The sequence below is a fragment of the Pteronotus mesoamericanus genome, unplaced genomic scaffold, assembly GCF_021234165.1.
Source record: "Pteronotus mesoamericanus isolate MK-2021 breed Mesoamerican mustached bat unplaced genomic scaffold, CSHL_Meso_final contig_303, whole genome shotgun sequence".
Classification (NCBI taxonomy): domain Eukaryota; kingdom Metazoa; phylum Chordata; class Mammalia; order Chiroptera; family Mormoopidae; genus Pteronotus; species Pteronotus mesoamericanus.
In genome coordinates, this window is record NW_026555130.1 from 490,001 (window position 1) to 616,759 (window position 126,759).

At 52.9% G+C, this 126,759-nt stretch overlaps 1 protein-coding gene across 1 annotated transcript; it reads right to left on the reverse strand.

The window, feature by feature from the left end:
- Positions 1-32,585: 32,585 nt before the first annotated feature.
- Positions 32,586-100,423, reverse strand: NID1 (nidogen 1). Its single transcript, XM_054575500.1, has 20 exons — positions 100,033-100,423; positions 85,344-85,643; positions 82,905-83,131; positions 79,972-80,333; positions 77,047-77,196; positions 73,508-73,759; positions 71,216-71,416; positions 68,850-69,095; positions 67,105-67,248; positions 63,713-63,838; positions 58,534-58,683; positions 57,360-57,482; positions 44,176-44,403; positions 42,857-43,029; positions 40,244-40,370; positions 37,382-37,553; positions 36,473-36,630; positions 35,197-35,320; positions 34,400-34,512; positions 32,586-33,453 (listed from the first exon to the last, which is right to left on the reverse strand). The coding sequence occupies exons 1-20, from the start codon at positions 100,255-100,257 to the stop codon at positions 33,332-33,334; spliced, it is 3,723 nt and encodes a 1,240-aa protein (XP_054431475.1). The 5' UTR covers positions 100,258-100,423; the 3' UTR covers positions 32,586-33,331.
- Positions 100,424-126,759: the final 26,336 nt, after the last annotated feature.

Sequence of the window (126,759 nt, forward strand, 5' to 3'; positions counted from 1 at the left end):
GTTGCTGGAGTGGAGCCAAGGAAAGGCCCAGAAGCTCAGATTGGGCCTCGCTGGAAGATGCTTTGTGGAAACAAAAGCAGGACCTCATTGATTAAATCATCTGATGCTCTGATTCAGAAGCATGAGTGGCCACACCACGTGGCAGGAGGCGGTGAGCCCAGCCCTGGAGACATGATCTGACACAGTTTGCTGTCAGAGCACGCACGGTATTCAGGCGGGGCCGCCATGTACGGGGGAAAGCAGGTCAGGAGTCCAGTCTCATAGGCATGCCGCGTTTTTGAAAAGTAAATGCTATTCAGTTTTCATCTAATTTCATTTTTTTAAATATTTATTTCTTTTTTAGAGAGGGGGAAGGAAGGGAGAAAGAGAGACACACTGATGTGCAAGAGACACAGCAATCGGTTGCTTCTAGGAGGCGCCCACTGGGGACCCGGCCTGCAACCCAGGCCTATGCCCTGACTGGGAATCGAACCGGTGACCTTTCCGTTTGCAGGCTGGCACTTAATCTACTGAGCCACACCAGCCAGGGCTCAATTTTCCTTTAATTTTAAATAAAACTGAGGTGTTCAAATAAAAATGAAAATTTTATTTAATTTTAATTATTTGATTAAAAGCCTGCTTTACTGAAATTCTTAGGCTGAAGAACAATGAAATCAGTGATCAAAATACTCAAATAAGAAGAAAATAATGACAATAAAGGAATGCAAGGGAACTGCGAGTTTTGCACGTGAACAGGCTCCATGCAGCAGGGTCCCTACTGATATCGTCCCTTCAAGGGGCCCCCTTCTCTCCCTGCAGCAGATCCGCAACGGCTGTGAAGCTAAGGTCATCCACTGGGAGTTCATGCGCGAACTTGGAGGGACCCGCCTGGTTGCCATGGCAACAGCAGAGTCCCAGGTTCCCGGGTTGCCCCAGTGCATCTGGCTGCTCAGCCCGGGGAGGGGGGAAGCTTCTGTCCCCCGGGCCCTGAGCAGCCTGGCCAGCCCCTCGCTCCGCCTGTGGGAAGGCCGGTGCGTGGGGTCACACTGGTCTCTTTTCAAATCCCTTGTGGCCAGGATGCTGCAGCAAATGTCGACCTGGACCCTGAATCCAGGAACGGTCACAGCTAGTGCTGAGCGCCTGTGGCCTGGGGAGCAGCCGGCCGAATGGTGATGTCGGTGGTGGTGGTCCAAGCGAGCAGCTGATGCCACGCCCACAGGCTGGTCCTGGGGGCCAAGTCCAGGCAAAGCAGCCACGTGGATCTGCTCAGTGAGCTAAAGAATGACTTCTGCTGCGCGCTATCCCCATCCCGAACCGGTTTTGTGACGCTGCCCGAGAACTTTGTCCAGACCTGTGTGTAAGGAACGTGACACGAGAGCTACAAAGCCCAGCAGCAGGGGACTTGTGCTGAAACCTTCCAGATGCCTCTCTAGACTGACAGCCAGCAGTCCTCTCTGTCATCCGGCCTGAACCCAAGTCCCCACCATGGCAAGCGCTCAGGAGAATAGGGTTTGCACGGCTAGAAGCTGAGAGAACGGGCCCCGACATGTGGGCCAGTGACTCTGCAGCCAGAAGGCACCCCCCGTCGCCGGGGTGCCCCCTGGTCTCTGAGCCCCAAGGTGGTCGGCTCCACCACAGGGCTGGAGGGACCCTGAGTGGCCCAGCTCAGAGCAGAGTCCTCCTGACAGAGAGGACACTGGAGGGGCCGCAGTCCATCCCCCAGGACTTAGCTCTGCCCACCACTTCCTGGGACTTGTGGCACCGGAGCTGCTCCTGCTGGAGGGAAGTGAGGGGGCTTCGACCCCTCAGAGGAGGTCGTGGTCACCGTGATCACAGTGATGCTCTGTTCCACATTGGTGACTCAGAGGCCACCATGTCTTCAAACTGAGAACGTTCCCGGCAGGCGGCACGAACGCCTCCCTCATTCCCCGCCCACCCCGCCCACCCCACCGTTTCCGTGTCCGAGCCGCCCAGACCGTGGGACTGCGCACCGCAGCCAAGCAAACCAATATGCTGGCCACCTGGAGGTCAAACCTGGCTCTGTCCACGTCCCACCAAAGCGCACGTTCCACAGCCTGTGCCATTTCGAGGAGCCCAGTGTCGTGGGGGGCTGACGTGTGATCAGGTGACCGCCTGACAGTTCCATGACAGCTCCATGCAAAGCCCAGGCAGCGCGTGGTAGGGACTGAGGGGGACACGGAGTTGTGAGTGGCTTCAGGCTGACGGCGTCTGGCTGTGGCTCGTGGGCTCAACCTGGCTTGAGAGACATGGTCTGGAACCCAGTGTGGCGAACACGTGTCTCACCACACACATGTGCGCATGCACGTGAGCAGAGCCCTTCGCGTGAAGGAGAAGCCCCTAGGAGGCCGCGCAGAACCCAGGCTCCATTCTAGCTCTTGGACAGCCACATTGTCTCCCGGGCCCTGGGCTCTTCCAGCTATAACATCGGGATAACAGCGCCTGCCCCCCAAAGCAGGGCGGTGGCCCATCCATCTAGGCTTATGTCTGGGAGAGCTGGCTTGCTTCCCAAACTTGGTCCAGCCTGGGGAGCCTTTGAAATATCCAGATGGCCAGGTGTTCTCCCAGACCCTCCGGTTCAGTGGCCTGAGGGGCTACCACAGCCTGTACGTGGAAAAAATGTCCTCCAAGTGACTCTCGGGGACCACCAGGATAATGAACTGTGGTGCGTAAGACACAGCGGAGCCGGGGTTTGGATTCAGACGCCAGAAGGCAGCAGGGACGCTGTCGCTTAACCCCCAGAGCGCTGAGGCGAAGTTGCCGTCAGAGTGCCAGTGTCCGCGGTGGGGCGGTGCCGGCGGCCAGTCCCTCATGATGAAGCGGACACTCCTGGTCCGAGAGGAAGGATGCTGCGCACACACACACGCACGTGGCCCCAGCTCGGGCTGTGAAGGAGTCGGCCTCACTGTGAGCAGGTCTAGAGAGCTCATGGGAGACGGTCATGGGCACGAGGGGGCTTCTGGGGGCGGCTGCAGCTCTGCCTGGGCCCTGGCGGGTTGGCCGGCAGGTCGGCACCCAGAGCACCAGACAAGATAAACACCACAGTGCCGGAGCCGGGGAAAGTTTGAGGTGGGGGGCAGGGAGGGGGTGTGAAAACAGAACCCAGGGAAGGAAAGTTTCAGGGAGACTCCTGTCACCGTGGAATGGCTTGCCAGGCCTGGTGACTACATGGGAGCACCGGGGCCAGAGAAGAGTCTGGATAAAGAGCCATGAGCAAGCGCGTAGGAGCAGGAGCCAGGGAGACCCGGGAGCAAGCGAGCGGCCGGCTGCGTGGGGGTCCGGGGGTGGGCGTGACGTGGGAGAGGCGGCTGGGCCAGCTGCGGAGGGGTGTGCGAGCGAGGGCGGGGAGAGCCATGCCGACCTTTCCATCGGGGGGAGGCCGCGTTTACTGGTGTCAACTGTAACAGACATGCTTAATTTCAGGAAGTTCATTCTTGCATTAATTTACTTGCTGACTCAGTAACTAGCAACCTATCACATTGACCAGGTAATGTACAGGAGTTATGAAAGTAGATTTCTGGCTCAATATAAAGAACTTTTTAAAAAGATTTTATTTATTGCTAGAGAGAGGGGAAGGGAGGGAGAAAGAGAGGGAGAGAAGCATCTATGTGTGATCGCGTCTCGCACCCCCCATATTAGGAACCTGGCCTGCAGCCCAGGCACATGTCCCGAATGGGAATTGAACCAGCAGTCCTTTGGTTCATAGGCCGGCGCTCAATCCACTGAGCCACGCCAGCCAGGGCTCAGTATAAAGAATTTTTAATCAAAGTCTAGAACGACTTTCTGTGAATAGAATCGGCAAACTGACCCTGTTGGGCTGGGGCTTGCCTAGGTTAGGGGTCTGGGCATTAGACCAGGGCTGGGCCGTGAGTGTACCCTAAGTTGTCAGTCACGACTGGGAAAACCCAAGGGGTGAATACAGCCTGTAGCCTGTGGAGCATTTAACTTTGAAATGTCAACCTGGGGAAGCCAGGTTCAGATGTCGTTCCTGAAGGGTCAAGGAGGGTCAAGTCAAAGCAGCAGGGAACCAGGTGGGAAAGCCAAGGGCTGGAAAATGACTAGAGTCAGGAGAGGAGCAGGAGGCAGGAGCCAGGGCAGGGTTGGGCGCAGAGGGTCCTAGACGATGGCGGAACATTTGCACAAACATCCTGTGTGTGGTTGCTGCTAAAGAGTAGCTTCAGCCTGCTGGTAGGGCTGGCTATGTAATGTGTGAGACCCGGTGCTAAACGAAAACGGAGGCCTCCCTGCTCAAAAATTGAGAATTTCATGACAGCAGCAGCAGAACGTTGAACCACGTGCGGAGCCCCTCCGAGTGCGGGTCCTGCGCAGGTCGCTCACCGGTGAGGCGGCCCGGTGGGCCGGCTCGCAAGGAAGGAAGGCAGCGCTGTTTGTGTCCGAGCAGGATCTGCTGGACACCGTGGGAGCTAAACAGCCTGGAGGATGCCCAGGAGAACCATGCCACCGCTGAAAGCCTTCGTTTTACCAGCTGAAAACACTCTAAGGTTTTGTAGCTGGTGCGATGCTGGTGTAATACAGTCCAGGCAAGTGAGCCAAAAAGACAAAGCAAAGGTCCCTCGAGGCCCATGTCTAACAACCCAATTACAGGGACTTGCTGTATCCAATTCTGCAGCCTGCCCCTCAAAGGCGCCAGCTCGCTGTCATTTCAACAGGTCAGGAAGCACAGCCGAAACAGTGCGTCCTGGCACGCGGGGCACGGCTCACGGCGTTCATTTCTTTTCTAAGGTTTCCAATACATTCTTGAGGCCAGAGATTACGGGCCTCTCACCTCTTTGAAGGGTCTGTTTCCTTTCTGGCATGTGCAGGCGTACTGACAGGTGAGAAGAGAGACACCTGGTAACCGGATTCACCCTCTGATGCTGCAGCACGCCTGCAGAGAACAGATCACGGGGAATTGCATTCTCCAGTTAAACCCAAGGATCTAAGCAAGCAATTTATCCCTTCTCATTCTGGAGGGAAAAGAAAAACATGATCTGAAGTATAGATATAGTTAGTTGATACAGTTCAGAGGTCGCACATCAGTCTGTTAGCCTGTCCATCTATCTGTACATGTGTGTCTAGGTAGGTATATATGTGTCTAGGTATGTGTATGTGTATATGCAAGTATATGTATAATGTATATATAAATATACTCATATATTGCACATTCACACACACACATATGATAATATATAAAGCGCTGACAAGAGTGATGGCGTAAACGGATTCCCCCCGTTTACGGCTGTGACTGGGGATTTAAATCTCCCACATGCCAGGTAACATGGTTGATAAAGCGCGTTGCTTCCTCATGAAAAGAAACAGGAACTGCCAGGTTAGGTGGGCGACGCCAACCGGATGTGCCAAGAACATGACCCTGACAAGCTTAAATTAAAGCCTCTCTCGGCAGGAAACCACCTACATGGGTTCCCAGGGCCAGGCTGCCTCCAAGCCCGGCACTGACAGCCGTGACTCCATTTTATGTTTGCTCCCACGGGATCTTGGCTCCAAGGGAGGACCGCGGTCTGCACAGTCCGCTGGCTGCAGAGTGCAGAAAGCAGACATCGAGACAAACAGCTGAAACCAGATCACACTGTCCAACAGGAAGACAGCAACCTGCAAGGCCACTCCTTGTGTTGAATAGAGGGTTCTTTACACACAGCACTAATGGCCCATATGTAACCGATCTGGCGTCTGGGTGGGCCCTTTATGATTCTACTCTAACACTATGTGAGAGAAGCCTGTGTGTGTAGAGCGAGGACAGGGAACTGCCCGCACATCAGTTTTACTCTGTGCCAGCCGGACCCTGTGTGGCGTGGCCCCTGTAGCCACAGACCGCGGCAGCACTGCTCTGCATCAAGAAATGGGCTGAAGAGATAGTTATTTGAAGAGAAAATAATTAGTGCTTTGGATAAGCTTTGAATAACAAAACCTACAAAGTGATGGTGCGTGTAATTGCATGTTTTAATTGGCAACAGAATACAAGAAAAATCAGGACAGAAAAAATAGTAAGATGGATTAAACACAACTGCTGTTTTTTTCTCCTGAAAATCAGTCGAGCTGTTTTAATGTCTCTTTGACTCTGAACTCCATAAATGCTGGGTTGCTCACATGTTTGGCCAGTGTTGACTGTTACTTGTGGTGGGGTTGGGGGGCGGGGGTGGGCGGGGGCTGTCCTTTACGACAGGGGTGCCCCATCCTTGGGCCACGGACCAGTAGAGGTCCACGCCCGCTGGGGAGCGGGCTGCGCAGCAGGAGGAGAGCGTGAGTGTGATGCGCTTGAATCATCCGGCAACCACCCCCGGCTCCCGTCCCTGGAAGAATTGTCATCCACGCAACTGGTCCTCGGTGCCAGTTTCATGGATGACAGAAAATACACTAATGACGGGGGGTTGAAGAGTCACTGAGGCTAGAAAGTGGGGACGATGGCACAGCACTGTGACTGCCCTTAAAGCCACTGACCTGTACACCTCAAACTGCTTACAATAGTGATGTTGCTCTTATACGAATCTTAATATAATGAAATGAATAAATGCCCATTAGGCACTGATTCAGAAATGGAAGCGAGAAGAATAAAAAGCTCCAAGGTGCCCCATCTCATTATCACATGAGTCCACACCATAGTTCACAGCTATACAACTGCAATGGTCAAATCACATCAACGAAAGGAGAGGAAGAAGCTGGGGAACCCTCACATGCGTCATGCTGAGCCTATAAGGCTGGCTTTAAATCCAACATCTCATTAGAATAAAAATAATGAATGATGAGACATTTTCAAAAGGAAGTCCTCTGGACTGAAAAGGCATCGCAGAGGTTGGCCAATCATGGCCCCCACGCCACATCCAGCCCCCATCTCGTTTTGTGTGGCCCGAGAGCTGAGAACGGTTTTCATATTTTTGAATGGTTGAGAAAAAAGCCAAGAGAAAAATACCAGTGTTTTCTGACATGTGAAAATGAAATGAGGTAGACATTCCGGCGCCCCTAAATAACCCTTCACTGGAACACAGCCACGCCTGGTCCCCCAGGCGCCGCCTCCGGCACGTTAGAGTTGTAACCGTGCGGTGGAGAAACAGCCGCAGAGACCAGGTGGCCTGCAAAGCCAGCAGTATCTTCTCTGTGGCCCTTAAGAAGTTTGTTTTGGAGAATGGACGGTACTTCCAGGTGAAGGTGGGCCACCCAGAGCCTCCGTCCAGGCTGGGGGCCACCTTCTCTAGAAAGCCACCCTATTGACAGGGGCGCATTTAGGACAGAGGGGGCGAGAGCCCCTGCGACCAAGGCTGCTGCGGGTAAGGACCCCCATCCCATGTGTTCTCACACACCCTCACCCACTTCATCTGCGTCCTGCTCTTTCCCTTTTCCAAGCTTCTGTATTTCTTCATAATAAGTTATGTTGCAGGTGCAGCAGCGCTGGTGGGAGAGGGGCTGCTGAGGACCTCGGAGGTGCTGGGTATTTAAGTGTCCGCTCTTCTAATGTTCCCCCGCGACTCTCCTATAGGGTAGGCATCACCAGCTCCATTTTGTAAGTAATAGTAGCTCCTTTTTTTCTTTTTCTGAGCGGGTGCCATGGTCCCTGGCATTATTCTACAAGCTTTACATAAATTAAGTCATTTAATCCTGAGAACTCCAGAAGTGGGAAGAGTTATCATTCTTATTTCACAATTGAGGTCCTTGAGGCCAAGGTATATTAAATAATTTGCCCAAAGTTGCTCTAACAGGAAACACCACATCAGGATGTGCACTCAGGGCCTGGCGTGGAGCCAGGCCTTCCCCGCGCAGCTAAACAGGCCCCACTGCCGGCAGCGCGGGGAGGACCGGGTTTTGCTAAGGAGTCACAGGCGGTGGCGGCGTTCCAAAGTGACCGCCCCCTGCTTCAAGTCCCCTGTTCTTTCTGCAGCTCCTTCGCTGACCTGCCTTCGAAGCTCTGGGGCCTGAAGGTGACGACCAGAAAGCGGTCTTCAGGAATCAACAAACCATGACACTTTGCAATTCTGAATGTCCCCTCTGATACCAAGCGGGGAGGATGGCCGCCTTTGTCCCCTTCTCTAAGAAGAATTCGACTGGGAATAGAGTGGAACCCTGTTTTCTTGTGCGAGGCTGACCTGCTGGACCGGAGTTAGAATACTGGCTTTTCAGCCAGTTCTCTTCAGAGCTGAAGCCACTTTGCTGAAGGAGAGACAGGCAACCCACACAGTTACCAGTGCACAGACGGTGACACAGAGGACAGTCCGCCTTTGATGGGCTTGGTTTATCGAGGGAGATCCTCTTTGGCTCTAAACTGGGTAAGAGGGCAGGGAACAGGGATCTTTGGGGGAAACTACCCATGTGTACTAATATATTAGCAGTAATGTGCAATTCCAGCAGCAAGAACGAGGGCTCCTTCCAATAAGAGGTGTTCGCAGTGAGTAGCGCAAGGGAGTCAGCATGAAACTCGGTTTGAGAAGTTTGCCAGGAAGACCAGTCCCGCATCCTGGGTCCATGAGTATCAACTTGTGTGTGCTTAGAGTGGACTGCAGCGCATCAGCTACTTGGGAGGCCAGGCGCAGAACACCAGAGTGCAGAAGGCACCTCCATTTCTTATTTCTTTAAGCCTCAGGGGGTCTGACTCAGCATGTTAAGTAAGGGAAGACCAGACTCCCACTGATACCCACTCCCACACCGGGCAACAGGAGGGAGATTGACCCCTCTGTGCTCCCCTGACAATTGCACTTACCCCACCCCTGGGCTCTCCCATCTGGAGCCTGGGGGGACACTGGAGATGCCCCAGTGACCTCGCTTTGGAGAATGAGGCAGAGAAAGACTCACCAGAGCATTTTGCATGTACACAGACATTACCCAGCTGCAAACAGGGATACAGTGTTAAGCTGGCAAGAATGTCCCCGTGAATAAAATCCAGGGGGACCCTGCAGTTTGCATTTCTAAAGGGAAAAAAGACACCGGAAGCCAATAAGGTGACAGCAAGATGCTCTCACGTGCAGAACACCTGGCATTGTTTCCAGCCGGCTGCGTGGATGCGAGAGCTACTTTTTGTCCTAAGCTGTCATCAGATCCCGCCCCCACCCCCCATCCCCGCCACCCCCACCTCTGATGCTATTTTGCAAACACTTGCTGACGTGTACATTGGGCGGGGCCTCTGCTATCCTCTGGGGGATGAACCAGCCCGTGACCATGGAGTTTGCATTCTGGTGTCTTCTGCCGTCCTCTGCGTGGTCAACCCCTAATGTTACCCTTGTTTAGTTGTGCGTCTGACGGTGCAAATGCGGTGGGCTGGATCTTGCAGCTGTGTGCCCTTCCTCCCTGGGGGTCCTCCTCCCCTCTTGTCCCCACCACAAAGAGGGGGAGCCGCCTTGCACTCTGTAATCTCAGCCACAAAGAGCGGCTCCATCCTCTGTCCCAGTGACTCTTCTTGTCCTGTAATTATTGCCTCGCTGCCACCTGGGGCCAGCTGATTCATACAGATTTTAAGAGGGCGCTCACAAGTCCTGCCAAAGTGATGCTGCCCACACCCAGCACGACCACGAGCCCACCGACGTGCTCCTTCCAGGCCAAGCGTCAAGTGCTGGCGCCGTAAGATGAAAACCAGGGATGGGACCTCAGCCACCCTGGAACGAGAGGGCACCCGTGCACGTGCACACACAGCCTCTACACACATGCACACATGTGTGCACATGCCACCCTCTTCCTGGTGCTCTGACTCAATTGCTGATGTGATTGCAATCCAAAGTTCTAGAAAAAGGAAGCTGTCCTGAGCCCAGTGTGTTGAAAATTAAACACGAGCAATTGAGAGCTTCCCAGAGACGGGAATCAACAGGGCAGTGTTGGGTTTCCCCCAGTTCTGACTGGGGAACACTCCCAGGTGGGGTTGGTACCTGGGTGATCTCCAGCCCCCCATCTGGGAACCGACCACCAAGGCTCAGGTTTGCTGTGTGGTCCCCTGCCCATGGTCTGTCAGCTGTGTTCCAAACGTGCAGGGAGCTGTCTGGGGCTAAGCTAGTTTGGCAGATTTTCAGGGCAGCAAAAGAGTAGAATGCCAGTAACCAAGAATTTCCCAGGATGCACTGCGGCCCTGTGACGAGGGCTTTACCAGCGTCGGCTCCTGGACTCCTCCTACCACCCTCAGAGGTGGTGGCTGTTCCCAGCCCCATTTCAGAGATGGGGAAACTGAGCGTTAGCAGGGTTAGGCAGTTGGCCTGAAGGTCGCGGCACTAGCAGGTGGTGGAGCTGGCATGGGAGCAGAGCTGAGTGCCAGGCCGGGTGGGGTTGCCTGGCGCAGGCTTGCCCACCTCCCCTGCTCCGGTGCCAGGCAGGCTGCGGTCTGTGCTGCCCTGGGACAGCCTCGGCTCACAGGGCAGCGGGGGGAGCCCAGAGACCCGCGCCAGCTGGGTCCCAGGAAGCACAGAGGAGGGAAAGTGCGTGTATTTCTTTGAACTTGGCAGCAAAATCTCCCTTCCCCATTCTTTTTGGAACCCAGTTCCTGGCCTCCTACCATCCAAGCTCATCTCTTGTTTTATTTTAAATTTTTCCCCTTGATCTCCCTTCCAAAATTTCATTCTCACCCCCCCCCCAGGTTTGCACACTAGCACATTTACATGCACGTCCTTGGATATATGTGTATCTGAATGTGTACACATGTATACTCGTACAGCATCATTCTGCGTATGTGTTTAAGGTGCTCTGCTACCAACTTTATTGTCTTTTTTCAACTGACTTTGTTTTTAAGTTCCATTAGCATTATTTTTTTAATCTAGTTTATTACTTCTGATGGTGGAACACATTCCATCCCTGGCCGCTCGCTGCTCCCCAGGGTGTGTGTGTGCATGCGCCTGAGCACTGGGCGGCATTTGTTTCCTGGCCGTGAGCATACACTGAAAGGGATGTTTCACGCGAGCAGGCACTTTGTCTTAGTCACAGCTGTATCCCCCGCAGTTAATAGTGCCAGGCCTCGACCGGTGGTTAATAAATCTTCGTTGGATACATGAGAGCATGTCCGCTACATTTCACTTACCTTTTCTCTAGTTAGGGGCTGTGACTCCCTGCTACCATGAGCTCAGCTGGCCAAGTTGCGAGTTGGGAGGTATAGTCCTATTTATAACATTAATACTCATATTAGTATATAGTTATAGTATATAGTTAGTCATATTTCTATTTCCCTCCCTCCTTTCCTTCCTTCTCTCTCTCCCCCTCCCTCCTTGCCCGTCCTTTTTTTTTTTTTCCACATATATTTCATTCCAATTTTTCTCAGTCTGGATGCTGCACAGGCCGATGAACAAGAGGGTATTTGTGTCCCCTGAGGCCCCACCTCTGTGAGCTATAGATGAAATCTCCCTGAAAGGTACTACTGCGGAGGCGCTTATTCCCGAAAGACATCCAGGACCTCAGATCATATATTTTTAATTTACTTCAACTCGACAAACACTCAGTGCAAACCCCTGTGGCAGGTGGGGGAAGTGGGAAGGGGCGTGAGGAACAGACTCTATCCTCAAAGCGAGGGAGGGGCAGAAAGGAGGAACATGCCATGTGAGGCGGGTGCGGCAGCCAGCTGCCGGCTGGGCACCTGTGTCACGCAGTGTGTGTCCTTCCGGCCTGTTTAGAAACCACTAGGGGCAAGTTTGAGGGGAACCAGATATTTATAGTCCCATTGTAGCTCCCCACAGATTAACATTAACATCATGTGCCTCCTGCGTGACTCACTAAGAAGATAGCACTTATGCAACATTTCTGCCTAAAGTACATAATCTGAACTGATCATGAGAAACAAATCAGACAGGCCCAGATGGGGGGCACTTTACAAATGCTGTATGATCTGGCACGAAAGCCAAGGCTGCGGACGATCCCAGATGAAAGGAGAGGACGTGACAAGGCCACGGAAACAACACGGGACCCTGGGCGGGGCTCCAGAACAGGGAGCAGCAGTTTCTCTAAAGGGTGTTATCTGGCCAGCTGGTGAAATTGAACGTGGATTCTATATTAGATCATGTATTGTATTAATGTTACATTTCCTGAATGTGACAATTGTGTTGTGGTTATGTAAGAGAATGTTTATTAGACGCTAAGGACAAAATACTGCAACTTAATTCCCAAATGGCTTAGCATAGTAACAATAACGACAGCACGCACAGAGAGGGAAAAAGGCAAATGGTAACAATCAGCAGACCCTAACGGTGTATAGTCATTGTACTTTTCTAGCAACTTCTCTGTAAGGTTGAAGTTTTTCAAAATAAAGTTTAAGGATGTGTTCCTGTGTGAAATCAGGGTGTAAGCACAGACAGAGGCCGGCGCAGCGTAAGAACAGCAGCTATCAGCACATGAGGTGCTTGGGACATGGCAGGCTCTTTACACCTATTAAGCCATTTAATCACCTGAGCCTGTGTATCAGGTTCATGTCATTTTCACCATCCTCCCCCCCCCGCCCGTAAGGGGGGAGGGGCCTAGCGCCCAGGGAGGCGCCATGTCCTCACCCACCCCAGGCTGGGCTGTCAGGACTGGCCGGCTGCGGGGCTGCGATTTAAGCCGGGGGAGCGGGGCTCAAGAACTATACTCCCCTCCTTTCTGTCTGCGTCACCCCAGGCTATGAGCCTCGGCTGCTAAAGTGTTTTTCACAAACGAGGGTGAGAGCAGCACCTACCTTCTAGGTTGTTGGGGGGCGGATGAGGAAGATTGTGGTCAGGGCTCCGAACAGTGCTTGGTGCATAATAAACATATCCTCATGCAGAACCTTCTGGAACCTGAGGCCCAGAAAGCACTTGCTTTGAAATTCCACTAGCTGTGTGGGTGGCTGAGAGCCCTTAAGCAGGAATGACCGGCTGCAGCCGTGAAGGCAGGTTTGAGACGGGAGGTCGTCGTGTGCAGAGCCCGCCTCGCGCAGGACGGGCCGTCCTTTTGGGAAGACAGGAAACCACGTCGGATCACCCTGGAGTTCTTCTGACCCTCTCCTTCCAGGCCCCTCCTGGGCTGGCGGAATATTCCTCATCAGAACCGCCACCTACACGGACCCCAAAGGGAGGCAAGTATGCGATGAGCCAAATAGCCAGTGCGCTCACCTGGGGGCTGTGTGCACGGACTCGGCCCCTCGGTGAGAGCGCTCGGTGGCTCCTCCACAGACGCGTCGCCCTGGTCACCGTCGTCATCATCACCCCGGCAGAGGCCCCACAGGCGCCCACCCGCAGCGGCACAGCGCCCTGCTGGCCGGGCCGGCCCCCCGCTGCGCTGAGGCGCTCCTCTGCTGGGACCGGCAGGCCCCGCGAGGCCCTGCGACAGCCACCCAGAGGCCGGGAACTCCGCTGCCTGGAGGCAGACAGGGTCAGCGGGCTCTCCGGGACCACAGCCGTCCCTGCAGGGGGAGACAAAGCTGCAGTGGGGCACTGCTTACAGATGGATATACATGAAACGTGGGTGCGGGAGGGAGATGAGGAGGGAGAATAAGCAACCAGAAGGGAAAGGTCCAAGTCTGGCAAAGTGAGGACAGGCAGTAGTGGCTGGACATCGAGGTCGCGGAGTCCACAGACAGGGAACGAGCTGGAAAAGCTGAAAACAGCTCTCGCAGTCCGAATGTGAGGAGCGTCGGGGCAGAGGACAGCGAGCCCAGCGGTCCGGGTCATTTTTGAGGCAACTGGCTTTGTTAACCAGTGTTCTTTTGTGCTTCTTTCTCCTCAGAGCCAGGGAGGCTGTGAGCGGGAGCTTCTTGCTGGTGAGTGTAGGGGCGGCAGGGTGGGCACGGCGGGGCTTGGGTGCCCCACAGAGAGACCGACTGTGAGAGGGAGGCTTCGGGGAGTGGAAGCCTGCGGTCCCTTTTGGGTGGGTTTAAATTCTTTTTAGATGGCTGTCAGGGAGGTGGGAAATGTCCGCTGAGACTTGATATGACACCCTGTTGTTTAAATCTAACAGTGTGGCCTTAGCTGTCCTTTGTCCATGAAAAGTCCAGATTCTTCAGATCATCAAGGTCTCGTAAACACCTACCGAGGGAGCAGGCAGGCTGCTTCCTCCTGGGGGTGCGGTTACATATTTGTGTCAAATGCACCATCGCAGCGCCGGTATGTTGTCGGACTGCCTGCCTTCAAAGAGACTGTTTTGTTGAAGAGGTTGAGTGCCCGAGAAGGAAGTTGCTCAATCTAAGTGGAAACTAAACCCTCACTTTGGTTTCCTCGGGAAATTTTGCAGTAACTGCTTCACCTCCGCCTGGACCCACTGAAGCCAGTGCAAACACTCAACCCCTGTCTGCCACCCTGGAAAGTCTGGAAAGTCCTGGAAGCTCAGAGGGGTTTGCCTTTGAAGGACGCACCCATCCTTCCTGAGTCCACCGGGGAGGGAAGGGAGGGCGGAGGAGGAAGAGGGACGGGGAGGACTCGGCTCACAGCAGCCTCCCTTTCAGGTCCTGCACAAGCAGGCCGGCATTTCAAAGGGGCCCACAGTTCACACCCAGGGATTAGTCTTTGCCTTTTCACTGGTGGCAACGTGACTGGCCCCAGGCTGTGAGTTTGCATCCAGGGCCCACGCCCAGCAAAACGACACCCAAAGCGGCAGGTGCTGCTGACAAGCCTCCCGACGCCAGGCCGACTGACAGCAGGTCAGTCACTCGGTCACCTACCGACTCCGGCTTCTGTGAGGTGCAGGAGGCTTTAATCCCCATCGGCTCTCCCACAAGGAGCGCATGCTATACCTTAAGAGACACGACACGTGTTCAAAATGTAAATAACGGAGCAAAACCAGGACAGCAGAGGGCAGGAGTCAGTGCCGGGGAATCAGGGCAGGGAGCGGGGTCATCTGGGAACCTGCGCGGGAGGGCTTCCCGGAGGAGGTGAGCCCCACGCTGGCCTTGGAGGATGCATTACAGCCACGCAGGTGGGGGGGCACAGCTGTGGGACCCCACGAAGACAGCGTCAGCAGCAGAAATGGAGAGGTGTAGAGGACATAAGGGGGTATCCTGGTGTGGGGGTATGTTCACACGGGGGAGACACCCGGACCCACCCACCGGCTTCCACACCTTCACCCTGTCGCCTGGCTGACCTGCAAGTCATGGTGAGGTGGATCCCACTGCCACCCGCAGTGGGGGCCTTGGATCAGACTCCCCTCACCCTGCCCCTGGCCCCCACCCCCCGGCCTTTTCCCTGCTTTTCTGGCCCTGGGTCCGGAATCCCAGCCTTCTGACGGCCACCAGAATTCTCTGGCTAAAACGCCAGTGTGACCACGTCCTCGCTCTAGTCTAAGACCCAGGCGCCCACCCCACTGTCGGTAGGATAGGTCCACAGTGCTTTTCAGGGCAGACCAGGGCCTTCAAAGTCTGACCGCATGCACTTTACAGCACCCCCGCCCTCCTGCACCCTTGGTTCCAGGGACGTCCTCAGAGCCCCGTCCTGTGAACGCCACGCGCTCTCCATGGCTCTCCGAATCCTCCACGCCTTCCTGGCTTCACTCCTCTGTAGAAAGTCTTTGTGTATGTTGTAGCTTTTCTTTGAGACGTACCTCAGATGCCTCCCCTCCTCCAGGAAGCCTCCCGTCCTCGATGCTCAGGTTCCTGGCCCTGAGCTCTGATTACATGTCCTTCTTGTTCCCGTTCTGTCCTCTTTTGTGTAAATAGCTACCTCCTCTGTAAGCCAGAGCCGGAAAGCCAGGGCCTGGTGCCTGTTCTGTGATGCCCACGGCCTGACATGGCTCGTTACCCACGGAGAGCTACTTAATAAATGTCTGACAAATGAACGACTCTGGGGAAAAGTGTGATAGAGAAGGGTAAAAATGAAGCCAGATTTTCAGGTTATTGGGGCGAAGGGAGCGAGGACCCACAGAGAGGCCACCACTGCCCCCCAAGAACGGCCTGAGGCTGCCGTTGCTGGGTTCCTCCTCCTGCTACTGGCCTGGTCCCCTGAGGCCGAGACTAGGGATCCAGGACGGGCGCTCCAGCCCGGCGGCCTGCAGTGATCCCGGCAGCAGACGGTCAACCTACTTTACAAACCTATTTTGATGTTTAAAGCCAAAAAATAACAAAGAAAGTCACAAAGAAATAAATTTAGCCATAATCCCATGACATCAATACAATCAATTACAGTTATTTTCATTTTTCTTCCAAGTCTTTTCCCTTTTGTCTTGTGATGATCAATTTTAGTGTCCACTGGACTGGCTAAGAGATGAGGAGACAGCTGCTGAAATATTCTTTGGGGTGTATCTTCGAGGGTGTTCCCGAAAGAGGTAGCATTTAAATCAGCACATGGAGTAAAAAGCGCCTGTCCTCCAAGGACCTGCACAGGATGAGAGGCCGAGGCAGGGCGAATGCCCTCTCTGTCCTTGAGCTGGAACGTCCACCTTCACCCTGCGGCTATCGGCCCCCCGAGTTCTCAGGCTCCCGGGCTGGGCTGTAGCCACAAGGGTCCCCTGGGCCTGCAGCCGGAAGGCGGCCACTGTGTGGCTTCTCCATCATCCCACGAGCCAGTTCCTTGTAGCAAATCTCTTTCTCAAATCACCTTAAACTTGTTGTACACCTTCAATTGATGCAATGTTATATGTAAATCCTAGCTTTCTATACATCTGTATTCTTCCTACTGGCCCTGTTTCTCTGGAGAATCCTGACTAATGCATGTCTATAGCTGGAAATGTGGCTTTTCATATAATGTAAGTGGGAATCAAAATTCTTGGGAAGACGTTTCTATTTGCTTCCCAGGATTTTGCATACAACAGGCGCTTAATAAGTAAGTTTAGGCAGACTGACAGGTCACCAGGGCAGGGACCCCTCAAGAAGGAAGCTGGTAACAACGTCTCCATCACTTGTCTTACCTGGGCCACATTTCCCTCCCTTTAAATTGCATCTTTCATTCCTTCAATCAGTTATCTTTCCAACAAATACTCAGTGAGTGCCGGTCACTGGTGCGCCTGGGCTGGGCCCTGTGCTTCCTGCGCCATGGTGTCCACTGGCCTGTGGCCTGTGTGTCCGCCCTGCGACGCGGTCATACAGTGTGTCCTGAAAGCCCAGGTGGACCCGGGCCCCTTCCTTTGCTCAAGCTGCACCCAGAGGCAAACACTGTCCAGCTGTCTCCAGAACGGCCAGTGGTTGCGATTGCGTCAGCAGGCCTTCGTTCAGTTCTTATGCAGAATGACTGTAACGATCCATCCCAAATGGAAAACACGCCTTTCGCAAGGCCGAAGTGAACTATTGCCACATCCTCCGTCAAGCCCACAAACAGTTCTTAACTGCGAAAGAACAAGCTTAGCTAACTGAATCTAAAAATGTCTTTTGTAGCTTTAAAAGAAATGGGGACTGTGGCCTCCAGGAGACACCACGGCTGACAACGCGTGAGCAGAGCGCCAGCGAACGGAGTCGGGCGGGGGAGCAAGACTGGCATCCCCCCTGCCCCGACCCAGGGCAGCCACCCTCCCGGCAAACGGCGTCTCCTGGGCTATGAGGGTGGGGAGGGAGGGCTAGGGGCGGGGGTGCATCCCAGCTGGTGCTCCGAGGAAGGCCAAGCTGGGACGCGGGCTCAACAGCCCAAGACCCGAGGGGGATTCCTCTCGAACCCTGAGACCTGAGGAACCGCGTGGACCTGTGACAGGCCGGACCTCGTCAGCCTCCTCATAAAAGCACAAACCCGGGACGAGGCAAGAAAGAAAGCCAGACCCCTGACACAGCAGTGCTCCTGCAGGGCTCGGCTGCGTCCCCCTAGTGCTCGTAGGCTGAAGCCCTAACCCTAGCACCTCAGAGCATGAAGGTGAAATAAAGGCCACGTGGGTGGGCCCTAATCCACCCTAGGCGGGGTCCTCATGAGAAAGGGAAGCTGGGACGCAGACACGCACAGAGGGAGCACCATGACAGGGCACAGGAAGAGGATGCCGGATACACGCCAAGGGGAGGGGCTCAGAAGGAGCTGACACTACAGACACCTTGGGCTCAGGCTCCCAGCCTCTGAACTGTGAGAAAATTATTTCCTGTTGTTTAAGCCGCGTTGTCTGCGGTGCTTTGTTTTGACATCCCGAGGGGACTGACAACTCAATCACATACTGTCACACTCACACCCACGACGCTCACGCTCACTCTCTCTCACACCCACACACCTATCCCCCTCGCACGCTCACACAAACTGCGGGAGCCTGGGGGATCCGGCTACGGCAGCGCAGCGGGTCCGCAGAGCCCTTCCCCCCTGGACCGGGGGGCTTTGCTCTCTGTGAAGCCCACTCCCCTCGCGAGGCCCTTGGGTCCTCGGGCCTTTGCCTGGAACCAGGCTCCTTGCCTGGGGACCCGGCACTTCGTTCTCCTGTCTCTCGGCCTTGGATGGCCATGGACAAGGAACGCACATTCTGAGCTCAGGACTCTCCCCTCTAGTAGCCACAGCGTAAGCCAGCACAGCGGTTCTAGGCCAGCTGCAGCCGGTCACCTGGAACTTGTTAGAAACACGTTCTCAGGCCCCACCCAGACCCATTAAATCAGAGCCTCTGGGGCTGGAGCCCAGCACCTGGTCTGAACGTGCCTTTGGATAATTCAGATGCAGACTGAAGCTGGAGAGCCCCTGAACTGGACGGTGTCCAAAATTCCTCCCCGCCCTGCTGTAGACATTCAGGGTGATAACCATCATGGGTATCATTTATGAAGTGCCTCCCATGTGCCCGGCCCTTTCCAAACATTATCTCCACGACAACCCTCCAGAGCAGCTATCATTCAAAGTCCTTTCCCAGTGAGTGAACTGAGGCCCAGTGAGTTTGTGTAACTCACCAGGGGACACACAGCTGGAGGTGAAGGGGGGAGGATTTGAACTGGGGTCCCTCACTGTGCTCTCCCTGCTACCGCAGCTGGGCTACCGCAGCGCCTGGCACATGGCCCGCTGCAAACCCTCAGTGCAGGTCACCTTCTGGTGGTCCTTTGCTCTCCCTGCCCCCACGCCTTCGATTCCGAGGTAGTGAACGGGGAGGCATCACAGCCATGCCACGGGTGGACACGAATATCGGAGTCAGCTGAGCTGCTAAAGGACAGGCCAGTCTTTTGTTCAAGAGCTGTGGCAGCCTGGACAGTGTACCCTCTCCCCTCAGGCGTCCCCCTGAAAGAGAACCTGCAGGCAACAGACTTGGAGTCCCTGATCCTCACAAATGCAAATGTTTGTGGGGGAAACGGGCTCCCATAGTGTTTCCACAGGCGAAGCTTGGGACCCCTGGTAGGAAGCCCTCCACAGGCAGGGGGGGTGGGCAGCCAGACTGCCCAGGGTGCACCTTGCCTCTGTCCAGTGTGGGAGGGTGGCCCGCCTCATCCCCTACCCCTCACCCCACGCCCCGCCAGGACTGGTTGAACGGGCGGATTCTTTTCCCATTTACCAGCTTCTATCTTGGGGCAGCTTCACACGTGCGCACACACGCGCACACATGCTCCCCGGCACGTGCACCCGCAGAGAGGCCAGGGCAGGGCGGCTATGGGTGTGTGCGTGGCCAGCGGTCCAGGTGGGAGCAAAGCCTGGAGGGACGGAGAGGGACATAAGTGACCTTCTCGCTGCCAAGGCCTGGCAGAAAGAAACCAGGCCGAGGCTAAAGGAAATGTATCATAAATTGGAAATCGGGCCTGAGACCTGATAATGGGTGTTTTTCAAATTCCAGGTGAGGTCTGCTTACAAAAGCTACCATGTTATTTGTATGGAGTGCAGAAAGGTCACTGACGCAGCCAGAGGTGGTCCCCAGCCCTGGCCGTCCCTGAGCCTGGACGTGACCCAGCAGCCTCGCAGGCACCGCCGGGGTTGGGGCTGGGCTTTCACCGCCGCGATGAGGGGTTTGGTTCCCTTTCTGTCCTTAGGGAAGTCCTTCAAGCTTTTGGGGAACACGTTCTGCATAATGTCACACACAGCGTGCCTTGCACAAGATTTCGTTGCCACACGAGCAGGCCGGGGGCTCCATGCCTCCTGCGCCCAGGTCCAGGTGCAGTCCTCCGGCCGCCAGCTCCTCCTCTGCCCCTGGGCTCGGCCCCTCGTTCGCTTCAGCGGGTCGTCTGGTGATTCCGGTGACTCCCTGGCCCGGCGGCGGTCAGGCCTGCGCTGCCGCCGCTGCTCTGACTGCCTGCGGTCCCGAATCGGGGTCGCCGCTGCCCTCAAGGACCAGGCTGTGGTTGCAGAGAGCAGCCCCCGGACAGGGGCGTGGCTGGCAAACCCGTCTAGGCAGGGACAGGAATGGCCCTGCCAGCACCTCTGAGCGTGAGCTTGACGGCCGGCATCCGCCGAGGGCACAGCACAGGCCCCGCGCCACGCCCGCGGCCGGCCTGCCCGTGGGGCGGTCCAGCAGCTGTGGCTCCCGTTCACAGAGGAGGAGGAGGCTGGAGGCGCAGCGCGGAGCAGCAGGAACCTGTCTTCTGACTCCTCTTACCGTCCTTAAAGCCCAGTTACAAACAGCCCTGGGCCCTGGGCAGGCTGCCCCAGGGGAATTCAGTCCCACCCTGGATTTTCTGGGCGCTGGCAGAAGCCACGTGACCAGTTTGCCCCAGCTTCCCTTCCTGAGCTGCGTCCTGGCTTTGGGGCGCATGTGATGCAACTGGGGCTCCCTGCCGAGCACTGTGTACCCCACAGAGAGGAAAACGCAGGAGTTCGGCGCCGGCTCCTCCCAACCAGGCATGTGGGCGCTGCCTCCTCTTCTTGCAAAGCAAACAAGACATTTTATCTGGAGTTTAATAGCTGTGAAGGGATAAGGGGGTCAAAAGGTGCACCCTTCCCATCATAAAATAAGTTCTGGTCATGTGATGCACAGCAAGGTGACTATGTATTGTATGTTAGAAAGTTGCTGAGAGAGTAGATCTTAAAAGTTCTTATCACAACAGAAATAAATTTGTAACTGTGCTGATGGACGTTAACTAGACAACTAGACTCACTGCAGTGACTATTTCATAATATATAAAAATACCGAATCATTGTGGATACACCTCAGACGAGTGTAATGTTATATGTCAGTCATATCTCAATGAAGAAAGACTTCTAAATAGCTGTTTAAATAAAATAGAAGTTTTAACAGTAATAGACAAGCACTGACTGAATATTTGTGTAGGAAACGAATAAAATAATATGGCAAAGGAAGTCTAATCACTCTAATCACTAAACCCACGCTGACATCCCCAATTCCCTGAGATGGTTTCTTTTACACTTTTCAAAGAATTGTTAATAATGAGCTGATGATAAACTGGCCGAGGGGAGGGGAGGTCAGTTTCATCTTTGCTTAAACTCCAGATGTGAAAGTCAATTCTATAAAAATTAATGTGTGATCAACAACTTCTCTCTTTGCAAGACAGAGGAAGTATTCCTCCAATGTGGCTGGAAGTCACATATTAAAGGACTGAGCCCAGAGCTGGGATGACCATAAAATCTATCTGCAAACTTCACTAAAATATTGACTCTAAACAAGGGGACCACCTGCTCCTGGCCGTCGAAGGGGGCGGCTCGATGATCTGAGCTCCCCCTGCCAGGTCCCCAGGCAGCGATACGCCAGGCAGCGCCCCCGCCCGCCCTGCAGGCACCCACACTGTCTCTGATGCCGTCTGCTTTGCGAACAGCTGTTTTGTTTCATTTCCCACCTTCCCTTTCAAGCCAAGGTCAAGGGCACTGAATATGAAAATGGCTACTAGGTCTTCCCAAGAAGCTTTCCAGAACACTGCTCTCCTTACCATGCAAAACATCGATTTCCCTTAGGATAGGGGCAGCTATCCCCACTTCTTTTCAGAAAGAGATAAGGTATAAAATATGTAAATTCATTAGATACAGTGAATTTTCCAAGAAAAGCATAGGTCAGCTTCCCTCTGGGCAGACAGTGACCTGCCTGTGTGTGTTTAGGGCCATGATGTCGGCCAAGCAAAATGCACGCGTGGCGAGCAGGTGGGATCCAGGCTCTTTGCTCTCTAGGCTGTTGCCCACACCAGATCTCAACTGCCAAGGCCACCGGGCCTTCTTCCAGGTCCCCTGTTGCACTTAGTTGGTTGTGCGTGGTCGGGTGAGGGGGTGCGACTTGGCAGCCTGCCAGCCCCGGTGGCTTCCCCTGCTCCAGCCGGGCTGCTTCCCATCTAGTGACGCCTTGTATACAGCAGCCGCGGCTCATCGGGCAACGGTCAGCCACCACCCCTGGACCCCTGCTCAGCAGCTACAGGGCGGAGGGCTGTCGCCTCGGGGTCTGGGAAGGCCTGGAGCAGCCAGCACCCTGCATGGCCCTAAGGGGCGGGGTCTCCTCAGAGACCTGCACCCAGCCCTGGAAGAGCAAATGACCTCTCCTATGACGGCCCTTGGGTGGCAGGTGGTCCAGCCACCCACCAGGCTCCCGCTGCCCAGCACAGTCATGTTTTGTGCCACCCAGCCCTCCTCCTGCCCCATTCCCCTGGGGGCAGGGAGCAGGTGGCAGCTGCGGCAGGGCTGGGGGGGCGGAGGGCTGAGTGGCCAAGTCGGAGTTGCCCGCCCAGAGCTCTGCCGACCGGGACCTTCCTCAGCACCTGCCCAGCAGCCTTCCTGGGGGCCACGGAAAGGCCTCTGCTCTTCGCATTTTCTTCACTGTGAAGACCCAAAGCCAGACCCTGGGACTTTCCCCTAGTGTTTAGTGTCTGAGGTCACAGCAGGCCTCCTTCACAGCGCCCCGGGGACCACCAGACCAGGCTGGACCAGACGGGTCCCAGGGCTGACCCAGGCCGGGGAGCCAACAAACGAGTCCAGCTGACCCCGCGGCGGCCAGAACCCAAACCCGCTGCGGCGGGGCCTTTGTGAGCAGGCCCCGCCCTCACGGGCGGTGCTCAGAGGCAAGGATACAGGCGCCCAGGTCTCGGCCAGCCGACCAGCCCACCTGGGATTCCTTTCTGCTTTCTCTCGCCTTCCCCATCCCGGCCCCAGGTGGCTTAAGATCTACTTGGGACTGTCCACTCAAGACTCCTGAGTTCGAATACACAAATATGGACAGTCTCTCCCTCCCCTTCCCTCTAAATCCACTCCCCGTCTTTATTTGGGGAGACTGACCTGAGCCTCGTCTCCCGCCTTGTTTGGCTGCCTGACGGATAAGCCTTATTCTCTGTGGAAGGCCTGTTGCCTCTGTGTGTGACGGGCAGTGGACCCACTGGCTCTGTTGGTGACAAACCTCTGCCGGCGGCTGTGGGATGCTCTGCTGTTATGAGTTGAATTGTGAAGTCCTGACCCAGTACTTGGAATGGAAAATTATACTTGGAGACGGTCTTTATAAAAGAGATCATGTAAAAACGAGGTGATTGGGGCCAAAATGTGGACACAAACACACACGCGCATGCCAGGGAATGCATGGGAACTGGAAGGCCTGCAAGCCCCACAGGGAGGCCTGGAGCAGGTTGTCTCCTGCGGCCTCAAAGGAGCCAGCCCTGCCCACATCCCAGTCTCGGGCGCTCAGATGCGGGACGGGGAGAAAGTCCATCTCTGCCTAAACCGTCCGCGTTTCAGTGCTTCATTCCAGCCGCTCCAGGACGCGAACGCACCCCATGTGGGCCTGGGCCTGGCCCACAGGCCTCTGCACAGCGCGGTCCCATGTCTTCAGGGACAAATCCAGCACTTTAATCTCCCATCCCACAGTGAAACCTTGGATTTTGTGTTTTATTTTATTTTGTTACAGACATTTCAGGACAGGCATATGTGCACAGCTTTAAACGCCAGTTTCCCCCATTGTTAACCTGTGCTGGTGGGGGACACTAATGACAATGGAGGGGGGGATACTCTACGTTGCTCCTAAGTCCATAGCTCACACTAGGGTTCACTCTTGGTGTTGTGCACCCGGTGGGTTTTGTCCAGTGTTTGAAAACGCCATTCTAATGTCATGCACGATAGCTTCCCTGCTCTAAAAACCCTCTGTGCTCCTCTTATCCATCTCTCTGCCCCCACAAAACCACTAATTTTTTTTTTTTACTGTCTCCATGGTTTTTCCTTCCCAGAATGTCAGAGCTGGAATCACGCGGCATGCAACCTTTCTGGATTGGCTTCTTCCACTTGGTGATACGCGTTCTTTCCCCTCCATGTCTTTTTTTTTCATGGCTTGATGGCTCTTTTCTTTTTAGTGCTGAGTAACAGTCCCTTGTCTGGATGGACCATCATTTATCCATCACCTGCTGAAGGGCATCCTGGTTGCTTCCAGTTTTTGGCAATTGCGAATAAACACCTGTGTGTGGGTTTTTGTGTGAACATGTTTTCAACTCCTGTGGGTAAATACCAAGGAGTGTGATCGCTGGATTGTACGGTAACAGTATTTGTAAGAAACTGCCAAACTGCCTTCCACAGTAACAGCACCATTTTGCATGAATGAGAGTTCCTGTTGCTCCATATCCCCATCAGCATTTGGTGTTCTCAAGGGGTGTCTGGATTTTGGCCATTCTCATGTGTATATAATGGTAGCTCATCATTGTTTTAATTTATAATTCTCTAATTATATATAATGTTGACATTCTTTTTGTGTGCTATCTGCCATCTGTGTATCTTCTTTGGCGAGATGTCTGTTTAGATTCCCCCCCCCCCCCCATATTTAAAATTGAGCTGTTTTCTTAGTGTTGAGTTTTAAAAGTTCTTTGTGCATTTTGGAAACAAGACTTTCATCAGCTGTGTGTTTTGCAAATGTTTTCTCCCCGTCTGTGGCTCGTCTTATTTTGGTAAGGCTGCTCTGTTTTCAGACGCTCGGGGGGCCAACGGGGACAGACACCAGTGCCTTCAGGCTGTGCCGTGGGTGGGCAGTGAGACAGTCTGCCGGCCCCGCTCACAAGGCAGCAGACCGAGTGTGGGCGCATCTAGGCCGTGGGAGAGAGTGTCGGCCAGAGGAACGCTTATGTTGGGTGGGAACGTGTTAGCCTCCACTGCGTTCGCTCCGTCTGTCCACCTGTCTGCCCACTGATATTTAAGGTGTACTTATACCCTGTATGACTCTAGGCATCAGGAAAGCAAAGACGAGTGAGACAGAGTTCTTGACTCCAAAAACCTCACAGGCCAGCCTGGGAAATGGACAAAGAAACAGGTCACTTCAGTGCGGTGTGAGAAGCACCCCGCAGAGGGAAGGGCGGGGAGTAGGGGTGGGGTGGCTGGCTGTTGGGTGGGGGGCGATGGCAGAAGGAAGAAGGAGAGTCAGAGTGAAGGCCGCGCCTGTTGTGTGGTCTCCGGGGCCCCTGGGGCAGCGCCAGGGAGCAGCCCCGGTCCTGCTGAGCCTCTGCGGTGCACCCAGGAGCCTCCCATCCCCGAAGGACAAAGGGAAGGTGGCCCTCCTCCTGCCCCATTCTCACTCTCACAGCCACAGCTTCCTCCTTGTCACTTTCATTAGGGGCCTTGGTCCCCCAACAGGAAGTGCTGCAGGGCCCATGGGTGAGGAAGCTCTGGGGACGGGGTGCGTGGCCTGCACGCGCAGAGGAACAGCGCACAGCGCGACCCCGAGGGCAGCAGCTCCGGCCCACTCGGGGCCAGCGCAGCCGGGGCCTGGGTTGCAGCAGGTGCGGGTCTGCTCCTTCCGCCTGTGCGTCCTCCTCCCAGCCCCCACCCTGCAAGGTGCCGCGTGCTCAGCCACCTTCGAGGGGCGGAACAACTCCACAGTCACCACAGTTGTGAAGGGGAACCAAGGAACTTCCCACTTGCGAGGTTGTGCCATCGGCAATAGGGGGACAATCTTTCCCCGTTCTCTCTCAACCTGAAATTCTTTTCATGGGAAAGGAGATGCGTCCTAATGACAGGGAGGGGAAGTCCTCGATGAAAGGTGACAGTCCCTCTCACTAACCCCTCCACGTCGCCGTCCTCAGAGAGAACCACGGTGAAGACACTGTGCTTCCTTCCAGGCCTCCCCTGAGCACAGAGATATTTGTGTCTTCAAGGACAGGCTGTCGGACGGTTCCTGTGGCCTCCTTACTCACTTGTCTCTACGTTGTTCTGAAGGTGACTGATTAGGCGAATGACATGCCTGAAGCTTAGAAGTGGCCGGGGCCGCCAGGGCTCCTCGGTGAGAAGGGGCAACAGCCGAGTGAAGCCGCAGCAGCCAGCCCGGCCGGAAGTCGGCGCGCTCCAGCCCGCTGTCCTCTTCCTCGGCTTCCTCACCCGTCCCGGCTCAGACGCCACACCAGTAAAGCGCAGCTTACGCACGACTGAGGCGGTGAGCCAGGTCACGATAGCCGCTCAAGAAACGTCTCTCTTTTTTTTGTCCTCCCATACTTTTATGAGATGCTTTTATTTAAAATTTTTTTCATTTACAGTTTACATTCAATATTATTTTGTATTTATTTCAGGTGTACAGCATAATGGTTAGACAATCATATACTTTATACGGTGTCCTCCTGATATTTCCGGTACCTACCTGGCAAAAAGCTGTGGTACATACATATGGTGGAATATTATTCAGCCATTAAAAAATGAAACCTTACCATTTGTTACAACATGGATGGACCTAGAGGGTGTTATGCTAAGTGAAATAAGTCTGTCAAAGAAAGGCAAGTACTATATGAATTCACTTATATGTGGAATCTAAACAACAAAATAAAGGAACAAACAAAACAGAAACAGACTCATAGATACAGAGAACAGATGGTTGCCAGAGGGGAGGGGTTTGGGAGGCTTGGGGAGAGAGGTGAAGGCCTAAGAAGTACAGATTGATAGTTACAAAATAGTCACAGGGGTGTTAAGTACGGCACAGGAATGGGATCAGTACTATTGTAAGGTAGTTCCTCTTAAACAAATGGAGAAATGGTTCATGTTGATGGACAGGAAGCCTCAATGTTACTAAGAGGGTGATTCTCCCCAAATTGATCTACAGATGCAACCCAGTCCCTATCAAGACCCCATCGGGTATTTTTATTTTTCCAGATTTTTCCGATGGTTCTCACTCGGCCGCCTGTCGGAGGGAAGCCGCGCGCAGCCTCGGAGCTCCGGCTGATCGCAGGGCTGGCGCTGCCTGGCTCGGGGCTGGGTCTGAGCTCTGAGAAGCCGGGGGCTCCTGCTCGGGGCCCCCCACACTTGCAGCTAATGTTGGTTTTCTTCTGAAACACATATACTTTTCCATCCCAGGAATTCTCAGACTGGGAAGAACTGGGGCGGAGCCTGTCACGTGGGAATTAGTAAACATGTCACGTGTGGATCGGTTTCTTGGGGCCGTTGTAACCAAGGACCACAGATTTAAACAGCAATGTGCGGTCTCGCACCTCTGGGGGCCAGGGGTCCAGGATCAAGGTGGCTGCCGGGGCGGCTCCTTCTGAGGCTGTTGAGGACGGCTCTGCTCCGGGCTTCCGCTCCCCGAAGAAAGGAACACATGCTGAGGAATGCCGTGGCCCGCATGCCACCTGGTGTCCTAAATATTTGCTGAGAAAGAGTTGACATTGGAAGGCAAAGTGCTGGGCTATTTGGGGGAAACCTGCATTGAAATGGAGACACTTGAAGACACTTGGGAAACTGGCATTTGGACTCCTTTGTAACAGGTTAGGCAACTGGCCCATATTAAGAAAGCTCTTGAGCAGGATGATAAGCCTGAGCACTGCAGCTTTTGGGGAAGTTATTATGTAGCTGGGCCTCCTGAAGCCTCAGCCCCCTGCCCCACCCCCACCCTACCCCACCTTCACCCCCACCCCGCCGCACCCCAACCCTCATCCCCACCCCCCTCCCGATCCCCACCCAGCAGGCATTGAGAGAGTTCTCCTGCCCTCTAGTGGTCTCTGCTGGAACTGCAGCGGGGAAGAACCTCCCGGAGTAAAGGCTGTGTCACACCCGCGGGAGAGCCCAGGCCGTCCTGTGACCTGGGCTCCTCTCTTCCCACCTGTGCTTCAGGTAACCAGGAAGCCAATCCTGGATCCTATCTTCCAAGCCTTTTTGGCCCCTCTATCTCTTAATTGCACACGCGTGTGTTTGTCCTCACCAGAGGACGTTTTTATTGATCTTAGAGAAAAGGGGGTGCAGTTGGGGAAGGAGTTAGAGAGAGGCATCAGTCTGTTGCCTCCTGTACACACTCCGACCAGGGATCAAACCTGCAGCCTTTTGGATGCATGGACCAGCGCTCCAACCAACTGAACTACCCAGCCAGGGCTTAACTGTGTGTTGTTTTAAAAAAGGCCCCTCGTCGGGGTTGTCCCCATGTAGGGGACCCTGACCCTTGGGAAGGCAGCTTTAGGTGCTGTCCCGCACTCTGACTCAAGCGGAAGGGGGGCGGCCAGGGCACTTCAGCCCTTCAGGCCCTGGCTCCCCTCCTTTCACATCGCCACATGCGTTGCTTGAGTACCCACTAAAAGACGTTTTTTATTGTCTTGGCGTTTGCCTAGTTACAAAGAGGTGGAACTGCAGGCGTCCCATGCTGGCATTAAAAAAAATAAGACTGTGCCCTGGCTGGTGTGGCTCAGGGGGTTGAGCGCCAGGCTGCGAACCAAAGGGTCGCACATGCCTGGGCTGCGGGCCAGGTCCCCAGTAGGGGGCGCGCAAGACACAACCACACACTGATATTTCTCTCCTCTTCCTCCCTCTCTTCCCCTCTCTAAAGATAAATAAATCTTTAAGAAAAATAAGACAGTTACATCACTCTCACACCTGAGTCCAGTGGAACCCAGATGCAGCGGTGATTTCACAGCAACCACCAGCAGTTTGAAGCAGTTTGGAGAGGTGGGAGGGGTAAGTCCTTTTTCTCTCTGTGTTTGTATTCCCATTCAACCACAAAATGTTACTGTAAGGGGATGTGTCTTTGTCCCTGGAAGCCTTTGACTGCCCACCCGGGACTGAATAGCCCAGACTGGAGGCAAAGGAGGTCTGGAGCCTGTCAGGTGGTGAGGACAGCAGGGCTGGGTGGAGACGGAGCTGCAGGTGGGCTGCTCGGGGTCTGTCGCCCTTGCGCAGTAACTGGGCGGTGCTGAGAAAGAAGCCAGGGGATCCGGGAGGGACTCCCGCCCCTGTTCTGCCCGCCCTCCAGAAGCCCGCGAGGAAGAGGAGCGCCGCCGTGGGCCTGGGGACCGAGGACCCTGGAAGGCCCCCGGGGGGGAGAAAGGAGCACAGACTCGCAGCGCCAGCAGCTGGAGGACAGGCGGCCGGGCACAGGTGTGAGACGCCCACCCTCCCGCGGGCGGGACGTGCCCGGGCAGCCCCTCCCCACCCGGTGTCTGGCATCGGGAGGCCCAGCCCCTGAATGGACACGAGTGGACATCTCAGCTGCTCTCTCACGGCTGATGAAGGTCCACGGCACGACTGCTGACGTGACTCCTGCCCGCCGGTCTTCAGGGCCGCTCCTGCCTCCTGCTGCACACTCGCCTTGGGTGCAGCGCTGGGCCCGCCCAGGCTGCACAGGGACCCCCTGCTCCCTAGGCCAGAAGCCACGGGACTGTTCACTTCACGCCAGGATTCCAAGTGCTAACATTTACGTTTTGGGTGTCAAGAGACTCAATACCTGGAAGTGATGTTTTATATTATTTTATTTCACTCATTGTTAACTTACTGATTTTAGAGAGAGAGGAACATGAATTTGTCGTTCCACTTATTTATGCATTCACTGGTTGATTCTCGTATGTGCCCTGACCGGGGGTCAACCCCCTCCGCCCAGCCTTGGCCCATTGGGATGATGCTCTTACCAACTGAACTTCCTGGCCAGGGCTTAGTTTCTTTAAACTAAGCCTGGGAGTGGAAACAGTGGAGGCCCCCTGGGGTGAGCAGTCGGAGCCCAAACCCTGCTCCTCGGGGGAGAAAAGGTAGTCGCTTTGTGTTAAAGTGGCTTAGGACCAGGGAAGGTGCTCTCGGGCCCTGAGCATGGGTCCGGGCAGCAAGTCTGTCTGTCAAGACCCACATCTCCCTTCTCAAGGCCCCTTGTCAGGAGCGGTCTCCGTGTAAGGGACCTTGATCCTTGGGATGGCAGCTTTAGGCAGCGTCCCGCACTCTGACTCATGCGGGAAGGGGGCAGCCAGGTGTCTCAGGGTTTTTGGATAGTTATGTCCATATTACTTCTCTTATGGACTCTGTGTGTTAAACCGATCATGTGAGGCACTATGGAGTGTCCTTTCTCTCTAACCTGTCGCCTGCGGCCTCTGCCTTTAGGACCACAGCACAGGGACTCCATTTGCTCCCAGGAGGGCTGTGGTTAGAGTGACCTTGAACAAGGGCATGAGACAGCTCAGCCTTGCCAGGCCATGAGCCCACAGAGGCAGCCTCCCCACCCCATGACCCTCGGAGAAGCCCAGAGCAGAGGGAGAGGCTGAGGGGCAGGGCAGAGGCACGCTGGGTCAGCGAGCTCTGGCAGGAGGAGTGCGGCCTGCCAGTGGGCAGAAGCCCCTCACATGTGCCCGTGGGCCTCTGCAGGGCAGCCCCCGAGAAAGGGCAGCAAGGGAGGAGGGCGGCCCACCAACCACCCGTGTCCCGCAGGGGAAGACAGAGGGGCGAAGGGGCTGAAGGAGCTGCTGGGTGTCCCCATCGTCCAGGCGGCCGGGACGAGGAGGATCAGGAGACCCCGGAGGGACAGCCGCGAGCAGGCCCACCCTTGGAAGACCACCCGCTGTGGAAGGCCAGCCCGACCCCGTGCAGGGAGGCTGCACTGGGGGGGTCTTACGTAGCAGGTCTGCAGCCCCGGGGTCAGATCTGGGACTGGGGAGAACTCTGAGCAGGGAGGCAGCGCCAACACTCCCGAATACAACTGAGTCTGAACCCGGAGCGACAGACTGCCATGTGGACGCAGAATTCCCCGAGTGGGCCGGTTAAGCTGCCTGCCAGCGGAGGCTCCCCGGCTGAAAATCGGGGAGCTGGCGAAACCCACAGGGCTTTCTTGTACCTTTTTGTGGGTCTGGGTGATTCATCCCTGCTAGCTCTCTGTAACTAACATGCATCCTAGCTGGACACAGGTATATGTGATGTGTGATTATAAAATAGGCTTTTAATGGCTTTTTAAAAGCTAAGCTTCAGACATCTTCAAACATACTCAAAGGTAAAGGTCACAGAGCTACGGACTCATGTGCCAGCTAGGCTTTCAGCTAAACCAGTGCACTCACATTGGGATAATTTGAGGCTTCAAGTTATGGCTGGAGTGTGGGGAATCTCCAGGAACGGGGCGGTCCGAGGGGACAGTGCCAGGGACCGTGACCTCCCCGAGGCCCAGAGAGACCAGGGGAGGCAGTGGCCCCTGGGACCCTGAGAGGGTGGGGAGGGGACACCTCCAGGGAGGACAAGAATGTGTTATAGCCCCTGCCTTCCAATCCTTTGGATGCAGCTGGGAGCGGAAATGCTGTCACGCGGTACCTGTATGTTGAGCTTTGTTGAGGGGCCATGAAGCTATCGCTCACGACAGCTGCGCGATTTTATTCTCACTGGGAACATGGTTCCAGTTGTGCGCAAGGGTCCAAATTCTCCCCATCTTCCTCAGTGCTTTTTGTTTTTTTACATCTAATTGTGGTTTTGATTTGCATTTCCCTAAAGATTAATGGTGTTAACATGTTTTCATGTGCTTATTGGCCATTGGTGTATCTTCTCCATAAAACATGGACTCAAACCCCTTGTCCATTTTTGGGTTGGGTGGTTTTTGTTATCCTTGAGTTATAGTTCTTTACATACTTAGGATAGTAACCACTTTCTGGTGCAGGATTTGCAAATACTTTCTCCACTTCCGTGTTTGTTTTTTTTCCTTTCACTTTCTCGATAGTGTCCTTCGATGCACAAAATTTTTTAAATTTTGATGACGACCAATTTGTCTATTTTTTCTGTTGTAGCTTGTACTTTTGGTGCCACATCCAAGCAATCATCGCCAAATCCAAAGTCATGGAGATTTTCCCTCTGTGCTGCCCCTCTCTCCTAGTGGCCGGGAGCAGCCATCAGCGATCAGAACCCACAACCCTGATCTGTAACGAAGTCCTTATCGCCCACCCCGGCTCCAACGAGCACACTGGGAACGTGGGCCGCCCCGCAGCTGCCTGCTGAGGGGCTGTGTGAGGGGTCGGTGGCCACGGCTGAGGGAAAGCTGAACTTGACCAAAATTCACCCGCCTCCTCAAGCTCTTGCCTGGGTGCTGAGTGTCTGCTTGACCTAAAGCCACTGATTCACACCCTTCCCATCACCCCAGTGGTGGCTTGAGCAGAGCGGTGGGTTCCTGGAGCCTCCCACTCCACCACCCTCCCTGACGACGCCTCAGTAGATTTTATGACAAGAATCAAACGCTGGAGGTTTTGGCCTAACTCTAAAGGTGTCCCCTTCCAGAAACTGCCAACAGGCTGTGCTGATCCCACTGCGGGGGCCGTTTCACAGAGTCCCTCGTGTGCCGATTCCCTTCTCCGCGGTGGCTGCGTGCACCGCATCCTGCGGCGTCTGAGCCTCCCCTCAGTCCGCGGCACAGGCCCATTCGCTGCGTGCGTGCAGCACACACACACCCCCAGCTGGCCTGCGGCCTCACTGCACGGCCAGTGCCAGCAAAGGGCGTGTTCCTTCAGGGGGGGGGGGGGGGGCGGGCACGGCAGCAGCGGAATAGCTCTTCAGAACTGAATCAGGAGACTGAAATTTTTCTAAAAAATGAAAACAATCTCCAAAAGGGTGGTTTGGGGTCTGTGACTGAGTTCACGTTCAGGTCAATGACAAGCCCCTTAGCCTTTTGTTGACGTGCTTGGGAAACCAGCACCCCATAACATGGGTTTCTCAGGCTTACAGATTATGAGATGGTTCTTTTCACTGTGAATCAGCCTCCCAACATTAAATTTCTTCAGTCAAATAGGATAGAGGAAGATTTATTAACAATTTTTTTTTAATTTTCTGCACTAATATTTATACAGCTGTAAACTCAAGGAATTATCCAACACTGATATAAACGGGGGGAACAGTTAGTAAGCACCTTCAATGGTTTCCACAGTTTTAAGAATTTACCATTTAAAAAAATGAAGTTATAAAAATTATACAAAATTATGACAAACATTTGATATAGAGGGCTTGATATGGAATGAATGATAAATATAAAAAGAAAGTGAAACTAATTTGTGGGTTGGGCCATACAAACCACCCACGTGTTCCCCAAACCTTGTCATTCTTGGGGATCTATTTGCCTTTGAAGACAAACAACTGTTCCTGGAAGGCTCTCCCGGTTCCGGCACCACTGGGCTGGGGCCCTGGCTGGCGCGTCCCGGACGCTGAGCTCAGGAAGCCACAGGGAGGGGCGGCTCAGGCCTGGGTGGGTCTGTGCGCCGCTGGGGTGCCTGTGGGGGCCGGCCCCAGGGGCCTGGGGTGGGCGTGCGGCCCCCATCTGCATACACTTGTCCGAGGGTTTGGGTTGGGGGGCTGTTCTGTCTGTGCAGGTACAGAGGCTTTCCCATCCCAGGAGCTTGGGGCTTATGTTTTGGGGAACAGTGAGGGGCACGCTGTTGAGGCTCAGGCTGGTGGCCACCCAGCCACCAGGTCAGTCTTTCGTCTGGACCCTTGGACGTAGGGTGCGGCTGCGAAAGACTTGGTGAGGGAACAAGGCACCCTCGTCCTCATTTCCGCTCGATACAGTCAACTCCCAGGGTGTTGTCAGGGCAGCGGCAGGTCCTGCCTCCCGGGGTGGCCAAGCAGAGGTGGGTACAGCCGCCGTTGTTCACCGAACAGTAGTTGTGACCTGCAAAAGGCGGCCATCCGCTCACTAGCCCTCTAAGAGCACGGCTTCCGTGTGAACCCCCATTTTTGGTTTCCAGGAGGCCGCGCCGGGGGGCTTCAGGGGACCAGGGAAGGCTGTACCGGGCCCTCGGCTAAGCTCATCTCCTGGCTGCTGCTTTATCCTTCAGGATGTGCCACAGGCAAGGGCCCCGACGGCTCATTTGGGGGCTTTGTGGATCTCAGGGAGAGGGGGCTCCCTCTGATTAGAACATGGAGTTGGAATTTCAAAGCACAAAGTCCCCTCTATCTGGGCTGGCCTTGCCCTTGACTGGGGGAGGAAGGAGCCAGGGAGAAGGGCGTGTCAGGGGAGCGGCCTCGAAGAGGCAGCCCAGACTCCGGAGCCAGGCTGCCTAGATGCCCCCAGCTCTGCCACCGTCTTTGTGACAGTGTGTGTGACTTTGCGTGAGTGGCTTCAGTTTCCTTCCTTATAAAGTGAGCATAACAATAGTACCTACCTCCTCCAGTTGCTGGGAGGATGAAATGAACTAAGGAACACAAAGCACTTAGAATGCTGAGTGAGCTAATCGATGTCAAGGACCTCGCTCACAGTAAGGGCCGCATTCATGTTTGTAATTATTTTGATTACTAATTATTGTTGTTGCTTTTAGGACAAATAAATGGCCTTTCCAAGCAGCAGGCATCCTAACCCTGGCGCTCCTGTGTGGAACCCGAAGACCACACACTGCTCGATGCAGCCCGGGGTCCGGTACCTCCCTCACCCCCGCCCACTTCACTCCTCCTGTTTCCTCTTTATCTGGCTCCCCCTGAAACGGTGAAAACCCCTGACGGAGGGGACATGTGAGCAGGGCCACTAGAGGCCGTACCGTAGCAGCTACAGCGTGGGCTCTGAGCCGGCTCTGAGCCCCAGGGGCCCTTGGGCCCTGGGCAGCCAGAGCACAGCGAGTTACCTTGGGGACACTGAGGCAGGGCGGTGGTGATGCCATACAGCCGGGCCTGCTTGTGGGGGTGGAAGGTGTCCGTCTCCTTGGAAACGGCAAGATCTATGGCGATCACGGAATTCCTGCAAGAACCAAAGGGCAGAAGGTAAAACACATCTGATGGACCAACTTTTCTCTATGGAGCAGCCTCTCCCGTCATTTGGGGGATAAATTAGAGGCTGCACACGGGTACACTGGCCTTGCTTCCCAGCCCTCCCTCCCTCCTTCCCTCCCTCCCTTCCTCCTCTGCGGTGGGTCAAGCCTGCATTTTTCTGTCTTCTTAAAACAGGACAACGATTAGCCAGCGTTCCCGTCTGGCACTGAATTCCAAGCTGGGAAATCGGCTGTCTATACAGATGCCTCTGGCCACAGCGTGGGCTTGCTGGCTTGGTTTAACCCTCCTTTCTGTAGGAAGGGGTGGTCAAGATGGGGCTGTGGCGTTCTGCAGTTTAAGAACAATGAAGAAGCCGGGGCACGGAGTAGGCCTGGAGCCCACCTGCCAAGGGACCCTGGGCCAGCTCCTGGGGAAAGCACAGACGTGCCCAGCAGCTCAAGCCGACAGGCTGAAACTGCCGCCCATCCTGCAGCGCCTGCGTGGTAAGTGGTGCCCCCTGGCCCCCAACCAGGAGCCCCGCCTCGCCCGTCTCCCACGACCAGAGGGCGCAGGCAGAGGGGGCGCCTTGGAGGCTGGAGGCCAAGCCAAGAGGACGAGGGGAAGGGCTCGGCCTCTCTGAGGTGGAGGGCAGCAAGGCCGGCCGCTGACGTACGTCTTCCAGTCCGTGTAATACAGATTCTTCCCGAAGCTCGCGACCGCGAAAGGATACTGGAGCCCTTCGAGGACCCTGCGTCGGCTGGGCTGCCCCGGCTGCAGGCACTCGGCCCGGCTGGTGCCTGTGTGACAGAGAACAAGTCGTTTATTGTTCGCACGAGAAATGGCCCCTTTGTGTCACAGAACAAGCGCAACGAGAGCGAGGGCGAGAGAAATCTGGCGTCTGAATGGTGGGTCCTGGAGAACACAGGAAGCCTGCTCCTCAAAACTGGAAAGCTGCCCCTTCACCCTCTCTTGCCCGCGCTGGTCAGCACCCGCCTCTGTCGGGCACCCACGCCTGGCTCTGCCAGGAGGCGCGCGTGGAGCTGAGGCCTGTTCCCAGAGCGCGGGGCTCAGGAGAAACGCCGCCGCCCGCCAGCTCTCGCTCACACGCCTCGTCCCGCAGCCGCTCCAGGCCCTCCCTGAACGCGGGGCCTGGGAACCAAGCCGCCGCACCGGCCAGCAGCTGGGCACAGCTTTGCGCCTATGCCCGCACAGGGAAGAGGCTGTGCCCCCTTTACCCTCTGTGCGCCCCAAGTGCAAGACGTGGCCCCTGCACCCCTACAGTACTTGGCAGGCTGGGCCAGGGCGGGCTCTCAACAGCCACGAATGGGTGACTGACGTCCCGCTCTGACTGTGCGCCCTGCCCACAGCCCTCGCCCCCGGGACGCCCGCAAGCTGCCAGGGCGGGGGCACAGGTCAGAATGGCACCACATTATCTCCCTTGGCTCCGAGTCCTGCCCTGGCCCTTGGGGACAAGTGGGAGCTACAGGAATACACGTCATGAATTAATAGATATTATAATGAGGACAGGCTCCGGGGTTGGCAAACTTTTCCTGAAGAACCAGATAGTAATTATTTTAGGTTCTGTGGGTCAAGAGACAAAATCAAGGATACTGTGCAGGCATTTATGTAACCAATTAAAAGACAGCGTTTAAAAATGTAAAAACCGTTTCCAGCTCCCAGGTTATACCAGGTAGCACACAGGCAGGTGGCAGGCTGGACTGGCCTATGTATGGCCTGCGGTTTGCTGACCCCACGCTTACGTGACCCAGCACATCAGGCCCAGAGAAACGCTGACTTTCAGAGCACGGACGGGAAGCTCTTTCTGTGTAGGAAAGAAAATGTGACGCCCCTTTCCCGTAACATCCTCTTAAGGTACAGACCGGGCTGGCTCAGTGTGGGTAACAGTGATTGTTTGGTTAGAAAACGAGCCCTGCCCACCCCGGAGTCACCTGCGTCCACCCAGCAGAGCTGCGAGGAGTAAGCGTCGAAGGCCAGCCCGTTGGGCAGGCCCAGGTCGTCCTGCACGAGGACCCTCCGGTTGGTGCCGTCCATGTAGGAAGTTTCGATTTTGGGGCTGTCTCTGTTCCAGTCTGTCCAATAAAGGTTCCTGAGGAGGAGAAGGCGGAGAAAGAGGAGGAGGGATAACGAAGATGCATGAGAGGAAGTGCATTTTAAAACCTTGAGGAGCCGCGGATGGAGATGTGAGCAGACGTGGGGACGCAGCTGCGTAAAAAGCACTGGGAGGGGCTGAGACCCACTGTCCTCCAGTTCTTCACGCGACCTGGTTGTTATGTGAGCACTGAAGGCCCTTCCCTCAAACATCTCAGTAAAATTGTTAAAAGAGAAAAACGAAACGGAACACGAGTGGCATAAACACGTGGAGGCCCCACGTGCTGTCACCGCCCGGGGAGGCACGGCACACCCGTCTGCGGCTGAGGGACAGAGAAGGATGCCGGCAGAGGTGGCAGCGGCCCCAGAACAAGGGGTGTGGCCTCAGAGTGTCGAGGAGCCTGGGCCCCATGGGTCAGACTCAGAGCCTGCAGCAGGGAGAGGGAGAGGAGGCCTGAGGCGCTGATGGAACCGTCGCAAGGGGCCTCCATGGCCCCGCTGTTCATCAGCATTCAACCCACGTGGAAATACCCAACTTACAAAGCCTCTTGGGAAAAGATCTGAAAGTGGAACATGGTGTCGAGTCCCTGACTGTAATACGCGTCCTGGCAGTTCACTGTGGGTCGCCATCGGCCACCAACGGCAGGCCTCCGCGTCAGGAGAGGGACACTGGAGTCAGAGCCTCGCACTGAGCACCCCCAGAGGGTGGGAGCAAGGACAGCGGGCACACACAGACTGTCCCCATGTACCCTCTCACGGAGTCCGTGACGATGCCTCTGGGGTTCACCAAATCGGTCTCAAACAGCACGCGGCGCTGGGTGCCGTCCAGCCTCGCAACTTCTATCCGGTCCAGGCGAGAATCCGTCCAGAAGAGGTTGCGGCCGAGATGGTCGAGGGCGATGCCTTCCGGGCTCCCGAGATCTAGGAGCAAACGCAGAACATGTCCGATTTTTTCAGCAGGTGAGAATCGGTTTTTCTGATCACTCCGTGCTGTTTCACACGGCATCTCATCCTTGTACTTTGAGAAAACAAATGGGAATGTGACATGATTGTTGTTTGTAGTAAGATAAGCAATACCCAAAGTGACAAATTAACAGATGCCACCCATTCGCTGTGGTGCAGGGCAAGCCGACAACAGAGGGCACCTTCGGCGCCGCCCAGCTCACCGGACGGTCAAGGCTGCAATGGCTTTCCGACTGTAAATGAAACCAAAACCCCACCAGGGATTTACTGGTGTCACTCAGGGTCGCTGCCCCTTGTCTGATTAGAGAACTGAAGGTCATTTATTGTGGCCGGAGGGGACGCTGCCCTCCCTGAGGGGTCTGGGACATGAGGAAATCGTCGTGCCCTGCGTTTTCTCTGGCATCGGAGCAAGTCAGACCTCAGCCCCCACGTCGGCTTTTACCAGACAGCCGACGCGCCCTTGACTGTGGGTGCTGGGCACTCAGAGCCTGAAGGGAGCCCACCAGAGGCAGTTTATTAAGAACTAGAAACAGCTCTTGAACAAGGTCTTCATTATTCAAAAGAGAGATTTATAAAGTATGAAAATATTTCCCATGTCCCTAGAGGCGGAGGACAGCGAGGCTGATGTCTGAGGGCCCCCTGGACTTTCAGACAGACCAGAACACAGAATTCTGGGGCCGGTCCGCAGTGCGCACACCCTGTGCGGGAGAAGCAGCGGCTCAGACACACAGGGCGAAGGCAGAGAGGCTGCTCAGCAGGGGCCTCTTCACAAGACCCCCCGCGAGGCCCTGGTCCTGACCACAGAGCTGAGGGCAGGCAGGCCTCCCCCCCACCCCCTGCCAGGAGCCACTTCCGTACCAGCCACAAGCGCCACCGGGAGCCTGGAAACGTCACCGTGCCCTGTGCAGTCAGGGCGAGGAACAAAGGTGGCGAGGCAATTTATCCAGGAAACACATTATGACACGTTAAAGATAGTTTGTTAGACTATTTAAAGATATTAAAGATATTTCTATTCTTTAACTTCAGGAAAGAAAGCGAAGCCCAGGACTGTGTTAAATAAGGAAGGCGAGACTAAGAGGGACCCACTGCCACCTTCACTCGCTAGGGATGTAGCCACTTGTCCCATGATGAAGGCTTAAGCAGAAGCTCCGTTCTCTCTTTTTCAGTGACAAAAATGGATTCCCTTCCATCTACAAAGATCACATATGTGTTCACTTGTGTCCCCACAGGGGCTTCTGCCTGGAGTGCTCCTGGCGGGCTCATGGCGTCCTTGGATAATTATCTGCTCCAGGAGCAACAGGAAAGAGCAGGGAGGACCTGTGCTCCTCTCCCACTGGGCTCTGAAGTCAAATCATAGAAAACAGCACATTTTTAACAGAGACAGTATGCGAAGAGACGTTTTCAAACTTCTGTTCGTTAACCCAAACCATGAAGACGAGCAGATGTTGTTCGAGTCGCAAGCACATCGGCTTCCAAAAAAGGATGTGGTGTCTGTGTCCAAAGCCACTCACATTCGTCCCAACCTCAGCAGAGTGCCTGTGGCATCATCTCCTACGAGGGAGCCAAGGAAGGAAAAATGCCCCAGGGCTGCTCCACAGGCAAAGGAACGTTCCAGAACATCAACTGTTAGGGAAATGGTACACAGGAAATTGAAAAGGCTTCATTCAGCTCCAAGTAAAGAGAAATACCAAATGAGACTTGTATATTTCAAAGCTGTATCTTTGATTCGCGTGTTCTGAGGAGGAAGCAGGATGATTTCACACAACAAGCATCACCAGCATGACCGTGTCTTTGGACTGAAAATACCTGAAACTCTGCTGGCCTTTTTAGTACAAGGGGATTTTTATAAAGTCCTTGGATTTTAATGTTGATAAAACATGTCCATGTAAAATAGTCTTGGCTTGTTGAAGGCATGCATTCAAATAATGCATACAGTCCTTGGCTTACATCAGCATCTCTAAGTTAAGTAGCTGAGGTTGAACGTTCAGGGGTAGCCTGTGCCAAACCATCGCGAACTTTGCTGTCAGTTGTGCCACAGAGGAGAGTCAGCAAGAGTTCAGCCCGGTCTGCTGCGCTCCTCTGGGACAATCTGAGCCCACGGGGTGCAGGGGTCGGCAGAGATGAGGGGACCCCCTCCCCGGGGAGGCGTGGCAGCCCTGCAATGTGAACAGCTGCGGGAGCGGACTCAGCGATCATGGGCAGTGTTGGCCAATATGCCTGTGGCCCTCCAACTGGGACTCGCGTGCCTGCTGCCTGTGGGACACCCTGAAGGAGCACACGGCGGGCCCACGCTCTGAGAATTAATTCTACGCGCAGCGGCCAGAGGGAGACATGGAGCTCTCAGCTGAATGGTTGAGTTTGGCCTTTATGGTTCATTAAAACTGGCTACACAAGCTTTCAGAGAAAGGCACACACTTACCCTGTTTTGATCTTACTCTTTTTAGACTGGCAACGAGTCCCAGCTAAGGTGTTCCTGGGTCAACAATGAGTCCCTGGAGGACTCTTCACAGAAGGCTGGAGAGACCCCGCCCCTCGGAAGTCACCATATCCCGTGGGCAACGTACATCCAGTCCCCCCGCCCGCCCCCGACAGCCACCTGGGCTGCTGGGAGCCAAACCGAAACGGAAGGCTGGTCCTTCCTCGCCTACCTTGCCGGACGATGGTGGCTGGCTCCCCGCCGAGCAGGCTGGCTCTCCCAATGGAAGGCTCACTGATGTCGGTCCAGTAAACCATCTTCTCCACGCAGTCGAAGGCCAGTCCAATGATGACTTTATCCTGGAAGCGCAGACCTGGGGTGAACGCGGGCCACCCACGAGCCCCGGAGTGACTCGTGATGGTGGGAGCCTGTCATGTGCTGCTGTGCCTTGTTTTATAAAGTGTCTTCTTTTGTCCACTTTAAAATGTTTACTATGGAGTTGTAGGAGCTCTTTACATATTTCGGATAAAAATTTTTTGTCATCTACCTCTGTGTATGTGTGTGTGTATGTTATGTATATTTTCTCTCAGTATATAGCTTACTTTTTCATTTTCTTAATGGTGTTTTTAAAAAGAAAAAGGTTTTATTTCTTATTAAGGACAATTTATTATTTTTTCTCTTGTGGCTAATACTTTTTATATATCATCTAAAGAAATGTGCCTACCTGAAGATCATTTAAAAAAGAAATACAAGACATACAATTTGAAAACAATAATGTTTACAATAGCAATCAAAAACAGAGTGTTTAAGAATATTTTTAAATGTGCAATATTCTACACTGAATACTACCAAACAATGCAGAATGAAATTAAAGAAGACCCAAATAAATGAAGAGAGAATTAGTTTAGTGGATTGTAAGACACGATATTGCTAAAATACCAATTCTTTCTAAACGGAGTTAAAGATTCTATGCCATCTTCATCGAAATCCCAGCGAGGGATCTGGGGGACACGTATACGCTCACTCTAAAACGTCGAGGGAAACGCCGAGGGAGGCTCTGGGGGCCACACAGGTGGAGGGACAGGGTGACCTCTGAGTGGGGAAATCGGGGCTCTCAGCAGACACTCTTCTGTCAAGAGTCAGGTCAGAAGGGACACAGGGGTCCTTGCCTTACACCACACGCAAGAACTAAAACAAAATGAATCACGGACCTCAACATTAGAGCTGAACTATAAGCCCTGAGCAGAAAATACAGGCGGGAAGCCTCATATCACTGGATTTGGCAATGATTTCTTGGATAGGACATTAAAGACAAAAATAGATAAATTAGACTTTATCAAAATTAAAAACACCTGTGCATGAAAGAACACAATCAACAGGGCAAAAGGCAACCTATGAAACAGGTAAAAATATTTGCAAACTATGTATCTGATAAGGGATTTAGTATCTAGAATATATCAAGAAATCCTACAACTCAATAATGACAAGAAAAAACAACCCAATTACAAAATGGGCAAAAAAAAACAAACAACAAAAAACATTTTTCCAAAGATACACGAATGGTCCACAAGTGCATGAGAAGATGCTCAATGTCACTCATCAGCAGAGAAATGCAAATCAGAACCACAGTGACAGCATTTCCCGGCTCTCGGGGTGGCTGCCATGAAAGAACAGGAAGCAAGGGCTGGCCAGGCGGCAGAGAAACTGGAACGTCTGCGCTGTGCTGGTGGGGCCGTGCGGCGCAGCTGTCGGGGAAAACAAGCTGGCAGCAGCGCCTCAGAAAATTAAATGTAGAACTACCGTATGGTTCAGCAACTCCACATCTGGGTTTTACCCGAAAGAAGGGAAAGCAGGGACTCAAACAAATATCCACGCACTCACATTCACAGCAGTGCTACTCCCAGCAGCCAAGAGGTGGACGGGACCCACATCCTTTGATGAACGAAAGAGTAAAATGTTGCATGTCCACACAATAAAATACTATTCGGCCTTAGGAAGAAGGAAATCCTGACACATGCTCCCACACGGACAAACCTTGAAGACATTTTGCTAAGGGAAGCGAGCCAGTTACAGGAGGACAAACACTGTGAGATTCCACGTAAGTGAGGTGCTTAGAAAAGGCAAAATCATAGACAGAAAGCAGACGGCTGGTCGCCAGGGGCTGGGGGAGGAGGGAAAGGAGACTTAGTGTTGAATGGGCATAAGATGCCGGGCTGGGATGATGAAAAAGCTGTGGGAATAGAGAAATAGAGAGCGATGATGGTTGCACAGCACTGTGGACGTACGCAACGCCGCCGCCAAGCGATACACTTAAAACAGCTGAAGCGGCAATAAATGAATAAATCCTAGGACACAGCAGATCCTCACCCTGCCTGTCAGCACCCTCCCCCTCCGCTCTCGGCTTCTCAGAGCCTCACTGACATTCAGCCTCTCCCCTCGGTCTCAGGGAAAACGACTTTTCCAGAGAACTAACCCGTCCCCGCCCTGAGAGTGCGCACTCAGGAAGAAAAGCAACCCCCTCAGGGTTCACGTTTCCCACGGTGGCAGAACGCCAAGACCACGCGTGCTTGCATGCGGCGAGCAGTTTGAGCGCCAGGCATCGTTTTGGAACCCCCCACGGAACAGGCAGCCCTGGGACGGATGGGCAGCTCCTCGGCTCGGTGCTCCTGCTCTTGGCGGGAAGGCACGCATTCGGTCCACAGCAGATGCACCGACACGTGTGCGTCAGGAGCACTGAGTGGGCACTCGGCCGGGACGGGCTTCTCTGAGAGGAGGCCTGGCTACACCCTGCTGGGTCCCCGGGTCATCGAAGCGTCACCAGGGACGACAATGAGCCCGCACTCACCGGGGCATGCAGCAAAGTCTTGGCATCCGTTTTCCTCATGGTGCTTCCCTCCAGCGGGAGGCGCTCTATCTTCCCCGTCTGGGCAAAGAGTAAGTGGGTCCCGGGGGGCAGAGGGATCACAGCAGGAGGAACGGAGGGTCCCTGGTGAATCGGGGGAGCCACTGTACTCAGACCTGGGGGGACAGGAGCGGTCAATGAGCAAGGCCTGAGTGCAGCAGGAATGCACACCCCTGCACACACGTCCACACGCCAGGTCACATCATCTGCACGCCACCACAGACTGCAGGCACACAAAGATCATCTTACATCTGAAAGCACGGGAGGAAAAAGACTTCAAAGGGCATTTGTGGAGAAGACAGTGCAGGGCAGAGTGTCCCATAAATAGAAGTGACCTGGCCATGCACACCTGCCTCGGACATGGGCCATGGCAGTGAACCGGACAGCAGCAACGTGGCAGCTCTGAGCGCCCCGCTCACAGGGAGCTCGCGCCGGGCACACGGCTGAGCTTGGCGATGCGCAGGCTGTCAGTGAGTTTGCCCGCGCGCCCTGGCCCGCGGTGGGCCGTCTCAGACCCACCGCGGTAGCAGCACGCCCCTCGGGACTCGCCAGAGCACAGGACGACCAGGGCTCCCTCTCTCCTTGCCTTGACGTGGAGCACAGCTCCCTGGCCCACCTGACCAGACAGTCCCAGGAGGGGACAGGCAGCCCGTGCTTCAGGGGAAGGGGCACGGAACAGGTATCGGGACACCGGGGTCCCACGGCCATGGCCGTGGCAGAACAAAGCGCAGAAGCCTCCTTGCACCCTAAGTGGCCAGGTGCCTAAAGGGCCCAGGGCACAGCCACGAGGGAGGCCAGTGTCCCGGGGCAAGAGCAGTTCCTTCCCACCACCGAGCAGGCCAGGCCCCGGGGTTTCTGCCAGCCTGCAGTGTCCCAGTGCAGAGCCACCGCAGGCCAGGCCGCTAGCCACAGGGAGCTGCCGGGGCACACGGACCCCCTCTGCTGCCGGCCCCGGCGCTGCCGCCGCAGGGGCTGCTGGTCATCTGCACACAAGAGGAGGAGAGGGGGAGAGGGGAGGCGTGAGGGGGAGGGATGGACAGCCGTGCGGTGAACGCCGAGGGAGACAGAAGAGGGGCGCAGAGGGCAGGAAGGGAGGGAGGGAATGGGGTTCAAGCCAGGGGAGCTCTCAGGCTTTAGGGCAGCAGAAAGCGACAACTGTGTCTTCAGAAGGGCCCCCCTAGAGATGCTCACAGGCACCGGGAACTCTGGTCCTCAGGCCCTTCTGAGGCCCAAACCCAAGCACACCCTGCCCCTCAACTTACAGGGGGGCCTCATCCCGGGCCTGGTCCTGGTGCCCTCCAGCTCGCGGCCGTCGCGGTCCACGCACCAGCAGTAGCCGGTGCTGCCGTGGCACTGGGTGGGCACGTAGTGCCCGTGCTCGTCACACTCGGGGACGAAGAGCCCCACGGGCAGGGGTCGCTGCGGGCCTGCCACCCCCGCCGACCCGAGGACATGCTCTCGCTCCAGCTGGCAGCGCGTTTTCTCCACTTCTGTCGAGACAAGCAAAGGGGAGCCGTCAGCAGGCCGTCCTCGGGGCCGGGGCCGGGGCCGAGGCCATGGCTGCGCCGGTCCCCACACCCGACTCAGCCCGCGGGGCTGCCTGGTCGCCACTGGGCTGCGGGTTCCTCGTTCTTTAAAACTCAAGACATCTTTGTTATTTAATGGACTTAACAGTCAAGAAGATCACATGTGCATTTCTTTTCTTTCCTAGGCAATTTTTTTAAAGGTTGAGGCAAAATCAACCTACCGTGAAACACGCCATTTTAAGTGATCCATTCAGTGGCGGTTAGTAGTCACAACGCTGTGCAGCCACCCCTCTATCTAGTTCCAGCACATTCCCCTGCAAGGGAAACTCCACTACTCCTGGGCAGTGGATCCCCACGCCCCTCACCCCAGCCCCCCACAACCACCCATCTGCTCCAATCCGCTCAGTGGCCACTCTGAACATGTCATCTAAACGGAATCCCACAACATATGAGCTTTTGTGCCTGGCTGTTTTCACTCAGCAGAAAGTCTGCAAGGCTGATTCTGGTTGTAGCCTTGTTATCAGCACACACTTCCTTCCTTCTGCGGCTGAACAGCCTACGGCTGCAGCACATTCTGTTTGCCCACCCATGGCTTGATGGATGGCAATGAAATTTGTTTTAAATTTAAAAGATTGTTAAGTTTTCCTTGAATCTGTCTTTTTAAAAAAAATCATTCAAGCTTCTTGACTACCTACACTGAGTCACGGTCAAAGACTTAGGGACCAACGGCACAGGGCACACTTACCAACATGCATGGGTCCCTTTAACGATACACTCCCGTTTGGCACACAACAAGGCCTCCGAACTGCACCACTCAGATCCCAAAGCCGGAAATGCTTCTGGATCTGTGGGGAATTGCTGATAACAAGCTATGGCCTGGAATAAACAACCCCCAGATCCTACGTGGAGCTGTGGCTGGTCCCACACAGCTAGTCTGGCCAGCACAGGGCCAGGCCAGTGGCGCCCAGACACTGGCAGGAACGGCACGGACCCCATTTCCCCAGAAGGAACCCTGCCGGCTGCCTCTCTTCCAGGCCTTTCCATGGGCTGCTCACTTCCTCACCCCTTTCCCAGTTAATCCTTTAAACTGCCTGGTGTTTCCTCCTTCCTCCAGGGCCTTCCACACTGTCACCTGCAGCCTGTCACAGGAACACATCCTGCCTGGCCTCCCTGGGCGGACTCTCTAGGCTCCGAGGCAGTGAGTGACAGCCTCTCCACAGGCTGGACTCACGGTGGGAGGGAGGATGCCCAGGGAATGACCACGGGGTGCCCCCAAGGAGCTCGTAGTCCGGAGCGAAGGGAACGGTGAGCACACCCCGGTCCGGCCAGAGCCTTGACAGAGGGGCCCAGGATACCACAGACAGAGAGGAGGCAGAGATCCTCTCGGCGGCGTGGGGAGCCAAGGGGCGGCCACACGCTGCCGCAGACCTTTGCAGGAAGATCGTGGCTACACAGACCTAGACCAGGGCTCCACCCATGTTTCCACTTTGGGGGTCATATGGTTTGTTACATTTACTCTGTGATTATGGCATGAAAGCAACCAAGTTTAATACATACATGAATGTTTCAATAAAACTTTATTTAAAAAAATGGGCACTAGGCTAGGTTTGGCCTGTGGGGGTTGTCATTGTCAATCTCTGCTCTTGGGCATCACAGTTATATTAGGGGAAGTTTTATATAAAAATGCTAATTCACATGGTAATATGGTACTATATTAGAGTGTTAATAACATATATTGTAGTAATAGAATGTTGCTGTATTATACATTTCAAGGATTTTTTTCTGAGAAATGTTTGTGATTCCCAGCTCCCGCACTCCTGCGGTATCTCCAGCATGACGAAGGTGCCGGTAAGCTGTGACCCCTCGGCGGCAGGACGGCGGTGGCCGCAGCAACCAACCCCACAGCAGTGCTCTTAGCGGCGAGGACAATGTGATGAGACAACGCCCACGGATGGAACACTCAGTCCGCGCTCACGTTCACGGTGACGCACCTGCGCGAGGCTGAGCGTTCAGTCCGCGCTCACGTTCACGGTGCCGCACCTGCGCGAGGCATGAGCGTTCAGTCCGCGCTCACGTTCACGGTGCCGCACCTGCGCGAGGCTGAGCGCTCAGTCCGCGCTCACGTTCACGGTGACGCACCTGCGCGAGGCTGAGCGTTCAGTCCGCGCTCACGTTCACGGTGACGCACCTGCGCGAGGCTGAGCGCTCAGTCCGCGCTCACGTTCACGGTGCCGCACCTGCGCGAGGCTGAGCGCTCAGTCCGCGCTCACGTTCACGGTGACGCACCTGCGCGAGGCTGAGCGTTCAGTCCGCGCTCACGTTCACGGTGCCGCACCTGCGCGAGGCTGAGCGTTCAGTCCGCGCTCACGTTCACGGTGCCGCACCTGCGCGAGGCTGAGCGTTCAGTCCGCGCTCACGTTCACGGTGACGCACCTGCGCGAGGCTGAGCGCTCAGTCCGCGCTCACGTTCACGGTGACGCACCTGCGCGAGGCTGAGCGCTCAGTCCGCGCTCACGTTCACGGTGCCGCACCTGCGCGAGGCTGAGCGTTCAGTCCGCGCTCACGTTCACGGTGACGCACCTGCGCGAGGCTGAGCGTTCAGTCCGCGCTCACGTTCACGGTGCCGCACCTGCGCGAGGCTGAGCGTTCAGTCCGCGCTCACGTTCACGGTGACGCACCTGCGCGAGGCTGAGCGTTCAGTCCGCGCTCACGTTCACGGTGCCGCACCTGCGCGAGGCATGAGCATTCGTTCCGCACTCAGGGAGGTGCTCTGTGCGCATGTCGTCAATAAATGTTTAAAATACTTTTTGTCCGTGCTGCCAGTTGTCACGTCCGCTGGCTGATCGTGGCTGCCCCGTGACAGCATCAGTGAGCGTGCCCAAGAAGTGCAGTTGAACCTGTCAGAGGAACACTGTGTATGCTTCCTCTCTTGTCCCAAAGGCTAATATTTTTTAAATGAAACATTTGATGTAGTAAGAGCCAAGCCAAGCCACAAATGAGCCATCTGGTTAAGAATGAAAGTGTTGGGTTTTGTTCACGCTGGGATTAGAGTGTTTTACTTCAATCTCTCACATTTGTACAGGGTTTTAGAGTTTCCACATAAGCTGTCCCCATTCACACGTTTCGTTTAATTCTCACTCTAATCCCATGCATCAGGCAACCATGCTTTTTATACCACAGGAGAAGACCGGAGCTCAGATTGCTGAAGGGGCCACAGCACAGCGAGCGGCTCAGCTCACGCAGGAGCCAGGGTCTCTGGGTTCCTGGCCCCCCACCCCCTGCCCCGTGCTCACTGCGCAGGCCCACTCATGCACACTAGACACATTGTCAATGGTGACATTCACGTTGGCACAACACACTTGCCAAAATTATCTGTGGCCCACAAACTCATCTTCCTCCCAGCCACGTCTGTGTATGGTGCTGTCTTTCCAACCAGCAAACAGCCTGGTGTTCCGTGTGTACTGCCCACCAAACCCTTAATGGAGCAGGGTTGTTCCATTATATATGGCTGCCTGTTTTGTGTTAACGTGATGTTTGGCCAACATTCAAAACCTCAATTGCGACTCAGGAAATGGAAATTCACGTGTTTAGTAAAAGCTGGGACCCCACTGGTTTTCCTGGGATGGTTCTCAGCCCGGCCCACAGGCCGTGGGGGCAGCTCTCGCGGGAGTCCCAGGCCCCAGGGGGCCTGTGAGGGCCTGGGGCGGGAGAGGGGATGGGGCAATAAAGATGCATTTCCTGGCCTTGTTTCTGGTTGATAAAATTCTGACTCAGGCAAGGTTCTTTTCACTCATCCAGCTTGATCTGCTCAGGGAGAAGCATTCACGACCGGAGACTTGTCTGGGAACAGTAAGAAGTCTAGGGAGACTTTTCTTGAGGTTGAGGACAAAGAGAAGGAGAGGAAAATGAAATAGAGGAAGAACTCAGGAAAAAAACTGCTCTGATTTTCCATGTCTTGCTTTGTATCCCATTCACTTGCCTGATTAAATTTCCTCACCTGTGTTATTTTAAACAAATAGCGCTAGTGCCGTCTGATCTACTGCTGGGTGGGGGAACTCGGGGAGGCGCCGTTAGCTCAGCTCCTCTTGCACAGTCTGCATCCCTGCCCCCGGCCGCCAGGTGCCACCGCCCCTGCGGCCTCTGCATGCACCCCTCCGAGGAGCTCACGTGGAGTGGATAACCACGCCCGCGCTCTGCTGGGGTTCAGACTTCCTGGCTCCTGCCTCATCTCATCAGCTGCCAGATGGACACTTCCTAGTCCAAGACTGCCGACTTTCCCAGAATGGGGATTTACCAGCGAAGGAGGCAGTGTCAGCCTGATGTGGTCTGTATCCTTACATTCCTAGGGGTTTACTAAGAACACTGTCAAGTGATGATGGTGATGAAGACACCGCTACTCAGGAGCTCCCTCCCAGCCCCTTCCCGGCAGGTGGGAGAAGAGGGAGAATGCCCAGAGTGGGGCGTGAACTAGCAACCGCAGCAGGGCCGAAGGGCTGCGGAAGCAAACGCCACGGCACTGCAGGAACCCGCGCCGCCAGCCTGTGCGCAGTCTCGGCACCTGAAACTGGCTCTTGGGTCCCCTTGCTGTACCGACATCTTCCAATGTCCTGCCAGGACATAAAACTTACTGTATTCATGGCATTTCTGGAATCAGGGGCCCCGTGGCCCCTATAATCCGGACTCTGTGTTGTAAGCATTTACTGAAAGCTGCCAGGAGGAGGTGCCCTGCAAGCAGCAAGGGTCAGAGCTGGCAGAGGCCCGAGGGTGCCCAGGACCCCATCGGGGTGGCGGTGTGAGGGGCTGGCCGGTCCAAACAGGCTGCGGTGGGAGCAGAGGAGGGCGTGGTCAAGGGCTCACCTAACCCAAGGGCGAGGAAGCTGCTTGTTCAGGGTACTGGTGAGGGCAGCCGACAAAGCCCGCCGGGTTCAGGCGAGGACTTGCAGAAAAGACGGGAGGGAGGAGCTGCAACACTCAGTCGGCGCACCACTGCCTGGAAACGTGGGCCTGGGGCAGCCGCGAGGCCCGAGCAGTCAGAGGGCTCACGAGGCCTGGTCGTCAGGGCCCTCCACAGCCGACCTCCCCCGGCTGCCTCACCACCTCTCCTCCTCATCACTCCGCCCATCATGTGTTCAAATCCTACCCGTCCTGCAAGGCCGAGGGCAAACCCTCCCCTGCTCTCCGGGTCTCCAGCTCTGGCTACACTTACGGAGTTACCAGGAGTCGCGAACGGCCCCATTTCCTGCCCAGTGATGGTGTGAGCGCCTCCACAGCACAGGCCTTACTGTCCACACGCTGAGCACAGTGGCAGGTGCGTAACAGGTGCTTAAGAAACATTTACAGTTGAACGTGGCTGTGTTACCAGTTGGCTGGGGGACTCGCACAAGTTAGGTCTCTCTAAACCCTCATCCACTGACTAAGACTAATCGTCCCCCAGCGACACACAGGCCAGGGATGGGCGTCCCGGGCACCAAAATGGAGAGAGTGTTTCAGGAAGGAAGGCGAGATCAACTGTACCAGGTGCTACTGGGAAAGGTGAGGTCAGATCTGAGAGTGTGGGTGTCACTGGGAGCTTTCCCTGAGTGGCTCCAGGGCGGGGGCGGGGGTACAGCCAGGTGGCAGTGGTTCAAGAGTGGCAGGCACTCTGGGAAGAAAGTAACCACCCCGTTTTAGAATCTAATTACACAGAGTAACTTAGGTAGCAAACCTCCAAATCCATGGAAAATATTTACAACAAAATGAGGTAACAAAGACAAACACAAGCAGGCGAGGCCACAGCAGCAGCCGCAGGGATCAGTGCCTGTGAGGACAACGGGGAGGGAAGCACCGGGCCCCTGACAGTTCCGGGAAGTGTCGGACCCCAAACCGCTAACAGCTCTCAAAAAGCAGAGCAGAACGGAACGCGGCCACTGAGGCTCAGAGGGCTTTCCTACCCGTGTGGGACGCACGGGGCTGGGAGATGCAGCCTCTGGGAATTCTGAGCACTGCTCTGGCTGCAGGGGCCCCCCCGGAAGAAAGAGCTTGGAATGGAAGCCAAAGCAGCACGACGAAGGCAGCAGGGACAAGGAAAGACACACCCAGAAACAGTCGGGGCAGGGAACAGAGCCAAGGCATCTCAACGGTAAGTTGAAGGATTTTTAAGAACTTCACCAGGAGAAAGAAAGAGGAAGCTCTGCCTCATTACAAAAGGCATCTGAACCAAGCTTCCTTCTGATCGTTCAGGAACGTGGTGCTTCGCATAGAAACAAGCAGCAGTAAAGCACGGAGGTCAAATCCAATACAGAGTGACAATAAGAAAAATGACAAAGAGTAGAAAACAATCCGACGGATGACGAAAGCTGCAAGAAAAACATGCCCACAGAACAGATCGAAACTACAACCTTCTATTATTTCAAAATAATCAAAAAGACTAAGAAAATGCTGTAAGACATGAAAGAACAAAATGAACCAGAGTTTGACAAACTCAGAAATGAGGCAACAGAATTCAGGAAAGTAGAAATAGAAGGGGAAAGTCCTGTCAGAAATTAAGACTAAACTAGAAGGACCATAAAAGTGAATGAACATAAGACATGCTTTAAGAGAAACGGAGGGGGGAGATGGGGAAAATGCTTAAAGCGAAAAAGAAACATGACAATGAATTTGAGGAGGGGACCAAGGCCGGAGACAGGCAGAGAAGGCTCGACACAAAAAACGGGAGCCCCTGACGAAGCAACCCAAAGGGAGGGAAGAACAAACACTAACACTGTTGATTCAAGAAAAAGTCCTGACATTAAAAAATAAAGATCTGACATGACACATTGAAAAAGGATACAGTGTTTTACGACCCATACTGACCAAGAACGACTAACACCAAGCCATAGTCTAGTAACACTACTGAACTTCTGAAGGGAATGATAGAAGCAAAAGAAAAAATCCTTTGGGCATCTAGGTAAAAAGGGGAAGATTATCTTCAGATTATTGTTTGCATTTGTGACTGTCATGCTTTATGTCAGAAGAAATTTGAGACAGTCAGGGAAAGAAAGTGAACCAAGGAATATTGTTCTCATGCGCCCTTTCTGAGGAATCGACCAGAGAAGAAGCTTCTGACAATCAAGTAACCGGAGAGACCCTGACTTAAGGTCTGGTCACAAGCAATATAGTTCTTCATTGAACCAAGACCAAAGAAGGGTTGAAAGGGAGAGAATGTAGTATATAATGGCTACATGCTCAGGCAATATCGGTACAACCATAAAAATAAGGGGAGGGGACGCGGAAAGCAAATGCAAAACGCTTTTTTCGTTGCTCTCGGAAATTATATTGGTGGTGGTAGTGCTGGTAGCATTATTCTCAGACTGTTAGGTGTGTGATGTGCGATAAAGTCAATAAGGAATTATGGTCTATGCTAATCTTATCATCCACTGCGCCGTGAGAACCAGGATCCTCACGCGGAAGAGCTACAGATATAATCTAAGCAGTTAAGAAAAATCCTGTAGTTGTAAGTGTAAACTGGAAATATCAACATGAACTCATAAGGTGTTCCTAGCTCTGCCTGAGCATCCCTGCTACTGAGACTGTGGTCCTGCAACACCATTTTCCACGGAAAGAAACCAGGGATTCACAGGGAAACAGCTGGCTCTCGTTCTGGGCAGGAAACACACACGAGCTCAAACACGCCTCGTCACACCAGAGAGCCAGGAAGCTCTCCGAGGCTATGAGGATCATGTCAAAAGGACTGGGGGCTGATGGAAGAGGTTCCCATGGGTCAAAGGTGGGACTCTGAGCTGCAAGGAGTATAATAATGACGACCGATTGAGACCCAGGAGTTTATAATGGTATTAAAAAACGAAAAATGAATTAGTCACCTTCAGTGGCTGATAAGGAATCAGTCTGTTGTCCTGACAACTAGCAAACAAGGGAAAGACCCCAGCATTTATCCTGCTTTCTTTTCCTTCATGAAACATGCCACTGGGCAACCAGGGGTAGATGCGGGGAAGCATTTCTTAAGTTCTCCAACTAACAACAGTCAATGGGATTAGACTATCAAGTTTTTTCCCACCCAGTAGAAATGAAAGGGCCTAAGCAATGTGCATCAACTTCAACCCGTAAACAAGAACCAACAGATGCAGAATCTCACCCTTAAGAAATTAACTCCCTAGAAATTAACAGCCTAGGCCATAATCGTAAGTGGCTCCTAGCATCACAAAGCGTGAGACAAGCAGGCTCTATGTGTTTTGGAAGTAAGTTAATGCACCACCTACTGTCCTGCCTAAAGGACTGGACCTGCATCTGATCAAGCCCCTCGGAGCCAGCTGTGAGTGTGTAGGCCTCAGAGCAGAAGGGCGCGTCGAAAGCACCGTGAGCGAGCGCACAGGCTGCCGAATCCAGCCCGTGGGGTAGTCCACGGCTCAGAGTCATGGGTTCCTCAATACACCAAATGCGAGGAAAAGGAAGGGCTGGAAGAGGGGACTACAGACAGGAAAGTCAGGAACACACAATCTCTAGTGTCTAGGAATGCACACATGTGATAAACTATTAAATGCCGGGAAGTGATTATTGTAAAAGTCAAGGTGGCGACAGCTTTGGGGGAGAGGGAGGCTCTGACCAGGACAAAGCACCCAGAGGGGCTGCTGAGGCTGTCGGCCAAGTCCTACTTTTTGCTCTGGGTGGTAGTTACCAGCGTCACTCTAGGATAACTCCTTGAGCTGTACATTAGTTCTATATGACTTTCTGTATCTGTTTTATTTTATAATAAAAAGGCAGGAAAAAAAAGAGAACGTGAGAAAAGGAAGTGGATGCAGTGACTGCAGACGACCCTTCTGAGGGATTAAACTACAGAGGCGAGGACGGAAATGGGGCGGCAGCGAGAGAAGGGGCAGGGCAGGGGCCTGGCCGCTCAGGTGAGGACTGTCACCGCCTCCCGGCAGGCTGACCGGGACCACGCTGCGGAGCCCGCGGCAGGGACGCCCGCTTCGTCTCGGGCAACAATTTGGCACATTAAATGAAGGCTGACTGGAAAATTATGATTTGTGATCTTATTTAATTTATAAACGTGTTTTGATTTTATAGTTATAAAACAAGTTGATCCTCGGATTTACCCATAATAAAAATAATCTAAGCCAACACGGGAAGCCTGAGGCATGCTCTTCTCTTAAAAGGGTCTGGCTTGATTTTGAGGAAATTTCTATTAAAAACATTTTTACATAAAGAGTTCAAGAAATCTTTTTGTAAAATTAAGAAATTTCTCAAGCCTTATGTTCCTCATTTATAAAACAAAGAAGATGAATTACAGAGGTTCTAGAGCCCCTTCCAGCTCTAACTGGGAAATTCAAATTTTCTAAGAGTGGGTTTGTTTGAAGTAAGTGTGAACTGTAACACAGACAACAGACACTGTGTTTTCTGCCCTGAATGTCCCTCCCTCCTGCAGCCCTACTTGCTGGATGCTCACTCCCCTCCCCGTCTCTGTGCAGATGTGCACTGAGGAGGTGATGCCATGTGCCGGTGCGTGTGTGCCGGTGCGCGCGCGCCGGTGCCTGTGTGCTGCTGCCAGGGGTGAAGAGAGCAGATCACGGCCCACAGGCGTGGTACCTGCCCTTCAGGGCCAGGCTCCCCATCCCTAGCCCAGGACTCCTTACCCTCCTCTTTGACCCTCTCATAGGCTCCCCACATCCCCCAGCCCTCGTTGTGACACTCCCCAACACCGCCCAGGTGAGGCCAGCGGCCATATGGTCACCCACTGCCCAGACGGCCCCCAATCTCTACCTCCTGGTATTCTCACGCTTATGTAGTTCCTTTTCACACTGTTAGATGGTCGGCCTGTGACTAATAGTATCAGCAGAAGTGACAGCACAGTCATGCCAAGGTTAGGTTAGAAAAGACTGCGGCTTCCATCTCGGGTCTTCTCTCTCTCATCACTTGCTCTGGAGGGAGCGGGCTGCCAGGTCTCGCAGACGCTTAGGCAGCCCTGTGGAGAGGCCCGCGCTGTTAGTCACTGATGTCCCCAGTCCCTAGTCGGCAAGGAGCCGAGGTGGCCGTCGGCGCATGGGCCCTTTCGCCCCGGATGAACCTCAGGGAAGACCACAGCTCTAGCTAATGCCTGACAACAACCTCATGGGGGACCCTGAGCAAGACCCCCACCTAAGCTGCTCCTGGGTTCCTAACCTACAGAAACTGTGAGACAATAAACATTTATTGTTTGAAGGTAACTTTGGGGATAATTTGTTACATGACAAAAGATAATATGGTGACTTTCAAACTTTCTGACCATGATCCACAGGAATACAATTCATTGGGCAATTCAGTACACACACACACACACACACACACACACACACTCTCTCTCTCTCTCTCTCTCTCTCTCTCTTTCTCTCTCTCTCCCCACCCCCATTCACGTGCTTGTACAGGCATATATACAAGTATATATATATATATATATATATATATATATACGTTTTTGAGATTTACCCATTAATTCTAGTTCTCTCATTTTAAATGTTGTGTATTATTTCATTGTATGAATTATACCAAAACTCATCTGTCCATTCCTCCCATTGACAGTTGTTTATGTTTATTTTTTGGTTACAAACAATACTGTATTTCTAGTGCACATTCTCCCTTGAGTATATAACTCGATGCACATTTTCTTAAGGGAACAAGATTATTTATATATACAACCCTAGCAGGCAGCTGCCACTGGTTTTGTTGTTGTCCCCTCTTTGTACCCCAGCCTGCGGGCCTGGGTTTCTCTGTTTAGTCAACAGAGTCTTACAGGGGGACAAGGAGTCAGGTTAAAAAGAACAAAACAGAAAACAAACTGCTACTTCTTTTGGAACTGCACATGTGAAGCAAGCCTGAGGAAATAATGAATGCTAGTCATTTTCAACAGCAGCTAGAACATCTTGACTCACATTATCACGAAGCCTTCTCTCTGTAACTTGCCTATCAGAATCTATGGGCGGCACTACAGTCTTTACCGATATTTTCAGGAACAAAGGTTGGCCCTGCCTGGGTTCATCTAGGCAGGGGGTCGGCGAGCTTCTTCTGCCGAGGGCCGGGGGGTGAATATCTTAGGCTCTGCCAGCCTTTACAGACTCTGCCACAACTACTGGGCTCCGCCTTTGCAGAACGAAAGCGGCCACAGACAACACACAGACTAACGGGCACCGCCGTGTTCCAATAAAGCTTCAGTTACAAAAACAGGAGGTGGGCGGGATTTGCCCTATGAGTGGTAGTCTGCTGATCACTATTCTAATGAAAAGAAAACAATTTCGACCAGCAACATGTATTATTATACATCAAAATTTAAATCTTAATCTGACAGTTTTCTCTTTTTGGTTGGGCAACTGTCCTAAAAACTGATCGCACCCAGTCCTGCAGAGAGTGTGGATGCACACCGCTCTAGGGGTGGAAATGGGTGCATTCGTTTATTTCTTCAACAACGCCTGAGGGCTGAGCCCCACCACGGGCGACATGCTCCCCCAGACACTGGGGCATAAAAATAAAATGCGCATGCACCCTGTCCTCAGGGCTAGCAAAGGGGTCAGACATTGTTTTAGCTTTAATTGCTTTAAAAAGAGGGAAAACGGAACTTTCCGCTTATCTCTTACTGAAATATTTATAGAGACAAACACATCTGGCCAACAGCAGCAGCAGTAATTAAAAATAATTACTAACACGGCTGGCTAACTCCAGCCTGGGGTGGCAAAGACATTGTAAATCTCATGACAGATCCCATGTGCTCAGAGGACAGCACCCAGGTGGGTCCAGATTGAGTCCTTCCTTCCTGCGGGACCGCGACTGTGCCTTTATCTGGTAAGTTTCAGCATAAATGGAGATGGTATTAGTACCCACTTTAAAAAGATGATGGTGAACAGTGCATGAAACAGTCTGTGCAAACAGAGCTCTGCGCACATAGCAGGTTCTACACAAACGGCAGCCAATGCCACTCGCTCATCCAGCAGTACCTGCCAGGTGCCTCCAGAGGTCCTGGCACTGACCTCGGGCTGCCCCTGTGCTCCTGACCCACTCAGGCCTCGGGGCAGCAGGCAGCCTGACGGGCCGCACAGTCCAGGTGTCACTGGCCGTAGGAACGACCCTGTGGAGGTCCAGCCTGCATCTTCCCCACACTGGTGACCCTTTGCCCCTGCCCTCACCGCGGCCCAGTTCTCTTCCCTGTGACGCTAGGAACCTGTGAGGGCTAATGTTATGTGCTCACTTGACTGGACCACAGAGAGCCCAGATATGCGGCCCAGCACTGTTTGGGATGCTTCTGTGAGGGTGTTTTGGGCAAGACTAATCGCTAACTCCGCGGGCTGAGTAAAGCAGACTCCTCGTGGGGTGGGCCTCATCGGATCGGGAGAAAGCGAGAGCAGAACAAAAAGCTTGGCCCTCCCCGGGTCGGCAAGAGGTCTTCCCTCATGACGGGGACGCGTGCTTTTTCCTGCTTCTGAGTCTGACGAGGGCCCTGGCTTTTCGAGCCTCGAGCCTGCCTGCATCCACTCTGGGGCGACTATCGGCTCCCCCGAGTCCCCAGCTGGCTGACGGCAGATCTGGGGACTCCCTAGCCTCCATAATCATGTGAGCCAATTTCTCAAAATAAATCTCTTTCATATGAATATATATATATATATTTATACACATATCCTATTGCTTCTGCCTGCTTCTCTGGAGAAGGCTGGCTGCTACAGACAGGCTCTTACCCACACTGCTGGCTCAGGTCACCAGGGTGACCACCCCCTCAGCCGCGAGTACAGCCGTGGTCCACGATGGTCCGCGTCTGGTGCCCCTGTGCCCGTTCACGGTGGCCGCGCTCCGATCTCCTACCTCCGCAGCCCTCAGGACTCCCATGGAGCCCACGCTTCCCCACCTCACCTCCCCGCCACGGCCGCACACTCAGCGCTCACGGACACGGCACTGCTCTGTCAGCTCCGAGGGCCCTCACGCCTTACCTCCAGGCACGCAGCGGAAGCCGTCTCCCTGGTACCCAGGTTTGCACTGGCACGAGAAGGAGCCCGGAGTGTTGTAGCAGAAGGCGTCGGGGTGACATCGGCTTGGCTGGCATTCATCCACGTCTGCAAGACAGCCCCCCCGGCCCGGGACAATGACATTGCTTCAGGAATTCACAGTTTACGCAGTAATTTAAGCCACTTGCTCAACTCTAGTGGATTGTTTCTGATCTGGGAACAGCAATTTAGAATTCACTCAACGTTAATTATCAAAACACTGAGTCCCCAGTTTCTATCTTGTGCATTTACAAATGTGTTTCACTTGGATGATAATGTTTTCATGAAAAATCAGGCTTGCAAATAGAAATAAGGATTCTTTTGTATCATAAAATGATTCTTCTCATCATGAATGAGAGCTTCAAAAATGTCTGAGGGCTTACAGACAGGTTATTAACAGCTTGACAGAAAGACCTCTAAGACTAGAAAAAATGGGCATGTTCAATAACGAAGAGGCAGTCTCTCAGAAATTATAATCTATCCTGGAAAAGCTTGGACTCTTCAGAAATACTTTGTGGTATAAAATAACCTTGCAAAACAAGGGACTGGGGCACTGTGTTGACAGCCACCCACTTAGAAGCACCCGCAGAGCACCCCGGCAGCCCGTGGGAACAGGTCTCGGGTCTGCGGGGACTCTGCGGAGTCACGTATACGTATCGCTGGCTCTGCGCCCGCCTGCGCGATGCGGAGACCGCACTTCTTCCGGAGCGACGGTTAAGGCGCGCCAGCTGTGCGACGGCACACATCTTACTAACCGCACGGCTGGACTGCAAGCCCCAAGAACGCGAGGATACTTTTCCTTTTTGTAAAAGACAATCACCTCAGTTCCTAGCAGACGGCAGGTGTCTAACTGTTGCCTGAACAAGCAAGTCACACGGCCCAAAGAATAGGGGGACAACCAGTGTCTTCCCCAATGAGAACAGCCCCCAAAGGAAAACGCATGGTTCAGACCAGTAGACAGAGACAAAAATGCAGCTCATTTACCAACAGAGCTGCGCAAACAGCTCTTTTTCAGGGGGGGCGGGGGTGGGGTGGGGTTTGGAAATTAGCTAAGTCCCTAAGTCCCATGTAAGGCATTTTCCCGGGTTGTGCAGAGAGAAAAATCGGAGTCCCCACGCACCTTGGCAGGCCCGGCCGTCCCCAGAGAAGCCTGGCAAACAGACGCAGGTGTAGGAGGCGCCTCCCGTGTAGATGCACTGGGCCCGCTGGGGTATGTCGCAGTCATGCAGGCCCGCGGTGCAGTAGTTGATGGGGCGCTGGTCCACGACAGCTTCAAACACAAGGCACACAGTGTTGGAAGGGCGGCCCCTGCGACAGCCCAGCGCCCCTCCCGGGCCCTCCACGCCGGTGGTTTTGTCCACCGGGGGACGCTGCCTTATCCCCAGACCTTCAGGCATCTCTCCAGCTTCACTCCCTGCCCCCTGGGCTGGCCCCCCGGCTCCCCCGCCTCCCGCCCTCTGATCAGCCCTCGCACGCCGACACCGACACCGACACCGACACCGACACCGGGGCCGCTCCCGCAGCCTGGGTCTCACGCGCAGTCTCACCCCAGGGCTCTGTCTCAGCCCACGCCCCCTCCTCTGCATGTGGAGGAGGGATGCCGCAGGTTCACACACTCTGCTGGGGGAGTGTTTGGAGCTGAAGCCCCGAGGCTCCTGCACGGTGCTCAGCTGCGGCTCACTGGGCAGGCGGAACAGCCGCCAGGGATGCTCAAATCAAGGGTGGCCATTTATCAGCAGGGGAGGAGAAACGAACCTCCGGGGCAGAGAGCATGCATGTGAGAAAGCCTGGGCCTTTGGAGGCAGCGGCCCTGGGTTTCCAGCGAGTGTGCGCCATGTCCACCGCAGGGCCTTGCGTAAACCCCTCTGTGGAACTAGAGTCCTTGCAGCAGGGAGGCCAAGCAAACAGGTCTGCTGCCGTCTCAGGCATGAGGGCTCAGGAAGCAGGGGGGCACGGAGGCACGCCAACAACCCCCATCCGTGCTCTGGCCGTGCAAGAGAGCCCATGGGCTGAGGGCAAGGGGAAGTTTCCGGTGGCTGGTTCAGTACCCTGCGGTTCCCGTGGCCAGTCAGCTGCTGGTCTTAAAGCTCTAAGGCCCAGGACAGAGTCCCATCTGGGGGCCCGCCAGAGCGGAGCCTCTCCGTCCCTCCAAGGAAGCCTCGGTGTCTGCATTATCCACCAGGAGGTCTCCCCGTCTTGCTCCTCAGAGGGTCTCCCCAAGATGAATCCTGTTTGCCTTGCCTCCAGCACTTCGAGGCAGAGAGTGGTGAGTGCTGCCAGCAGACAGGTGAGAAGGGGGACACTCTTCAAAGGTCTGTGCCACACAAGAGGTCAGCAAGTACTGGCAGGCGGAGGCCCGGCCTGCGCATCAGCAGCCCAGACTCCTGAGTCCAGGATGTCGTGAACTCCTGTGAGACCAGCACCTTCACACCATGCCCCACGGACCAAAAAGTCACTAGATTTTAAATTGCTACAAGTGGTCCCAGCTCCTGTCTGGAAAGTAGGAACCCAGGGAAAGCGACCAGTCCAAGGACACACTCCTGTGTCCTTGGACCCCACTCTCCTCTTGCCCCTCCTGTCATTTCTAATGCTTTTCCTCTCGCCGGGTCCCCAGCCCCGCCCTCGACTCCTTCAGCTCACACGGTGGGAAAGGGAACACTCTCAAGGGACTGTGACCAGAAAGCTCGGAAAGGTCTGTTCAGACAGAAAATAACCAGCAGATGGACCTCCCTGCACTTTTCTGTCTCTTCCAGCAAATACGTGTCGTTTATAGCTTGTAGGACATCATTCGGTTTGCTCAGAGCCTCCCCGGGCCCCACCCTTGCGGGCGGAGGAGGCCCTACTGCAGACAGTCGGGGTCAGGGGTCCCCTTCCCGGTCACTCTCTTCATGGGTGTGTTTCCATGAGCCTCAAGTCATTCATAGGAAAAGGCAATTTATAACTTAATTTTTTTAAATCACGTTTTCCTTTCTGGAAGACTACTTTCCATGCCAAAGGAATTTTCTTAAATAAGCTTTAAAAGTCAACTTTACAGTTTACTTCTGCCTTTTTCATTTTTAAAACAAATAGGGCATTTTTCAGCCACTGTTTCCCATCAATGACGAGGGACGTCTTTCCTCAGGCTCTTGGGAGCCCAGGGGGCCTCCTTGTCCTCACGCAGACGGACTCTCTGGGTGGTCTCCCTGGTCACGTTCACGCAACGACAAGCCATTTTAAAACCCAGTTGCTGCGCATCACAACAAGAGGGACGGCGCCACCGCAGCCACCGAAAGGCGGTCCAATACACGGGAGGGGACACCGGGGCGCCCCGCGGGCTGTCCTCCAGCTCCTGACCCTGCAGAGCGGCAATTTCCCTGCAACTCTGCCCCCGCCCTCCCACCAGTGGGGCACTACGGGGGGCGGGGGGGCTGGAGGGAAAAGTTTTGGAAAGGAGAGATATTGGGGCTCAACATAGGTATTAAAAATTAATCGCAATGAAATTGTACGTTGGGGTCTCACGTTTTTAGGACTGTACCTGACGGGGGAGGAGCAAAGCAGGCGGCTGGCCCTGAGATGCTGCCACCCGCCTGACGGTGGCCCCTGAGACACCCATAGGCCCAGTGGGCCGGGAAGTGAGGGCACGGGCCAGAGCGGGGGGCTGGGGAAAGGGGTCACGTACCAGAGCGAGAGGACGGGCAGGGCGTAGAGAGCTCTGGGGGGGGCACTCTCGCTCGGCCCCTACGTACTGAGGCTAAGGTCACAGAAATGAACGCTTCACAGTAACTCCCCACAGCACGACAGGCGAGGGAGGGAGAGCAGGGTGGCTGGGAGATGCAGGGCTCAGCCTGGCCCCGACAGGCTTGCCGGGTGCGCAGGCGTGTGCTGCTGCGCACGCCACGAAGGTGCCCTGTGAGCGCGCAGGGGACCTCGGCTTCCCTGCATGCCCTGCGCCAGGCCACCTACCACAGGCCTGCGTCTGCACAGAGCGGTGTCCATGTTGTCACATACAGCTGGTTTACGGGGGGCTGAGGCCTGTCTGTTATGCAAGCACACTTTGCATGCTCCAATTAGCTAGAGAAGTTTTCACCCAGGGGGAGAGAGAAAGCCACAGGTGTACAGAAAATGGTAAGTATGGAAGTCGCCAGGCAGCCCTCCCGGACGAGTTCCAATGAAGAGGCAATGACCGCTGGCAGCCCCAGCGCTCATGGGGCGACGCTGGCAGGGCACAGCGCCGGCTCCTCAAACAGCCCAGACCCTCCTCACCCGTACCCGCACTGACCCAGAAGAAACCCCCCGGCCTGGCCCTCCCGCCGGGAGGCCGCCTTGGGAAGGTCCCGGGGGAGGCGGCACTGACCAAGTTACCCAGTGAACAGCCAGAGCCATGTGTTTCACCACATTGGGGCCGACTTGGTTGGACCCCGGGAGCCATGTCCCCAACACAGTGCGTCTCAAAGGAGTGGCTAAAGCGGGGAGAGCCCAGAGGATGGAGCTGCACGGGGTCTGAAGGCAGAGGGCGATGGGGAGGCATCCCGGTGCCGGGTCGTGGTGGAACTTCATGACCTTCAGGTGGTTCTCACACTTGTTTCTGAGCCACTGGGTCCATTATTCAAACAAAATCTTACTCAGTGGACATGTACAAAAATGGAAACATAGAGGCTGGGGCCAGAGGCCAGGAGGTTTTGCCCACAGCCTCCTTGTAGCCTCACTGGCAGCTCCTGAGGCTGCTCCAAGGGCTCAGGGGACACAGGAAACCCATGATCCAGTCCAATCGGGCGAGGCCCTGAAGCCCAGAGAGGTTAAGTGTCTTTCTCAAAACCCAATGCCTACGAACAGACATCTGTACCCACCCTGGCCCTCCGGTGAGTGTGCACGGCCCGCATGGCTGGATCCAGAAACTTGGGACATCATGCCCCACGCACACCTGTCCCAGGACCGTGCACCCCAGCACACAAGGGGTAAAGGATCCAGTACCCAAGTTTGAGCCAAAATGTAATACAAATGTTGCTACGAGGAAAAGCAAACCTTTGAATCTCCACCTCAAAAAGCAGAGGGGGATCTTGGCCAGGTGGCTCAGTTGGCTGGAGCATAAGCCCATACACCAAAAGGTCGTGGGTTCTACTCCCAGTCCGGGCATATAGCTAAGTTGCGGGTTCAACGGATCAATATTTCTCACATCAATGTGTCTCTCCCTCTCTCTCCCTCCCTCCCTTCCTCTCTCTCTAAAATCAATAAACATATCCTCGGTGGAGGACTTAAAAAAAAAAACAGCAGAGAGGGAAATCAGGCCAAATACACAGAAATTGTTGTTCTCTTTTTTTTTTTTAAAGATAGATGTAAGTTTAGCAGAGCTGAAATCTCGACTCTGTGCAAAGGGGACTGGCCTCTTTCAGTTCACAGATGTTTGGGTCATACTCAAAATATGAGAACTGCCTGTTCCCTCCAGCCCTCAAGACGCCACCTCACCCCGTGACCTCGGCAGCTCATCCGAGCGTCAAGGCGGAGCAAACAGCAAGCACATCAGGGTTGAGCAAACAGCAAAGAAGGGCAAGGAGATGGGTCACAGAGGCCGTAAAAGAGAAATCTGTTTTAAATTGGGAAGAAATGCTGAATTCAGATGGCCCATTCAGCATGCTGCCCTCCAGACTGGAAATAGCCAAGAATCTTTGAACTTAAAAGTCTTAGAACCAACGGTTCAAAGGGCAGCAGTAGGAAACAGTGGAAAAAGCCAAACAATCTGGTTCTTTGTGGATGGTGCATCATCATCATCACCAAGTCATCGTCAACCTAAGGAGCACTTAGCCTAATTCATGGCCTCAACTCATCGACTGTGATAAAGGCCAAGAAGTTATGTTACTGCTGTGGCTTGTAAAATTGAAATCCAACAGCAGAACGGCCCGAATGGACTGCGAGATGTAAATCGGGAAGAAGTCAGCCTAAGGCAGGAAATGGCACCGGGGCCTGTCAGGCAGTCCCTCCACGTGCACCCTAAGGCCACGAAGTTAAGGGGAAACAAGTCCCATTGTTTTAGCAGCTGTTAAAACAGTGAGAAGAATCAAAAACCGCTCTGTAAGAATGGAGTATAATACAAAGCTTGCAACAGGTGAGGTGATGGGGCTACTAGTGTGAACAGTAACAGGTTAATTCCTTGTCCATGCGCGTCCCCAGGGAGTTGGAGGAGAGGGACAAAGTCGGATTCAGCTTTGGAAACTGCCCCCCAAAGGCAGGACCCAGCGCTGCCACCTGCAGTGACACCTCTCCACAGGCACGGACACGTGCCCCACGAAGAAAGAGGTAGAGACTCTCAGACCTAGAGAACTCACCCACACACGTCCCCTCTTCCGAAAACCGATAGCCCGGCTCGCACTCGCAGCGGAAGGTCCCCGGGTGGTTATTGCAGACGGCGTGGCTCCCGCACGCCGAGGGCTGTTCTGCGCACTCGTCGATATCTACAGGGAATTTTAAAAAAATGAAAACTTGTTTTAAACCTCTTCACATCACTGCATATAACAAAATAGAAAGTACTTTTGCCTGCAAGGGGACCTAAAACCCAGGCAAAAACTCAAACCAAACGGTGTTCAGCTTTAAGAAAATGCACTGCAATGAATATTCCTGTGAAATGGTTCAGACACGAGATTTCAGGCAAGATGTCAGCTCTGGGCACAGCCGGGGGGAGGTTACGGGACAAGCCCTCCGCCCCGGGGCGGCCGCTTCCGCCAGCAGGAGCAGGGTGGGGGGAGTCACCGCGTGGGGACTCCACAGCCCATTCCCAGCTGCTGTGCAGCCAGCAGGGGAGGAACGGCCCATTCTGGCTTCGCTGTCCCTGCCCCACAGCTCCCAGGATGCTCTGGCACAGATGTCTGGACGCAGTGTGCAGATGGCAGGGCCCCACGGCTTCGACACCACTGCCAAAGAACAGGACATCACCCCGGGAACGTGTCCAAGCTCCATTCGCTCCAGGGAGCTTTACGGACAGCGAATTTGTGCGTTTTGAAAAAGGGGACCCCCGACCCTCATGGTCCACCCGCAGAACTGCCGGTAGGCAGGGTGTGGGACCCGCGGGGGCGGTCCAAGCACCACTTCCACCTCCAGCAGGTCTACACGTGGGACCCCAGCTGGCGACACCTGGCAACTTCCCTCGCAACGTCTCATGGTCCTTGCAGTTTGGGAGTTCTTCCTGAAATCTAATTTAAATGGTCCCTTCTCCAAGTTGAGGCCAGGACTTTAATTCTTTCTCCAGTGAAATAGTGAGTTGGTGGTAACTGTCCCTCAGAAAACACCACAATACCTGCTTGACAGTCATTGTTACTCTGCAGTATCTGGTCAAGCACTTCTCCGGGAAGAGATTTCCTTTCACATCAATCATTCTCTAGTCCAACAGGAAACTCCTGGATTATTCTTGTAATTAATGACTGCTACCTTTTTGGCTTTTGTTGTTGTTTTTTTTCAGAGTAGCTACTTTTCACATATTTTCAACAGCTCTAAGTTTCTCCGATTTGTTCCTCCCAAAGCCCAGGCTGTTTGCGGGAGCCATGTCATGTTGACTTGTTAAATGCCTGTGCACCCTCCAGGCACTCCACGAGAGATTATCCGGAACTATCCCCGCAGACGCCCAGGTGAGAAATACGCAGAAGCCGCTCTGCCAAGCACCAGAGCCCTATGATTCAACTGGAAACCTTCCCCAAGTTCCCCTGGAGACACCCCCACCAGCCCCGCGGATGTCCCCTGTCACCCTCTCAGTGCCGCACACACTGAGTCCCACGGGCCCAGACTCCTCCTCCCCTCAGGCTCCCTCCAGGCCAAAATAACACAGGAAGTGATTGGCTTAATGCAATTTCCTATCGACGGCCTAGTGTCTCGGTGCGTTAACGCTTTGAGGCATGTTCTAGTGACCCAGAACAAAGCGCGGTCTGGCTGGGAGTCAGCCCACATTCCTCGGTGCTAATCTGCCGGAACGAGGACTAACCACAGGGCAAAGGCAAGTGCCCACAGGCCACCTGTCTTGTTGGGTGAGGACACCAGAGGGTTTTCGGACAGTGGCAGGTCACGTCAAGCACAGCCAGTCGTGCCTTGTGACACGAAGCAAGCACTCCCGTCACCAGCTCAGGCCCGGAGAGTGGAACCAGCAGAGGCTGGGGTTTAGCAGCAGCCAGGGGGCAGGACATCTCTGCGCTTCACTGCTGCTCAGGTGGCTGACGAAGTTGGGGCAGGGCTCCGTAAAGACTAAGGAGGTGTACGCTCCAGCTGGAGAAATGAGGGCGCTGCCCCTGCAGGGCACCCACCCCACCCTCCCGGCCCCGGGGGCCCTGCTCTCGCACACGCAGCATTGTGCTGCCTCAAGCTGCCCTGAGCCTCTGCAGCCACTGCAGCCTGTCGGGACCTTTGGGAAATATTGGGGAACGCTGATCTGAGGTGGAGGAACTGTACCCCCTCCCCAGTGGCATGCTACAAGGAAGGTAAGCCTCAGATCGAATCATCCCTCAGGTACAGTTACCAATAAGCTGGCTAAACAACTGTTCCTGTTTCACTCTGATGCAAACCCAGCAACATAGCACCCTCTAACCTTCACGTTAAGTCAGCATGCTAAGCTCACCACTGGTTAGAGGCATGGGGTTCCAGACTTACGGCACTGCACTGTCCCCAAGTTCCAAGGCTGCTGGGCTCCCCAGATTCTATACCCCAGTCACACAAGGGGGCTGCTCATGGCTCTGGCCAAACATACATCTGTACGTCCCTCACTTCACTGGGGAAACCTCCTCCCAGCGTCCCTTGTGTTCACTAGCGAACCCTCTGGTGCCGCTGACGTAGAACTGCTTGAAGTACCTGGCGTTCTCGCACTAGTTGCCTCTGGCGTTTGGACTCTTCATTGAGTCAGGAATCACCTCAGTGCCCCTTGGTAGCAGATTACAATTTAATAACAAACATGTCAATATCAGGCTGTCTATGTGAAAATATCTGAAATGAAACTGTAAGTTCAACAAGAAGACGGCGCAGCACACACTGGCGCCACAGACTTGAGTTCCAATGCTGTCAGGGGCTCCCTTTAAGGAGCCTCAGCTTTCGCGTCTATAAAAAGAGGGGTGGGTTTCCCACCCAGTAGGTTGGCCACTATCAAAAAACAAAGAAACAAAAAATAACACATACTCCAACACAGACGAACCTTGACAAAGTTATGCTGAGTGAAATAAGTATGTTCCAAAAGGACAATTACTATATGATCCCACAACTATGAGGTCCCTCGAATAGGCAAATTCATAGCAAGTAGCACGGAGGCTGGCAGGGGCGGGGGCGGGGGGATGGGACGTAGTCTAACGGGAACAGAGCTTCAGTTTTGCAAACAGAGCTCTAGAGGTGGGTGGTGGCAACCGCTGCACAACAAGGTGAATAATGCCGCTGAATTGCACACTTAAAAATGGTTAAATGGCAAATTTTATATTATGTGTATTTTACCACAGTTCCCTCTCCGCGGGTCCGCACTGCGCCCCTGGAGCTTCCCCTACACCTGCCTCGCCTGCGCCTTCCAGGCACCACTCTGCTGCTCCGAGTCAGCGGCCTGGGCCAGCGGGAAGGGCACGGTGCCCCGCCGTTCCGAGGGGCGCCAAGTGGAGCCCCAGTGCTTACCTCAGGAGCAGCAACCCCTCCCACGGCACTCGGACCCCGATGTGGCCCCCCACGCCCGACCCCTCCCCCACCCCCGTCAGAACCGCAGCTGTACCGTGGCAGGTGCGCCCATCTCCCCGGAAGCCGATGGAGCACTCGCAGGTGAACTGGTTCCCGGGGCCTGGCCGACAGGCTGCGTTGGTGTCACACCCGTGCGTGCCGATGTAGCAAGGGTTCTGCAGGGCGTCCGGGGAGCCTTCTGTGAGGACAGAGACAGTACCCAGGTGAGTCCTCAGACACGCCCTCAGGGTCCGCCCCCACGAGGGGCAGGCAGGGCCGGCTGCAGCGCCGGGGGTCCAGGTCCGGGATGGGGAGCGCTTCCACCGGCGCATCTCCCCACCCAGCATCTCCGCATGCCCGTGACTGGCCCTGGCCACAAGGCAATTTGCCATAAAAAGACAAAATCACAATGCAAAAGAGAGGGACATTAAGGACATCTTAAATAAAAAGACCTATCAGGAAATACAAACTGTGCGACTACAGCTGAACGTGCACAGGTTGAGGCACGCTGGTCCCCAGGGCGGGGCAGGCCGGCTCTGCCGGGGGACCTCCCTCTTGCTCCCCAGGCCCTGTGTCCAAATGAGAAACCAGCAACCTCGGGGGCAAAAGTCGTGGCATCTGGACAATGCTAACCGTTTTAAGACCGCCGCTATTTAACTTCTCTTTTGCCGTGAAAGACCCGCGGAGGAAGGGAAGGCTCAGAGGCAGCCTTTCGCTTGGACCCCAAAGCCATTGCCACGTTCACACGGGTCCCCGCAGTGCATGTGGCAGGTTGCCTCTTTTTGCAACAGCGTTGCCGGACGACCAATTAGGTGCACAGTGAGGTTTGCGGGAATGTCGCCTTAAGGCCAATTAGGTATACAATGGTGATGTTTGAGGCAAAAATTCCAGGCAGGGGACCAGCCGCCCAGGGTTGCAAACCGCATCCCTCGGCCCACGCCTGTTCTGTGAATCAAGTTTCGCTGGAAACCGCTGCACCCATTTGCTTGCATTCAGTCTACGGCTGCTTTTGTACTGAGATCGGCGACAGACATTGGATGGCTGTTGGCAAAGCCTAAAATAGTTACGACCTGGCCATTGAGCAAAAACAGTGCCCAACCCTGATGTCTAAAGCTGCAGTTGTCAAAGGAGGGAGAAGACACCGTCCCTCCTTCTGCTCCATGGAACTAGACAAAGACAAATGTGATCAGCTGGAGAAGTGATCTGGGTGTAGCGGGAGAACCAAATTAACTGAAAAGGAGAAAGGCTTTTACTGCCTGGACCCCAAACATGAAGAACCCCTGGGGCGTGAAGGCTGGGACCGTGTGAAATCTGACACAGATGTCAGGTAGCTCCCCAAGTGCCAGCTCCTTCTGCACAGCCAGAAGCACCCACCATGTGCCGCCCCGGGCAGTCTGCGGTAGCCCGGTGCCTGGCTTTCATCAGGTTTTATTTAGATTTCCTCAGGCCCTGAGCACACATTCCTTTCAGGGTTGGGTATTAGAGTGTTTTAAAAGCCCTGCCAAAGCCAGCCGCAGCCTTGGACGGCGGGCTCTGTAAGATAACCCACAGCTGAGCACCCTCCCCTCCACCCAAGACAGAATGATGAGGAGGGCTCAGATTAGCCGAACACGGATGGGCACGCTTTCTAACAATCACAGATTACAAGATAGGGGTGTTTCTTTTTCTGTTAAGAAACATTCTTGTGTAATTTCCTTCTTACTGAGAGTAAGGAACACACAAAAAAAAAACCAGTATGTCACAGAGCACGGAGACAGACATGCAGGTCCACGGCGTCCAGGCCAAGCTGCCATCTCTTACCCCGCACAGGCCCGATGGAGTTGCTCAGAGCATAGCGCAGGATCCTCTCCTCCTGGTTGTACAGGACAAACACGCTGTCCACGGAGAGCTGCTGGGTGCTGGGCGGGGCCAGCCTGGAGCTGTCGTGGACGCACCCCTGGAAGGTGATGGTCTGGCGCCACTGGTAAGTGTGGACGCTGGAGGGGGCGGCACTGTCCCGTGTCGGCTCTGCCACAGTGTACTCGCGGGTGGAGGAGGAGGTGATCACTGCGGGGCAGGAGGGACACAGGGCAGGGAGACAAAGCAGAGGGCGTGAGGATGCAAGAGGCGTCGTCCAGGCTTCAAAGCCATCAGGAGCGTCCCCTGCCACAAAGCTTGTGGAGGAGGCAGCAAGTGGAGCAGATAAATAAGACTATTTATTTCTATGCAGAGACTTCTGCTACCTCGATTTCCCATACTACTATTGGTATTATTTGCATCAGTAATATTTGCTGCTTTTTCCCATCACATGCTTCTCTGTATGTTCCTAGGCTGCCCAAAACCAACCTAGAGATTCAGGTCTGCTGGAAAGAGCCCTCTCATGGAAGCGGACAGACCTGAAGTCACACCTCGCGCCATCACTCATTGCCTGTGTGACACCAGGCCAGCCACCAAGCTCTTTAGCCTCAGCTTCTCTAACAGCACAGGCTGGGGTGGGAATGCGATGATGTCCGTCACGTTCCTGGAAACGAGTGGGCTAATACCATTAAGACCAAGTGCCGCGTGTGCAGCAGTCGCCACGTGACGAACACGGTGCTAACTGCTTGACAGAAACGCTCGCACTGAGGGTTTGATAAATAGTGGTTACTATGTATAACCCTAGCTTAAGCAATTCACTGATATTTTAAAAATAAGACATTAAATGGATTTCCGTAGCCAATTCCTGACAAACTACTAAGCGCTGGGAGCCAGCCTCAAAGGAGAAGAGAGACGGTCTTCCCCACTCAAAAGAGAGCCGGCTTTTCACCTCTACCATGAAGCTCTCCACTTCCTATTTTAAAAAAAGTATAAAAGACTCTTTATATTTGTGTGCTCTGTTGTAGTTCAAAACAAAACCAGAGGACAGATGCAGGATTGGCGTCGGCCCCTCTCGTCCCGCTCCCAGGTGCAGGGCTGCTGGAGGCCCGCTGGCCTGCAGGCGGCCGCAGGCTGGGCTCTGCCGCTCACCCCACCTGCTGCCGCCGCCTCCGCCCGGAGAGCCCACCAGGCCGCACAGCCTGGGAAACGGGGGCAAGCTTTCTAGGTGGCACTTTAGTAAGAGCCTGGAAAACGTTTTTATTGTTTGACTCAGCACTGCTATTTCTAGGAATCGAGTCTTGGAAAAGAATCAGAAATTTGGTCAAGAGTTATGATGAAGATGGTCGTTTCAATTCATTAGGGGAAATTGGAAATAACTAAGTTTTAGAATATAGAATGGTTTAAATTAAGAGCCATACAATAGCATCATATAACTTCATTAAAGGCTGTTTTCAAAGCCTACTTCATAAAATCATAAAATATTCATGATTTGACGTTAACTGGGAAAGTGAATATATAATAATGTGGTATGATTGCAATTTTATTTAAATAAAGACTATATACCTGATTGTAGATTATAGAGTAGTATTGCGTCAATGTTAAATTTCCTCATTTTAACTCTTGTACTGCAACCATGTAAAAGAATGCTCCTGTTCTTAGGAAACCACGTGAAGAATTTAGGGGATAAGGGATCATGCTGTCTCAGGAGAGGGGTTGGGGGTGCAGACAACAGTCTGGAGCCTGTCGGGGGCGGTGCGGGGCGGGGGAAAGGAGGCAGTGGAGGTGGAAGAGGGGATGGGGGAATAATCGGTGATGGGAAAAATACTATTAAAGAGAAAAAGGACCATGATTTCTTACAACTTACTCTAAAATACATAGGTATAAATGCAGAGAGAGAATGATAAATGTGGCAAAATGTTAACAACTGGCAAGCAAGCTGGGTATATGGTATGTGGAAATTGTACTGTTTTCATATGTTCTGTAAATTTGATATTATTAAAGATAAAAAATTAACTACATATAGATGTATAGCATAATAAAATTATGTTCCTATATTTGGAAATTAATATGTTGAGCTATTTATGTTGGGATATTATATATGTAGGGATTTTTTTATATATGTTCTAGGGAAACGGCTGGAAGGAAATACTTTAAATTTAATACGAGTCACATCCTGGTTTTGCGGCTCTAAGATACGCTTATTTTCTTTTTGTGCTACATTCCCTGGAGCGAGTGTGTGCTTGGTCTGCCATGAGGGGACAGGTGGCTTTACAGGGAACTGCCCCCGGGTTCCCTCTCCACAGGCCGTGGAGCCGCCGGCTGCCCCTCACCGTCGCGGGAGTAGTGGTAGAGCTCCGTGTAGGGCTCGATGTGCACCGTGGCGCCGGCAGAGACCTCCGGCACGCGGCCCTCCAGCTCCGTGTCGATGGTCAGGTGTCCGTGCTCGTCGATGCCGCTGAACTGCTGCTTGATGACCAGCTTGCCTGGGTGCCCCACGAAGGTCACCTCAGCCTGGCGGGTGAACTCGCCCCCTGGAAAGCAAAGCCAGCCTGTCACCTTGCCATCAGGGAAGCCACCCTCGCGCCCACCCCAAGCCCCCCATGCTGGCCCTCAAGGTGATGGGACCACACCTCCTCTGCAGATACTTCAGTCTGGTTGGTGGAAATGGGGCTGGCGACACCTGAGGATGGAGCAGGGCCATCCATACAGCCCAACTAAATCACACACAGAGAGAAGCTGCTGCCCAACCACAAACCAGTGTCTGAGATGGGACGGCTCAGGGAAAGCACTGAAAAACGCAGGGGACCGGGGTTGGACACCCAGCTGTGCTAGGTGCTAGCTGGGTGAACTGAAGCCACTGAGCCTGCAATTCCTGATGACAAAAAGGGATACAGTCTATCTTGCAGAAATGAGATGAGGTGAAGTACATTCCACAGGGCTCTGCCAGATGTCAAGGGCTCCAAGATGTCCGCTAAGTCCGGCCCAGGATGGGAACTTCTTCTCTGGGGCAGACTGTCAGCAGTAGCGTAGCCACCCCAGGAGCACACACTAGAGTGCTGGCTCAGAGCTCCCCTGGGGCTGTGCAGGGCAGTAGCCCAGGCCAGCAGGGAAAGCATGTCCCCTCCTCCCCCTCTCCCTCTCCCACACACGCCCACTCCCACTGAGGCGGGGCGTGGCCAACGCGCCATGGCCCAGGGCAAAATTGGCTGGCAACCCTTGAACTAAGAATGGTCTTTACATTTGTAAATATTTTTTTAAGTCAAAAGAATATCTCCTGACATGTGAAAATTACATGACATTTAAATTTCAGTGCCCATTGATAAAGTTTTATTGGAACATGGTGATGCTCATTCCTTTGCCTATTATCTACGGCTGCTTTCTCTCTGCAAAGACCGAGTATGGTAGCTGCGACAGAGACCGCATAGCCTGAAGTATTTAGGCAAACCTTAAAATATTTACTCTCTGGGCCTTTGCAGAAAAAGCCTACGACTTCTGCTTTGTAGCAGCTTCCAGGTGATATGCAGCTGACAACACAGGTGCTGGGCAACTCAAAACCATTGCAATGACAAAGACTTGCCATCGTAGGAGCTTGTAAAGACTCCCTAGCCCACTGAAGTTGGCGCATGTTACAGAGCATCGCCCCATGGAAAGCTGTATGGGGAGGAGTAGCATCTATGGGTCTCACTTAAAGCTCTACTCCGTCTACAAGAGTGTGAACGTGGTTATAATACTCAGATGTGTACACCTGAGGAATAGGGAGAAAAACCATCAGGCCATAAATTAGGTATCTGATGGGTAGGCTTACCCCTTTTCACACATATAGCCTCTCCTTTCTTACAATGGCCATACTTCAGAAGCTGGTGTCTGTGACTTGGAGGGTTACGGTGTACATTGTAGAGACCCCGCTTTCGAGCCGTGGCTGAGGCCCCAGCGAGGCTGGGCAGTGAGCAGAGGGCAGGGCCAGGGAGTCAGGGCAACGGCCACGCACCTGTGCCCCAGACCACACACAGGCTCTAGGTCCTGCAAGTGGCCAGAGCTGAAGGACGAAAGCGCTCTACCTGAGTGGTTGCCAGGAAAGGGCGTCCCGCACGCGCGGGCAGGCAGAGCATGGGAGAGGCTGCCGCTATCTTCGGGACTGTCCCCGCTACCAGCTGCCCTCGCGCACCTACTAAAGGCTGAGCTCTCCAGTACAAGGCCCAGCCGCTGAGAAGCTCCAAGGAGACTCAGGCTTCCTGACTTGCAAAGAATGTGTCTACCGGCTGGAAACCACAGGCTCCTTTCTTCCCAGTAGATACTGAGAAAATGTCGAACCAGTTTCAGATCAGTTTAGACTGTGGAGTCCACTGGAGAAGCAGGAGGAGGGGCCTGGGAGTCCCACCCCTGGGTTGTGAGCGTATACGATGGCATCACCTACCCTCCGGGGACTTCTGAATCCCTGGTCCACCCGCAGTTTTAGGCAGTCTTAGTTAATAGGCATGAATGACAACATACTGATAATTTTACCACAACATCTTATTCCCAGAGCCACAAAAGCTCATCCCGAGTTATTGGTAGACGTGCGTTCCCTTCCCATTCATTCCCTGGCCCCCATGCCCACTGATTTTAACGTCTGGGGTACGAACCTGTGATGCTGAACCCGTTCCTGAATCCATCTTGCTCCACTGCAAACATCCACCCGATGATGCCGCCCACGGGGGCCAGGGGGAGCAGGGAGTAGCCGACGGCCTCGGGGATGGTGCTGATGGCCGTGTAGGAGCGCCCGTCGCTCGTCACCACGTAGGAGTGCAGGTCCGTGTTCTCAAACACAATGGGGACTGGGCTGCTCCCCACGAAGATCCGTCCTTTCACCTTGCCGTTAACTCGCTGGGGAGAGCCTGAGCGAGAACCAAGGGAAGCAACCAGTGTTTCACAAAAAGAATACCACGTCTGGTAGACCTGTCCCTGTAGGGCAACGCGGCAAAATGGCACGGGGGCAGGGGCTGCGGGGTCAGCGAAAGTCCTTGCTCTTCCCAGGACGGCAGCACCCACACCCGTGAGTGTGAGCCTGAGAAACTCCGCCGTCCCGCCTCGCCTCCCACGCTGACCGGCGGCGGGCAGCACGCCAGGGGCTCCAACGGGAGCCGTGTGCCACGGGTGACTTCCGGGGCACAGGTAGCGATCTCAGGAGAAGAATGGTATCATGGGTGACCCAGAATTAGGGACCACAAAACCGCTCACTTTGGAGAGTGTAAGGGACAGAATCAGCAGTCACTGGAACAGGGCTGAACTGGACGGCCCTGGAATCTGGGCCTTTGGTTGCTGGCCCTATAACACCTTAACGAGCGTCCCTGGCTGAAATACAGCGCTGCCCCACCAGGTCAGGGCTGCCAGTCTGAGTCCTGAAGCTTCCTGCAGCCCAAGTCGGCAGGCTCGACACGCTTGGCACGCTCAGCACTGGCACGCTCAGCACGGGGCGACTCGCCATGGCCACACCCACACGACCTCTGACCCAGACCTGCTTGTGGGGGGGGATGTGTGTTGGTTGCTCCACTCAGACAACTGGGACCAATGTGAGACCTACCGTGGCAAATTTAAAAGCCTTCCTCATGAATTGCCAAATAGCATATGCAGAATATTATTTTTGTTTTAAAAGTTATGTTAACAAAAAATGTTGACATATCCCTGGGTGGAAATAATCTGAAGAGAGGTACACAAAACTGTTCTTAGTGGTTAACTCAGGGTAATGTGGTACCTTCACTGTCTACACTATATATCTCTATAATGTTTGGATATTTAGAACTTGCATGTATTTATTGTTGTTTAATCAGGAAAAGATAAGCTCTAAAGAAATTAAGTTGTTCTTGTATTTGCGTAAGAAAACTGAAGGCTGCCTTTTGACCTCCGACACGGAAGAGTCTACTCTTTAAGGTTTCATGATGGATTTTCAGCGATTCCAGCTCCTAGGCGTGTACCCAAAAGGGCAGAAAACATACATCCACACAAAGACTTGTCCACAAACATTCCTAGCCACATCAAACACCACAGCCAACACAGGAACCACCTGCGTGTCCATCTGTGGATGAGTGGAAACAAATGCACTGTATCCACGGTGTGGAACGTTACTTAGCTGGAAAACAGGAACGGAGGCCTGACCCCACTAAAACATGGATAACCTTGAAAGCATTACACTGAGCAAAAGAAGCCAAACATCAAAGGTCCCATGTTGTATGATTCGATCCACATGAAGCGCTCAGAACAGGAAAACCCATATTGACAGGAAGCTGCCAGGAACTGGACGTGGGGGAACCAAAAGTGACTGCTTATGGAGCTCTGCCTGAAGTGATGAAACTGTTATAAAGTTAGGTATCAGTGACAGTTTGTACAACTTACTGAATATACTAAGACTACAAGATTGTGTGCTTTAAACAAATGAGTTACTTATATCTTTTTTAAAAAACTGAAGAGGTAAATCAGTCACCTTGGACAGTTCAGGTTTGAGGTAGATTAAATTCCATCAGTTGCTGAATGTACACGTCTTGTTTTCTTCCTAGATTAGAAATTACTAGGGACGAGGCTTTTGCACCAACCCCCACCCGGCCTCTGAGGAGCTGTCCGCGCGCAGTGAGTTCTGGGTCAAGTTGCTGGACAGCCCTGGACAGCTGGCCTGCCCTGACTGTCGCCACCCGTCCTGAAAGCCTTTGTTTGGCTCCTTCAGTGCCGAGCTGCCAACGGTGACTGACAAGCAAAAGCTACGCAACACATGGAGCATTTCAGCACACACTGCCGTGCCAGACTAATATGGAAAAACTGCGTCCCCAAACAACACAGCAACAAGCAGGAAAACCAAGATAAGGACACCATTTTTTTTTTTCCAACCAGACTTTGAGCTAAAAAAATGTGTCAAAGTAGCAAGAATCCAACAAATATTTAAACCACAAAACTCTCAGGGACCGTGTAGACAATGTTCAAACGTGGGGCGGGGCGGTTTGTGAGAGCTGCGCTTACTGCCAAACACACAGCTGAGCGTCTCCAGCTCCGGCACTTAGCGTGGGAGGAGCTACGAGACGGCTCCTTGAGGAGGAGCTTTTGCTGTGGATTTTGGAAGCTTCTCCCCACCTAAATGCCAAGCCTAAAACAAAGAGGCAAAGGCTCCCTGCCCCTGGGGTGTGCGATTTGGGAGAAAACAGAAAACGCATTTATAGAAGTTAAAAACATCCCCCCAAATTAACATAACTACACAAAATTTTCCTTCATTGCTAAGGTTAGTATTTAACAAACCTCACTTTATCTAATTGTGACTCAGAAGGAAACTTATTTTTTTAGTAAATTAAACTGATTTAACTATAGCTATGGCAGGTGATGTAAAAAACAGGAAAATTCTCCCAAGTTTTATTTGCGAAGAATTGAGTTTGCTCACTAAAAACACAAGTAAAATGAGTGGAGACAAGTGAGGTGATTTGGCATTGAAGGGACAAATGTCCAGTACGGCAGGGCTTTTGGGGCCTTAGTTTTAAGTCGAGTTTATGGCCAGGGGCTCCCCTAGGGCTCGTTCTGAGTAAACTGCCATCCGGAGCCTCCAGACCTTCATGGCCGTCTGAGCATCTCTGAGCACCGAGACTGCCTGGTCCTTCCCCGAGCAGAGCTCGGAAGTGCCCTCGGCCCACAGCTGGATCCAGGTTGGAGTTCGCCCCACAACGGGGTCGGTTCTGTAGAATCAACTGTGGTCGCCTGCCCGCTCTGCCATCACAAGGGGCACGAGGGGAGGGCCGCTTGAGGGGACGGGGAAGACCTCGCCCCCGACCTACTTCGGTCTCCAGCTCAGCGGAGCCCTGCTGGGGTTTAACAGTCACTTGACAGTCAGGCCTGTGAGCAGGGCCAACTCAGACGTGTGAAAGGAACTGAGGACAATGAGAGGCATCAGCAATTCTGGTCCAGGCTGCGTAATTCCCCATCAGCCTCTGCCCCACCCAGGAGGGCAGCTGCGGAGGTGGGACAAGCGGCGGCCGTTTCTGAGTCGGAGAAACAGCCCCGGAAAGAGGTGGCCGCCCCAGAGGCCCGCCCTCAGCGGCCTGGGAGACCAGGGAGCGGGCGGGCGCAGAGAGCGAGGGCTGGCGGCATTTCAAAGCAAGCAGGGCAACGAAACCCCTCCCCCTGCTCCCCACGAATGAACACAGACAAGTACCTTTAGCAACACATTGCCGGCCGTTCCCCATGTAGCCGGTGACGCAGGCGCAGCAGAAGCCGGTGGCGAAGTCCCTGCACTCCGCGTGCACAGAGCACTGGTGCCTGCTGTTCGCGCACGTCGGGCGGGAGTCCGTGTTGTAGCTGAAAACTGCGGAGAAACCCCAGCGGGCCTGTGAGCGCGTTGCCAGACTCCGGCGACCGGCTCACAGCGCACGGGCACCCGGCCTGCAGGGCGAGCTCGCAGGCGCGGGGAGGTGGTCCGGAGCTCCCAGTGGCGTGCTGGCTCCCCCACTCCAGCCACCGAGGCGCACGGGGCTCGGGAGCGGGGGCGGGATCACAGGGGTGACTTGTCGAAAACCGCTGCAACCGAGTCTGCCCGGGGCGCTGCGGCAGCCCTGGGTCACTGCCCCCAACACTGGTCTTGACGAGGTGTCTGCCTAACGCAGTCCCGAAGGCCAGCTTCACGGTTCAGGGAAGCCTTAACGTATTTTTTTTTATGGTGGCAAAATCATATAACATAAAATTTGTCATTTTAATGACTTCAAAGTATTTTGAGACCTTTTTGCCCTTCCTCCCAGAGTCGGGGTGGGGGTGAGGGAATAACGCAGAAGCTCCGATTTTCAAAAGCTGATTAGAACCAATTCCTCAGCCATACCTGCTCTAAAAGCCTTTCACCCAGGTTCAGTTTATTGGCGTTAGGAACTAATACTCATTAGACTTAACAATCCAGAGGAAAGTAGTTTGGAATGAAGCTCAGAAGCACAGGAAGATGACCGTGTGCAGGGGAGAGTGGTCCAATTTACAACCGACTGTTAGGAGTGAAGATAAAAGTAAAGTTCAACCCAGGGAGCTACAACTAGTCCTACATGCTCAGAAGGGAATTTTCGGTCTGTATAAAAATGGCATTTGGGAAAAGGGAAAGGGATTAAGGAAAAACAAAGCCAGACTCAGGCAGAGAACAGCACGGTGGATTCCAGAGGGGCGGGGGGTGGGGAGGCAGAAGAGAGAGTAAAGGGGTTGAACGGCTGGAAGGAGACTTGGGCTGGTAAACACACAATATGGTGCACAGGTGATGTGCCGTAGAATGGCACACCTGAAACGCATAATTTTATTAACCAATGTCACCCAAAAAATTCAATTTTAAAAAATAACAGCTTAAAAAAAAACAAGAAAACGAAACTGAGACACAGACAACAGTGTGGTGATCACCAGAGGGGGAGGAGCCGGGTGTGGTGGAAGAGGGATCAAGCTCAGCTCCAGCTGCGGGCCCAGCTCCCAGGGGGCCCTGCGGCCTGCCTATCCGACCAAGAGTGGCTATTCAGGTAACACCAGGAATGCACTGCTGGCCACAGGAGACTGACCTTTTAAAAGGCAGTGAAATAACTAGGATAGATGGACAAGAAAACATCTGCTTTAGACACACGTTGGGGTCAAATCTAGGCTTTAGTAGTACCAAGCAATGCACCGCCATGTGTTGTTGGGGCCAGATATGATCTCATCGCAATGTGAGGGGTTCACAAGGAGAATTTCAGAGACACGTAGATAGGATGAAGGCTCAACTCTTAACATCTGCAAGTAAACAACCCAGCACATCTGGGGAGATCCCTCTGAAACGCAGCTGTGAGAGCAGAGTGCCAGGCACCAAGGGGTGTCAGCATCACCTCAGGAAACCCAGGTGCAGAGGCGGGTGGAGCCCTGAGACATGGACCCAAGCCCTCCCCATGCCCCTAAAGGGCACCACCCCCACCTCTGCCTTCGGGAGGAAGCAAGCCCCGTGCCCCGGGCCACCAGATCTCATCCACGCTTTGCGATACTCAAGAACAACAAACGTGTGACTCTCATTAGGAGACAACTCAGAACAAGTAAGAAGAAACAAAACGGAGTGACCGTGTGGAATGGAGGAGGTTTTCTGAGGGCCTTATGGAAACTTCTCGTAGAAACGGCAGTCAAAATAAACAGTATTTAAAGGCTTGGACCACCCTGTTTATATAAATCTCAATGCACATTGTAAGTCAACCCGAAGAGCAAAAATTAATGAACGCAATTTAGTTTGGATGTCTTTTGTAAAATCAAAGCATACTGTTTTCCCTGAACATGTAGCAAAAACCTGGTTGGCTAGAAGATATTGTATTGATACTTTAAAACCACCTTTAAAGGGTCTGGCAGCTCGCTCTCTGGGGCACACCCGCACCTTTCCCCACCTGCTTCCCCTCAGTTGTGTTTTCCTTCTCGGCCTGTCTGTCTGTCTGTCTGTCTCTCTCACTCTCTCCCCTAAGCTCCAAGGGCCCTCCTTTGCCTCTGGAACTTGTCTCTTCAGCCCACGCAGCCCAGCTGGCTCACTTCAGCCACGGCTCACTTTTACCTCCGTGACTTTCTAAATAAGCTTTGCTTGTATTTGAAAAGAAGGATCTACTTATTTTGTATTTTAAAATCTCCACAAACCGACTCTGAAGCTGACAGGAGCTGGGAGGAAAAATAATCAACTATTCTCATTCCAAAACCAAGAGGAAATAAATGTCAAAGATAAACTGCGTCAACAGCCAGAGAAACTTCTAAAATGTTTTTTCAGGTGGATGAATATATTTCTGACCTCAGAAATCACAAATAAGAAAATCTGACTTTCAAAGTAATTCTAAAGCACTTTTCTCCTTAAAACAAACAGACAATGGGAATAATAGGGAACTTGAAAGAGGACACGCTCAGCAGCCCCCATAACCGCAGCCTTAATCCCGAAAGCCGTCTTGAGCCTTCGCGGGCGCAGGGCCTGCCCACCGCGCCCTGCACGGCGCCCCCACCGCCACCTCCCCGTTTCTTGTCCTCACACCCACCGCAGGATGCACACAGCAGGCACCCTCCAGCACTTGTCCTCTGTCTGGAAGCCCAGGGTCCCAGAACGTACCAACTGCAGCTTCAGCGTCCTTACCTATTTCTGTTTCCTCGACTTCATCCACGTCTATGACCTGCGGGTGCTGCTGAGGGAACCTCTCCCCAGGCAGCTGGAAAGACCTGGTCCTGTCGGTGGAAGGTCTGTCGGTGGCCAGGCGGGGCGGGGAGAGGGCTCTGTGTGTGTTGTGTGTGCCAGTGTCTCCCCTTCTGGGAGCCTCAGAGGGGAAGGAAGTGGTGCCCACGTCCTCCGGGCCCAGACTTGTCACTGAGTCATAATCTTCATCATACTCCTCTTCATCCTCCAGTGTGAAGGTCACGTCCGAGGGCACCACGCCACCGGCTGTTTCCGGACTCCCAATCTCAAACACCCAGACGCCCTGCTGCCCAGAGTTGCTGCTCCTAGGAGAAAGGACAGACTTCTTGGGAACAGGCCCCACTACCCAAGCAGAAGGAGCCCTGGGGAATCTGTGTGCCTCTGAAACCCCGCTGAGCTGGAGGGTGGGAGGGCAGACTGGGTCCTCTGTGGTCAACGCAGAGCTGAGGCCATCCAGGCCAGTGGGGGAGGCGGTGTCCCAAAGGACACAGACTAGCAAAGGCTTGCCCTTGGCCACCGGAGGGGAGCTCTCGAAGGCACTGCCAGGACTTAAAGTGAGACTCTGCTCATCCCCGGGCACACGCCCAACCGCAAGCAACCTGTTGACTGCAGTCATTCATTTAGGCATCATTCTCTTTCCATGGCGTGGTGTGACAAGAAATACGCATAGCTGACCCTGGAACAACACGGGAGGTGGAAGCCCCATTCCCGCGCAGTCGAAATCCACATGTAACATTTGACTTCCTAAAAGCTTAACTACTAAAAGCCTGCTGTTGGCTGAAAGCCATACCAATTACAGTCAATTAATACATACTTTGTATGTTACTGTATCATGTATTAGGTACTGTATCCTTACGATAAGTAAGCTAGAGAAAAGAAAATGATATTAAGAAAATCATAAGGAAAATACATTCCGTATTTATTGAAAAAAATCCCCATATAAATGGACCCTACAGTTCAAGCCCACGTTGTTCAAGAGTCTATGGCATTTGGTCTTTTTCTGTAGTTCTGGCATCCAGTTTCTAAAGTCCATTTAATCTCCCAAGTGATAAGTGTCTTTTTTATGCTAATGAGATGGCTGGCGGCTGGGGACCCAGATAGCTTCTGGACCGGGAAAGACCGATTAGAGGGTTGGAATTTTCAGCTCCTCGCCCTGACTTCCATGAAGAGGGGCGGGGCTGAAGACGGGGTGTATCACTAACGTCAAGGGTTTAATCAACCATGCCTGGTAATAAAACCCCCAAAGGCTGGGTGAACTTTTAGGCTGGTGAACACATGGAGGTGCCGGGAGGGTGGTGCCCACAGAGGGCAGGGAAGCTCGGGGGGCCGCTCCCTCTCACACCTTGCCCTGTGCACCTCTTCTGTTCACCTGTTTCTGAGTTGTAGTTTAGAGTAAGCTGATAATCCTAAGTTAGTGCTTTCTCGAATTCTGTGACTTGAGGGGTGGGGGAGGCTTGCAACCTGGGACTGGGGCCTGGTATCTGAAGTGGGGGTGTCTTGTGGGACTGGGCCCTCCCCCTGCGGGGTCTGCGCTGAGCCTGGGGAATTAGTGTCACAACTGAACTGAACTGCAGGACACCCTGCTGGTGTCTGGAGTCGGAGAATTGGTTGGTATGGGAAAGAAACCCACACACTTGGCGTCAGAAGTGCTGTGAGTGAAAACAGAACAGACTTGGTTTCTTAGAAATCCCATCTCTGCTAGCTGTGTAATCTTGGACAGTTTCAGTTAACCTTTTTATGCTCAAAATGGACAGTGAAATGCAAATGAGATTCAGACTCTAAAGCTATTTTATAATTACAAAACACAATAGAATAACCGTAATGTCTACTTCTTGCTGCACCATTTTTACTCTTATGAGATTGTACAATGGAAAGAAGGGACATACTTGGTAGAGAGCACTGAGCAAAAACTTGGGGTGGGACAGGGGGTGAGGAATCGAGACCGTCCAATCAGCTGTCAGCCTGGGCCTCTCAAGGGAGCGGCTGTTAAATTTTAGAAACTTGGCAAGCCAGTTATTAAACGCAGCCATTGTAAAAAAAAATATGTAAAATCACAATTAAATAAGTTATATTTTTCCAAAGGCAATATATAATCAAAACTCATCACAACTGAGTTATATGACTGTTATCTATGTTCTTGAAGTTATTTGTCTAGTGCACTTGAATGGTAAGAACGCTACAATGTTTCATCTTTTCTCATCTCCACATCGAGGGACATACCTGAGCAGGTGGCACCCGGCCATGGCAGCAGTGCTTACACCACAGAAAGAGGCCAGCCCTGTAAATAGGGCCTCTCCCACACCCATAAAGCCAGCTGCTAAGCCACTACCAGTCGCCATTAAGCTAAAGGCAAAGGAGTTTTAGGCTCAATCTGACAATCTGAAAATTGGGGGAGAGGGTCTTTCTTTACTTTTTAAAGAATGTTGGTAGAGAAAAGCCTTTAATTTTAGAGAAAGCAGTCTGAGCTTTCTCTCCCCTTTTGCCAAATGCTGCAAAATCGCCTGAGAGAGCACTGATTCTGGTGTAAGATTTCCTGCCTAGTCAATGTCAGGGGGAAGGGTTGTCTCAGCCTTGGGTTCATTGCAGGAAATGGGTTTGGAAAACTTTTCTTTCTAACTTTATACTTATTGAGGAGGTGGTAGAAACTGTTTCAGGTGAGGATGGTACCTAAGAAGTAGGGCACCTGTTCATTCGAAGAATATATTCCCTTGAGTTCATCAGAAAAAAGACTACGTAATATAAAAACTATATACAAAATTGCAATCTAAGGGAACATTTTTAGGTAATGTTCTGTAATGCCCATTACATTATCCTTAATAAGTAATAAAGCACTAATCATATTAAGAGGGAACCTACTAAAGAACAAAGAAGCATACTTGGCCAAATTTGCGATCGATTCTCTGTCATTAGCAAATATATTATAAGCTCGGTTGCTGCTCCATAGCGATCCCTGTAGCTCTTGGCTGAAGGCCACCATGGCGGGGACCTGGCTGTTGTCCTTCTTTGACAGCGTCGTCGTGAACTGCAGGCCGTCTTCGGGGTAAAGGAAAATGGCGTAGGAGCTAGAAGCAGAGGAGGCCAGCACAGCCTGGAACGTGTTTCTCTGGGGAGATGAGTCAAAGTTCAGTTACTCAGGCAACAAACTACAGACCCTAAAATGTGCCAGTCACCAGACCTACGGGAAGTGTCCAGGGATGGCAGTATTCCTGCCTTATTCTGAAAGAAGTGCTTCTGTAGCAAGGACCAAGTACTCCGAGAGAGTGCCACTTGAGTGTCTCTAAGGTTATGGCAACATGACATTTTCTAATGAATTAATGAATACCTTCTGCGTAACTGCGACCCTAAGACTGACCAAAAATTATAGAGATGGTCCCTCCAGACGGTGGCCTGAAAATCTCGTGTAATTTAGCAAATTCTTACCCTTAGAACTGGTTCCCATGGCCACTAAACACAGTCAACCACATCCGCCATTAAGCATACATTGCTGAGCCCAAGGACCATGCAGGAGGAAAGAACATGAGCTTTGGGTGAAAACAGACCTGGACCCAAATCCTCAGTCATCACTGGTGTGTGACCTCAGGCACGTGACCTAAGCTCTCTACGCCTCGGGTGTCTGCACCTGCTCGAGGGAGATAAAACCACCCCCTCGCAGAGGTGGTGGGAGGGCTGTGGAGAGAGTGTTCCCCCCACAGAGGACCTTTCCTGTGTCCCAGGCGTTGCCCTGAGGACAAGGGACAGGAAGAGTAAGAAGACATGGTCCCTGCACTTGAGAATGAATGTACGGCCTGAATGGCAACGTGGCATGTGGACAAGACATCGCAAAGCTGGGGGACGGGGGTGGGAGGTGACAGAGTCTGCAACAGCGTGCCAGTGCCGCTGGAGCCACAGGAGGACATGCTGACACCAGGGAGGTGGGCGCGGGCAGGGCTGACCGAGTCCGCGTGAGCACCTGCAGAGGGGTCAGGGAGAGGATGTCACCGCAGAGGGGACAGCGAGGGCAAGACACAGCTGGTGACAAGCAGCTGCTGCAGAGGGTGTGCGGGAAGGGGTGGGTCAGCCCAGAGGCAGGCGGGGGCCCTGTGCTGGGGGCTGGGCATTTGTCGCTCAGAGGAAGGGGACACACACCCAAGAAATGGAAGGTTTTAGGCAGTGTTCACGCACAGCACTAAGACAGATACAGGTGACAACACAGGGGGTGTCGTGCAGGCCCATAGCAGACCTCCCACAGGGCGTCCTGTGGCAGGAGAAGGGGGAGGGGGTGGCCAAAGCTGCTAAGTCCATCAAAATTAAGGAGGTTTCCTGGTTACAGTGTTTTTCAGAGACATCTCCAAGCGGGAGATCGAGTTGTAGCATTTCCCGAATGCATTTGGCCGGGGTGGCCTTTTTTCCAGGACTACGTAGGACAAGTGTTTTACGCACACATTTTGGGACATACCCACATAAATGGAGTACCGTATATTGCCGTGCATAATGAGCTCCCGTGTGTAACATGCACCCATGTTTTCGTGCGCATTATACACGGGATTATTATGCCTATTACAGCAGCTGTGGTCTGTTATCATGATACTCAGGCATAACGCACATCCTTATTTTCCCTCAAAAAGTTGGGCAAAAGTGCACATTACACACGTCAAAATATGGTACTTGCATGCCTTTCGAGATCCTCCCTACCGTGTAATCCTATAAAAATTAAATAATGGTAGAGCGAAATTATTTTTCCAAGGAGAAGCTGAACCGTGTCCTAAAGAGGGGCTGCAGGGCTCGGGATGGCTTCCCGGCCTACTCGGCGACCGGCTTCCCTCCCGCTTCCCTCCCGCTTCCTTCCCGCTTCCTTCCGCTTCCTTCCCCGTTCCTACCCGCTCCCCAAGGGCTCGTCCAAGCCCCGCCCCTCCGGCCTCTCCCGACCGGGCACCCCGCCGCCGGCCGCGCACCCAGGATGCTCTGAAACAGCCACACGGTGCAAGCGATTTTCTTCGTCTTTTTCCCCTCACACCCTTCGGGATTACTTTGTTATTGTAACCTTCACTCCTTACCAATAGCGACTCTATCGAACCAGGAGCGACCTCCCACTACCCGACCCCCGCAGCGGGCCTCTCAGGAACTAGCCCTCCCCAACCCGCTGGTCACTGGAACCCGGACGGATGGCCGAGAGCGGATGCAGCGCCGCCGGTGTGGACCTGCGATGCCGGGCCCGCTCGGTTTTGCGGCGCCCGTCCCGTCTTCACCAGTGACAGGGCGCGCGGCAGGCCCGAGCAGCAGCGCCAGACGCAGCCGACCCGGTCGACCGTCGCGCTGGTCCCTGGGTCAGGGCTCACCTGGCCTTCCGGGGCGGGGTCCTCGCTGGGCCCTCGGTAGGGCGCCACGGACAGCCAGGTGACAACCACCACGCTGGTGGGTTGGAAAGAGACGTCCGGGAACCCTCTTTGGACACTCTGGGCTGCCAGCCGCGCGACGGAGGGCGACGAGTCCTCCCGATAGTACACCTTCCCGCGGCCGCCGGTCGTGTCCAAGTCCGCCAGGAAGGGCGCCACCGCGCCGAAGGGCGGAGGGAAGGGCCCGGGGTGCGCCTCCTCGGCCGGGGGCTCACTCGTGGCAATGAGGCCGTTCGTGGTGACCTGCGCGAAGCCAAGCCGAGTTAAAGGGCGCAGACGTGACGTTTCCATTTCCTTCAGGGGAGGCTGAGCGCCCACTGGAGGACGCTGTCACAAGGGGCCACAGTGCGCCAGATACGGCTCAACCCGCGTGTTTGCCTGGGCAGGCATCCCGGGGGAAGGCGCTCGGGGCAAGAATCGCAGCCCCGACGCTGGCATGCACCAGTCCCCGCACCGGGGACAAGTGTCTTAAGGGTCTCAGGCGTCCCTTAGGCGCGCCCCTTGTGTCTTGCAAAGAGCCACTATACATCAGTCATTATTAAAGCCTTCGTCAATTTACTGAATGAGCGGAGTAATCCTGCCGCACCAGGTCCATGGGGCACTACACGGGCTCTGCCTTCCTGGAAGCCACCATCCAGCAAGGGATGGGGAGGCGGCCCCACGCAGAGCGAGACACCACGAATGAGTGAGAAGCAAGCCCCGCAGAAGTAAATCTGCACGGCGCATGCTGGTGCCATTGTTTTGAATAATTTAATGTCCTAGAATAATAGCTAACACCTACTGAATGTTTACCATGTTCTAGGCATCACACTAACATCTAATTCTCTGAAGAACTCTGTAAGACCAGGTGCCCCTAGCATCCACATTTTTCAGATGAGGAAAGTGAGGCAAGTGAATCCATTCCTCCAAAGGTACCAACAAGTGGCAGCCCTGGGGTGTGAACCCAGGGAGGCCAGCTCCACGCTGGCTCTCCTCTTCACCACACACGTGGACAGGTGTCTTCCGGTCGGTTATAACTGCCTGTAACACAGTACCACTGTTCTCATGGAGGCACTTGGCCTCCTGCAAAGCCACACTGAGAAGGAGGCTTTGACCCCGTACACGGTCTCGTCACTGTTCAACCCACTGATGACACAGAATCAACTCCACTGGTCTTTTCACTTCCAGGATCTGTGAATTTTTTTAAAAAATCCCTAATTGAATGGGAGAGACTTTGCAAATGACGACTCTCAATTGTCCAGATTTGAAGGTCTGCAGGATTTCTAGGCCACTTATTTCCCTCCCTCATCCACCCACATCCTTATCTTCACTTCATTACTGGAGGAAGGGACAGGGTGGACAAAAAGGACAGGAACTTAAGAGCAAACCTTTGCAACATGCCAAGAACCGGGTGAAAAGGGAGAAGGCCCCATATGGTAGAGCCGGCTGAACAGCGGTTTAGGGAGTGAGCTGCACACACCTCCCCTTTTACCCAACTTCAGGGGCTGTGAGCTGTTTAGGGGACATCGCCTGGTGGCAGCAATAATTTTCTGGACTACGTGGACAGGCTGCAGAGGAGGTCAGGGGTGAGCTGGCCCAGCGGGCTATGCCCCACCCCCAACCGAACACCTCCCAGCCCGGCTGGCCAGGGAGCCGGAGCGTGGGAAATGGCTCGCTTTCTCAAGACACCAGAAGTCAGCAGTCACCAGCTGCTAGTGGGAAGTGACATAGGAGGCCACATACAGACAACTTAGTTTTAAAAATCTGTTTTCCAATGAAATGCAAGTCAGCCCAACAGTTTTGAAAAGACTCCCAGTGCCTTTTACTGTTTAGAATCTGGGCCTAGGAATGTTTCTATTTTCACAAGAAATACTTTAGGAATCGAGTTTTCAGACCGCTGGCACGAAGCACTGCAGATGCTTTGGACAAAGACCAGATAACCCTCGTTAGTATTAGTTTTGGAAAATGACTTTTCAGCCAGTTTTCCTGCACATTCAACTCAGTTGCCTGTGCTCATGAAGAAGGATGACCTCACAGGTAAGTGTCAGACACAGATCATCCAGAAGTTTCACTTGATTCTCAGCTTTAAACTGCCCTCCAGGAGCCTTTCATTCTCCCAGACACACCATTAGCGGCACGCCTGACGGACGACCCCCCCCCGGCACGCCTGGTGCTGACATTCCTGTCAAGCACATGATGCTCTTCGTGTCTTTTCTCCATCTTTTGGAAGCACCATCGGCCCATCGAACAGGAGGGCAGGGAACACAAAGGCCAGGCACTGAGGAGGCCAAGAGGTCAGACCTGGGCGCAGTCTCCAGGGGACGAGGCTGGGGACCCCGATGGGATTCACACAGCCACCTACCGCACGGCCCAGGCTGTCCCCATACTGCCATTCGCCCAGCTGCGTAAGCCAGGGCATTTGGGGGTCAGCCTTGATTCCTTCCTTGTTCTCACCCCAGTCCTGTGCGTCCTACCTCCTGAGCACCTGGCACTTTCCCTGCCCCACTGCCGCCAGCACCCTCCCCCACCTCCTGCAGTCACGTGACAGGTCCTGCCTCATCCTGCAGGCCTCAGCTGAAGCAGCACCTTCTAGAAGAGCCTTCCTTCTCTCTAGAGAAGAGCCATCTGCGTAGGCTCCATGCCCCTCCTTCCCCCTCCCTCACTCCCTGCACCCCGATTTATACCTCCACTTGTTTGTAAAACTGTCTCTGTCTGCTTGCTGGCTCTAGCTGCCGTCCCCACTACTCAGTCTATCCCTGAGGGCCAGGGCCTCGTCCTTCTCGGTCACTGAGGCAGCTGCAGATCTTACATGTGGCCTCCCTGCCCTTCCTCACTTCCTCCAGGAAATGGGGCAGGGGATTTCATGCAGGACAGAGCCCACATACCAAGGCTGTTCTAGAGATTATGCCTGAAGATGTGCAAGCTGCGAGGGACCCAGCACTGGCGGTTGCCACAGTTCTTTCCAATTGGGCGGCATTAGCACAAAGAGTTTGGGTAAATAGGAACCACGGACTTGAATCTGGGCAAACCTCTAGATCCAGCTGCCCGTCTACAGGAAAAGCAAGGGACAAGAGAACGACCATGTTAAATGATGCCATAGGGACACGATCAGCCAAATCCAGAACGTGGGACACCCTGCAGGACAAACGTCCAGTTTCTTTAATAAACGCATTGCAAGAAAAAAAAGAGGTCAGGGGAACCTATAGATTTGAGAAATCCTAGGAAACACAGCTACCAGATGTGACGTGTGGCCTCTGTCTGGATCCTGGCTTAACCAATCAACCAAAAAGCAAAATATTTGGACACTGGATGATATTAAGGAATTATTACTCATTTTTAGGTGTGACTGTAACTTTGCAGTTTTGTTTCAAAAATAGTGATTTTTTTAAGAGATACACTGGAATATTTAGAATGAAATCAAATAAATGCTTGGGATTTGCTTAAGAATAACTCAATTTAAATGAGGGGGAGATATTAGGAATAGGTGGGTAGAATGGATCAAGACAAGCCATATAGCCCAGCCGGCGCGGCTCAGTTGTTAGAGCATCATCCCATACACCAAAAGCTTGCGGGTTTGATTCCCAGTCAGGGCACATGCCGGAGTCGCAAGTTAGAGCCCCGGTCGGGGCTCGTATGGAAGGCAGCCAGTCAGTATTTCTCTTCCTCTCTGCCTCCTTTACCCTCTCTCTAAAAATCAAAAATAAAAATAAAAATAAATTTTTTAAAGGCACAAATTGATACTTATTGAAGCTGGTGACTCCCAGATATGCGTTCTAATATCGTCTCTATTTTTGTGTATGTTTGAAATTTTCCATAATAAGACATTTTTGTAAAAAAAATAGATAATGAACGCAACTGATCTAAAGTTTAGCAAAGAAGGGCAGCTGGCTTTTATAGGTAAGCCCGTGCCAAAGGCCTGTCGCCAGGCGGGGGGGCCGTGGTTCCAACTCAGTTCTTCTCTTCCCCGAGAGCCCACCGTCTGACCACGGCCCCTCCCCCTCCACAGGGATTTTTCAGGAACGTTCACTGCACTGGGTGCACTAGACTGTGATAACAAGCAGAAGGTGCAGGCAAAAGCAGATTCAGCACCTAATCAGAAGTTACAGGGCCTGGAGGCCCGGGTGCGGCGCCTGAGTCTGGAAAGAAATCTTGCTGGAACCAAAGGACTGCACAGCAGACACCCGCATGGCCTTCTGGTCACCCATTTGTGCCACTCAAAAAATGGCCTGGGTTACGGGACTGGATGGTAGCTTGGATATGAATGTTGATGATGAGTACAGGCTGGGGTAGAAATACACGTGCTACAAAGAACTTGGAAATTGTTTATACTTGGGCTCGCTTGGGCTGGTTGGCTCCTGTTGCTGCAAAGCAAGAAGAGTGTGGATTCGGCTTGTCCCCAAAGCCTGCCCTGCCCCGAAGCACCCAATTCTAGGAAACCTTGACCAGTGCCTGAGGAAAACTAGGCCTCCTTGCCAAATGTCATCTGCTGAGACACTCCACAGGGAGGCTGTCTCTGCTCTTCCTCCCTCCATGGGTCTGCTTGCTCCGGACAGCCCTGATCCTTCACCAGTCCCAGCGTAAACCTACCCACCTCTGCAGAGGCAGCACAGAGAAGAAGGAGAAAGTCCGGGTCTGGAAACAGAAGGTGAGACCCATTGCTCACAGGCCCAGATCCTCACAGGCCTTGGTCTGTGTTCTCAATGAGAGATTTCAGAGACAGAAATATTTCCGCCTCCAGCAGACGCAAGAACTTTCCAACATCCTGAACCATAGCTACAGATTAAGTAAGACCTGGTTCCAGAGCCAGAGAATGGAATGTAAAAGGCAGCAGAAATACAACTGGCCAAAGAATATAAAAGCAACCGAGTGACTCAGCTGAGCTCAGCGACCAGAGCACCTTCATCCCTCTCCCTGTCACTGGGGATGCCTGGTGGCTGCTTCTGGAAGCCCTTTGATGTGCAGCAACCATACCTGGAAGAATCTGACTTGGAGCAGCCTTTCCTGGAATGGGCAGACCTGGTGTCCCTTAGATATAATACTATCATGGGTAACTCTAAGATCCAGAGTCTTAACCTCAAGAATAGAAATTTAGAGAACAAAGATGTGTGTGTGATAAAGGGCTGTTCGTATTTTCCAGGACTGGGAGGCTTATTAAAAGCCTCGGTTCAGATGACTGGTTAAGCGACAATGTGCTTCGCCAATCTCCTCTGCCCCTCTTGCTGTGTTACTGCAACCTCTCCTTTGCTTATTATGCAAGTATTTGTAAAATATGTTTTGTATTTTGCTGTATCATGAGAATAATACCCATTTGGCTGGTTGATATGTAAGTTTAAATACAAATAAATAAAACGGGAACCAAGGTAAATATTGTCCTGAAATTCTGCTTAAAGTTCACACCGGAAAAAAGAAGTTCCTTTAGCAAAGTTAAACTTCAGCTCCGTACGCTACTAACAACTCAGTGCCCCTTTAGAGAGCTCGTCTATCCTGCAGCCAAAAGCACCCCAGGGTGGGGTGCCAAGCATCACATGACTAACAGCTGGAACCACTTATGTACAATTGTTTCAATGCAGCTAAGTTGACAAGAGAATGGACAGAGAAATTGTTCTTAACTGGGACTGTCCCCATTTAAAAGAGCGCCTTCTGGCTCATGCTTACCTTCAGGGCATGAACCACGGGAAGAAGTCTAAATGCAGCTACTCGATAAATTCAAATGGCATGTTGGCTTCCTTATATTAAAATGCACACTGAAGTGAAACACCCACCACCATTTTTGGCTTAAATGAGCCTAGTTGCGGGCCCCAGGACAGAAAGCAGCCTGCAGTGGTGGCGGGGAAAGCCTTCTCCAAAGGAGCTGTGGGGAAAGAACCCAGGAGGCCGCCACTAATGAGAATCAAAAGGGTCATTTTAGAAACACAAATGACCGCACTGAGAAGACAATGAAATTGCCTGAAGTTGCACAAGCAGACTCCACAGGAGGGAGGAAGCAGCGGCTTAAGGTAAAATAATTTAGGGCATAGTACAGGAAGGCAACAAATATTTACTGAGTGTCTGCTAAGTTTGAGGCCCTTTACTGAAATTGTTTGTATTTTTAAAAAATATTCATACAACCATGCCTCTCTCTTCACATATATGAAATAGATCAAGAAAATGACAAGAGACTTAAGTTAGTTTAATGTCACATGACCAGAGAGTGATGGAACCAAGATTTGAACCCACGTCTGCTGGAGTCCATAAGCTGTGTGCTTCCTGTGCATTTGACGGCCTTGTTTATAGATATTGGGAACAAAAGTCCTGGAAGCTGCAAAGCTTCTTGGAACGGCATCATGGTTGTTAGAGACTGGACAGCTCAAAAAAGCTGAGAAACTAAAAGGGTCTAAGAAAAGAAAAAGTTGATAAAGGAGCCCTGGGAATCACTGATTTCATGATACACAACCGAGGGGGAGGCTGGCCGATTCCGGCCTGGAACTCAGAGGGGCCTGGGACCTGACCCATCCCAGTTCACAAAGCACTTTTACTCCAGGTATCTCACTGAATTTGGTAGAGCAAGCATCCATATCATCTCATCCTTCATTTGAGAAAAAATGAGTTTCAGTTCATAAGACTTGCCTAAGATCTACACCAGAAGGGCTAGAACAACACTCTTGAGTCCAAATTACAAATGTTTTTCATTAACCCACAGAGCCAGAGGGAATGACTGTGGCTTGAATCAGAAACAGAAAGAGAAGGATTAGCAGATAAAAATATGCAAAAACCTGGGGGTAATAGTTAAGGAGCTGACTCCATGTTTGCGACTTAAACCAGTTAATATCTAATGGGAGCCTGGATCAGTTACCCATCTACTCTGCAGGGAATTTCTAAGACTACCTGCCAACATTTTTAAATGGTTAGGGGTCTTTAAACTTTAACTTCTGTCTGTCTATCAAAGAAGAGGAGAAGCAGTGTCTGCCCTTCAGTATTCCAGAATGGGAGGTCACAGGGGAGGAGGGCAGGGCGGGTCCAAAGCCTATGTCCGGGGATAAACATGCCCCTACTTAGCTCCTGCGATATGGAGACCAGATGTTCACCCGTGCCGACCGGAGCACCTGGACTCCCTTAATCTGGATGACATGAATTCCTTAATTTGGACGCAATTCCTTAATTTGGATGCAATCCCTTAATTTGAAATCACAGGGAGGTTATAGGGAAAGGATGAAGCATTGATCGCCTTTCCAGAGTGACCATATGTCAGTGTAGCTGACCATATGTCAGGCCACAGTGGTGATGGACAGCTCTCTTCACAGAAGTGTGCCAGCTAATAAATGTGAAAAGAATGATGGAAACAAGGAGGGAACAAGGTGAAACACCATTTGGCAACTCTTGATTTAATATTGATTTGGACGAAGATCATGAGTGGATGCCAAAGCACTAGGTGAACAGTTGATGGGGGAGGGGCACCTGGTGGGCCCAGTCATCGCCCCCAGTCTGCTCACTGCTCGCAGAGAGAAATGTAACTTGACAGACGTGACCTGGGTTTTCTGTCATCTCCATAACACTGGCAGCTGGCAGAGCAATGACCTCATATCGCTTGCCTCCTGATGTTATACAGTATGACATATATGGCTTCGTTCATATTTAACCTACTCCAAATAAAACCGCAAATAGTCCAATTAAAAAATTAAACAAGGATATGAATAGAGACTTCTCCAAAGAAGATATACACATGGCAATAAACACATGAAAAGATGGTCAACATCATAAGCCAGCAAGGAAATGCAAGTCGAAACCACACTTGGCTGGCACTTGACACCTGCTAGGATGGCCGGAATCGAGCCATCAGGCAATACAAGTGTGGGTGAGAAGGCAGGGACAGTGGAACCCTCATGCATTGCTCGTGGGAATATAAAATGGTGCAACTGCTTTGGAAAACAGTTTGGTAGCTCCTCCAAAGTTAAACCTCTGGCTTCACCCGCCTGTTCCATGACAATGTCTCAGGTCGTGTTCCCGTAAGACCCAGAAATTCCACCTCAGGATGGTATACACTCGAGGACTGAAAGCTGATACCCACACACGCGCGTGCGCACAAACATTCACACCGGCGTTATCTTAGTCAGGAAGGGGAAGCCAATGGAGCTCCAGGCAGTTCTAAGCACGGAGAGGTCAGGGTCGTGGGCTTGCCCCGCTCAGTCGGGAAAGGCCTGAGTTCGTCCCCGGAGAGCGGGCAAGGACCCGAGAGGTAAGAGATGGATCAAGTGGCAGAGCAGAAGAATGAGCAGAGGGCCAAAGGAGGGCCTCGCTTGCTGTTCTGGGAAGCGTTACGGTAAAACCGGAAGTAAAGCTAGAAAGGAAGCCTGTGGCCCAATTCCCTGCCAGGGCGTCCACCTTCCTCTGACGTTAGAACACGGGTCGGGGTGGGGGCACGGAAGACGCTGAACGCGGCTGGAAAGCGTTGCTGCCAACATGGCAAGGAAGGGAAGGTGCAGGGGCCTGCTGTGCGGGTGAAGAGCCAGCGGCTTTCCAAGATGACCACCCTGCTACTCAACTGCATCTCCCTGCCCAGCAACAGCACGTGGCGCGGTGGTCCACTCTCTCCTCCTGGGTGCCCTGTCTTCACTTGGCTTCCAGGGCACCTCGCTTGGTTCTTCCCTGATCTCCTCTCCGACTCCTAGTGCCCTGGTCTGTTGGAGGCTCCCCTGGCCTCTTCTCTGTCTACACTCGCTCCTGTGGTGGAGGGCATTCAGTGAGCTCTCTGGTGTTAAACACCATCTATGTGCCAGTGGTCCTGAATTTATACCCAAAGCCCAGGCTTCTCTTCCAAACTCCAGACTCACATGCCGACTGCCTGCTCCGTCCCTGGCTCTCGTGTTCAGGAGCACAGCACCTACCACTGAGCCGTGTCTGCTGCTAATTCTCCCGCTCCTCCCCTGCTAGACTGTGAATCCCTGAGGACCGGGTCCTTTCTTAGTGCCTACAGCAGTGCGTGGCCCGTCATGGGCACTTGTTAAGTAGTTGTAGAATGACTGAATGAAGGGAGAGCAACCTAAGATCCTCCATAAGGTGCTGTTAACAAGGAAAAGTAAATGGCAGTGAAAGTAGCCGAGGTTGGTGGGAGCTGAACAATTCTCAGTTCCCATGTGGAACCTGAAGTAGCAGGCGGACATTGGGTGGAAACATCTGGTACAATTCTGAAAATCTGAGAGCGGTCACGGCCTGAGACATTGTCATGGAGCAGGCGGGTGAAGCCAGAGGTTGGCAAGATCTCCAAAGAAAGGAATAACTGAACAAAGGAAACACAAACCATGCTCTATGATTCCAGGGGCTTTCTGGTGGATTTGCAGGCAGAGAACCTATGAGACGAGCAAAGGAAACGTCTGCAACGAGCACAGTGCACCGAGGAGAGCCTGGGTGCACGGAGCTCCTCACGGACTCTGAGCTCCCCCAAGTTGGAGGGGTCGACCCTCTCTCACAGGGCGTTGGAATCACCTGTTGCCTGTGGCTCACTCACAGCCCTTAAGGGCAGGGACTCGGTGGCGGTCAGTTGCTGTGTTTCACGGAGTTCAGAGCCACAGTGCCGAGCACAGCACCCGGCACACCTAAGAGGCCCTTCATAAACGAATCCATGGGCAAGCGAGAGGCCTCCGCTGTCAGAGAAGGCAGGGTGAAAACAGGAGGACAGCTAGAAGATCCTGAAGGATGAGTTAAATTCACCCTACAGGAGAGAGTCCTGTGTGTAAGTGGTACAATGAAAATCTGTTTGGGAGGCAGGGAGATGAGTCAGGAGAGAGCTATAAATTTTTTTTTCGCTACCAAGGATAAACTTTTATTATTTTTCCATAGCATGATGGATTTTATTTCCAAAACAAACTAAATTTATCAAATAACTAGTTCATCTTTCCATTTTTATGATCAAGACATAATTTAATATGCAATAAAATCATGTTCTAGAAATTCTTCTATTGTTCTGCACAGCCAATCGGAACTACCGATCAGCATGAGAGAACCGACATTAACAAACCAGGGTGATAAAACTCGAGTCAAAGGAAGAAAATGGTTCATCTTTCCGCACACTCCCATGATGTTGTTGAAGTGCTCTAGCCCGGGGTGGCCAGCTCATCGGCCAGGGCCACAGACTCACACGAGCCCAGTGGCTCTGGGCACGGGTCGGCTACGTTCAGACTGGTCCACTCCCCACTGCTGCCCAGGATGGGACCAAAGACTGCTCTCCTCACTGCTGGGGTCGTGCTGACTCACCTTCCAAAACTGAGAGGTTAGTCCCTGGGGACAGTCAGACCTTCCGTGGGAAGCCTGCCGTGGCCCACAGCCTGCTCTTCGTCCTGCCTTGGAACGTTGCCTTCCCGCCTTTGAATAGCTCTCAGAGTGAGGCCATTTGACCAGCAGCTCTCGAACATTTTGGTCTTAGGACTCCTTTACACTCTCAAGGAGTATTAAAGACTGCCCTGGCTGGTGTGGCTCAGGTCGGATTGAGCGCCGACCTACGAACCAAAACGTCTCAGGTTTGATTCCCAGTCAGGGCACATGCATGGGTTTCAGGCCAGGTCCCCAGCTGGAGGTGCGTGAGAGGCAACAGATCAATGTTTCTCTCACACATTGATATTTACCTCCCTCTCTTTCTCCCTCCCTTCCCACCTCTCTAAAAGTAAACAAAAAAATAAAAATCTTTAAAAAAATTATTAAAGGCCCCCCCCCAAAAAAACTTGTGTTTAGTTATAGATCAATATTTATCATGGCCTGAATTAAAACTGAGGAAAAAGTAAATATTTATAATACTTAAATAATGAACGCATTAGACATTAACATAAATAACAATTTTTAAGAAAATAAAACTCAAAAGAACTTAGAGAGGAAAGTGTCCTTGCTTTACATTTCTGCCGGCCAATGGGATGCGTGCCGTAGGGGACACAGCTGGGCTCATACCGTCTCATGGGCTCTGCTGGGAGAGGAACCACAGATCGCGTAGCCTCTGGTGGGCTCTACCGCATACAAGTGACAGCATGGGAACATAAAAAGCAAGTAACATGCTAGTATTATTAGGAAAAGAGTTCTGACCCTGCGAATTTCTTGAACAAGTCTCCAGGACACCCAGGAGTCCCCAGACCACACTTTGAGAACAGCCACATTAGGTCAGTACTAATGGCCATGAAACCCGACTGTCAGCTCTTCTCACTCCCAGAGGTCCCCTTGTACCCAGCATCTCAAGGCTTCCCCTTTGCTCCCAGCCAGACTGCTCCCTGGGAGGTCTGCTAGCTGCAGGGCATCTCCAGTCCCTTGTTTGCCCCAGTGCCGCCCTCCACCCCCAACCCCCCCCACCCCAACTTTCTCTTCACACGGTACCATGCGTGTCTGGTCAGGAATCCTGTTGCTGCATCTTAGAGCAGCTCCCAGAAGAGCACCTCTTCTGGCCTTGGCCCCCTTTCCATAAGCCCTTTTCACGCTGTCTGGATAAACCAGCAACTTGTGGGGCTGATTTTCCTCCCTGTCTGTTTGTCCAGGCTGTCTTACAGACCACTGCCAGGCTCACCTTACTAAAAGCAGGCTTGCCTTGTGACCATCTAGAGACAGCTTCTCTCGCCAACCACCAACCTACTGGCCGCCCTTCACGATGCTCCCCCGAGTCCCATGGACCCACGGCTTCACCTCGCCTTGGCTCTGGGCCCATCCTGCTGACTGGGAGGCTCAGCCACACGACTTGCTTTAACCCATGAGATGTTACAAGACAGGACCGACAAAAGCAGAGGCTTGGAAAAGCACTCACGCATTTCTGTTGGCCCTCCGCAGCAGCGCTCTCCTGCAGAACGTGGAGCGATGATCGGAACACTGCACGGCGGCACCGTCCCAGGCAGTAACTAGTAGCCACAGATGGTAACGGACACCTGAGACGTGGCTAATGCGACTGAAGGGCTGAACGCTTATCATTTAACATACCCACTTTCAATAGCTGCATGTAGCTAATGGAGATCGTATTAGACAAAACAGCTATGGAGGATGAGGGACCATGAGGCAAAACTAAACCAATTCATCCCAACTGGCCCTGCCAAAGCCACCCCAGATCAGCTCACCCTGCTGCTTCAGACATGGAAGCAATAAGGCTTCTCCTGGTTGTTCCTTATGCAGCAAAAGCGAACAGTCCCTTCTCCCTCCTGACCCCACCTGCCTATCCAGACAGACCCCTCTCATGCCAGCGGGAACGCTCAGCTCGAGTGGATCCTGCTCCTCACTCTCCCTGCACAGGCCGAGCTTGGTCCGTCGTCACGCGCTGGCCCCCGTGGTCTCTCCCCCGTGAAACGGCCTCTCCCCCGCCTCCCGAAATTGAGCCTGTCCTTCAAGTCTTAATGCAACCTTCGCCGCGAAGTCTTCCCTGACTGCCCCAGCCCACAACGATCCCTGTGTCCATTTCCACATGTTTTGGGCTTGATGTTTGAAAGTTGTATGAGTCAGACACACACAGACTTGGGCTGTAATCCTAGTTGGGGCATTTGACTGGTGGTTTGGCCTTGGGTAATTACTAATTGTTATTATTTCTTCATCTGAAAAAAAGGGGGGAGTTGTTTTGAAGCTTAAACAATATAAAACTAGCAAGTCCCTGACAAGGGCAGATACACTCATGCAATAATCGTTTTTTCTCTCCATGGGTGTTCCTCCCTTTTCCTAGTCCAGTGCCCAGAACAGCACAGGCCATCTGGCTCACGCTCACACAACCCTGTCACCTCAGTTTCTCAGTCGGGGCCCCATGAGGGTTTCTATCCGCTCCAAGAGCATCTACGGAGCTACAGAGGGCGGCGGACGCCGGGCTGGGTCCCCTCCGGAGAACGCAGGCTCACCCAGGGCCACACCTCCTCCCAGGACAGCCTTGACCCTCTGGCTGATCATGCAAGAGCCCAGGGACCTGCGCTCTCAGGCAGATGCCTTCAGTCTCCTGCCTCGCGCAGGTGTGGCTCTGGGAGCCCCCGCAGGAAACGACTGCCCGGCTACGCTGCATCTCAGAGGCGGCTCCCTGGCAGCCCCGCCTGGGCACGGACGTAAGATCCGTAGCGAGCCCCGGGACTGTTTCTCATCGAAATGCCAAACAAACTCTCAGAGACCCAAAAGGTAATGTTCCACAGGAATCAATTTTTAGCGATGAACTTTCCAGGTCTGTGGTTAGTCTGACACCAAGAGTAACGCAGGGACAGGAGGTCCCCTATGTAACACCAGGGCTCTTAACTTGGGGCCCAGTGACCCCATGGGGGTTCATGACTACAATTCAGTGGGTCTGTTAACGTAGTTGGAAAAAAGGAATTTTTTTTTCAGTACCCCTAACTGGTATCCAGTGTCTCCCTCCGTTGAGCACAGAGGCAACAATGCTCAGCAGCAGTCGCACCCAGTGGCCCCGCCAATGGCAGATGTCACAGGTGCTCTCATGCCGCTGCAGGGGTCTCCAATGTTGTTTACGGACCTCATGGCCCGGAAAGTTCAGTCATTAACTGACCCACCGTTGCATCCATCATTACATGTCGCTATTTATTGTGGTTAAAAAGAAGCGCATATATAGGTTCACGAAAATTTTGTTTTAATATTTTGATCGGTATTTCAACATGATTAATTTCCTTGTCTCTCCTGTGGATTTTAATTTATGCACTTAAAAACAATACTCTAAGAAGGGTCTTACAGCCTTCAGCAGACTGCCCAAGGCGGCCAGTTCAGCCACCCCGCTGGCGACTGTCCCTGCCGGTTGAGGTTTCCTAGTCTCATTCTGTTTAGGCAAAGCGCCCGGCTCCACGTGGGTGTGGCCAAAGGCGCAGTCCGTGCACAGCCAGGTCCTGTGGTCCCCCTTCTGGATGCACACAGCTTTATGTGAAATCCACATGGTGCACGGCAGCGGGCGGCAGCGCCACCAAAGGCCTTGACCCGCACGAGGCGCCCCCGGCCGGTTCTGAGCAGGCTGCAGAAAGCTAGAGGTCACCTGGCCGGGCTCCTTTAGGGCCTCCAAGGTGACAACGCTCGGCTACAGGAAACTGGATTACCAGGAAGGTCTGCTTCCCCAGCCCTGAACTTTGGACTGAACCGAGCTGAACTAGAGAGCGAAACCGCTGCCAAGGCAGAGCCGGAGTTTGCACACGCCAGTGGCGGGGGAGGGGGGCGGGGTGCGGGGGACGCCCGTCCGCTCCTTTCCTAGGGCGCGGAGACGCGTTGAGCGGCCTTTTTCTCCCACTGACCCCGGGCTCGGGCCATTGCCCCCCGAAGCTTCCGCGCGCGCGCCTGGCCTCACCGGGCGGGTGTCCTGTCCCCAAAGCCTCGGGACAATGGTGAGACCGACTTCCCGGACGCGATGCCGCGCACAGCCGCGGGGGAGAACGCTCCGCCCGGGGGCCCTGGGTCTCGGGGTCCCAGCGGGAGCAGGGTGCACGCAGGACCGCGCAGACGGGACGAGCGCCCCAGCCCCGGGAGCTCCTCGGCGACAGTGACCGGGCGACGCGGACGTCGGGGACCAGGAGGCAGGAGGAGCGCACTGGGCATGCAGACCCAGCGCGCGCCCCGCGTTCAGCGGCCAACGGGTCGGTCCCCGCCCCCGACGCCCACGTCCGTCCGGTTCGCTGGGCCCCCGGCCTCCTTCCTTCCTTCGCTGCTCGGCCCCCTATTCCCTTGCCGGCCACCCCCTCTCCGCCCGGGGCGCACTCACGTAGACCGAGTGGATGTCGGATTTGTCGAAGAAGCGCAGCGCGGTGCTCAGTTCCAGGGCGGGGGAGACGCGGTCGTCGCCGGGCTCCAGCTCCAGGTCCCCGTGTGCCGGCCCGAAGGGGAAGAGCTCCTGGCGGGGCAGGCCGCTCCCGGGCCCCGCCAGCAGCAGCGGCAGCAGCAGCGCCCGCATCCACGCAGCCCGGCGCCAGCAGATCGCGGCCCACATGGTCCCCAGCTGCGGTCCCGCTAACCGGAGCAGCTCGGCGCGGGAGGCTGGAAGGCGGAGATGTAACCGGACGCCCCTCGGCAGCCCCTCCCGGCGACGGGGGAGGAGAAGAGGGGCCGACGGGAGGGCCCGCCCGCGCACAGGGCGCGCCCAAGCCGCCCACTGTCCGCGCCGGAGGGAGGGACACCGCGCCCCCCGCGCTGGTCCCCGGGGTGGTGGTCGCCCAGTGGCTACGAGTCCCGAAACCAGCCCGGCTCCCGCCGGACGACCCTTGCGGGGACAGGAGGTGGGAACGGAGCTCCGGGCTCAGCACGGCGTCCGGAGTCTGGGCCGGGTCGTGGGGGGGTTGGGAGGAGGTGGGGAAGCGCCCTGGACGCAGCTGTGTGCCTGGATGGTCGGCTATGCGCCCACCCCGAGGCGGCCGGCGGGGTCGAGAGGTCGGACCCACACCGTCCGAATCTCACGGGAAGAGGAGTAGGTGGCGGGCCCAGGCCAGGAGCGCGTTCCTCTACTACCGCTCCGTTCCTCCAGCTTCGCTGAGGAGGGATCCTGGGCTCCCTACGTGGAAGTTCCGCCAAAAATGGAATCCCGCCCTCTAGACCGAGTCACGAGTGTGTAACACAATTCGGTGTTAGGTGGGGTGGGGTCCCCAAGTGTTAAAGGACCCTCGGCTGGAATAACTGGCCAAGGAGAGCCTCGTGTGGGAAGTGGGCACCTGGCCAGGTCTGAGCAAGGGCTGTGGAAGGGGCATTCCGGGAAGCAGAGGGCTGCGCTGCGCGCAGCGTCAAGGACCATCCCCAGAGGAGCCGGTGGGAAAGGCCCCTAATGTCAAACCCAGGCATCTCCACTCACTCTGCCGCCCGGGGGCAACTACTGAGAGTTTTGACAACTGGAGGAAGTCGTGTGAGTGGTGTCCGAACGCTGGTTGATCATTAATTTGGCGCTGGGTTCCGAGCGCAGGCAGGGAGGTCATGAGAGGACACTGAAGGGAAACAAAAAGGTTGAGAAAGGAAAAGGTGGAAATTGAGAAGAAATGACTCTAAGAGGCGTTACAAGGAAAGGAGTAAGACGCGACTGTAAAGTTTGTGCTCCGGGATGGGGAGAAAAGCTAGGGTTGGACGCAGGGCTGGTGTGCGAGTGAGGGCGGCCCGGGGACAGGACCTGGGACAGCGGAGCCGCCGCACGGGCCGTTGTGCTACCCTGGAGAGAACAGCAGCCACCCCTGCTTCTGTCACCAGCTGCGTAAGTGAGGACCAGCGACCCGCTTTAGTAATTCTAGTAAACAGCAAATTTTAAATAGTATTTTGGGAGCGTGAGTCCTGAACCAGTAGGAAACTTAAAGAACAAGCAAATGAAATACCTCTCTGAACATAAAGTCTTTGATCTGCTCATGGCATCTTTTACATTCATTAGTCATCAGATTTTTTCTACCTGGAGAATGAATGCACCTGTTGAGAAGGGCTGCTGGCCGCTCACTGGGCTGAAATGCATGAGCAGCCTGGCAGCCACTGCTCCACGGCCCCTCACACAAGCCAGCCTCGGGGAGGAGCCTGCACTGAGCTGCCTGTCTGCATGGTGCTCCCTGTAGACGAGTTCCTGGAATCATTTCAACCAATAAAAGTGAGACTTTCTCCATCCAACTGGAGCTGCCCAGCTACCTATACATCTTCAGCATCTTCACTGACCAATGAGAGCAGCTCCATTCCAACCAATCAGGACAGGGAGGGGTTTTTTTGGGCCAATCAAATGATGGCGATTTGGAACCCTCATTTGCATGAGGGTGGACCAATCAGGGGCAGGGACTTCCGGCTATATAAGTCAGTTCTCCGGGGGTCAGGGGAGCACACTTTCCTTTCTGATGCTGACTAAGGTGGAGCAGAGCAGAACCTTAGCCCTGCTGTTCAGCAATTGAGCTGTAATACGTTTGAGCTTTTCCAGGGCTGTGCTGTATCACGATTCAACTATTAGCACTGAATAAAGTCTTCTTCACTGTACCCCAAATTGAGAGTTCCTGTTCACCTTGAATTGGCACCAATGGCTATGTAATTAAGGGGCCTCTGTATTGCTACATTTTCTTTTCTTGCTAAAGAGTGACTAAGGCTGCCTGCAATCTGTTGCCAAATCCAGTGCTTTTCCTTCCGCTCCCTCCTGGAATTGCAGCAGTGAGTTCCCTCCCAGAAGCACTTTCTGACTACCCCATGCCATCCACCTCCAGGCTTCTGGGCCCCGGCCCTGCTTGTTCCAACTGCCAGGAGCCCCGAATGGAGCTCCTGCTTCCCCCCAGTGCTCACCTGCCCACAGCGCTGGCCCCACAACCCAGCATGCACCTCGGGTGCTCCTTCAGCCCCCACCCCCTTTGTCTCTCCGCACAGCCTGCTCCGAAGCTGTCACTGGGGCTACAATGCTCTCACCCCTCTCGTGAATTTTTGCCCTTTTTGGTACTCAGGCAGCTTCTGAAACTCCTATTGGTCCATGGAATTTTCCTCAGCTAAAATAGGAGCAAGCCCAGTTCTCCACTTTGCTAGTTCAGAGCAGCGCCTGGAGTCTGGCCTAGCTGAAGCTGTTCAGCTGAAGCGGGGACTCCGCCGCTTACTAGCCCTGAAAACAGGAGGTTTCGAAGTCTCAGTATCCTCCCCACTGGCATGGGAAGTTCATACCTACAGTCAGAGGATGGTGTGAGAATTAAATAAGATGATCCATGAAATGCTCCTAGCACAGGGCCAGGAACAAAGCAAGCGCTCCCTTCATATTAAGCTGCCAGTACAGTCTAAGTGCAGCAGGGGTGCCCGGCCTTTTGGCATCTCTGGCCCACCCTGGAAGTAGAAGAGTTGTCTTGGGCCACATGAAATACTTTGGGACACGTGATCACAAAAAAATCTCATGATGTTTTCAGTAAATTTACAATTTTGTGGCATGCGGCTTGCGGGCTGTGGGTTGCACACTCCTGGCAGTTTTGTGATTCTTAGCATTTCAACATTTGCTAAGAATCCACCATGAGTCAGACGCTGTACTGGGAATTTGAAACACCAAGACCATTGAGATGCAATTCCCTTTGTGAGCAGCTCACAATCCACTGAGGAAGACAGACATAACAGTAACACAATGGGATGTTAACTATGTTATTAACAACTGCACAAGGCAGTAGCCTCATTGCGGATGTGGGGAGATGAGGTTTGTGAGAATTAATGTGCCGGGTTCCAGCAGTTAGTGGAAGAGCCAGGATTCGAATCCCAGCGTCTGTAAAACCAGAGCAGAAATGCGTCCTGCTGTGCCCTCCTGTCTTTCTACAGAAGTTTCTCCCTCAATTGCCATTCACAAGATGTGATTTCTCTGTTTTCTGTACATAATGCTCATGCTCTCTTTACCTAGGCTCCCGTTCCCTTATTTCATCAGCGTCATGTTGCTTAAGTATGTCTAGTATATACTGTAAACTGTCATTTCCTATTTATAGCCCTGCACCCACTGTGCATTGCCTGGTGTTTGGGGGACGTGGCATGCATGCTGTGCCTCCTACGAGGACAATGTGGGCTGCGTGCCAGGCACTCCTTTGGGATTCATAGTTCCAAATGCATTTAGTGTGCAATCAAAACCTTCATCAGAGAATAATTCACTTAAGTCTACATAATAATTAGGTCTTTCTCTTTAGTCATTTCCGTGGTTTTCACAGCTGTATGCAAGCATCATGTGTTTTACTTCTTTTCCAAAGTTCATGGAACCTATCCCAATGCTGCATGTACATTAATAAAAGCTAACTGTTTAAGAATTCAGTCGTACTTTTAAGAACCATTAGATGCAGGCAGTAACATATGCACCCACATTGTAATAATACTCCAGTATTGTTTTGTATAAATTAAGCCCTGCACTTTTGAGACCTGTATTGTTGACGGCTGTCATCCTGATGAGGCAGGAAAATAACATTTAGGAAGCAGGCTAAACATTTAAGAAGTCGAAGTAACAGAAGTCCAGGCAGTTGAGTGAGAAAATTGCTCAGTTGGCCAGTTAGGTTGAGGCAGAAGATAGTCAGGAAGGAGGAAACTCCAGAGGTGCCCCAGGGCTAAGATAAAGATTATGGATAAAGGGCATAGACCCTGTTCTAAAACTAGTAGTTCCTGCTTTCAGGAAAAGCACTGAGTCCTAGTGAATCAGGAATGCACCTGCGCAGAAGATGCTACCTGTACCCTGCTTCATTATAATATTATAATAAATTAGCATTGTAGGACCCCCCCCCTTCCAGGTGGCCAATCAAGGAAATCATGGGAGACCACATGCGCAGTAACTTTAAAGTATTATAATGACTTGTACAAGCACAATAGAAATCCTTGTAGACACTTAGGTCAGCCTCTGTTAGCCTCTGCTCTGCACTGCTCTGCTCCACTCAGCTCCGCTCAGCTCCGCTCAGCTCTGCTCAGAGTTGGCCTGCTCCCATGTTCTGTGTGGCTTAATAAATCTGCTTTCTCTCGCTTTCTGCTATAAACTGTGTGTTCGGTTCAGTTTTTTGTCCGCCAAGAACCTGGTTACCTGTGCCCACCTGTGACACACTGAAGATGACATCTGTTCACCACCCCGCGAGTTTTGGCCACTGACCACACAGGCCATGGAAGATTCCTTTATCAACCAAATATCAGGTAGAGTTAATTGTGTTAATGTTTTAATCCCAAAGGAATTCCTGTAATTCATGTATTATTCCTGTAATTCGTTGTATTATTCCTGCAACTTTTATGTGTCTAAAAATTACATAAATCAAGATAAAATATTAAAACAACAAAAGACAAGTGGAACCCAGCAGTTTATGACAAAGGTCTGATGATAACAACGCAGCAAAATGTACAGAGGAAAAAACATGTAGAAATAGAAGGATTAAACTTTACCCTGTCAGTGTAAGAAACATTCACATCTGGAGAGAATAAGATGCTCACTATTTTAATTAAACAGTTTACAGTCATCATTATCTCAGATAAGGATAACAAATAACAAAGGATGAGAATCAAGCAGGATTTTGGTGCTCAATTTATTGTATTTTCAAAGGAGATTTGGATACATGATACTTTGGGCAAACACGACTGCACCTACCTGTATGCTTGGTTTAGCAGATGCCAAAGTTTTCAGGATCGTGGAAGAAATGGGGCCACATGTTAACATGACCAGGTCAGGGGAGGCGCGTTAGGTGGCCTTACAAACTCAGAGACCAAAAGTAGCCACAAAGGATGGTCTAAAATTAAAACCTGTTAACTAAAAGCAGTTCGTGGTGGGTGGTCGTGTCCTAGGGCGATATTTTTCCCTGACAAAGGTCAGTCTTTACCTTAATTGAGCCTGTCTATTGTCATTTTGCATCTGTGATAACAGACCTTTGGAATGTCCAGGTAACATCCCTTTTTCCAGACCCCCTCGGACACAGCCACCTCACCCGAGCTAAGACCACAAGTCCTCTTTGGTCATTGTTACCTTAATTGTTGACTTTTATCCTTTACCCACCTGTGTAAAAAAAAGTGTGCCTATTGTTTTACCTTTTATCCTATCCCAGATGAGGTGCCCTTCCCCTCCTTTGATATCTCATCTCCCTAATCCATCACCAATGAATTTCGTATAACCCGCCCCACCCCCGTATTTCCTCCTTTGATTGTAATGCATAAAACAAAGTGATAAACTACCATTCTCCTAAGCATTTCTTAATCCACTGAGATTTTGCTTCCCAGCAATTGTCATTTTGGTGCAAATAAACTCACCAAAAATTCTCTCGAGGTTTGCATGTTTCTTACACTGACAGGGTAAAGTTTAATCCTTCTGTTTCTACGTGCTGTTTTCGTCTGCACGTTGTGCTGCGTTATCATCAGACCTTTGTCATAAACTGCCTGGGTTCCACTTGCCCTTTTGTTGTTGTTTTTAAAATATTTTATTTTGATTTGTGTAATTTTTAAGCACATAAAAGTTGCAGGAATAATATAAAAATTCTCACTTAGCTTTCACCAGATTTTCTCAAATGTAAACATTTTACCATGTTTGCTTTCCTTTCCTTTTTCTCTCTCCACACACACAATTTTGTCAAGACTATTTGAGGGTGAACATAACATACCCCTTTAATTCTGAATACTTTACTATATATGTCCTAAGAACTGGAGCATGTGTATACATAGCCACAATACAATTACAAAAATGAGGAAATTGACACCAATTATGTGTAGATATATAGTATATATAATCTATTATCTATAACCCAATTTACAGATTCTATTCAGAGTTCACCAAATCTCAAAATGACATCCTTTAACAGCAAAAGAATATGCCAGGCTGTGAATTGCTTTTGGTTGTCCTGCCTTTTCAGCTTTCTTCACTCTGAAAGAGTTCCTCAGTCATTCTTTATCTTTCGTGACCTTGACATTTTTTAATAGTAGAGACCAGTTATTTTGGAGGATGTCTCTCAATACGGGCTTTTCGGTTTTCTTTATAATAAGATCGGGGTTTTTGCATCCGTTTTGGCAGGAACCCTACAGAGGTCCTATGGTGTCCCCAGTGCCTCCTGTCAAGAGACGCAACGCCAGCTGGTCCTGGTGCTGGGACGGCCACTTCCATCCCATCTCCTAGCTTCCTCCACTACAATAAAGCTACTGTATTTTCCTGTGCAATTAAGAAGTACGTTCTAGAGACTCGAGTTTACCCACTAATTTTCACTCCATTAATGATTCTTGCCAGAATCAATTATTGTGATACTTGGCAATTGTTGCCAAATGCTCTTTTACTTCCTTGTCATTTTTAAAAAGTTTTCAAAATTGTGGCTGAAATACACAACCATACTTCTTACCGCCTTAATTATTTTTTAAGTATCCAGCTTCGTGGTATTAAGTTCATTCACATTGTGGTGTGACCATCGCCGCCATCCATCTCCAGAACGCCTTTTATCTTGCAAAACTGAAGCTCTGTCTCCACTAAACACGAACTCCCCAGCCCTGGCACCCGCCCCTCTGCTTTGTCTCCATGAATCCCACTACTCCAGGGCCCTCGCTGTAGGTGTGGAATCACTGTATAGTATTTGTCTTTTGTGTGTGTATGATTGGCTTATTTCACTGAGCCTAACGACATCAAGGGTCATCCTTGTTATGAATTGTGTCAGAACGTCCTTCCTTTCTAAGGCTGGATAATACTCCATGTAGCTTCCACGGTTTGTTTACCCCGCAACAGACACTTGGGTTTCCCCGCTGCTGTGATTAATGCTGGTATGAACAGGTTTCTGTTCTCAGTTCTTTCTGATATATACCCAGAAATGGAATGCTGCAGTCTATGGTAGTCTTGTTCTTTAACTTTTTGAAAAGAAATACTGTTTTCCACAGAGGATGCACCGTTTTATATTCCGACCAACAGCCCACAAGTGTTTCAATTTCTCCACAACCTCACCAACACATGTTATTTTGTTTTTTGTGTTTTTTTTTTTAACAGCAGCCATCTAATGCATGTGAAGTGATATCATTTCCCTAATGATTAGTGATGATTAGCATCTTTTCATGTGCTTATTGGCCATTTGTGTATCTTCTTTGGAGAAATGTTTATTTCAAGTCCTTTGCCCATTTTTGAATTGGGTCATTTGGGTTTTTTTTTGGTTGATTGTGGTCATTTTTTCAAGTTCTTTATTTTGCAAAATTTCGAACCTTGAGAAAATTTGATAAAGAATGCTTCCAGCCCAGATGGGTGTGGCTCAGTTGGTTGGGTGTCATCCTGCAAAGGGAAAGGTCACGGGTTCAATTTGCAGTTGAGGCGCTTGCTGCCTGGATTTCGCATTCGGTCCCTGAGGGCGCGAATGAGAGGCAGCTGATCAATGTTTCTCACACCGATCTTTCTCTCTTTCCCTTTCTTCCTCCCTTCCCTTGTCTCTAAAAATAAATAAGTAAAATCTTTATATTAAAAAAAAATACACCCAAAAGTACCAGTCATTAAGATTTTGCCACACTTGCTTTTTCTTTTTCAATGTCTGTCTGCATATTATTGTTACTTGCGTAACCATTGAGAGCAAATTGCAGATGTCATGGCCCTTCGTGGCAAAACTCTCAAGCATAGGTTTCCTAAGAATTAAGTACCATGATCATAGTTAGAAAATTTTAAACTGACACAGCCCCATTCCCTAAATATATCATCTGTCTTAGGCAGTTAGACAGACTGGAGCAGAGAGCAAGGACCATGGGCCAGGTCACTAGGGCAGAAAGCTCGGATGCCTAGCAAGGGGCAAAACTGGAAAAACAAGGCCCTCGCCGCCCCCAGGGTAACCCCTCCTTCCTTGGCGTGTTGCTAGTCATTCGATAGACCCTATTGGAGGAGGAACAATGGGCCAAGACTGGCCTCCTGTGACTCCCAAGCAGGTCCCTGCAAGACCACACCCTTAAGCACTAACCCCCAGGGATGACAGTGCCAAGGGCTGAAAAGCAGCAAAATCAGACCAGCACCATCTTGGCTGCCCCCAAGACCAGCTGCTTTGACTAAGGGCCACCACCCCCACGCCCTGCCCCAGCGCTGACCAATCGGTAGAGACCACGACCCTGAAAGAACACTCCCGGAAAGCTGATGCAGATTCTATCAGATCGTCTGGGACCTCCCCTAAAACCCCGACCCTTAAAAGCCTGAGGACAGAACACGCCAGCAGCGCCCCCCGGCTCTTCCCCAGGGCGCTACCGACACCCCTCTCCCTCCTAAGCTCCCCAGGCCCTTCTGCCTCTGTAACTTGCTTCCTGAGCCCATTTCTCCTACAGTTCACTTCCTCTACCTTTGTGACTTTCTAAATAAAGATTCTTAGTTTGAGTCTTAGGGAATAATTCCAAATTCCCTAGCTAGACATCAAGTACTGAGGGTACTGAGCTGAGGTCCAGTCTGACCGCACCACCCAACCCGCTGGTGCTGTTGTCGCGGCCAACATGTCCATATTCAAATTTTACCAAGGGCTCCAATGACATTATTTGTAGCAAAGTTTTTATGATCCAGGATCTAATCCAAGTTGTCTTATCTTTTTAGTCTTCTTTAATCAGGAATAGGTCCTCGGCGTCTTTTTTTTTTTTGGTCTTGGGTGTTACTGACATTTTTTAGAAGAACAGGTCAGTAATTTTGTAGAATGAGACCTCGGGTTGGGATTATCTAAGTGTTTCCTTACAATCAGATTAAGGCTGCACAGCCTGGCGGCAACACTGCGAAGTGGAGGTGGTCGCGTTCTCACAGCATCGCGTCGGGAGGCATCATGTGGCTCTTGTCCCATTATCCGTGCTGTTGACTGATCAGTTGAAATCTCGTGTCTGCCAGATTTCTCCACTGGATTTTTTAAAATGTTTATTGATTTTAAAGAGAGAGAAAGGGAGAAGGGGGGAGAAAGGGAGAGAGAGACACCAATGTGAGAAAGAAACATCAACTGGTTGCCTCCCCTATGCACCCAGACGGGGGGCCAGGGGGCGGGGGGGCGAACCTGCAGCCCAGGATGTGCCCTGACCAGGACTCTAACCCACTGCCTTTAGGTGTATGGGATGACCCTCCCACCAACCGAGGCACACTGGCCAGGGCTCCACTGGGTTTGTTTAGAAAGTAAAATTACTTAGTAATGTTTCAGTAAGCACCAGAATTATTACTCATATTATTAACAAAGACTCATTATCTTTCATATTTCCAGGGTTCATAAAGCATATGTGTTACCGGGTGCAGCTAGCCCCCCCCCAGGGAGATTCGTGACAAGGTCTAGAGCTTGGGGTGTCTGAGAGAAATATGGGATATTCTCCCCCACCTCCCGCCAGGTGGGCTGCCATGGGGGATGGGAGACAGGAAGCTGGGCCATTGAGTTACTTTGTGGATCAGTAACAGGCCAGCTTCATACCAGACCGGGGCAGGGCCTTTGAAAGTCGTTTTGCATGTCTGTAACATGAGGGTAGCTTCATTCCTCATATGCAAAGATGGTTATTTTGCATATCTTGGTGTAGGAGATGTTGCTCCAACAAATTGAGCCGCCCTGCCAGGGCTGTTTTGCATATCAACAAGGCTAACCAAGGAAGTTTGCAGAATTGTAACACAGGAGGTATCTAGGCAAGCAGTTACACCCCCGCCCCCTCAGCAGCCCCTGCGGAAGGAATCAAGACCTGGGGTTGTGGGGGAGGATTCGCGCTGGGGTTTGGACCCAAGGCTTTTGACCACATGGTTTGGGGAAGCAGAAAAGCAAGATGTAGCATCCATGCCGGCAGCTCGCTCGGTTACAGCGTGCATGTGTGAGAACTCGGAGATTGTTCACTCCATGCCATGGGGGAACAATGCGAAGACCACGCTGGAAGGAAAGGGGAGAAAGGACTCTTCCTAGTGGGCCACAAGAAGGTCCCACGTGGGTTTGGATTAAGAACTGGAAATCGCGGCGACGCAGCTGATGGTGCTGGGAACCAGGAGATGCCTACCTAGCCGACCTCCGGACTTTTGTTTTCTTCTGAAGGACAATAACTGTCATGTTCCAAGACAATGTTTATCCAAAGACAATACTACAAAAATCTATTGAGAGATTAATCTAAAAAGTTTATATTTATGGTTTCTCAACTCCTGTTGTTAATTTTATAATTTCCACAATGGATTTTTGTGTATTAATCACTGTTCATAATCCATACTGATCATTCATTCTTCATTAAAGTTTATTGAGCATCTCCTTATGCACCTGACTCAGTTCTGGACACCGGGACACACCTGAGAACAAGGTCGCCTACTGGGAAAGATGTGTTACCGAACAAATGGAGCCGTGGGGCGGGCAGCCCAGATGCTCTTATCGAAACAATGACACCCCCCTTCCCCGGGGTCCCTCGGTTGTGGGTCCTTTGCCCGCCGCCCTTGGAATTATGTCTCTGAATGGCAGAGTTTGATGAAAAGAACTACTTATTTAAAAGTTATACAGGTTCGATTAATGGCTAAATGTCACCCTTAAACCTCAAAATCCCTTTAAAACAATCACCAACACACATACCGTCCTGCCTTCCCCTCTTTGCCCAGATAGGCCAGTCAGGCCTGTCAGGGGGACCGTCCTTCAGAAGGAAAAGAACAGAAGTCCAGGGCTCGGCGCGGCAGGCCTCTCGCGGGTCTCAGCACCCTCCGCTGCGTCGCTGCGATCTCCAGCTCTTAATCCATAACCATGTGGCAGCTTCTCCTGGCCTACGAGCAAGAGTCCTTTCTCCCTTCTTTTTTCCTGTGTGGTCTTCACACTGTTCCCCAGAGTCTGGGCCCCTTTGTCTCTCCTGCAGGGCCCTATCTCTCCTCTTCCCTGTTACATTTTGTATTATGTCTTTCAAACCTTCCTGATTAGCTTTGGTGATGTGCAAAATAACACTCTTTGCATAGGAGGAATGAAGCTACCCTGTTATTGACATGCAAAATGACTCTCAAGGGCCCTGCTCGCAGCTCCCATCCCCACAGCAGCACCCCCTGGGGTGGGGAGAATATATTTTTCTTGGACACCCCCATCTCTGGATCGCGTTACAAATACCCTTTGGCGGGGGGGGGGGGGGGGGGGGGCCTGGCCGTGCCCTGTTACAGATGGACAATAAAGGGACACATGAACAATTTATGCTGTGTCAGGTGGTGATCAGTAAAGTGCTATGAATGAAAGTACCTAAGGAGAGTGCTGTGGGGGAGTGTGAGAGGTATGTCCCTATTCCCATCAGGGAAGTCCCTCTCGAGGGAACACCTTCGCAGCAGGCGGCCGGGGGAGCGAGCAGCAGCCGGGGGGTGCGCAGGGAGGAGCCGGGCTGCAGGCGGAGGTCTGCACAGCCCCACGTGAGCCCTGGGGTCCAGTCCCTTAGGCAGAAGGAGCTCCGCCCATTCAAAGAGGGAAGGGGTGGGCTGGGTGAACGAGAGGGGCCCTCAGCGCTGTCCACCACAAGAAGGGCTTTTGACAGTTAGCAAGCACCTGAAAATCGTTCAAGAGGCAATATCAAAACCTAAGGGAACCAACCAAATTGCCAGGGTGCGAAGGTCATCGGCTACCCCGGTTACGGAGAGCACTGAAGCGGGCAGCCCAGGAGGAGGGAGCCGAGGAGGGGACGAGTCCAGTGGGAGACCGAGGAGACGTGACCACTGGAGAGGTGCAAACACGGAGCAAAATCCAACTGATTTCCTCACTGATTTTAAGTACAGTCCTGTTATAACACCTGCTTCGAAATGCAAATCTGTGCCAACATGAATGATATCAGGAAATAGTGCGTTTTTGCATTTGCTTATGCAAAATTTTATCTTCAAAAATCGCCGGATGTGCCCTGACTGGCATAGCTCAGTGGGTTGTGCATCAGCCCCACAAAGCCAGAGGTCACTTGTTCAACTCCTGGTCAGGAAACAGGCCTGGGTTGCGGGCCAGGTCCCCGGTTGGGGGCTTGCAGGAGGCCACCAATGGATGTTTTTCTCCCTCCTTTCCCCTTTCTCTAAAAATAAATAAATAAAACCTTAAAAAACACACACACACCAGATGAACACAGAAAACCGCACCCAGCAGAACTGAGCGGTGAAGGAATGCACAGAGCACCGGGGGCACAGCTCTGACCAGACACCCGCCGCGCGGCCCCTGGCCTGGGTCGCAGCTTCCCCGGTGGCAGGACCTCCTCCTCCCACCTGACACGGCTCCAAGCAGCCGCCTGTGCCCTGGCCTCCTGGCCCTAGGGATGCTCTGTCCTGTTTCCACTCCGCCCATTTTGTGTTTCACCTCGTGTCCGCTCTTCCTTTTCTCCCTTATCTCTTGTTTCTCTCTCCTTCTCCCTTCCTCTCGCACAGCAGCGGGCCTGGGCGCAGCACCCATCCACGTGTGAGCCTCAGGTCCTCCGCCCGCTAACAGGCCACAGCTGGGTGTGGGTTTCTTAACCATGTAAGGCTCATTAACTGTGCCACCGTTTTTGTCAGGTTTCTATGTTGTTTTTAAATCTCGCTGATGGAGTCTTTGTGTTCTGTGCACCCAGCCCCATTTTCCCCCTTAAGCCCTGTGGTTTTTATTTCTGTGGTGATTTTCAGAAACGCACATGGCACGGGTTACAACCTAGCAGGACGGATCACAGCAAAGGTAACACGAAATTCCTCGGGTGCACCCGTCTCTCCCTGGCGTCTCTCAAGGAGGAAACGGGTGATCTGCTCCTGCCGTCCCTGGCAGCGATGACACCTAGGCCGCTGTGGGACTGAAGGGCACCAGACCTAGTTCCCCCCTTTGGACAAGTCTTGTCTCCCTTCCAGAACCTTCTCAAAGCACCAGCCTGTCCCATGTGTCCTCCGGGCCGTGCTCCGGCCCTTGCCAACTAGTAAGCCGGGGACTCTCTGGACAGGAGGGTGACTGGATCCGCGGCTGAAGGGAAGGGGGACAGGGGCTTCGGGGACAAACTTGCAGGCCTGAGCGCAGAAGGACAGCAGGCAACTGGACAGAGGCACGCAAATCTCATACACGGGAGAGCGGACCGGAACAGGCGCAGCCGCAGCTGTGGGGGCGGGGGCGGGGGCGGGGGCGGGCCGGCCCGGCCGAGGGGGAGGCTGCCGCAGGACTTCCCGGACGTGCCCGGTGGGCAGGGCCTGGAGCCCTGGCGTCTGCCTGTCTCAGCGACACGCTGCCGGCTGGGCCCCAGCCAGGGTCTTTCTCAAGCCTCCCGCGCCCACAGTCACGCTCCCTGAAACCGCGCGGGGTTGGAGAGGCGCGGTCCCTGGATGTGAGAGCCGGGTCCAGGTCCGATTCTTACTCCCTGGCCAGAGCCGGCCACAAGAGCCACCGTGATCTCCTGAGCAGCCCCAGCGCAGCTGGGTGACGGCGGTCAGTCCGGACACGACGCGGGTCCGGCAGGGGAGGGCACCGAGAAGCTGGCCGAGCAGGCCTGGCAGAGCCTGGCGCGCCAGGTAGGCACCGGCGTCTCAGGCACCCAGGAGCCACCAGAGGTGTTTGAATGGTGACGTCAGCTGTACGTTTGGGTGACATTTGTGAAGAAATGATAAACAAATGGGAGTATCAGGGAGAGTGGAGAAGACACCAGCAGTTACAGAGGTGGAATCAACAGGAGGGACAAGAAGAGAAACATGGTGACCACGAAAATGTGCTCAGGCCCAGTGCAGTGAGCACGGCGGAGTGACAGCGGGCCACCGGCCCGGCATCCACCGCCTGCCGCCCGCCCCGCCACGGGGGCCGTGCAGGCCGGGCCGCGGATGCGCGCTCCTGCGCCAGGGACTGTGCCGGGGAGCCCCGTCTGCCTGGCCCACGGTCACCCTGCCCCGGAGGGTCTTCCCGCCCATGCCCCGCCTCGCCGCTCTCTTCCTCGGGTGTGAGGCTGGCACTGCCTGCCTCCCCCAGGCTCCCGGCTTCATCCTTCAGGGGCGGGGAACAATGAGGTTTGGGGACTGGCTCACTCACTATGGCCATGTACGTGACGTCGTCTAATCCTTATAGAGCCCCAAGGGGTATGTGTGACTGCGGCTACTTCACGGCAAGGAGCTGGGCCTGAGAGGGTTAAACGGTGGCTCGAGGTCTCAGCAGCTGCTCTCGGTGGAGCGGAGTCCAAAGCTCGATCCTGACGCCAGACGTCACCGCCTCCCCACCACTGCAATGACGCTCAGGTCTTGTTCGGAATTTCTAAGGCAACACAGGACTGTTACCCAAGTGCAGGCCTTCTCCTTCCCTGCATTCTGATCGGCGCGCGTGTGCCCATGTTCTGACTGGCCGCTACAGTGCACACACGCTGGTCTGTGGTCACTTTTCCAGGTCGCATGACCACGTGATGATGTCCATGTTGTGATATCGCTGTCATGATCATTATTTTGCAGACATTGCATTTATTAGATTAGAATTATTTGACCATTCCCTACTTTCAGCATGTAGGCCCCCTCCCTTTTTTTTTTTTTTTTTTTTTTTTTGGCTATTATTTAAAAAAATCTGTAGTGAATTTTCTCTTTCTCTCTGGGAATTAGTTCCTGAAATTCCCTTCCCCCAAGTGGGATTGCTGGGTCACGGCTGTGAACGGGTTTTGTTCCCAGATGTGTCACTGTTGGGAGCGAGGGGGAGGAGCACTGAACCGCAGGCCTTGAACAAAATCACCCCCGGCCCTGGAGAAACCCCACGTGCCTCTCAGGGGGTCTGTAGACCCAGCTCAAATCTACCTCCCACCAAAGTCCGCTCCAGGTTCCCTGACAGAACTCATCTCTTCCCTACACCCTGTTAAGTGCATCTTGGGTGAGAACTCTCTTGTTTACCAAGCACGTCTACAGTCTCATTTAACCTGCAGTGTTTTTATCCCCATTTTATAGATGAGGAAACAGACTCGAAGTACCTCCCTTTCCCAGGGACACCCAGTAGCAAGAGGCAACACCGGCTCTTTCGCCCGGTCCTGTCCATGACAGAGCTAGGAAACGAAACTCCCACCAACAGTGAATGTCTGTCTTTGCTTCTAAAACAACGCTGACATCCCCACGTGACCAGGCCGCCTCTTCAGCTTTCAGAAACTCTGCCAGGCCAGCTGCTGAGGGGACTGAGAGGCCAGAAGCTCTTCAGAAAAGAACTTGCCAGAACTCTCGAGTCCATTTAAACTGCATGAACCTAATGTCCTCCGTTCCAGTTAGAAGATTTAAAACAATCACCCATCTACTCATTTCAGCCCAAATATGGTGCAACAGCATGGCCCAGAATACGTGCCCCTTGAGGCTGTCACGCAGCGCAGGAAAGTTTACAGAAGGCCAGTCCTTCTCTTCTCCCAGGCACTGGAGCACTAAATATTTACAGATGTAGAGGGAGGCGGTGCGCCGGCTCCCAGGGAGGCCGCGCTGACTCGGAGGGCTGTTTGCACGGCAGCATCTGCGGGCTCCGCTGGCCCATCCCAGGGCATTTTTTGGTCCCATGTGCTCATCTCAGCATCAAACCCATCCTTTAACATGTCTTGTTATAATGTCAGGGCTCAGAACGGGCACCTTTCCTGCTTCTCTGAGGCAGAGTGAGCAATTTTTTCTTTTTTAGTTGCGTTTTATATTAATTTTATTACTCTCCATTGTGCTTATTTTTCCCTAAACTATTTAGACTACTTTAAAAAAAACTTCCCTATTTTATATTGTAAAAATAACACAAACTTATACAAACGCAAACATTCAGAAATGCATAAAACAAAAAAGGGAACTTGCCCTGTCCCTTCCCCAAATCTCACATTCCTGTGATAACTTGGGATCCTGGCATCCAATGGCCTGAGTGTGTGTTCCAGCTCTGCCCCTCTTCTCTGAAGGCCCTCGGCAACTTCCTTGACCTGCTCATGTCTCAGTTCTGTCATCTGTAGAATGGGGACAATAATACTCCTGTCAAGGGAAGGTTGCTGGTGCCAATTTGATGCCAACAGGAATCTCCCAGTTGGGGTGTGGTGAAGAAGGAAACTTTATTCAGTGCAAAACAGCTCAGTTGTGATACAGCACAGCGGTGAGGCAGCCCTGGGGCCAGGCCCCGGGCAGGCTGGCCAGACAAGGAGCACACTCCTCGTGGTCTGCGCTGGCCTGCGCTGGCCTGCAACCTTTGCTACTTCAGCTCAGCCTGCAAAACACAGTCTTCACTCTGCAGCGGAAAGACAAAATGGGCTCCTGAGCTAGAGGGGAGCTGGCTTACATAGAGAGAATGCCTGCCCCTGGTCCCTGGTTGGTCTGTAGTCACACAAATGAGGACTCGAGGTTTTGTTGGTTCAACAGACACTTTCCTGATTGGTCAGAAAGGAGCTGTTTTGTTTGGTCAGTAAAGATGCTGATGGGGATAGAGCTGCGCAGCTTGGGTTGCACGGGAAAGTCAGTTCTACTGAACAGGATTCCAGGGGCTCCTCTCCAAGGGCTGGCTCAGGGGGCAGGAGGACAGTGCAGGAGGGTGGGCGAGCTGTGCAGCGGCGAGTGCAGGCTTCTGTCTCCCTGAAGTGCAGTTTGTGAGAGGCCCCTGCGTAGAAATCGTTGCTAGGCTCTGTTTAAAAATTTGAGCTCAGTTAGTGACCAGGAGCCCTTTCTAGTAGGTACCTTCGTTCTCAACATCCACACTGCTCACCTCATAGGGTTGTTGTGAAATTAAATGAGTTATTACATGTCAGGTACCTTGAACATAATAAGTACTGGGTGTGTTACTTATTATTGATAGTAGGAATATTATAAACACATACTGTATTACTTAGGAATAAGATTCAACTGCTATAAGAGAGACCCTAAACTACAGCAGTTCAGACAAGATAGAAGTTTCCCTCTCTTTCTAGAAGCAATTGGAGGAGGGCGACCAGGTGGGCAGTTGCTTGGGTTCCATGAAGTGTTGTCCCCTAGCAGTGGTCCTTGTCGGCAACAGCTTTGTCTCTGCGGTCCACTGGCAGAAAGATGACGGGGAAGTGGACGACATCTAGCTTCCTTCTGAAGGATATGACCACTTCTGCTCGCGTCCTGTTGGCCAGATTGTAGACTTCCTGTCAACCCTGGCTGAAGAGAGGCTTCGCCTGCTGCATAAGTGCAGGATTGGGCTACCCTGTCCCTGGATCTTCGCCCCACCCCCAGCCGGTAGGGCCAGGGGGAGACCAGATCTAATACTAAAGAAAATAAAGAAGGAATACTGGCAAACAACTCTGTCGCTACCTGCACACTTGTCTTTAATGGCACATTTTCTATGTGCTGCTTTTGCACAGCGTTTTCATTTAGTGGTGGAGAGAGCAGGTCTCTGTGGGTCAGTATGCACAGATCCAGTGCGCGGTGTCAGCTCACTGCGCCCCGGCAGCAGAGCCCTCGGGCCACCGAACCAGGCCTCTGGTCGCACACTGATGCGCCTTTTGAGTTTTGCTTGTGCAGACCAAGCTGCTGTGTACATCCTCTTCACAAACACTTTTGCAATGCCTTTTTTTTTTTTTTTTTTTTTTTTTGCCAACAGATCTATAACATAAGTTTAGAGGACTGGGTTGCTAAGGAAAGGGACATGTAAAATTTTGTTACATACTACAAAATTCCACTCTGAAAATATTGTATCAGTTTGGGCTCCCCCAATAATATACAGGAGTCTTCATGTCTTTTTATCTCCAGAGGAGACATCTGCCTTTTTCCATGTGACAACTTGGGGGGAGGGGCTTTAGCCACATCACCCCTCCTACCTATAGATGGTCGTTCCGTCCATCTCTGCCATTTGGGCACAACCCTCCTCACACTGATGGACGTGGAGGGGACAGTCCACATGCAGTGGGTGAGAGGTCATCTGCTAGAAGGAGGGCCTTTTGAAAGAAGGAACCCAGCCGCTGTGGGGCCCTAGTGAACAGAAGGCCAAAAAAGGAAGACTTGTGTGAATTAGCGAGGGCAGGCGCTAGAGAGAGCTATCAGGAACAGGGACAGGATGGAAGAGATTTCCACTTTTAAAAAAGCCGTGTGAAGCTAATTGAGACCCATGAGTCCGGGCAGAGGTACAGCAACTATGAAGTCCGAGAAGGGGACACCGAGGCAGGCTGCCTGGGTTCAAACCCTGGCTCCACCTCTTTCCTGCTGGGCAGTCTGGGGAGCTGCTAGACTTCTGCCTCGGTTTCCTCATTCAGTAAATTGGCTTAGTAACGGCATCTACCTCACCTGGTTGCGAAGAGCAGTCATCGCAGGTCAAGTGCGTGAAACAACACCTGGGCCACTCGGCATCAGGGATGTGTTTAATCTTTAACCACCATCTTCATCCCTCTTCACTACATTCCTATACATTAACTAAAGTAGCTGTATTTCTGTACACAGGACCAAAGTTTACTGTCCAGATTGTGCTGAGCCTGCCACCTGCACTGTCAGCAGAGCGGATGAGGGTCAGCAGCACAGCGCATGCGCCCAGACTTTGATTCAGGGACGGCGTGGTCTCTGCCAAGAGGGCGCTCTCAGCAGCACCTGGTGCAGGTGGTGGAGAATTCGACCCGCAAAGGGCAGGGGAGGCACAGCTCCACCCTTAGCTGCTGAGGGTGGGAGCAAATGTTGTGTTCCCACCTACTAGTTTCAACTCGCCCTCTGAACACTTGGAGATGTTTAATAAGGAGAATCGCACAAATACAGCATCTTGCCAGCCCTAGACACGTATGGCACCGTTGTACAAGCAGACGTGCTGTAAAGTCACTGTGAAGCGCATGTACCTTTTGCAAAGCCAGAGGCCTGAAAGCAGCTGCCTATCCACAGACCTCCAATACTTCCTGCCTTCCGTCCTGGCCAGTGTTTCTCTCCTTTCTCCACTTCCCGCCTGCGTGGGGCGGTGTGCGTGGCAGAGGATGCGCTGCCTGGCTAGAGGGCCACGTGGAGAGCTGGCCTGGCCTGTCGGACGCCCAGGTAACGTGTTCAGCAGACCTGCTCTACCCCAGGGCTGAGCCCCTGTGTGGCCACCCTCGGGGCAGAGATGGGCAGAGAAATTGCAAGTGCATTTCTAAGGAAGGGAGAAAAAAGAAAACACCAAAACATTATTGCAGCCCATTGAAGGGAGGTTTTGTAGCTCGGGGTGCCCTCCTGTAAGTTTCTTGGGGGCAGAAAGCACCCACCCAGGGGACTGTGGGGGAGGGCCCCTCCCTGGCAATGCCGCTCTGGCCTCGCCCACCCCCTCTCGACAACCCCCAGCACCTGCCCTCGAACACTGGTGTGCTGGTGTTCTCAGTTCTCCCCTCTTCCCAAGTGTGCTCTGCCCCCTGGATTCCCCATCCTTCCCCTGCTCGCTCTGCCTAGAAACTGCGTCTCCTCCAACTTGTCCTGTCGGACCTTCCACCATGCTAATCAGTAGGAGTAATTAGAGCGCATATTGACTGAGCACATCCTAGCGCCAGACATTGTGTAATTCCTAATGCGTTCATTGGCTACCCCAGTCATACAGTGTAAGTAGGTACTCTGGGTAGCATCATCTTAGAAACGAGGACACGGAGTCCTGGAGAGCTTGCTGTGAGGGTCGAGAAGCTGATAGATCGCTGGACCGAAACGTGCATGTTTCATTCTAAGGCTTGACCACTCCATCACCACCCGTGGCCACTCGCCCCGCCGCGGCTTCCCTCCGCAGCTTCTCGCCTCCTTTCTCACAGGACGTGTAGGAAGTAAAGTGAACGGAGCCCCTTAAACATGGAGTCGGAGCTGCTCTCCCACGGGCACTGTCTTGCACATCTTTCTGCTCAAACCTTTGGCTGTTAAACCCAGACAAACTAACCTTTGAACTGAGCCTAAAGCACCTTTGTATTCCAAATAACTGTTTATTATATAGCGATGGGCCTGGAAATTGAAGACATTCTTTACAACCAGCATCACTGTGATTAGCTTATTGCACCAACAGAAATGCCTCCTATTGATGTAATTGACCCCTTCCCTTTACCATAACTACCCCTCTTATAATAAACCGGTAATCTAATAAGTAAACTGTGTCATGAGTTCTGTGAGCCATTCCAGCAAATTATTGAGCAGGGGTCATGGGAACCTCTGATCTATAGGTGGTCAGAAGCACAGGTGATGACTTGGACCTGCCATGGGTGTCTGACGCTGGGAAGCAGCCTTGGAGGATTGAGCCCTTAACCTGTGGCCTCTGATGCCACCTCCAGGTACTGCTGGAACTGAATGAAATACACCCCGCTGGTGTTGGAGAGTTGATTGGTGTGGGAACCCCCCCACCCCGCATTGTAGTTATTTGTCCCCATCTCACGTGCCAAGGTAACTAAAAGCCCCCCGGGGACTGCACAGGAGCCACTCTGGCTTTGAACCCTGGCTCTGTTACCCTCCGGGGTGTCCGGCCTTTTGGCGTCTCTGAGTCACACTGGAAGAAGAAGAGTCATCTTGGGCCACACATTAAATACATTGTGATGCGTAATCACAAAAAAATCTCATAATGTTTTAAGCAAATTTACAACTTTGTGTTGGGCCTCATTCGCAGCCATCCTGGGCCGCGTGCAGTCTGCGGGCCGCAGGTGGGACACCCCTGCTCCCAGACAGTCAGGGAATTCTCAGGGGTCTCCCCTCTTGACCAAGATGGCACAGCGGGGAGGGTCTTACACTGAGCCACCAAGAGCTAGAGAGATGGATGGAAAGGACCTGAATGCACCGAAACCTACCAAGATAATTAGAAAGAACGCACTCCCCTCCCGTCCCTGCGAGAGCTGCGGGCTTGAGCAGGAAGGGGAGGTGGTCTTTGAAACAGGGTCCACCATTCTCCGGGCTGCCCGGCACCTGCAGCCTGAATAGACCTCTTTCCTTGTGCACCAGCGCCTGCCCCACAAGCGTGGCTTCGTTCCAGCAGGCAGTGGAGCCTGCATTTCTGTTCCAGCTCCACAGTGGCCCATGAGTCAGCTGCTGCACTGCCCGCCCCCACTAGGCCCAGGGGTTCTCGAGCACATCTCTGCAGGGTTTTCCCTCCCTGGCCCCATGGGGCGCCTGCTCGAACAGCCTGGGGGGTGGGGTAGACAGCAGTCACTCAGGCTTTGGCCAGGGTGACCCCGTTGCCTCTCCATGTGACATAAGCCCCACATGGCCCCTGAGTCCCTACAAGGCCCCAGGGGGCAACTGGGAGCCCGAGGGGCTGGTCTATGGTGTCCAGACAAAAGGCTCTGCCTTCTCGGAGCCTGGGTTTCACCCTCCGAGGCACAGGGAGCGGCAGCTTCCCACCCACCTCCCAGAGTGCGGGGAGGGCACAGCGGAGACAGCCTTTGGAAAGCGTCCAACGATGCGAAAATCCTGAGTAATGCCACTGTGAGATAGGTCTAGTCTTCTTGGGGAGAGAAGAAATTATCTATCAGTGTCCTACAAATAAACTGTTGAAAGAGAATGTGAATAAAGTAAAACTGAAAAGAGGGAGAGGAGAAGGGCGGCATGGGCTCTTCCGAAGCTGCTCCTTGGGGTGGAAAGGAAGCCTGGGCCGGCGCTTCCACGTGGGCCCTGCAGGTGCCGGCTGCCCGGCGGAGGCCCTGCCCAGCGCTGGCCGGGCCGCGCGGCCTGTCGGGCCAGCAGCAGCTGGCACCCCTTTCCTTTTTCCGTTTTGCTGGGGTTGCCGGATTGCAGAAGTGGCGGGAAGTGCTCTCTCTCCTGAGGCAGGGCTGTGCTGGCTTCCGCTTCAGTTCCTCCAGGCCGCTCGCCGTCCGTCCGGCCTCGGCTGTCCCACTGGATGCCAGTCTCTGAAGGGAGGGTAGGTCGGAGGGGGAAGGAAGTAGAGTTAAAATTCAACCCGATAGCAGAGTCAATCAATGTTTGGGGGGATAAGTTAGTATTAATTAATTTTTTTATTAAATTTATGTTTTCCATATTTCTTCTTATAGGAGATGTTCAAAACCACATATCAGAAAACAATACAAAATTTCTGTTTTGTCAATGTACACGGCATGTAAAAACAGAAGCTTTCAGCAGATGGCGCCAAAGTGTGTCTTTTCTCCGCCTTCCTCCTGGCTCTTAACCGTCTTAGCACCTTTCACACCCAAGAAAACGAATTTCTTTATCAGCAGAGACCTGTTCTAGCTAAGAATCACAGGAGAAAATCCCCAGTAAGATGTTTAAGGGAAAAGAGCCCCAAGAGTTGTAGCTTTGGTTGGTAGAACCAACAACTTCCTGGTTTCCAAATTATTTATGGATTTTGTGCCAGTTCGATTTTGAAGAAAGGTATCAACAGGCCTCATCAGCCTCCTGCCGCCCCCAACCCCTGCTGCCATCTGTCACCCCCACCCCCTTTGACCCCCGTCAGAGCAACAGCCCAGATGTTCCTGGGAACCGTGAGGCACTAGGACCCTGGGAAGGCTCTTGGTCTTAAAGACTGGGAGGCATGAGACCTGCCCCCCAGGCCTCTCCTGCACCAGGCCCACTACTGTGCCCTGGGCAGCCGTGGCCAGGACACAGATGGAGATGAGAAAAGGGCAACGCCCAAGCGACAGTACTGTCCCCAGGTAGTTCCCCAAGTCCATGCTTGGAAACTAAAGAGAAGGAGACACCAAACCAGCAAAGCCAGGCCCTGCGTGTATGCCTGAAACTCCCACTTACGGCTGTCGCCGTGTGTGGCACTGTGAGACTGGAAAGATGCACAGTCCCTGGCCTCTGGAAAGGAATAAGAAAGCGGAAAGAAAGTTTATTACACCCAGCTGCAGAGTCACAGCCTTCTGCACCTTTAAAAAGAAAAAAGGAAAAAAGGGGGCTGATGGCGGTCACAGCCTTCCACCTCTGGGTTCAGTGACATCATGTCATCAGCCTCAAATCAGCCACGGTCAGAGAGTGTACACCAGGGGAATCAGCAGAGCCAGTGTGAAACCAGCACTGTGGTGGCTCTGTCCCATCATAACGCAAGCTGCTTACGTAACACGGAGCAGAGCACTTCACAGTTGGGACGCAACGGAAGGTGTCCTGGGTTTGGTTTCAGGGCGAAGCTACCCACTCACTGACCATCTAACGGTGACCACTGAGCCTCAGTTTCCAACTCCCTTTAATGGCATTGAATTCTGCTTCGCTGCAGAGTAGTTCTGAAGCACAAAGGAGTTGGGCTTGTGCACAGGCCTAAAGCACGATGGATTCTGCCACGGGGCCGGAGCAGCCAGTGAAATCTGTAAGATGAGGCTGACGATGCCCGTCTCACCCGTTTTATGAGGAATATATAAAATACTGCATAGTCATTTATTTCTTCATTTGTTCAACAGTGTTTACTGATGCTTCCTATGTGCTGGACACTGTGCTATCTGGGCAGGCACAGAGATGGAAGAACGGCTCTGCAGATTAGAGACCTGTGTGAAAACGGAAGCAGCACAGGTGGGTTTTGCCTCTCAACTGTCCTCCTGTCTTCCATTCTGGCCGCAATCACAGCGGCACGTAACGCACGCTGCAGCGAATGCTGCACGCCATACCTTCGCTTAAACTACAGTCCACAGCAACGGCACAGAAACACAACCGTGACAAAAAAAATCCTTGGAATATTTTGTTGACTGAAAACAGGTAATAACAAAGTTATCTGTATTTATACATGAATCTAGGAGAGCACACATGGACATATTCACCGTAACTTTCTCTGGGTGGTAAGATGAATGATTTTAATTTTCCTTTCTTCTCAGATGTACGTTTTACTCTACCTACAAAAATTACCTATGTAGTGTTTTAGTTAAAAATAATGAAATAGCCCTGGCTGATGTGACTCAGTTGGTTGGAGTATCATCTCATAACCAAATATTGCAGGTTTGATTCCCGGTCCAGGATCATACAATTCCCAGTCTGTGCATATGGGAAGCAACCAATTGATATCTTACTCTCTCTCTCTCTAAAAGCAATTAAAAAATGTCCTCAGGTGAGGATTAAGTTTTTTTTCAATAAATAAATAAGAAAATTCAAAAATTAAGATACAGATTGTAGTTAGCAATTTCTTGCTGAATTTTAAATTTGGAGGATTACAGATAAGGAAGATGAGTCAGGGGGATGAGTAATGCGCCAGCTGGACCTTCTTTCTCAAAATCCATCATTATCTTCCTCTCTTTCCAAATGTGTTTGCCTCTGATTCTTAGTCTAAACCTATATGCTCTGTAATAAGAATCTCCTCTATAATTATCTTTCTGACTTTTTGATGTACGTACTTAGTCTGGTAGGTTAGATTTTCTTTAACTTGTTTCTTCCTTTTCTTTTTCTCTTTTTAACGTTTGGCTAACTGCTTCTTGGTTTCTTTGACTTTTCTCTTTGAAAGACTCCTGAGATAAATAAGCATTTTTAGTCCAATCACTGGCCTCTTTACTTACATTCTTCTCATGCCTGACTCTGGCTTCTACCAGCTAACTTTCTCAGAAGTTTTCAAGGATGAATCATAATTCCTCAAAGTCATCTTTCCTAGAATCAGAACTTTTTTCCTATTTGGTGTAGACTAAAGTAAGTTTCTCATACACTATTATTTAATACTAAGGCATTTGCCCTTTGGGGCTCAGTGTTTCCACCTGCCAAGTGGATGTTTTCCCAAGTCACTTGATGACTGTTTCTTGTTGAAAACACCTTGAAAAATCGGAAGGCCTTCCAGCCTCAGCAGAGAGATCCTGGTCTCCTTAAGGTTGCACATAAGCGAACAGAGCTGGGCCAGAAGGGCTAGAAGCCAGAGCATCATAGCCACCTCCGGAGAGGCGGAGGGGGCCGTGACCCCCGCCCCCCGCCACGGCAGCCTCTAACGGTTCGCCAGCCCCCGGGGGCTCGCAGCGGGCAGGCAGGCAGGCATGGCCGTGGCGACGCCTTCCACATCAGGACACCTCAGTCCTGCTTCCTCATATCTGCCCGCCAGCGGCCAGGCGACTTCAGGGCAGAAGGCCATCTTCCGCGTGCGTAACATGCAGCACTGTTTAGATCTCCTCCCGCTCGCAAATTCAGAAAGAGGAGACACTTGCCTTTAAAGATCGGTCACCACGGTTAAGGCTACAAGGGTCCACGCTGGCCCAGGCATCGACGGCGCGGCTGACTCCCCTGGGTGCTGGAGATCAAGACCTCCCGCCCGGACCACGACCCGCCTCCGGGTTTTGGTCGCGTCCCCCAGCGTCGCTCTGTTCCAGGAGCTTCTCTGGGAGGAAGGACGGCGCTGTGCGCTCGGCTCCAACTGTTCCCGCGCGCGAGGAGCCGCAGTGCAGGGAGTATATGATTAGGACGCGGGTGATCGATCCCATGCGGAGCGCGCTGAAGAGTGGCACGGCACCGAGGGAGCTGGGGCCCTGTCCACGGGCCAGGAAAGAGGGAGGGCGTGTGGGGCCAGAGCGGGGCCGACTTCCTCCCAGACCCGCGAGCTGCTGCCTGTGGTGTCCCCAGACCCACCCATCACTTAGCCACGGGCGCGGTCCGGGTGGCCCGCGCTGCCCAGGCTGGCCCACCTCGCGTCCTAGGTGGCTGTGCACGCGGGGGGTCTCTCTCCAAGGCCCTACGCACATCTTCCTCCATGTAATACTCACAACCACACAAAGGGTAGAAAACGTGAGACTTCAGTCCCAGAGGGGGGAACTGGGAGTCCGAGGAAGAATGACCTGCCTTGGGCCACCCGACGGCCGACTCAAAGCCCCGTGGGGACCGCGCTCTGCCCCGCTGCGCACCCAGAGTGTGCACCTCGATCCTGCCGGTTCCACCATTTGCCGAGCAAACTGCACCCAGGGCCGTCCTTCTCGGACACTCGCGACTGTTTCACGGTTGCTTTCACTTCTTCCGCCGGGGGGTCCATTTCTTCCGGTCAAGAAGCACGTTTCCTTCTTTGTTTTTCATCCCAAACTACCCGGGGCCAAGCTGGGCACATTACCCCGTGGCTAGGTGATCGGCCTGCAGAAAACCCACCCGCGACCACAGGTCCGTAGACCGCCGGCCTGGGCTCAAGGAATGACTCCGTGGCCTCAGCTTCAGTCGCCCCATGTTTCAGACCCTCTTGCGGCTCCTTAGACCTCAGCCGACCTGTCCCTCTCTCCAGCTCACGCTATCTCTGCTTAGCCCTCCTGCGGCATCTCTTCCTGTTTTTTTTTCTTTTTCTTTTTCCTTTCCTCTATAAACGCATTGTTCTTTTTTCTTTCTTTTTAAAAAATATTTTATTTCTTTATTTTTAGAGAAGGGAAGGGAGGGAGAAAGAGGGGGAGAGAAACATCAATG

Excerpts from the sequence above, each read along its gene's own strand:
- NID1 (XM_054575500.1), bottom strand. The coding sequence starts at position 100,257 with ATGTGGGCCGCGATCTGCTGGCGCCGGGCTGCGTGGATGCGGGCGCTG. Across the intron at positions 71,417-73,507 it reads GAACGGGTTCAGCATCACAG|GGGGCGAGTTCACCCGCCAG; the intron begins GTTCGTACCCCA and ends TTTGCTTTCCAG. Across the intron at positions 69,096-71,215 it reads CTACCACTACTCCCGCGACG|TGATCACCTCCTCCTCCACC; the intron begins GTGAGGGGCAGC and ends CCTGCCCCGCAG.